Here is a 118,371-nt window from a genome sequence, read left to right as displayed (position 1 = left end):
TCTTTCTTTCTTTCTCTCTCTCTCTCTCTCTCTCTCTCTCTCTCTCTCTCTCTCTCTCTCTCTCTCTCTCTCTCTCTTTCTCTCTCTCTCTCCTTCCTATATGGTTTCTAAACCCATCTACTTTCTGATAAGATTATCTTTCAAAGGAAGGGAGATATGAGAAGAAAGACAGAGACAAAAAGAGACAGGAAATGAAATAGGGACAGAGATAGAGGAACTGGGACAGAGACAAAGACAGAGAAACAAAAGAAGGAAGAAAAGCAAGAGTTTTTTTTCTTCTATGTGAATGGAGGTCATTTTATTAACTATACTATACATTTATTTATTACATATCTAAAATAATGTAATATCTATTTAGAGATAGATATATTCTATGTTGTAAGTTGTTAAAGCTTAAAATTGCAGACACCATATACACACTCACATATGAAGTCATATGAAGTCATATGAAGTCATGTATAATCCAGTAGATATATGATATCAACAATTTGATTGTTCTTTTCTAGGATACAGATCCCAATTCATCAATGTCTGCCCAACTCATGCTATCCTTATCTATGGATTCATCTAACATGTTAAAAGCCTTTTTCACTTTCTCCTGAAATTTAAAGGTACTAGCAGAGAATTCTTATCCTTCTTCACCCTTGACATATGGACTAGCCCATCTTCTTCTTCTAGTACTATATTTCACCTAATTAATATGATTATATATTATATAATTATATAACAGAAATAACAATTTAATTTAAAATACTATTATATGCAATACACAAATATACAGATATATAAACGCATTGATTTCTATAAGATGTCTATGTAGACACATATGGACACAAAGTAATTAATAAATAGAAATAGAAAGATAGACATAGACAGACATATGGATGGAAGAATAGACAGACAGAATAGATAGATAGATAGATAGATAGATAGATAGATAGATAGATAGATAGATAGATAGACAGACAGACAGATAGATAGCTAGTAGATAGCAGATAGATATTTGGAGGGGATAGTTTATAATTCTCCATCATAATTGTCTGGCTGTTGACCGAATGAAGCATTTCTACAGAGGTAGTCCTAAACCCTGGGCATTTGGCCAGTCTTTCCACATAAAAGCACCATTCACATCCCTTTGAGGTTTAGGGTAAAAGAGAAGAAAGAAACTGCTTTTGTAACTGTAGTCTGCGGTAGTAAATTCAAAAGAGCAAAACTCTTACAGGGATAAATAATATTTGATAAAAGGAACATTTACAAAGGGAAGGACAGGCTTGGCTATTTTTGTAGAAATAGAAAGAGATCAGCCAAACACAAAAGAGCTTAGCCTTGCTCCTTCAGAAAGGATTAGTAAAGTGGGGGTGCAAAAAGAAGATGGCAAATCAAGAATGGGATTCTGTGGGGGAATCATCAAGAGAGAAAGTAAGAGAGAACATGTCCATTGTTGCCAGGAAATAATCACCATGAAGCCTAGCAATATTTAGGATGAGAAGTTGCATATTTTGCTTCAAGTTTCTGTATAGAATTTTTTCCTGTTTATTGAGAAAAGAAACTCAGCCTGGGTCCTGTCAGTCTTGGAATCTAATGGCTTTCTGCTTTCTCTCTACTTACTTCAATTTTAAATTAATTATGGATGAAAGAATTTTGATGGAGGCCAGGAACTGAGGCAGGACTGAACACCTTATTTAGGCATTGGTCTTCCTAGAGGCAGCTTACTAGAAATTTGGAGAGGGAGAAATAGATTTACAAACATAGTGTTGTCCAAATCTTTGTTTCTATGGATATGATACATATGCCTAAATATACATACCTAAATATGTCTATACTCATATATGCATTTAAGTAGGTGCCATATAATAATGTTCATATAACACATGGGCTGACGGGGATATTATTGGGGACGTAGACACTAAACGATAATCCTAGTCCAACTATCAATAATATGGAATTAGGTCTTGATCAATGATGCATGTAAAACCCAGTGGAATTTTGTGTCGGCTAAGAGGGACTAGGGGGTTTGGGGGAGAGGGAAAGAACATGAAACATGTAACTATGAGAAAATATTCAAAATAAAATTTAAAAAAATAATGTTCATATAAAAGTTGCTATGTGCCAAGTACTGTTGCTAAGATTTTTACAAATATTATCTTGTTTGATCCTCACAACTTTGGGAAGTAGATGCTATTATTATCTCCATTTTATAGTTGAGGAAACTTAGGTAAACAAGTTAGGTGACTTGTCCAGGGTCACACAGTTCATTGTCTGAGGCTAGATTTTAACCTAGCTCTTTCTGACTCCAGGCTCAATGCTCTACCCACTATCACCTAGTTGCCCAGATATGTGTTTAAGTTCCCTATGTGTGTGAATATGTGGGGGGGGGGTCATAGAGATGGCATGTGTATATATATATATATATATATATGCATATATACCTTTCATACAATTCTCACCTGTAGTTACCCTGGTAACTATCTCAGCAGGTTTTTTTAAACTGATTTTTAAAATCAATAGACTTCTTTAGTAACGTAGGGGGATGTCTACCCCAAGCATGTGAAGACTTCCTCTGGTGGAAGAGATGGAAGAGATGGATAAAACCAATTTGATCCAAGGGCCATGATGGCTGAAGCAGGCACCGTGGAGTGCTTACAGCTTGGTCAGACATGGAAGACACCAAGGCCATCCACCATACCCTGAGCCATCACCAGTCATCCTGATTTTTGTCTGGCCAATGGGCTTTGATGACTGCAAGTGAGAGTGAGGCTGACCACTTTGTACAACTCTGCCTCACTTAGATCCAATTAACTCATCCTATGATGTCACTGGTTCTCTTTGAAAACAAAAGTTGAGCAACAGCAATATATGTATATACATGTGTGTATATATATGTGTATATTAATGCCATATATACACATATATGGCATGGGGATCTGGTCTAAATGTTGTCTCCCTGCCTTCTCAGGAGAAAAAAGCAAAGAGAGAAAGAGAAGGAGAAATAAAGTTGCCCTGCTGCTTTCCTATATTCCATCTAGACATAGCAATTCTTAGGTAGACAGAATTTGGGAGATCATTTAGTCCCTCTCCCTAATTCTAGGTAGAGTAGCTGTATTTCTCTTACACATGAAATCCCCCAAAGCTATCTGAGCACTCTGTGAGTCATCATTTATTCAAAACCATCATCCATGAGTCCTGCTGATCAAGTTCACTTTTATTAAACCAATCAGAATGGATTTGTCAGTTTAAAGCCAAAAAATAAAATTTTAAAAAAAGGACAACCAATAGCCAGGGGAGAAAGTCACAAGAAAGATTCTCCCTTCCCATGGACATAGCAGTATGTTCTCCCTCCTATTTCCTCAGTGGTATATACAGCAGGCAAGGATGTACGCATGTAGGAAGCAATTACAATCAGGGCACAAGCATTAGTAGGGGATACACATGGCCATAACAACTCGGTCCTCTCACAGTGAAATTGCAGGGCCTCTGATGATGTCATGGTGCTATTTTCTACTGCCAAGTATTGCTTTGTCTTTGATTCTCTCTGCCAGGCATCACATTTCTTCTGGGCATTGAGACATCTCTACTGTGCTATGCTCAGTATCACTGTTCTCCACTCCATCTCTGGATGGTCTCCAGCTGCACTTTTCCCTAAGCTGCTCTCTGCTACCATCTGCTGGTTTTCCATTATGCAGCCTCTTCAGGGTAATCTGCTGCTCTCTACTACTAATCTCTGTTGTGGTGCCATACCCGATACTTCTCATGGGAAGGGAAAGATTTTCTTAGTCCACCCAGGCTAAGACCATCATATCTGCGCTTAGCCAGGTAGCCAGGAATAGCAAATAGACTCTCAAACTTAATATTAGGGGTCAGCTGGGTAGCTCAGTAGATTGAGAGCCAGGCCTAGATATGGGAGGTCCTAGGTTCAAATCTGGCCTCAGACACTTCCCAGCTGTGTGACCCTGGGCAAGTCACTTGACCCCCATTGCCTAGCCCTTACTACTCTTCTGCCTTGGAGCCAATACACAGTTTTGACACCAAGATGGAAGGTAAGGGTTTAAAAACTAAAACAAAACAAAACTTAATATTAAAATCTTCTTTAAACTGATCCTTCTATTGTTCTTACTGAAGGTCCCTGCCACTAGCCAATTATTTGAATTGCCTGATGGAAAGTTCCTTTTGAACCTAAAATTCCTAATCATCAGTTGGCATATTTGCTCAAGTAATTTCAAGAATTTCACCCAACACACCTAGGAACTGGTTCCCCTCAGTCACCCTTGATGCTTCTGGCTGGCAAGCAGGAAAACCAGGGAGAAAAAAATATAAGAATGAGATGGAGCCAGCAGGGTTAACAGCCTCTGTCTTAGATCCTTGGTAATATATTCCTGCCTCATATTTACCAGCAACAAAATCATTGATTTTTATATAGCATTCTTGTCACCAGCAAAACTTACTGGCCTTCCATCAACAAAATGGTACATTATTTCTTTAGCTTCTCTCAAGGATTCTCTTCCCACCCTACTTAGTGATTTTTGTAGTTTAGTCATTTTTCAGTTGTGTCCAACTGTTTGTTGATACCATATGGGTTTTTTGTTTGTTTGTTTACAAAGATACTCGAATGGTTTTCCATTTCCTTCTCCAGTTCATTTTACAGATGAGCAACTAAGGCAAACAGAGGTGACTTGCTCAGGATCATATAGCTAGAAAGTATCTGAAGCCAGATTTTAACTTAGTTTTTTCTGAGTCCAGGCTGGGCACTCTATCCACATTAGCCACTCATCATAATTATAGTCAGGTGAATATGTAGGAAAGAAGAATGAGAAAAGAGAAAAAGAACAGAGAATGTAAAAAGAATTGTATTTGGGGAAGTAGAGGATACTACCAATATTCATGATTCCTTTTCATGGACTCTGTTCTCTTGGAACATTGATGATGGAGAATTGAACTCCCTTTTATAGAGGTGGCAAAACCAAGGTACAAGAAGTTAAATGATTTACCTAAAGTCACAAGACAGACTAAAAAAATGGAATCTTAGTCTCTTGAATCCTAGACATATGTTTCAGTAAATTCCACTTTTCCATAAATTCAGTCGAGTGCTTTTTTGCAAAATTTGGGGAAAAGATCCATGGATAATTTTATTCTACAAAAACTTTCTTCTTCCATTAAACTTTGCATGAGCTAACTAAAACAAGACTTTCATAATATTAATATTTCTAGCCTCTGACCTGATTTATTTGATTTATTTCAGAATTCCCTCTCTTTTTTCCATCTCCTTATCTCTAATCCTCTGAAGCCTTTGACTTCTCTAAATTTCTGAGATTCTGGCCTTCTGCCTAATACATTATTTTTTATGGGGTCTACATCCACTTTAGAGTTTCTATATTTTATTTTGGGCAGGTCTGGAATCAGGAAAACCCTCTTCCAGAGTTCAAATCCAGCCTCAGACACTTCCTAACTGTGTGACCCTAGGCAAGTCATTTAACCCTGTTTACCTCAGTTTCCTCATCTGTAAAATGAGCTGGAGAAGAAAATAGCAAACATTCTAGTATCTTTGCCAAAAAACAAAAACCCAAATGGGGTCATGAAGAGTTGGACAATAATGGAAAATAATGAAATAACATTTTGTTTTATAATACTTATACTTCACTTCCTCACCAAAGGCCACCACTTATAACAGAAGACAAAAAAAAATTAAATAAAACTAACCACGTGTAATCTTACATCAATCAAATTCCAAATCCATATCCCCCACCTCTGCAAAGAAGACAGGGAAGTACATTGCCTTCTTTGGTACCAAGCTTGATTATTTTTAATTTTCAATTTTACTTGTGTTGTGGTTATTCTTTCTAATGATATTGTTGTAATCATTACTGTTTTATTGTCTCTACTTCTTTCACTTCTTATCAATCTGTACCATATCTGCCTTTATAGCTACCCGATTCATTAACTACATATATGGAAACAAAATAAAGTTGGGACTATAGTCTCTTTCATACAGTATGGTTCTATTATGTAAGTGTTTCAATTCTATTTTTCGTCATCTTTTCTATCCTTGTTGAAATCAATAGTGTCTCTAATATAAGGGGAGAAGAAAGCAAAAAATACCTGAATATTTCATGCTTTGATATTGTCATCACATTTTGCCTTCTTTATTCTCATTACCTAATTAAAATCTGACATCTCTCAAGTCTGATTCATCTTCAGTAAGAATTACTGCAAACTTTAGTTTTGCTTCTTCATTGTTCAGGATCTAGGAACAGCCCAAAATATGATATCCATGTAATCTATGATGTACATTTTTTACAGCATGGATGATATTCTCAAAACTCTTACTTTAACCCTCCGTGCTTATTTTTAAAAAATAACTGTTTTTGGTATTGGCACTTCTGAGTTTCAAAATTCCCAGTTAATTTTATTTTACAAATATGATGGAAAATTAATTTCATCTTTCTTTTTTCTTTGCTCCTTTGTTTTCTGAGTTTCTTCTTTTCAACTACATTAATTCAACATGTCTAACAACAAATTCATTACCTTCTGTGAGCTATAGCTTAGTTTTCTGATTGCTTGCTAGACATATTGATAATCTAACATATGAAACTCGAAAGTGGAGAGTAAGGTTGTATTCTTATGTGGCTAATTCGAACTTTTGATGACTTCAGAATTCCATTGGTTTGCATAGCTCATAGAAGATTCATTTTTTTTTAATCCTTGCTTTCTGCTTAAAATAAGTACTCCGTATCAGTTTCAAGGTAGAAGAGCGATAAGGGCTAGGAAACTGGTATTAAGTGACTTGCCCAGGGTCCCATTGCTAGGAAGTATCTGAGGTCACATTTGAACCCAGGACCTTCTGTTTCCATGCCTGGCTCTCTATCCATTGAAACACCCACCTAACTGCCCCAGAAGAATCACTATTACAAAGAATTAAAACAGTTAGAGGCCTTAGACAGAATTTGTCCTTTGTCCTTTTTTGTTTCACTAAGATGAGGAGTTCCACATACATCACCCCATAAGGACAAATTCTGTCTATAGTTGGTTCCCCAGTCAGTGGTCAGTAAAGGAGAGAGTTGAATTTCTAATAGCATATAAGAGGAAAGTCTGTCTTTACATAATTATGTAGAATCTATATTCATTTTTAAGAATAAGGACCCTTTAGCCAACTTGATGGCAGTCTTGAGTTCCTAGAAGAAAGTGAGAGGGATTCTTTACTCATCCTCTATTGAAGTGGAGGGAAATTTATCATCAGAGGCTTATAAAGGGGCAACAATTTGGTAGTATCCCCCTGTTGGGAAGGAAGATTTTGGCTAGTATGCTAGAGAAGAATGAATGGATTATATGATTGGGCAAGCATCAGTATCAGCTTAGGATGAATTTGTAGTCAAGATCTTTCTAATATTACTTTTCTTGATCTTTGACTTGTGATAGGGATTTGTAAATATGTGAAAAGTGTGATGTCTCTCTTGTTTCTTCAACTATTCCTATTCATTGTCCCTTCTTGGCTTTGAAATATTTACTGTGAACTTTCCTTAAATCACCCCACTGGATGAAATAAAAATTTAGGAGAGTTTTATAGTGTTTCTTGTTTTTATATTTCTTTTAATGCACCTCCACTGGTGCCAGGATTCTGCTCGAGGTCAGAATTTCTTAATAATTTCTTAGTAGCCTGAAGGCCACCTCAGTAGTGCAAGATTTCCTACAGAATTTTGGAAAAGAATAGAATGTGATAGGAGCAGCATGTGTTTGTCTGGGCCAGGATGTTTCTCCTTTAAAAGAAAAGGACTGAGAAATCTAGGTGGCTCGGTGGATTGAGAGTCAGTCTTAGAGACAGGAGGTTCTAGATTCAAATTTGGCTTTATTTTTTATTAAAATTTTTTATTTTTAAATATTTTTCCATGGTTACATAATTCATTTTCTCTCCCTCCCTCTTCCTTCCACCGTCTTGGATCTGACAAGCAATTCCACTAGGTTATACAAGTATTATTACTTGATACCTATTTGTATATTATTCATTTTTATAGCAGAGTAATCTTTTAAAATCAAAATCCCCAATCATATACCCATATAAACAAATGATAAAGCATGTTTTTCTTCTGTATTTCTACTCCTACAGTTCTTTCTTTCGATTTGGATAGTATTTGTTCTCATAAACCCCTCGGGATTGTCCTGAATCATTACATTGCTATTAGTAGCAAAGTCGATTACATCTGATTGTTCCACAATGTTTCAGTTTCTGTGTACAATGTTCTCTTGGTTCTTCTAATTTCACTCCACATCAGTTCATGGAGATCTTTCTAGTTCATATAGAAATCAAGCAGTATATTATCTCTTAGAGCACAATAGTATTCCATCACCATCATAAACCACAATTTGTTCAGTCATTCTCCAATTGAGAAACACCCACTCATTTTTCAATTTTTTGCCACCACAAGACTGTGGGGCTATGAATATTTTGGTACAACCTTATTTTATTATCTCTTTGGGGTACAACATAGCAGTAGTATTGCTGGATCAAAGGGTATGCATTCTTTTAAAACCCTTTGGACATAATTCCAAAATGCTTTCCAGAATGTTTGGATCAATTCACAAGTCCACCAGTCATGCATTAGTGTCCCAATTTTGCCACATTCCCTCCAACATTCATTATTTTCCTTTGCTGCCATATTGGCTACTCTGCTATGTGTGCAGTGGTACCTCAGAGTTGTTTTGATTTGCATTTCTCTAATAAGGAGGGATTTAGAACACTTTTTCATGTGATAATTGATAGCTTTGATTTCTTCACCTGAAAACTGCCCATACATGTCCTTTGACCATTTGATTCTTGTACATTTGACTTAGTTCCTTATAAATTTGAGAAATTAGACTTTTTCAAATTTGGCTTTAAATATTTCCTAGCTGTGTCACCCTAGGCAAGTCACTTAACGTCATTGCCCATCCCTTATCACTCTTTTACCTTGGATTCTAAGTATTGATTCTAAGATGGAAGATAAGGATTTAAAAAGAAAGAAAAGAAAGAAAAGGATCTTGTCTTTGGCATTTAGGTGGTTTAAAGGAAGAATGAATGAATGAACTATTAGTATAGCTTCCTTATCACCCTAGACATAAAAAGCAGTCTATAGAGACTTCCTGTTTCAGAGGTTAAAAGAAATTCCTATTGTCTTGTGGGATATCTTTCTGACCCAGCAGCTTTACCATAGTAAATGTATAGAAAGAAGGGAGCAGGATCTATATTGATTAAAAATTCAGTTTTAAAAAAAATCTCTCATTGCAAGTAAATTTGTTTTTATTCAGTTTCATTGCATTCTAGGTTGAACTTGAATACTTTTCCTAGTCAAAACTAGTCATGACCCAGAACCACAGTGAAAGCTCACAGTGATCCTATTTAACATTTTTCATTCTTTTCTTCTCCCAGCCTACTAGCATTTGTATGGAAAGATCTACATTATTTGAAGGAAAGGAGAAGAGAATTGAGTAAATGCTCAGCACTTTTGACCCACAAAGTCCCTCATTTGACCTTTGAAATATATTGAAAAGGGTCTTATATATCAATGAGGGGTATCTCCAGAACTTTCCAGGGGAAATTCAGGTTGGCTATAAAGACTTTAGATTTAAGAGAGATTTTCTAATTCTGAGTCAAATAGAGGCTTAAAGAAGAAACAAAGGTCTTGCCAAATGCTAGAAAGAAGTAAATTATAATTATACAAGTTATAATCTTAGCCTGAGGCAGACAAGAACTCCTGAGACTAGGAAACAAGATGTCCTCCAGAGAGTAGTTCAAGAATAAAGCAATGTGGGGACAGTTAGGTGGCTCAGTGGATTGAGAGCCAGGCCCAGAGATGGGAGGTCCTGGGTTCAAATCTGACATCAGACATTTCCTAGCTGTGTGACCCTAAGCAAGTCACTTAACCCCCATGCCTAGTCCTTACCACTCTTTTGCCTTAGAACCAATATACAGTATCGGTCTAAGCCAGAAGGTAACGATTTAAAAAAAAAAAATAAAGCAATGCCCAGAGTGGGACTGGGAAGTAAGAATTAGACAAGGAAATAGAGAAAAAAAGAAAAGAATATTTTTCAGAAGGTTGTCTAACAGAGAGCAATGTAATATCCTCACAAGGGAGAACAAACCCATAGTATAAAATGTGAGTTGCCAGACCACACATGTAATGTACGCCTTTGCTACACATGTTCTCTACCATTTACAAATGTGCCTCGGTTCTGTTACACATGTTCCTTGCTCATATTTGTTCTCTACCCAATCATGGTCTGGGGTCACATGTATTCTCTATACCACAGCACACATATTTGTTGGTTGTGCTTACTCTTCTCATTGATGGTTTATGAACTTGTAGAAAAAAGTGTCCCAGGTTTACAAAGGAAGTGTTCTGCTATTTTTTATGTCATGCTTTTCTATATAGTACCTTTATTTTTAGCTAATTGGGTTATCTGGATGGCTTATAACAGTAAGTATATCATAGCTGTGTGACCCTAGGCAAGTCACTTAACCCTAATTGCCTACCCCTTACTGCTTTGGAATAGATATTCAGTATCAATTCTAAGACATAAGATAAGAGTTTTTTTAAGTATATAATTGGATATTTGTTCACTATAGTTTTGAATACATGTAGACTAATGTAGTACCTTGACTCTAGGACAGCTTAAAAAATTTTTTTTCCTAGAAGGCCCTTGTAAAAGAGGGGGCATTCTGTGTACTACAAAACCATAGAATGTTAGCATTAGAAGTCTCCTGGGAGATTATCAAAGTCCCTCATTTTATAAGTGTGGAAATTTGGCTAAAGAGGTGGTAATATTAATTGAAGAAGAGAATTCAGAGGACATATAGTCTAACAAATTGAAATCATGAACCTCTACAATATTCTCAAAGAACTCTAGTGAATAGGAAACATTCCATTGCCCATTTCCCTTTGTACTAATTGTTAGGGAGTTTTCCTTACATTGAACCAAAGTAAACTTCATTTTTGTATTTTTAAAAATAACATATACACATACTGATAGAATTCAGAGGGGACATGTATACCATATTCTGATATTTAATCTAAGCAGTTGATCCTTTTGTCTTTTGTCGTTCATTTATGTTTACTTTTTTATTTCTCTTCTCTCTTGTGTTTCATCTTTAAATCTCCAGAATTCTGATCTTTTAATTAAGAAAGCTTAGAATTCATCTATTTCATTAAAAAAATCACCCTCCATCCCAAAAGCATTATAATTAATTTTTTTCTGGCTAAGTTATTTTTGGCTATAAGGCAAGCAATATCTTTTGCCTTGTGGAATACTGATCCTTTGTACGGATGGTTGCTAAATAATATGTGATCCTGACTGTGGCCCCTTGGTATATGAATTCTTTCTTTCTTGTTGCAATCAATATTTTTATTTTCACCTGGAAGCTCTGAATTTTCCTAGGAGTTTTCATTTTAGGATTTCTTTCAGGAGGTAACCAATGTATTCCTTCTACTTCCATTTTTCTCTCTGGTTCAAAGGAATGTGGGCAGTTTTCTTTAAGATTTCTTGAAGTATAAAATCTAGGGGCTTTTTTTAGAGGGGGAATTCAAATAGTTCAGTTATTATTAATTTTCTCCTCCTTGATCTGTTTTCCAGGTCACTTGTTTTTCCTACGAGATACCTTATATTTTCTTCTATTTCTTCAAACTTTTGACTTTTTCTTGCTGCCTCATGGAGACACTGGCTTCTATTTGGTCTATTTTATTACTCCAAGAGTTGTTGTTTGTTCAAGATTTTGAACCTTTTTTACCAAACTGTTACTGTTAATTGTTTTTCCAATGCTTTCTTCAATAATTTTAATTTCTTTTCCAATTTTTTTCCCACAGGAGCTCTCATTCCACTTAGAAAAATGTTTTTACCTTTTTATTTTTTAAACTCACTCTCATTTCTTCCAGGAAATCTAGTTGAAATAGTGTTCAAACTGTTTTTCTCTAAGGCATTGCTTATAGATGTTTTGGAGAAAATCTCTCTGTTTTTGTGTTCAGTATCCTTGCCATCATAAAGTTCATTAGAGGGGTATTCATTTTTTTGTTTGTCCATTCTTCCAGCCTACTTTCTGACTTGATGCTAGGAATGGGCTAGCACTTTTGCTGCTTTCTTAGGGAAACGTGTATTATGTTATTCCAGGATCTCAGGGACCTGCAAGCTTATCCTAGGGTCATCTGACCCAGAGCAAAGTCTATTTGCTTCCCCCTGATTTGAGTTTTGCAAGTTCCTGACCCAAGTTTGTATTAGCACAAGAACAGTGTGCTGTTGGACTCTGCCCCTGTTAGCCAACCTCTGTTGGTTTACAGTGGTTGAATTGTAGGCTTCTCTTTGGTCTGGGATCTCTGCCCTAGTTATTTCTTTGCAGGCTGCTGGGAGTGAGACTTTGATATGAATCTGAACTTTCAATCACACTATTGTTGATGCTGCTGGCTTCTGAACTTCTGCCTTTTTTGGTATATAGCCTAATACCTTCCTCTCCAAGAAATCCACAGCCCAATGTAGGTGCTTAATAAAGGTCCCCTTCTTAGTCATTCTTGGGTCTGTCACTTAGGATAGGGTTGTGGGCCCAGAACCTGCCATTTAAAACTGTCCCTATTGCAGTGTCTTAGTATATATCTGATGGTATCCTTCTATGGGTCTGCAATATCTCTTTCCTAGATGCACAGTCTCTTCCTGCACACACACAAATGTTCCACTCAAGCCTGCTTCTGAAATAAACTAGTCCCCAGTGTCCTGAAAATTTCCTGCTTATCTCTTTCTGTTGAGTTGGAGTGAACAAAGGACTTTCTGTTACCCTTTCTGGATTCCCTCATCAGGATGAAGTCTGGTGCATTTTCTAGATCTAATGGGAAAAGTTTGGGTCTTACCACCACATTGGCTCCACCTCTCCCAAACAATCTTTTTATTACTTCTATGTCTGTTCCTAGTTCCATATCTGAGGTCAAGTAGATCAAATCTAATCTCTCTTCTTTGTTATAACCCTTTGATATTCAGATGCAGTGATCCTCTCCCCCTTTAAGTCTTCTCTTCTCCAGGGTAAATACTCCCTGATTAATCAAATGATCTTCATGTCTTGTTTTTTTTATTTCCCTTTCCTTGTTGACCCTTCTCAGGAAACACTCAAACCTGTGACTATCATTTCTAAAATGTAGTACCTAGAAGAGAAGAGATAATAGGCTGGTTCTCTGTCTAGGGAAGAGTAGAACAATCCATCCCTCACTCTGAATTTCATAATAACTAACATTTTTGAATACTTCAAATTGGCAAAGTGCTTTACATACATTATTTCACTGGAGCCTCACAGCAAATCTGTGAGGTGGGTCCTACTGGCATCATTATTCCCATTTTACAGATGAAAAAGTTAAAAAAGGTTAATTATTAGTTCATGGTCACACACTTACTAAGTGTCCCTGGTGAGGTTTGAAACTGGGTCTTCCTGACTTCTTGGAAAACCACTCCAGTGTCTTCGCCAAAAAAATACCCAAAGGGAGTTCCAAAGAGTCAGACATGAGTAAAATAACTGAACAGCAATAGGTGGCTAGGTGCCATAGTGGATAGAGCACCAGGCCTAGAATCAGAAAGACCTGAATTCAAATCTGACCTCAGACACTAGCTGTGTGATCCTAGGCAAGTCACTTCACCCATTTTGATTCAGTTTCCTCATCAGTAAAATGAGCTGAAGTAGGAAATTGCAAATTCTTCCAGTATATTTGACAAGAAAACGCAAACAGGGTCACAAATAGACAGACATGACCAAAATGACTGAACAGCAGCTATTGGTTAATTAAAAAAACATTTATTAATATTTATTTTTTAGAAAAGTTAACATGATTACATAATTCATGCTCTTACTTTCCCCTTCACTACCTGAGCTCCTCCCCTCCCCGCCCCCCATGACTGATGCGTATTTCCACTGGTTTTAACATGTGTCATTGATCAAGACTTATTTCCAAATTGTTGATATTTGCATTGGTGTGGTAGTTTTGAATCTACAGCCCCAATTATGTCTGCCTCAACTCATGTGTTCAAGTAGTTGTTTTTCTTCTGTTTCCACTCCTATAGTTCTTCCTCTGAATGTGGGTAGCATTCTTTTCCATAAGTCCCTCAGAATTGTCCTGTGTCATTGCATTGCTGCTAGTACAGAAGTCCATTACATTCTATTTTACAACAGTGTATTGGTCTCCTTGTGCAATGTTCTTCTTTTATTTTTTTAACATTTATTAATATTAATTTTTAACCTGTTTACATACTTTATGCCCGTACTTTCCCCTTTACCCCCTGCTCTCCCCCTACCCATGGCCAATGCACATTTCCACTGGTTGTAACATGTGTCCTTGTTCAGGGCCTATTTCCATATTATTGTTAGTTGCATTGGTGTGGTAGTTTCGAGTCTACATCCCCAATCATGTCCGCCTCAGCCCATGCATTCAAGCAATTGTTTATCTTCTATGTTTCCTCTCCTGCAGTTCTTCCTCTGAAAGTGGGTAGCGTTCTTTACCATAAATCCCTCAGAGCTGTCCTGTGTCATTGCATTGTTGCTGGTACAGAAGTCCATTACATTCGATTTTACCATAGTATATCAGTCTCTGTGTACAATGTTCTTCTGGCTCTGCTCCTTTCGCTCTGCATCAGTTCCTGGAGGTCTTTCCAGTTCACTTGGAATTCCTCCAGTTTATTATTCCTTTTAGCATAATAGTATTCCATCACCCGCATATACCACAATTTGTTCAGCCATTCCCCAATTGAAGGACATACCCTCCTTTTCCAGTTCTTTGCCACCACAAAAAGCACAGCTATAAATATTTTCGTACAAGTCTGTTTATCTATGATCTCTTTGGGGTACAAACCCAACAATGCTAAGGCTGGATCAAAGGGCAGGCATTCTTTTATAGCCCTTTGAGCATAGTTCCAAATTGCCAGCCAGAATGGTTGGATCAGTTCACAACTCCACCAGCAATGCATTAATGTCCCAATTTTGCACATCCCCTCTAGCATTCATTACTCTCCCCTTCTTTCATTTTAGCCATTCTCTAGGTGTGAGGTGATACCTCAGAGTTGTTTTGATTTGCATTTCTCTAATTGTTAGAGATTTAGAACACTTTTTCATGTGCTTATTGATACTTTTGATTTCTTTACCTGAGAATTGCCTATTCATTTCTCTTGCCCATTTTTAAATTGGGGAATGGCTTGATTTTTTATACAATTGATTTAACTCCTTGTATATTTGAGTAATTAGACCCCTGTCAGAGTTTTTCGTTATAAAGATTTTTTCCCAATTTGTTGTTTCCCTTATGATTTTGACTACATTGTTTTTGTTCATACAAAAGCTTTTTAGCTTAATATAATCAAAACCATTTAATTTGCATTTTGTAATTTTCTCTAACTCTTGCTTGGTTTTAAAATCTTTCCTTTCCCAGAGATCTGACAGGTATACTATTTTGTGTTCACTTAACTTACTTATAGTTTCCCTCTTTATATTCAGGTCATTCACCCATTCTGAATTTATCTTGGTGTAGGGTGTGAGATGTTGATCTAAACCTATTCTCTCTCATATTGTTTTCCAAATTTCCCAGCAGTTTTTGTCAAATAGTGGATTCATGTCCCAAAAGTTGGGCTCTTTGGGTTTATCATACAATGTCTTGCTGATGTCATTTACCCCAAGTCTATTCCATTGATCATCCTCTCTATCTCTTAGCCAGTACCATATTGTTTTGATGACTGCTGCTTTATAGTATAGTTTAATCTGGTACTGCTAGGCACCCTTCCTTCACATTTTTTTTCATTATTTCCCTTGATATTCTTGATCTTTTGTTATTCCAAATGAAATTTGTTATAGTTTTTTCTAATTCAGTAAAGAAGTTTTTTGGTAGCTTGATAGGTATGGCGCTAAATAGGTAAATTAATTTGGGTAGAATTGTCATTTTTATTATGTTAGCTTGTCCTACCCATGAGCAATCAATGGCTTTCCAATTGTTTAAATCCAGTTTTATTTGTTTGGAAAGTGTTTTGTAGTTGTTTTCATATAATTGCTATGTTTGTTTTGGTAGATAGATTCCTAATTATTTTATATTGTCTAGGGTGATTTTAAATGGTGTTTCTCTTTCTACTTCTTGCTGCTCTAGTGTGTTGGAAATGTATAAAAATGCTGATGATTTATGTGCATTTATTTTGTATCCTGCAACTTTGCTAAAGTTGTTGATTATATCTACCAGCTTCTTAGTTGATTCTCTAGGATTTTTTAAGTATACCATCATATCATCTGCAAAGAGTGATAGCTTAGTCTCCTCATTGCCTATTTTGATACCTTCAATTTCTTTTTCTTCTCTAATTGCAACTGCTAGTGTTTCTAGTACTATGTTGAATAATAGAGGTGATAATGGGCATCCTTGTTTCACTCCTGATCATATTGGGAAGGCTTCTAATTTTTCTCCATTGCATATAATGCTCGTTGATGGTTTTAGGTATATACTGTTTATTATTTTTAAGATCCTTCTATTCCTATACTTTTCAATGTTTTCAATAGGAATGGATGCTGTATTTTGTCAAAGGCTTTTTCAGCATCTATTGAGATAATCATGTGATTTTTGTTTGTTAGACTGTTGATATGGTCAATTATGTGGATGGTTTTCCTAATGTTGAACCATCCTTGCATTCCTGGTATAAATCCCACCTGATCATGGTGGATGATCTTCTTAATTACTTGCTGGAGTCTCTTTGCTACTATTCTATTTAAGATTTTTGCATCTATGTCCATCAGGGAGATTGGTCTGTAGTTTCCTTTCTCTGTTTTTGATCTCCCTGGCTTTGGAATCAGTACCATATTTGTGTCATAAAAGGAATTTGGTAGGACTCTTTCTTTGCTTATCATATCAAATAATTTATATAGTATTGGGATTATTTGCTCTTTGAATGTCTGATAGAATTCACTTGTGAATCCATCAGGCCCTGGAGATTTTTTCTTAGGGAGTTCTTTGATGGCTTGTTCAATTTCTTTTTCTGATATAGGATTATTTAGGTATTCTATTTCTTCTGCTGTTAATCTAGGCAGTTTATATTTTTGTAAATATTCATCCATATCTCCTAAATTGTTATATTTATTGCCACATCATTGGGCAAAATAGTTTTTAATGATTGCCTTAATTTCCCCTTCATTAGAGGTGAGGTCTCCCTTTTCATCTTTGATACTGTCAATTTGGTTTTCTTCTTTCCTTTTTTTATTAGATTGACCAGTAATTTGTCTATTTTATCTGTTTTTTCAAAATACCAGCTCTAGTCTTATTTATTAATTCAATGGTTCTTTTACTTTTGATTTTATTAATTTCTCCCTTGATTTTTAGTATTTCTAATTTAGTTTTCATCTAGGGATTTTTAATTTGCTCGCTTTCTAATTTTTTGAGTTGTGTGCCCAATTCATTAATCTCTGCCCTCCTTTATTTGTTAATATATGGAGACAAGGATATAAATTTCCCCCTGAGTACTGATTTGGCTGCATCCCACAGAGTTGGGTAGGATGTCTCATCATTGTCATTTTCTTCAATGAAATTATTGATTGTTTCTATGATTCCTTCTTTGACAAATTGGTTTTGGAGAATCATATTATTTAATTTCTAATTAGTTTTTCATTTTCCTGTCCAGGTGCCCTTACTAATTATTATTTTTATTGCATTATGATCTGAGAAGGTTACATTTATTATTTCTGCTCTTTTGCATTTGTTTGCAATGATTCTATGCCCTATAACTTGGTCAATCTTTGTGAATGTGCCATGTGCAGCTGAGAAGAAGGTGTATTCCTTTTTGTCCCTATTTATTTTTCTCCACATGTCAATTAAATCTAATTTTTCTAGGACTTCATTCACCTCTCTTACCTCTTTCTTATTTTTTTTTGGTTTGATTTATCTAGATCTGAAAGAGGAATATTTAGATCTCCCACGAGTATGGTTTTACTATCTATTTCCTTCTTGAGCTCTGCCAGTTTCTCCTTTATGAATTTGGATGCTATGCCACTTTGTGCATATATATTGAGCAGTGTTATTTCCTCATTGTTTATACTGCCTTTAATCAGGATGTAATGACCTTCCCTGTTCTTTTTAATCATATCTAATTTTACTTTGGCTTTGTCAGAAATCATAATAGCCACTCCTGCCTTCTTTTTCTCATTTGACGCCCAGAAGATTTTGCTGAAGCCCTGAACCTTAAACTTGTGTATGTCCACCTGCCTCATATGTGTTTCTTGTAGACAACATATGGTAGTATTTTGGTTTCTAATCCACTCTGCTATTTGCTTCTGTTTTATGGGCGAGTTCATCCCATTCACATTCAGAGTTATAATCATCAGTTGTGCATTTGCTGACATTTTCAAATCCTCCCCATGTCCTAACCCTCCTTCTTACACTATTTCCTTTTAAACCAGTGGTTTGCTTTAAGCTGGTAACCCTCATCCCCTCCCTTGATTAACTTCCCTTTCTACCCCCTCCCTTATTCCCCCCCTTTTGTTTTTAAAGGCCTTATGAATTCCCTCCCCCTTCTTCTCCCCTCCCTTTTTTTGACCTCCCCATTCCCCTGCTCCCCTTGGTTTATCCCTTCTCACTTTCTCAGAATGGTTAGATAAGAGTTTTATGTCCCAATGGATAGTATAGCTACTCTTCCCTCTCCAGGTTGATTATACTTAGAGTAAGTTTTGATTATTACCTCTTAATGCTCTCTTCCTCTCCTTCTTATAATAGTATTTGTCCACTCTCCTTCCCATGCCCTCTTTGTGTGTAATAGAATATCCTATTTTTCTTATTCACTCAAGTTTCTCTTGGTGTCCCCTACTATTCACCCCCTCTTTCCCATCCCCCATGTCATCTTAGATTATTTATTGTTCTACCCTCACCCTGTGAATTATTCTTCTGATTACTATAATAGTGAATACTATAACAGTGATTAGAGTTTACTACAGAGAATTATACATAACATTTCTCTACATAGGAATACAGATAATTAGATCTTGCTGAGGCCCTTAAAAAGGCAAATTTAAAAATTATAAGTTTTCTTTCTTTCCCCTCTGTTTCTTATTTACCTTTTCATGTTTCTCTCGATTTTCGTGGTTGGATATCAAACTTTCCATTTAGCCCTGGTCTTTTCTGTGCAAATGCTTGGAATTCTTCAATTTTGTTGAATGCCCATACTTTCCCCTGGAAATATATAGTCAATTTCGTTGGGTAGTTGATCCATGGTTGTAGGCCCAGCTCTCTTGCCTTTCTGAACATCATATTCTAAGCCTTGCGGTCTTTTAGCGTGGAGGCTGCCAGATCCTGTGTGATCCTTATTGGTGTTCCTTGATATTTGAATTGTCTCTTTCTGACTTCTTGTAAGATTTTTTCTTTTGCTTGAAAGCTCTTGAATTTGGCAATTATATTCCTGGGCGTTTTCTTATCTGGATCAAATGTCATGGGTTTTCTATGGATCCTTTCAACGTCTATGTTGCCCTCTTGTTGTAGGACTTCAGGACAATTTTGCTGAATAATTTCTTTTAGTATGGAGTCCAGGTTTCTATTAATTTGTGCTTTTTCTGGAAGACCAATTATTCTCAAATTGTCTCTTCTAGACCGGTTTTCTTGGTCTGTCGCTCTCTCATTGAGCTATTTCATGTTTCCTTCTATTTTTTCAGTCTTTTGACTTTGTTTTATTTGTTCTTGTTGTCTTGAGAGATCATTAGCTTCTAATTGCTCAATTCTAGCCTTTAGGGATTGGTTTTCGGCTATAATCTTTCGGTGTTTGGCTATAATCTTTTGGTTTTCGGCTATAATCTTTTGGTTTTCAGCTATGATCTTTTGGTTTTCGGCTTTAATCTTCTGGTTTTCCTTTTTGCTCTGGTCATTTCTGGTGTTCAATTTGCTTATCAGTTCATTTGATTTCTGAGCCTCACTTTCCAATTGCAAGATTCTTCCTTTTAAACTGTTATTTTCTTGCTAGATCTCTTCCATTTTCCTCAAAATCTCAGTTTTGAACTCTTCCATAGCTTGTGACCCGTTTTCCTTATTTGAGGTGGGTCCGGATGCTTGTTTGTTCTCCTCCTCTGTTTGCTCGGTTGTCTGGATTTTCTCTGTGTAAAAGTTGTTAAAGACTTTTTTTTCTTGTTGTTAATCTTTCTCTTCTTAACTTCCTGAGTCTGGGTAGCCATCATTAGCCCAGCAGCTTCTCAGCTTTATCCTCACGCTCAGGGTCTGTCCGCGGTCTTTTGTCTCCTGAGGTCTGGTTTTTTCCAAGGTCAAGCCCCCTGGTGGACCCCCTTGCTTGATCCTCTGCTGGAGGTTCCTTTACAAGTCTCAGGGTGCTGCTTCCACAGTTGTATACCTGTCAGCACTGGTTCCCCACTCAAGGTTTCAGAGCTTTAGCTGGTGGCTGTGTCTGCCTCCACCCACGCCTCCGCCTGTGCCTGTGTTCTGCGCCCGCGTTTTGCGCCCATGCTCTGCACCCACACTCAGAGTTCGTGTGCATTCCCCAGCTTTTTGGGGTCCCAAATCTTGCTGCTCTCAGGAACAGGCCCTGGAGCTGCCAATGACTCGATGGTGTAAAAGTGAAATTTGGGAAATGTATCAAACTACATTTCCTGTGGTCCAACGGGTTTCCGTTTCCGGTTCTTTGGGCGTGGGGAGGCCTACATCGACGAAGGGAAGAGTTTATAATCTCCGGGGTTAGGAGGGAGTGGTCTCTTGGCCAGCAGACTCGGGAGGAGAGAGGTAACAATATGGAGGCGGCAGATTTGAATGCTTACAAGCGCGTGGTCTAATTATCTATCAGCATGGCTTTAATTAAAATACTACTAATTATTATTATATCAGCCTTTATCATTTTTAATATTAACAATTTGGCGAACCACACGGGAGTAATTCAAACTCTCAATTTTCTAGATAGCCTAAGAAGAAGCCATGCGACTCTGGGACCCAGAGTCTCAGAAACAATCTTTTTCCTTGCCCAGTCCTCTCCCAGTTTTCCTCAGCCTAGAGGCTGTTTTACAAGGAAGAGAGACAATGGTTTTAATTGCTGCTGGGCTGCGAATTATTTTGTTCAATGCCCTGGGCCTGGTGGCCCTTGCTGGCACTGATGGACTGCCGGTGCCCAGCCAGTTTCGTCTCTCAGCCAATCTCCTGACTCCTGACTTGATCTCCATTCCTGCCATGCTGAAAGCCTACAAGCCTGCCAGCGTTCCAGTCCCGGTGAACTCTGATCCTGACTGCTAATCCTGCTAGTTCCACTCCAGAACCCCAAGCTCCAACAGAGATGACCCTGGCTGCTGCCTTTTGCCGAGATCTCGACCTCCAGAGACTGCTTCAGCTCTGCTGCAAACAATTTGGGTAGTATTCCCCTTTCTCCCTATTTCTAGCCTTCCACGTGTTTCTCTAAAGACCTAATTTAGCCACCCACACAAGTTCTACATGTGGGATTTTCTACAAAACTTTTTCTCTAGCCCAGAGCCCAACGACCTGACCCCATGTGGACCTAGAGTTTACCCTTAATGGGGCCGAATGGCCTATTCAGACTTGCTTGTGATTAAAAACTGAACTCAGGGGAAGAAATTTCACCCCATACCTGCTCAGAACTTTGAGCAAAGACTGATTATAAAAAAAAAAACCTTTCAGAACTGAATGACTTTTAAAGAGACTGTATCTTACTGTATTTTGCTAATTAGTTTTGTAAATTAATCTTGCTTATTTCATTGATTTTCCTGTTGCACTGAATCATTTTACGCTAATGAAGTTTCTGCTTATGATGTTATTATATTTCCTAATTTACTTAAAGCTTACTCTATCAGAAACAATGCGGTTATATGTACCATCTATGAACATCTTATAGAAGCACATGTCTTTTAACATTTATTCTGTCTTGGTAAAGAACCTTGAAAGTTCCATGCTTTGAATATTACCTTGTAATTTTACAAGAGGTATTTTTTAACTTTTACTTTAAATCCTTAAGAATTGTTGTCTTAAAAGGATAAAGCTTTTATATATTTTATTATAAGAGATATTATTGCCTTAAATGGGTAGAAGCATTCCTATCCAGGATTTTTTAAAACAGGAAGCCAAGGAGCTCCTGTATATTCTTATCTGAGGATAATTTAGACCAGAAGGTTTCTTTTTAAATATCAGATTTTGCTATGGAAGCAATAACGGAATTTGTTGAGAAACTCTCAGCCAAGATTTAAAGTTGTAACAAGTAAATGATTTTAAACATAATTGTTTTAAAATGTGCTATTGGAAATAATGGTACGCTATTTGAATGTGCATTGTGAATCTGCTATTTTGTAAAACCCACTTTCTCTCACAGAAAATCTCATTTTTGGGTAACATAACCCTTCTAGTTCTAAGCTATATATATATTTTTGATTTTTTAAAACTTTTTTTAATGAGAGCAATTGATTTTTTCCCTTTTATCATCTTGTACTAGAAGTACATATATAATCATTATTTATCCTTTTTCTGATTCTACAGCAAATACCTGAGCCTATAGGACTGTGATTAAATGCCTATCTGATTCCAGGAGGGAATATGAAAGCTGTTAATAGTGCTAAAGAAAGCACATGGTCAGAGACTTGACTGACTAAAATCTGCTTGGATTGCAGCAGTTCTATGCCAATACTTTAGGACTTGGAAATTGGGGTTTGAGTCCTGGAGTCCCAGTCTTTTCTAAAACTTTAGAGGATGTGGGTCCCCTCGACTTAGATTCCTAGAAAGCACCTAAGATTGGTTATTTATTTGGCTCACTTCCCTAAAAAGCTGATGATAAGTCAGATCAGAGAGAGACATTTTCCTTAAGTCCTGGCCCTGAATGGGTAATTGCACACTGCTGAATTCACTTTAATTAGGCCTTCATTCAAAGGTCTAAGTTTATTTTCCCCAGATTTTTTGCACATTTTACATTTCATTCACAAGTTAATTTTTTCTTCCTTTTTCTTGAATTTTATTCTTTGTATTTTGCCATCCTTAGCTGACCTAAGGTACCTTTTTTTTTAGAAAAAAGGTGTGTTTAAGATTTACCTCACAGGGATATCTGTTAAGTTTTTTAAAATTCGATAATGTAAAAATATATGTATATTTAACTCTTTTAGGAGTAATTTCACGGGGAATTGTATAAATCTTAGAAGAAAATGTATGTTTTGTAATCTATAATGTAAAGTTTAAATTCTTCTGAGAATAGTTTCAGGATAAGCATCTTGCCATCTCCCCAGAATCCAGATGATGAACCTGTTTTGGTGAAGACACCATGAAGATGTCTGAAAAGCCTTCACTGTACCATGAAGACCAAATTTTGAACTTTGGGGTGCAGTTGATTGAACTATGGGGAGTTGAAATTGAATTGTATATATTGTTTTAATTGTACACTGTTATACCAATAGGGGACTGCCCCCAAATTGGTTTTTTGTCAATGCAGCTAATTTTAACCATTTGTTCATCTATTTCTTTTATCCCCAAATTCCTGAAAATTTTAGAAGTTGTTTATTTTTACAGGTCCAGCGAAGAAAAAGGACTAACCTTTTTTTTTTTGCTGGACCTCACGGGGAATTGTAAAAGTGAAATTTGGGAAATGTATCAAACTACATTTCCCGTGGTCCAACGAGTTTCCGTTTCCGGTTCTTTGGGCGTGGGGAGGCCTACATCGACGAAGGGAAGAGTTTATAATCTCCGGGGTTAGGAGGGAGTGGTCTCTTGGCCAGCAGACTCGGGAAGAGAGAGGTAACAAAATGGAGGCGGCAGTTTTGAATGCTTACAAGCGTGTGGTCTAATTATCTATCAGCATGCCTTTAATTAAAATACTAATAATTATTATTATATCAGCCTTTATCATTTTTAATATTAACAATGGGTGCCCCAAGCTTGCTCTATTTCTTTTTAGCTGGCTTTGGCACTATAGGTGGTGTGTGTTGAGGGGGTAGGGTGGGATGGCTGCTCAGCCTGCGATTTAGTGAGAGCTGTTTCACCCCTTTATAGCATGGAAATGTCCCAATTCCACGTACCTTCCACGCTGCACCCTTTGTGGGGTTCCTCCATTCGTCTGGACTTGTTTTTATGTCCCCTTGAGGAGTCTTGTGTGTTTCAGTCAGGAGAGGTTAAGAGTTGCTTTTTACTCTGCCGCCATCTTAACCCGGCAGTACCATATTGTTTTGATGACTGCTGCTTTATAATATAGTTTAATATCTGGTCCTGCTAGGCCCCCTTCCTTCACATTTTTTTTCATTATTTCCCTTGATATTCTTGATCTTTTGTTATTCCAAATGAACTTTGTTATAGTTTTTCCTAATTCAGTAAAGAAGTTTTTTGGTAATTTGATAGGTATGGCGCTAAATAGGTAAATTAATTTGGGTAGAATGTTCATTTTTATTATGTTAGCTCATCCTACCCATGAACAATTAATGGTTTTCCAATTGTTGAAATCCAGTTTTATTTTTTTGGAAAGTGTTTTGTAGTTGTTTTCATATAATTGCTGTGTTTGTTTTGGTAGATAGATTCCTAAGTATTTTATATTATCCTGGGTGATTTTAAATGGTGTTTCTCTTTCTACCTCTTGCTGCTGTGATGTGTTGGAAATATATAGAAATGCTGATGATTTATGTGCATTTATTTTGTATCCTGCAACTTTGCTAAAGTTGTTGATTATTTCTACAAGCTTCTTAGTTGATTCTCTAGGATTTTTTAAGTATACTATCATATCATCTGCAAAGAGTGATAGCTTAGTCTCCTCATTGCCTATTTTGATACCTTCAATTTCTTTTTCTTCTCTAATTGCTACTGCTAGTGTTTCTAGTACTATGTTGAATAATAGAGGTGATAATGGGCATTCTTGTTTCACTCCTTATCATATTGGGAAGGCTTCTAATTTATCCCCATTGCATATAATGCTTGTTGATGGTTTTAGGTATATACTGTTTATTATTTTTAGGAAGGGTCCTTCTATTCCTATACTTTTCAATGTTTTCAACAGGAATGGATGCTGTATTTTGTCAAAGGCCTTTTCAGCATCTATTGAGATAATCATGTGATTTTTGTTTGTTAAACTGTTGATATGGTCAATTATGTGGATGGTTTTCCTAATGTTGAACCATCCATCCTTGCATTCCTGGTATAAATCCCACCTGATCATGATGGATGATCTTCTTAATTACTTGCTGGAGTCTCTTTGCTAATATTCTATTTAAGATTTTTGCATCTATGTTCATTAGGGAGTTGATCTATAGTTTTCTTTCTCTGTTTTTGGTCTACCTGGTTTTGGGATCAGTACCATATTTGTTTCATAAAAGGAATTTGGTAGGACTCCTTCTTTGCTTATCATATCAAATAGTTTGCATAGTATTGGGAATAGTTGGTCTTTGACTGTCTGATAGAATTCACTTGTGAATCCATCAGGTCCTGGTGAATTTTTCTTAGGGAGTTCTTCGATGGCTTGTTCAATTTCTATTTCTGATATGGGATTATTTAGGTATTCTATTTCTTCTGCTGTTAATCTAGGCAGTTTATATTTTTGTAGATATTCATCCATATCTCCTAAATTGTTATATTTGTTGCCATATAATTGGGTGAAATTGTTCTTAATGATTGCCTTAATTTCCCCTTCATTAGAGGTGAGGTCTCCCTTTTCATCTTTGATACTGTCAATTTGATTTTCTTCTTTCCTTTTTCTTATTAGATTGACCAATACTTTGTCTATTTTATCTGTTTTTTCAAAATACCAACTTCTAGTCTTATTTACTAATTCAATAGTTCTTTTACTTTTGATTTTATTAATTTCTCCCTTAATTTTTAGTATTTCTAATTTAGTTTTCATCTGAGGGTTTTTAATTTGTTCGTTTTCTAATTTTTTGAGTTGCATACCCAATTCATTAATCTCTGCCCTCCTTAATTTGTTAATATATGCACACAAGGATATAAATTTCCCCCTGAGTACTGCCTTGGCCGCATCCCACAGAGTTTGGTAGGATGTCTCATCATTGTCATTCTCTTCCATGAAATTGTTGATTGTTTCTATGATTTCTTCTTTGACTAGCTGGTTTTGGAGAATCATATTTTTAATTTCCAATTAGTTTTTGCTTTGCCTGTCCAGGTGCCCTTACTAATTATTATTTTTATTGCATTATGATCTGAGAAGGTTACATTTATTATTTCTGCTCTTTTGTATTTGTTTGCAATGATTCTATGTCCTATCACATGGTCAATCTTTGTGAATGTACCATGTGCAGCTGAAAAGAGGGTGTATTCCTTTTTGTCCCTATTTATTTTTCTCCACATATCTATTAAATCTAATTTTTCTAGGACTTCATTCACCTCTTTTACCTCTTTCTTATTTATTTTTTGGTTTGATTTATTTAGATCTGAAAGAGGAATATTTAGATCTCCCACTATTATAGTTTTACTGTCTATTTCCTTCTTGAGCTCTGACATTTTCTCCTTTATGAATTTGGATGCTATGCCACTTTGTGGGTACATATTGAGCAGTGTTATTTCCTCATTGTTTATACTGCCTTTAATCAGGATGTAATGACCTTCCCTGTCTTTTTTAATCATATCTATTTTTACTTTGGCTTTGTCAGAGATCATAATAGCCACTTCTGCCTTCTTTTTTTCATTTGATACCCTAAAGATTTTGCTCAAGCCCTTAACCTTAAACTTGTGTGTGTCTACCCACCTCATATGTGTTTCTTGTAGACAACATATGGCAGGATTTTGGTTTCTGATCCACTCTGCTATTAGCTTCCATTTTATGAGCGAGTTCATCCCATTCACATTCAGAGTTACAATTGTTAGTTGTGCATTCACTGACATTTTTGTATCCTCCCCTAGACCCACCCCTCTTCTTACACTATTTTCTTTTAAACCAGTGGTTTGCTTTGAGCTGGTATCCTTTATCCCCTCCCTTGATTGACTTCCCTTTCTGCCCCCTCCCTTGTTATTTCCCTCTTTTTCTTTTTTAAAGGCCTAGTGAATTCCCTCCCCCTTCTTCTCCCCTCCCTTTTTTGACCTCCCCATTCCCCTGCTCCCTTTGGTTTATCCCTTCTCACTTTCTCAGTAGGGTTAGATAGAGTTTTTTATCCGAATGGATAATAAAGCTACTCTTCCCTCTCCAGGTTGATTACACTGAGAGTAAGGTTTGATTATTACCTCTTAATGGTCTCTTCCTCTCCTTCTTATAATAGTATTTATCCCCTCCCCTTCCCATGCCCTCTTTGTGTGTAATAGAATATCCTATTTTTTTATTTATTCGGATTTTTCTTGGTGTCCCCTACTATTCCCCCCCTCTTTCCCACCGTCCCATGTCATCTTAGACCATTTAGTATCCTATCATCTCCCTATGAATTATTCTTCTGGTTGCTATAATAGTGAATATTATAATAGTGAATAGAGTTCCTTACAGAGAATTATACATAACATTTCTCCACATAGGAATACAAATAATAGATCATATTGAAGCCGTTAAAGAGGCAAATTTAAAAAATACGAGTTTTCTTTCTTTCCCCTCTGTTTCTTATTCACCTTTTCATGTTTCTTTTGATTTTTGTGGTTGGATATCAAACTTTCCATTTAGTCCTGGTCTTTTCTTTGCAAATACTTGGAAATCTTCAATTTTGTTAAATGCCCATACTTTCCCCTGGAAGTATATAGTTAGTTTTGATGGGTAGGTGATTCTTGGTTGTAGACCCAATTCTCTTTTCTTTCTGAATATCATATTCCAAGCCTTGTGGTCTTTCAGTGTGGAGGCTGACAGATCCTGTGTGATCCTGATTGTTGCTCTTTGATATCTGAATGGTCTCTTTCTGGCTTCTTGTAAAATTTTTTCTTTTACTTGGAAGCTCTTGAATTTGGCTATTATATTCCCGGTGGTTGTCTTTTCTGGGTCTAGTGTAGAGGGTGATCTATGGATCCTTTCAATGTCTATATTGCCCTCTTATTTTAGAAATTCAGGGCAATTTTGCTGAATAATTTCTTTTAGTATGGAATTCAAATTTCTATTAATTTCTGGTTTTTCAGGAAGACTAATGATTTTCAGATTGTCTCTTCTCGACCTGTTTTCTTGGTCTGTCACTTTCTCATTGAGATATTTCATGTTTCCTTCTATTTTATCAGTCTTTTGACTTTGTTTTATTTGTTCTTGCTGTCTTGAGAGATCATTTGCTTCTAATTGCTCAATTCTAGCCTTTAATGACTGGTTTTAGGCTATCATCTTTTGGTTTTCCTTTTCAATCTGGTCATTTCTGGTCTTTGATTTACTTGCCTCACTTTCCAATAGTGAAATTCTGCCTTTTAAACTGTTATTCTTTTGCCAGATTTTAGTTTCCAATTTGCTTACTACTTCATTTGATTTTTGGGTATCTTTCTCCAATTGGGAGTTTCTGTCTTCTAACCTGTTAATTTCCTTTTTAGCTATTTCCCACTTCTCTTGCCAAATCTCTTCCATCTTTCCCATCCTCTCAGATTTGAACTCTTCAATAGTTTGTGGCCAGTTTTCATTAGTTTGGGAAGGTTTTGATATGATTACTTCTTTGTTCTCCTCTGCTGTTTGCTCTGTTGTCTGGATTTTATCTGTCTAAAAGTTGTTGAGTGTTACAGATTTCTTCCTGATGATCTTTCTCTTTTGGGGTTCTTGACTCTTGCTTGCCATTGTTAGCCTTGCACCCTCTCAGGTTTATCCTCACACTCAGGGTCTGTCTGCACTTTTTAGGCTCCTGAGGTCTCAGGTCTAGTTTTTCTCACTATCAAGCCTCCTGGTGGTCCCTTTGCTTGTTCCTTTGTCCGAGGCTCCTTTAACAGTCTTAGGGTGCTGCTTCCACAGTTGTGCACCCCTCTGCACTGGGTCCCCACTCAAGATCCATGCCTGCACTCAGGATTTGAGTCTTCACCTGTGCTCAGGATCTGTGTCTGCACTTGTGTCTGTGCACACTCATGCCTGTGTTCAGGGTCTGCATTCAAAGTCCACAAACATTCTTTAGCTTCTTGGGGTCTTAAGTCTTGCTGCTCTCAGGAGCAGACCCTGGTGACCCCAGGTAGCTTCCAAGGACTTAATGCATGCCCCAAACTTGCTCTAACTCTTGTGCGCTGGCTTTGACACTGTAGGTGGTATGGAGTGGGGGAGGGGGTTGCTCAGCTCGCATTTTAGTGAGAGCTGTTTCACCCCTTTATAGCATGGAAATGCCCCAATTCCAAGTACCTCTAATGCTGCGCCCTGTTGTGGGGTCCCTTTGTTCCTCTGGGTTCGTTTTTATGACTTCTTGAGGAGTTCTATATGTTTCGGTTAGGAAAGGTTAACCAGCTGCTTTTTACTCTGCTGTCATCTTAACCAGGAAGTCTCAGTACTCTATTGGTTAATTCTTAGATGAGTTCTCTAGCTTGTATACTTCACTTGTAGGTTACATGTAGCATTAGCACCTTAGTTTCTGTGACCACCAGACTATAATGCTGTCACATGTGGACTTACAGTTCCACAAAACTTCAGATTTTATCAGATGAACTGAATTCTATCCTATTCCCATATAGTGATTTTTTAAAATCTAAGTTTAGGACTTTACATTTATTTGCATTAATGTACAATCTTTTCAGACCCCTATTATATTATTACTTCCAATTTTACTTTTTTTTAATACATTTACTATTTCTTAATTACTTCCAAATTTATGCAAGATTGACAAGCATAAAATTTATATTTTCATAGAAGGCCTTGATAAAAATGTTTTGCAGAATAGGGAAAAGGACAGACATTCCCTCTACCACACACACATACCATGATACTTCATTAAAGATATCACAGAGGCTTCTGCTAGGATAGATGGAAACAAACATTTATTAAGTGCCTTCAATGTGCCAGGCACTGTGTTAAAGGCTTTCCAAATATTATTATTGGATCTTCACAAGAACCCTGAGAGAGATATAGTATTATTATCCCCATTTAACAGTTGAAGAAATTGAGACAGACAAAAGTTAAGTTGATTTGTTCAGGGTTATACAGATAATAAAGTTGAGAGGCTAGATTAGAACTCAGGTTACCTGCTTTGTCCCTCCTAGCTACAAAGAGAAAACTAACTGAATGCTATTTATTTTTCAAGCTTCCTATGCCTTGTTCCCTTGAATTCCCTGAAGCTGTTCCATGCCTTGTTCAATCATAATCATTTCTCCCACCTCTGAACTCCTCTAAGTATATCTCATTCATTAGTCATTTACTGCCTGGTTTATCAAATCTGGCCTCATGTACTTCCTTACTGTGTGACTCTGGGCAAGTCAGTTAACCCTGTTTGCCTCAGTTTCCTCATCTGTAATGAACTGGAGGGGGAAATGGCAAGCCACACTAGTACCTTTGCCAAGAACACCCCATATGGGATCACAAAGAGTCAGACACAACTGAAATGATTCAACAACAAAAGTCTGGTTTATCAGTTAACTTTTCTCTGTGTGTGTGTGTATACACACACACACACACACACACACACACACACACACATATATATATATATATATATATATCCATTTCAATTTGACTGAAAGCCACTTTTAGGACAGGGACTTTTTCTTATACTTTATTTTTAGTACTGTTTTGATTATCCTGAGAGACTGATTTTTCCTAATTTTAAAATAATTTATTAATTGAACAATCAAGACAGCCTAATTATGGTCAAATGACTCTCTTGATCATCATAAAACAAGCAAAAATCCCTAACCCTGGTGCATATATACATTTTAGGAAACTCATTATTCAGCTTATCCCTCAAACATCCAAAAGCTATCTTCAATTGGTGATACTATTTGAAAGTAGTCCATCAGACCCTCTGCCTTTCCCCAAACTGAAAGGTGATATTTCACAGTTCCACAGGAAAAGCACCCTTGTCTCCTTCATTTATTAGCCAAATTATATTAAAGAGGAAGACATTCTTTGGGATTTCCAAGGACAAAGAAAATGCAAAAAATAACAGACAAGATGGTACATCTGATCCAGGTCTTAGACACAAGGAATACACAGCCATTTCCCTAATATATAAGAATTAATATAATATATGAATAATAAAATCTCACAATCCAGTAGTTATCTTGATGGTCTACCTGGAAATGAAGTTTGAAATGATTTTGTTGTTTGTTGAGAAATGTCTTTCCTCTACTTACTTTGGTGATGCCTTGGGAAAATCACTGGCTTTGAAGTCAAAAGACCCAGGTTTTAATCCTGATTCTGTCCCTACCTGTGTCACCTTGAACATAACATTTAACATCTCTAATCTTCTGCTTCTTCATCTGTAAATCAAACTACATCCCAGGTGGCTCTACTTCTAAATCAATGACTCTGTGATTCTTCTCTCCGCCTCTTCTTCACACTTTACTCCATAGTTTTCATGCAAAAAATCACAGTTTTTGACTTTGAATTCACTACGAAGTTCAGTTGTCTAAAGAGATGGAGATGGCTGAGCCACTCATCAAAACAGCAGCAAAAGCAACATGGAGCAGGAGAAAGAATGATGTCAGACTAGTTTTTCCTCTTCAGAAACCAAAGGGTTCGATAATAGTAAGCATTTGCTTACGTATTTTCTATTCTATATCTAAATTGAAGGCACATAAGGGTCACCATCCAGTAGTGTGCTGAACAAACACCTGGGAGGGTGTGTGTATATGTTTGACCTTGCCAGGATCTGACACATCACCATCATTATGCAAGGAGTGATTGTGTCTAATTGTGCATTCTCCCTCCCCCTTATCCTTTCTGAAGGTGCTCAATAATATTGATGACGACTATTGCCACTGAGGCGTCAATCCTATAGTGCAAGCAAGTGATATGTACTCACGTAGCAGGCAACAGCTGTTGATTTTGTTCTGGGTATTTGAGCAACAAGACCGTGGCCTGAGTGTTTATAGTGTCATGTTGGAAATTCTCAGGACAATACTTTCTGTGCTTTCTTAATAGACACATTTCTCCTTTTAGGAATATCAGAGGAACAATATCCAAGGACTTGCTTCTTCTAGGGTTGCCTTTAATTCAAGATGCTGGAAGATAAGGTTTTCCATAGAAATCCTTTAACACGAACCTAGCAATAATTGATGAGCTGCTGGAAAACCTCAAGGGATTGTTTGTCCTGCACAAATTCTGAAGATTGAAACAGTGCACTGCAATCCATTCATGTGCATAAATCACTGACGAAAGGGCTAATTAATAATATACTTGTCAAGCTAGAATAGATTAACCTGTTTTTAGGAGACAATATAGTGTGTGGTTGAACCCTGCCATTGGCATCAAGCACTTCTGTGCTAACACTTGAGACAATGACCAAGTCTCTTAGACTCTCTGGTCCTCAGTTTTCCCATTTATAAAACAGGGATAATAACAATTGTAACTACCTACCTCACAGGGATAGTATAAGAAAAGCACTTTAGTGAAATGAAAAACCCTTTAGAACTGTGAGCTTTTTGCTCTTAAGATTATACCTGGTTCCCAGGTCAGGCATCTGATTATAAAGAAAGAGAATTTCCTTCTTTGTAACTAGAGGAGATTTCTATAGATTCTGAAAAATCTTAGACCATTTCCTGGGCAGTCAACACATATTAAGTACTGACCGTATGTAAAACATGCTGAATTAGAGGCTAAAGGTACTTCTGTTATTATAAAAGACAAATTAGAAAGGAGATCTGTTTCATTTCTCTCCACAGAGCTAATGCTTCTTTGGAAAGGGACAGTGGATTGGGCAGTGATGAAATTGTCCAGTAGGTGGCTGGCATTCTCTAGTCTAGAAGTAGCCCACAGTTCCTTTCCAATTGTTCTACAGAGCAGTCTTGCTGGTGAGAGCTGTCACGTGTAGTCTCTCCTGCCTATGGGATCGGAGGCTTTCAAAGAGCAGTTTCTTTCCCTCACTTTAAACCTGCCTTTTTTTTTAAATACAAGAAGAGACGGGGAATGAAAGCAGCAGTCAAAAGTTCTGGCAAATTGTAGTCAAGCAACCTCAGGCTAGTGCCTAGCCTGGAATAGAGTGCAGAGAAGGTAAACTAACCAGACTGAATTCTGAGCATGTTCTTCCTCTTTCTCTCTTTTTTTCCTGTCCTGGGATTTCTTTAGAATTTTTTTTTGGACAAACTTACAGATTGATTTGCTCGGTTAGATGAATCTGAAGAACGGAACTGTTTCAAGATCAAAAGCCTGGCTGGCATATCTCAAATGCCATGATATGTGAGGACTCCTGCCTAGTGATGTTTTTATTAAAGAAGATAAATTGCCCAACATAAAACTTAGCCCCTCTTCCATCCAGCAGCTGTACTACAACACTTTCTTCCTAAGAATATCTAAGGGCACTCTTGGGTGGCACGAGTTTAAATGATGGTACTGAAGGAATGCTTTTCTATGGATTTGGAAGAAGACAACTTTATTAGTTGCAATAGCTCTAATCACAGTGAAAACTTCCCTCTGGGGGATGACTGGTCCTCCCCAGGATACCTGTATATCATCCCAGCTGTGTATGGGTTTGTCATTCTGATAGGACTGATTGGCAATATTACCCTGATCAAGATCTTTTGCACAGTCAAATCCATGAGAAATGTGCCCAATTTGTTCATTTCCAGCCTGGCTTTGGGAGACTTACTTCTGCTCATCACATGTGCCCCTGTGGATGCTAGCAGGTACCTGGCAGACAGGTGGCTTTTTGGCAGGATTGGCTGTAAACTGATCCCCTTCATCCAGCTGACTTCAGTTGGGGTATCAGTCTTCACACTCACAGCCCTCTCTGCAGACAGGTAAGTATCCTTTTGAAAATGGAATTTTGACTTGGGTGCTTTTGCTAACTGCCCTCACCTCTGTAATTTCGACTTTCCTGAGTTCAGACTCAATCTTCCTGGAGTTTGGGCTCATTGGCAATTGGGTTGTCTCTTTAGGGTTTGCTTGTGGAAGTTTCTTGAAAAGAAATTTCCAAAAGAAAAAGTAAGTATTGGAATGAGGGGAGGAATAAGGTAAAAACCCTGTCTTCCCAGGGGACATCTGAGATAGGTCCAAGGGCTGGACATTTAACAGTGGGTTGAACTGTCACATTTTTTCCATCTCATTCCTTTTAATCTCTCTCCTTCTCTAAGTTTCTAAGAGAAAACAAATAAAATCTGACAAAGTTTGCCTTTTAGACAAAATTCCCCAAGGAGTTGGTTTTATGTCCTTTCTTTTCTAATATACACTTTGAGACAGAGCTAAGAGCAGAGATAAACTACATATCTTTGAATTCATTTCTCCCGGACAGCTTGACTTTTTCTCATGGCTGAATTCCAGTGTGAGTTTCAGCAGACTGAACAGTTTGCATAGTGAGATCTGCTACATGGAAAAATATCTCAGTAGTGAAACCTTATACAGGTTGAATTTTTGAAAAAGGAACATTCAAGTTTGAATCCTGTGTCTTGTTTTTGTTGTTCAGTCTTTTAACCATGTCCAATATTATGTGACGCCATGGACAAAGTCAATGGGATTTTCTTGGCAAAGATACTGGAGTGATTTGCCATTTTCTTCTTCTATATGTCCCCATTTTACAGATGAGAAATTGAGGCAAATAGAGATTAAGGGACTTGCTCAGAGTCACCCAGCCAGTAAGTGTCCGAGGCTGGATTTGAACTCAGACCTCCCAATACCAGACCCAGTGCTCTATCCACAGCATTACCTAACTATGTCCTTGTTAGGTATAACTAATTTTATTAGATTTATCAAAGTATTCCTATGTCTATATTGCCTTTGGAATTTGGTTCAGCATGGTGCATCCTTCAGAGGAAAGTTGCATATCTGAACTATTTCTCCCCACTGGAATTCCTTTGGAATTGGTATTCATATTACAAATATTTATTGAGCACCTAATCAATATAGTTGAGAGAGTTGCTTTAAGAAACAGGTTAGAAAATATATCCATAATATTCAGATGTATTCTTATTTAAATGACTTAACAGACTCTGACCAATCTATAGAGAGTGGCAACAAGGCTTCTCATAGTTTCAGTTGTCTGAAATCTTATTTTTTCAAAATATTAGGCCTAGGTCCAAAATATTAGGCCTGGTCCAAGTTAAAAGAAATATTGATATGAGGTTTCTGGGAAATGCCTTCTAATTTTACCTCCAAATCAAATCTCAATGATTCTGCTATTAACAAAGTTTAATACATTGCAGGGGGAAAAAAAGGTAAAAGGAGAGATGACTCATTTCGTGGTTTTCTATTAGAAAAAAATGTGGCACATTACCCTACATGTGGTTCTGGGTTCAAATTTTGCAACCTAATTTGGATCTGAATCTGTGATCTGGCTCTGTGGCATTCTGTATAAATGAGAGAATGTTATGTGTCTGGGGAAAGGTATGGACAATGCTGCCTGAAACAGGCTGCTTAGTATAAAGAACAGTTTTAAAGACTGAACAACGAATAGAGGAAAAGAAACAAGGTTCTGAGATTTTCCCTTTTAGGACAGGGTTTTATTTATTCAGACCATTCCCCTTTGCACATACACTACTGAGCATGGAGAACTTGTACTTTCGAGGCCATAGCAGAAAACTACTTTCAATTCCCCTGCAAAGTCTGTGGTGTGTAAAGCTGAGAGCCTTCAAGGATGAGATAATTAGCCCCATAGAGGGGAAGAAGAGACTTTGCCACCTGTTTGGGCAGGGAAATGGTGCAGCTGTCTTTTTTACTCATTCGTTGTTTGTTGTGTAAAACCCAGGAGAAGGGAGGGAATGAGAATAGAAAACGCAGCTGCACTGAGCTGATCCCCAGGGTTTCAAAGCTTGGCAAACTTTGTCATCAGCAGAAATGAAAGATCTTGGCAAATGAATCTTGGGGTCAAGAAGGGGAAGACGTTCTAGGTTTATAGAGAGTGTGAGGTGTGCCTAAGTGTGCTAGCACACCCAACTCCCCCTCCATGTGTGCCTAAGGAAGAAGCTCAGCTCTGCCAGTATGTAAATGGTTCCCTCAGTCTTAAAAATTTGGGGGAAAACTCAATATAGTTAACTGCTAAGACTATCACTAACATGTCTATTACAATATACCATGAGCCTCTGGGTGTACTCTCAAGTTCAGAAACAGACATAAAGGAATTTATTGTTCAGTGGTTTCTGAATTCATCACCCCATTTGGGGTTTTCTCAGCAAAGATAATTGAGGTGGTTTCTCATTTCCTTCTTCTGGCTTATTTTACAGATGAAGAAATTCAGGCAAACAAGGTTAAGTGACTTGCCCAGGGTCACACAGCTAGGAACTGTTTGAGGTCAGATTTGAACCCAGGAACCCCCATCTCTAAGCTTGACTCTTAATCCACTGGGCCACCTAACTGCCTCCCCCTTGATTAGCACTTCTTAATGGGGCATATCACATCCATCCTTACAAAAGCCTCAGTACCTTCTAAACATATGTCTAGTTAAATAACTTCTTCACCCAGACAGAAAGTGATAGTTTAAAAATTAGGATTTGCGTCTTCAAACTTTTTGGGCCAGTGCTTTTTCTATTAATTTGCATGATATCCATTTCCTAGAATTCTTAGTTTCCTCCAAAGCTCTATTCATATGCCACATCCTACAGGAAGTCTTTAAAATGATCTCATCGGTTGCTACCATCCCCCAACAAATTCTATTGTATTTTTTATATGTATATACATATACGTGTCTGTGTATATATATATATGTCATCTTCCCCTGTTAGAATGTAAGCTCTCTGAGGACAGATAATGTTTCATTTCTGTTATTGTATGTTCATTGATTATTAAACTACCTGACATATCAAGAGGCTTTGTGGGCAATGACTGATTTTTTTTAAAGCCATCATGTGAAGTAGTTGTATTAGATTTTTAAATCTTACCAAAGCTAAGAACTTAAATCTAGAAAAAGAGTTTTAAAGTTGAGTTCCTTGTCTTCCTGGGATTCTCCTAATATTTAAAATCATTTGGGCTGCCTGCAGTATGCATCACATGAATGAGGTCAGCACCATAAATGAGACTCTGAGGATATATTGATGTAACCTTCAAAAATATCAACTTCAGCCAATGTTTAGTTAGTGACTAATATCTGCAAAATACAGTGGTAAGGAGAAGGAAGAAACAAAGATTTTATAGAATAAAATTTTATAAGATATTGAATAAAATAGTTTTTGAACTACAAATGGTCCCTGCCTTCAGGAAACACAATCTAATTAGGTAAATATGATACAAATATTTGCAAAGTATATTACTTAGATAATCTCATTTGGCCCTCAGAACAACTCTGAGATAGATAGCTATTAGTATCCCTACTTTACACTTGAGGAAACTGAGGCTGAGAAAAGTTAATCAACTTAGCTAGGATTATATACCTAAAAAAGTATCTGATTACAATTTGAGTTTAGGTTTTCCTGATTCCAAATCTAGCACTCTGCTAAGGGATTTTGATAAATATGGGAGGTATTAACCAAGTTCTACGTAAGACCAAAAAGGAAAGGTACCGTGGCTAACTGGAAGGATCACGAGGAGGTTTGTTAAAGGATGCACTTAAGCTAGCTTTAAAGGGCAATTCAGATTTTAACAGATGGAAATGGAGTAGAAAATATTCTAAGAATCTGAAAAAGCATAAGCAAAGGTGCTAAGGCTGAAATACATGGGACATATGCAGGGAATAGTTAAATTTTCCTGGAATATAAAATATATCAAGCGAAATAGTAGGTGGCAAAGTGAAACAGATAAAGGGGCTTTAGATTAAGTAAAGCCCAGAATCTCAAACTAATTATCTTGTAGCTATCTTTTATACCTACATATTTGTCTTTTTTAATATAACATAAGCTGCTTAAGTGAAGGGACTGCTTAATTTTTTTCTATTCTTTGTACAGTACCTGGCACATAGTAGGTCCTTAATAAATGCGTGTTGGTTGATTAATAGTGAATTTTGTTTTGTAGGGAATATGAAGCTATTGAAAGATTAGATTAGATTTGTATAATTTGTAGAGGAATAGATTTGTTTATCAGCATGATTATTCTGGCAATACCTTAAAGGCTACTGGAGTGGAAGAACACATGAAACAGGAGGCCTGTTTTGTAAATATATTTTTTCAGTTCAATTTTATTTGTTTTCAGTTCCAAATTCTCTCCTTCACCATTCTCCTTGCTCATTCATTAGGAAGGCAAGAAAATCAAAACCCATTGTATAGTCGTGTAAAACACATTTCTGCATTACTAATATAAAAAAAATAAAGAAAATAAGCTTCAATTTATATTCAGTATATCAGTTCTCTTTCTGGAGGTGGATAGCATTTTTTATCATGAGTTCTTTGGAATTATGGTAGGTCATTATGTTGATCAGAGTTTCTTTTTTTTAAGTTTAATTAATTTAGAATATTTTTCCATGGTTACATGATTCATGTTCTTTCTCTCCCCTCCTCCCACTCCCTCCTATAGCCAACAAGCAATTCCACTGGGTTTTATGTGTCATTGATCAAGACCTATTTGCATATTATTAATATTTGCAATAGAGTGAGCATTAAGAGTCTATGTCCCTAATCATATTCCCATTGAACCATGTGAACACGCAGTTGTTTTTCTTCTGTGTTTCTACTCCCACAGTTCTTTCTCTGGATGTGGATAATGTTCTTTCTCATAAATCCCTCAGAATTGTCCTGGATCTTTGCATTGCTGCTAGTAGAGAAGTCCATTACATTCGATTGTGCCATAACGTATCTGTCTCTTGGTACAATGTTCTCCTGGTTCTGCTCCTTTCACTCTGCATCAATTCCCTGAGGTCATTCCAGTTTATATGGAATTCCTCCAGTTCATTATTCCTTTTTTTCATTTGATCAGAGTTTCTAAGTCTTTGATGGTTGACAATCTTTATAAGATCTCTGTTATCATGTAGATTCTCCAGAGTCTGGTCATTTCATTTTGCATCAGTTCACACAAGTCTTCCAAAGTTTTTCTGAAAGAATTCCTCTGCCATTTCTTACAACAAAATAATATTCCATCACAATCATATGCCATGATTTGTTCATCCATTCCTCAATTCATGAATATCCCCTTAGTTTACAATTCTTTGCCACTACAAAAAGAGCTGCCATAAACTTTTTTGTATTTATGGGTCATTTTCCTTTTTCTTTAATCTTTCTGGGGTATAGTAGCATAATATTTGTTTGTTTGTATGTATATATATATATATATATATATATATATATATAGTATAATAGTATATAGACCATAGAGATTGGGGAAATGGATGACTGAATGACTAGTGTCAGAAATAAAAAAAGAAAAGATGATATTAACTTTGCAAGGGGAAATAATTTAATTTTGGACATGTTAAGTCTAAGTTGCTCCATTTGAAGATGGCAGTTTTAGATACAGGTCTTTGTAGAAAGGTCAGAACTGGATATTTGGGAGTCAACCACATATTGGATTGAATATGGTTGAAGCCATAGGAGTAAATGAGCTTATGAAGGTAGAAAGTTTGTACAGAAGAATGAACCAAGAATAGGGCCTTGGGGGAAAAATATCAACATTACTATGAGAGAGGAAGAATGGAAAAACGAAGCCCAACAGAGTTGGGTCTTAAAAGCCAAGCAGAGAGTATTCAAAACTCCAAGGGGACTGTCAAGAGCATTAAAAGTGGAAAAGGGGTCAAAAATCAATCAACCAGTATTTATTAAAGACATACTTTGTATTGGATACAATATGATATCCTAGAGATAAAGCAAAGAATGAAATAATACTGACTCTCGGAGAGTTTACTTCTAACACGAGGCATGAAAAAAAGACCTTTGGATTCAAAAATAAGATCACTGGTGGCTTTTGAGAGAGCCATTTCTTTCTCCTTTTTAAATTATGCACTTAGACATAAAAATTAAATATTCCTATATACAAAATAAAATATGAAAAAGGATTATATGTGAAAACATGTTTATATTATACTGTTTGCCTTTTTTTTAAGCATGTAATAATTTCAACCTGTTATTTTCAAAACTGTCCTGGTTGTGTTTCCTTCTGAACATTCTTTTGTTCTCTTCTACACATTTTCTTTTAATTGCTTCAATGATCCTCTTTTTTTTCTTTTTTGGGGGACTATTGATATTCCTCTTTTTATCCCTCTAAATGTCCCTCCATTAATAAAAAAAAAGACAGCTTTTGTAACCAAGAAACATTGTCAAGCAAAATAAATTCCATAATAATCACATCCATAAAACAAACATATGCCTTGTCCTGAAACTTGAGTTCATCACTTCTCTATCAGGAGATGGGTGGAAGATTTTTATCATCAGTTCTCTGAAGTCATTGCAATGATCAAAGTCCTTGAGTCTTCAAAAGATATTTTTCTTTAAAATGTGATTACATAAATTGTTTTCCTGCTTCTTCTAACTTAACTCATTACCAGTTCATTCAAGTCCTCCCAGTTTTCTTTGAAGTCATCCCTTTCGCCATTTCTTTGGAGCAATAATAGTTCATTTCATTTATATAACATAATTTGTTCAGCTATTCCCGAGTCAATGGGCACCCACTTCTGCTATAAATATTTTTGAACATCTACATCCTTTTTTTCTTCATTTGATTGCTTTGGTATATAGGCCTAGTACTGGAATTGCTTCATTAAAAGGTTTACCTATATCAGTGACTTTTGAAGCATTTTCCTAAAATTCTTTTCCAGAATGGTCAAATTCTGAACAAATTTACAACTAAGCCAATGGCACACAAATGTACTAGTCTTCCCACAGGCTACCCTCTCCCTATCTACTACCCTCTCATTGACCGCTTTTTTAATGTTTTCCTCATCTAATCTGATGGATGAGATATGGAAAGGGTTTTTAAAATTTCTTTTGTTTTAATTAAATCAATTCAATTAAATTTCTCTAGTTATTAATCATTTGGAGCACATTTTAATATGCATGTTAATAGTTTGTTTATTTTTTTTCCTTTTGAGGATGGTCTATTCATTTTCTTTCATCATTTATCTACTGGAGAATTACAGAGAGACAAGTTTTAATACTGCGATGTAGAGGAAAAGCAGATTTTCAAGGACTGAGGTGTGAGTGGGTGGTGAGATCATATTAAGTACAAAACATTTTGCAAAAATCCTTGCACGCTAAGTATTTCCATCAGTAGTATAAGCACACTTGGACCAACACTGATTACTTGTCGGTACTCCAAGGACAGAGTCTATGAGTATTGCCCTTAAAAGAGTTAACAAGGCTTAAAAACCTTTTATTCTCGCACCCAGACAAAAATACACACACTTGGAGAATCTGGCTCATGATATTTTAAAAACACATAAATAAACTTTATTATTTGTCAGATCCATGGTTTCTTTTCAACTTAACTCTCAGGAGTTTAAGCAGATGCTTTCTCCTAAGCCTTAAATAGAGTCATACAACTACACTTAATATATCACAGAAATTATGGAACATAATGGAAAGAGCACTGGTTCTAGTCAGAAGATCTGTGTTCATATCTTACCTCTGACAGCTTCCTGTGTGACTTTGGGTTATGAACTCGATCTCCCTTGGCCTTAGTTTCCTCATTTATAAAGTGAGGGAGTTGGACCAGATGGCCTTTTAACTCTCTCTAGTCCCATCCAGTACTTCTACAGACACCAAACACTGTGAACTACAAATTTATTTTACATATCTCTTTTCTCTTAAGTATAATTTTTCAACTAATTAAGTGCTAAGTTAGTACTTACCATAGCATAGATAATATGGTAAGTAAGTGAGAACTATGCAAAGTTGTATATTCCTATACTTTATGCAATATCTTAACATATTCATTTTCCAGCCAGATTGCAAGCTTCTTGAATACATGACTCATATTTCTTCTTTATTTTCCATGGTATCCAACACATTTTTCAATATATTACAAACACTTGATATGTATTTTTTGATTCACTCATGACTAAATTAGTTCATGGGAATGTAAATTCTATCCAACTTTCTATCCTCATTCATTCAACATAGAGCTCTGGATGACCCACTGTGCATAGTGGACTATACCAGATTCTGTAGAGAACACAAAATTTAGATAAAACTCCATCTTGACCCTTTTGGAACAAGGTGGCCAATGGTGATGAGTAGCAATAGCATTTTTCAAAATATCAGTAGTTGTTGTTGAGTCATTTCAGTCATGTCCAACTCTTTGTGACCCACTTTTCTTGGCAAAGATACTGGAGTAGTTTCCCATTTCCTTCTCCAGGTCATTTTTCAGATGAAGAAACTGAGACAAACAAGGTTACATGTCCAGAGCCACACAACTGTAAATGTCTAAGACTAGATTTGTTTTCTGAAAGATGAGAATTTCTAATGCCAAGCCCAGCACTCTCTCCATTGCATTATCTACCTGCTCCATTGATGAAGAGATAATGGTAATAATAAGTGTTTCTCACAGTTGCCCAGGTATAAAAGTGATCCATAAAAACTTAAAAATAATATTTTAAAGGTATCACCCTATCAAATAATCTTTGGGCTATGTAAAATGAATAACTTAAGTGTATAGTTCTAACAAAGAAAATCAAAATCATTCAGGACTTTTGAAACATCAAGTAATGATTTAAGTCTCATTTCTATCTGAAGTTCCATCAGAAAAGGAAAAGAATGAGATAATGATTATATAATAATAAGAGAGAGAGCTCATTTATTAAATGCCTAGTGAGTGCTAGGAAAACAAACACAAATAAAGATAAAGATGATTTACTGTGCCTTCAAGGAGCTTACAAGGGGGAAAGACAATACAAGAGAATTAAAATTAGGTGGGAGAAGGTAAGAGTCAAGGTGGAATAATAACAATAATTCACAAGTTGAAACTGTCAATAATTTTAGCAAAGTAACAGTATATAAAATTAACCCACGTAAATCATCAGCATTTTTACATATTATTAGCAAAGTCCTACAAGAGAAGATAGAAAGAAATATTCCATTCAAAATAACTAAAGATAGACTAAAATATTTGGGAATATACTTGCCACAACAAACCCAGGAACTGCACAAATATGATTATAAAACACTTTTTATGCAAATAAAGTCTGAGCTAAATACTTAGAGAAATCCTAGTTGTTCAAAGATATGCAGTCAATATAATTAAAATGACAATCCTAACTAAATTTATCTACCTGTTTAATGCCACCCAAAAAAATTACCAAAAATTATTATTGAGCTAGAAAAAATAATAAAATTGTTTTGGAAGATCAGAAGATCAAGAATATCAAAAGAATTAATAAAAAACATGAAAGAAGGAGTTCTAGCAGTACTGAATTTTAAACTGTATTTTAAAGCAGTAATTATTAAAGGTATCTGGCACTGGCTAAGAATTAGAAAGGTACATCAGTGGAACAGAATAGACACACAATAAACAGCAGGAAAAGATTATAATAATCTTGTACTTGACAAAGTATAAATGTAGGCTATTGGGATAAGAAATCACTATTTGGTAAAAATTACTGTAACATCTGGAAATCAGTTTAGCAGAAACTAGATATAGACCAATACCTTACACCATTCAGTAAGATAAAATCAAAATGGATACATGATTTAGACTTAAAAGGCAATATCACAGGCAAGTTAGAGGAACATGGAACATATTATGTATCAGATTTATGGATAGGAGAGGAAGTTTTGAGTAAACAAGAAATGGAGAACAATTGTATGATGTAAAATGAATAATTTTGAATACATTGAAATTGAAAAGTTTTTGTATGAAGAAAACGTTGCCAAAATCAGAAGGAAATTAGGGGGAATTTTATAGATAGCTTCAGGGACAGATATCTCATATTGAAATATATAAAGAGTTTTGTCAAATTTATAAGGAAAAAACTATCCCCCAAGTGATAAATGGACAAAAGATATGAAAAAAATAGTTTTCAGATGAAGAAATCAAAGCCATATAGGCATAACAAAAAATGCTCTAAACTATTGGTTAGGGAAATGCAAATCAAAACAATACTGAGGTATCATCTCCTGGCCATCAGATTGTTAAAATGACAAAAGGGCAAAATGCCAAACATTGGAGGGGATGTGGAAAAGTGAGGACGCTATTACACTGTTGGTAGAACTGTGAACTGATCAATCATTTTGGAGAGCAATTTAAAACTGTATCTATTCTTATACCATTGCTGGGTCTAATTCCCAAGAAGATTAGAGAAAAAGGAAAGGAACCTATACATCCCAAAATAGTTATAGTAGGTCTGTTTGTGGTGACAAAGAAGTGAAAAGTGAGAGGATATCCATCAATTAGGGAATCGCTAGACAAATTGTAATAGTACTATAAGAAACAATGAGCAGATGGATTTTTTTTAAAAGCTTAGAAAGAACTAGATGAGATAATGAAGAGTGAAATGAATAGAACCAAAAGAACATTGTATACAGCTACAGATTTAATATTTGAAAACTAAGTTGTAAATGTTCTTCTCCAGAGAATGAACTGAAAAATCAAAACACAAAAGACAATCTATATACATGTTTGCTATGATGTGGGGAGAGGGGAGAAGGGCTGAGATGCCTGGAAATAAATTCTATTAATAAATAATAATAATAATAACTTACATTTATATTTTCTTCTCTGAGAACTTTAACTTGAAACTCTCCCTGGTTGACTATGAAGTCTTAAAAATGGTATTTATGTCAAAGGTTCATAATTTTACCTAAGCCCAAGGCCTATACATATTTCTAATGGAGAAAGCAGCACAGTGGACCTCCAGCACCCACTACTAGTAATTATATCCCTCCTCCCTGCCCCAACAACAAACTCCAGAAGCCTTGGGGTATCACTAACAATATCTCCTCCTCCATGTCCAGTTCCTTGGCCTATAGAGACACAGAAGAAATAAAGTAACTAGTGAACTCAACTTTAGAAGATGTAGTAGGGTAAATAGTGTAAAAGGGAAGCTCTAAGGAGGAAGAAACACAGCTGCTGATGTCCAGACAGATGGTCAGTGGTGACTTTTAGCATGACTAGGGTTTGGAGGTTCTTCATAATCTGGCCCCAATTTGCTTTTCCAACCTTATTTCCTGGTATTTATTGACATATATTCTATATATCAGTCAAAAAGATCTACTGAAAGTCTCTCAATTACATTTGGACCTTTTCTTATTCTACTCCATATATAGAATACTCTCTCTTTCTTCCTTAAACATTAAAATTTTACTTAACCTTAAAATTCCAGATCATCTCTCCTTTCCTGAAGATGTCAAGGACTTTCTCTTTTTTTAAATTCAGTGTTTCTTCTTAGTAGCATTCATCGTCATTTGGCCATCAAACGTGTACAACTTTGGAAATAACTTGTATTATTATATTTTATTATATATATTTTAATTTTTCATAAGCTTTTGTACACTGACTCCTCAACAAACTGTGCTGCTTGAAGACAGGGATCATGCGTTGTGCTACAATACCTAGGATGTTTATTCAACACCTACTATGTGTGGGCACTGTGCTAGCACTGAAGGAGAAAATTCACATTTATTTAGTACTTTAAAGTCCAAAAATTGCTTTTCTCATGAACAGTCACATCATTTTCTAAAAATGGAAAATGGAAGGAGGTCATTTTACAGCTATCACTAAAGTAGGAATTCTTAACCAAATAAGTATGGAGATGATCCTAAAAGAAAAAAGTCCAATTGCATAAAGTGAAGAATCAATCAATAAACATTTATTAATCAACTACTATGTGACAAGTACTGTGCTAGGAATAGAAAGAAAGGCAAAAAAAAGTCTCTGCTTCCAAGGAGCTTACAGCCTATTAGGGGAGACAATAAACAAACAAATCTATATGAACAGACTTTGTACAGGATAAAGAGTAATTAATTAAGAGAAGGAAGAAGCTAGAATTAGAAGAGATTGGGGAAAGCTTCCTTTAAAGATAGGATTTTAGCTAAGACTTAAAAGAATCCTGAGAAGACAGTCAGCAAAGAAGAGGAAGAGCATTCAAAGCATGGGGGATAAGAGAAAATGGCCAGATTAAAGAATCTGCCTGCAATAGTAAAGTCAGGAAAGCCTGATTTTCAAGTCCTACCTCTGAAACATATTGACAAGTCACTTAACCTCTAAGCATCTCTCTAAGCTTACTAGTTGCTGATTTGTGTTAGCAAAAGAAATTCCACACATTAATGAAATCACAGGTCCAAAGCACCTCCTTCCTCCTACTCTCAAAAATGGGTAGAGAAGAAGACTGTACCCCAGGGGTCAGCAACCTTTTTGGCTGTGAGAGCCATAAACACCATATTTTTTAAAATGTATTTTCATGAGAACCGTACAGTGCTCACTCCTGTAACAGTGTGCGCTCCTGTAACAGCACCTGAAAAAAAATTGACTTTATGGCTCCTGCAGAAAGAGCCATATCTGGCCCTCAAAAGAGCCGGATATGGCTCGAGAGCCATACGTTGCCGACCCCTGCTGTATCCTGTTCATTATCAATACTTTATTAATCATTGTGAATAAATATAGTCATCGGTATATCTTTTTCCTGTTCTTACTGGGTGTCCTATCTTCTCTTCCCCAAACATTTTATAACTTGCAGGAACCTAATTTATCCATGAGTTTCAATAGAAAAAAAATTAAATATGGTGTTAGGCAATGATTAGGATTCAAATCTTGACTGATATTCTCTAGTGGTGGGATCTTGAGTATATCTCTTAACCTCTTTCTGTTTTCTTATCTGTAAAATGAGATGCTAGTATTTGCTTTGTAAACTTTGAAGTGTGAGGCGTTTTTTGTGTTCCTATGTTGTTGAGAAGCCTCTCAAGAAGAGAAGAGATGGTGCTATTGAATCAATTAATCAACAAGTGTTTATTTCATGCCTACTTGGTGCCAGACACCACGATAGGCACTATTCCATACCATTCTCTGTCATGGGAAAGACCCATTCTAGACTTGGTGGTCTTACTTCTTCCCTTCTAGATTTCTCTTTCCAAAATCTTAGGCATATATTTTATAGAATCTCGTGTGACTAATTAATGATTACTCTTGCCGGTTTATATGATTGTGCAGTGGTAAAACAGGAAAACTTCAGGGAAGTATCTGCATTGCAAAACATTTACTATATCATGTGCCAAAAGAAATCCCTCAAGGGCTTTTCGGAACTACACACTTGCCTTCACATCCATTAAACACAGGCTGGGATTATAAACTCTCTTGATAATATTTATATTAGGAACAATGCTCAAGTTGAGAAAGAGTTTATTCTCTTTCCCTTTTATAACTTATTTTGATCTGTAGTGATTTATGGTATCAACATTTACAACTACCTAGTAGGGTTGTACTGTGGTAACTTATGAAAGTCAAAGGACCAGCCTTTGAATTCCAACTTTGCTAAGGATGGCTCATGTGACCCTGGGCAAGTAACAACTTCTCTAGACCTCAGTTTTCTCACCTAAAGAGATTAGACTAGGCAATTTCTCAGGTCTCTTAAAGCTCAAAATCCTCTGATCCAATTGTATTTATATTTTCTCCTAGGCACTATAACTCTGATTTTATTAGAGATCTCCAAATAAATGTGATGCCTTACTCTTAGATTTTCTTGCCAACAAGGCTAATTATTGATGGAGGGTATATGGCTTTACAAAAGTGGAGAGATCATTAATATTCCATAGGAGAGGTGAGATGAGCTTCTAGGCTTTGAAATATGAGGAAGCTCTGAATGTTTCCACGTGGCACTGGTATTAAAAATCTAGAAAATTGTGTTCAAATCTCACCCTAGTCACTTACAAACTGCATAACACCAAGTATTTTCCTGAGTCCTTCAGTTTCTTCACCTACAAAAAAGAAATAATATTACTTTCACTGCTTCCCTTGTGGAGTTATTGTGAAGAAAACTCTTTGTAAACTTTGAAGGGATGTACAAATGTAAGCAATTGCTATTAGAGTAGGACACATCCAATAGCCTTAGCATAAGTTGAAAATCTTGCATAATAGGGAATTTCATTATTTAATAAGTATTTCTTACACAAACATACCTAGGAACTTCATGATTTTTCTAACACCTGTTAGAGATACCAGCATCACTACTCTTGCTTTTAGGTGTCATTATTAATAAATAAATTGTGTTCATTAAACGAGGAGAACCATTTCTCTGATGAGGACACAAGCAAGAATTCTAGACAAAGACTGATGGGGAGTTAATATTTGGCACAAAACGATGTGATGACTGTCACCAATGCAAATGAGCATGACTAAGCAAATTGCTGTAAGACTTTATACCACTTGGGAAGATTATGAAGATTTATGGTGTAATTAAAATTTTGTATTTTATGTATTTTTCTGCCCTTATTTTTTTCAATTGTCAATCTTGTATTTCAAATTGCCAATCATAAATTCACCTAGAATGAGGTCCTATGGTATTATTCTTATTTCTTTACAAAGATAACTTTATTAAAATAATATTATATATTATCTACTCACAATGAGAGGAAAGACAAATAAAGTGAGATGAGAACCCCTGCTCAGTTTTTGCAATCTGCTAATGGGAATGAAGAGGAAGCTTGCATCCTGGATTCTAAATTCAGCACATTTTAATTCCTCTAAAAGCTGCTCTACAAAAAATAATTACATATGTGTGCATATATGTAAGTTAAAAGTCAAAGATCATAATTAAGGTTCCACAAGAAATTTTCTGTTAGTAATCTTTTCCATACTATTAAATATGAAATTTTGTATTTATTAAATTACTATAAATATATTTTTCACCAGAAACAGGCTCAATTTCCTCTATTTTTCCATAATTTCTCTGATGAGTCATTTTCTTTTGGATTTTCCATACTCTTATGCCATTCAGTCCAGAATTTCAGCTTTATATCTTTTGAGAAATAAAGATCTCAGTCTTTTAATATCTTTGGCCAGCTTGTGAACTGTTAATATGACATACTGTGGTTTATAAAGATTTTTATTCACAATAACATTATGAAGTAGATATGACAAGCATTATTATGTCTACCATATAGATTAGGATGCTTGATGCTCAAGTGAGGTCATATGATGGATTATGAATGCTGGAGCCAGGACTTGAAATTTTATGACTCCAAAGCCAGTGTTCTTTACAATATTGCTAAGTCTCGATGATAGTAAATAATTAATCTGCCAAAGTGATTACATGTTTTTGAATTCATACTATATGAAGTTACAGTTATATAAAATATGATAACTTATTCTAGTCCACTGGAAATATGTCTTTTGAATTCCAATAATACAGCCACTTCAGGGAGATTCATTATTTAAACCAATGAGGACTTAGTTGTATGCCATGCAGACTCTTCATTTGATTCATTGTTGCAAATTAAATTAGTTATAAAGTAGGATAAAAGAGTGAATCCTCTCAAGCTAAAGGGATTTTTATTCCATCTAGAGCAGGTGACCTTGACAAAGAATAATGTCAGTGAAGATGCCTGGTCTGAGGCTTTATTGTTAGTCTCTAAAAATCAAAAGGAACTGATTGGGTAGGAGAACTGAAAAGATGGCAAAAACCCGGCTGCTTCCCTGGCCATAAAATCTTAAGGAATTATGGAACTTTACGCTCTTAAGATGAGTTTGGCTGAGTCTAGTCATTCTAGCCAAGTTAGATCCCCAGACTTAAAGGATCATGCTTCTTCACCTTGCACTCAAGCTTCACAATGGCTAAGACAACTGAAAGTACCCAGTCCTTTATTACTCAAATAAATTGAGAATATCTTGAGAGAATATCTAACCCTCAAGGGATGCCATTCATCAACTGGCCTATGAGCAAGGCAAGAAATAAAACCAGGAACAAGACATAAAAGAAATATAAGCTACAGGTACATGTTGGTACTTTCACTTTAAATTCAATTCATTGAACACTACTTACATGCACTTTGTGGTGATAAAAGCCTCAGACCTTGTTTACAGATTCCAGAAGCATGACATAGTACTGGAAGCTTTGCAGACTTCTCCCATTATAAGAGCCAAATGAGAGTCCTTTTGGTAGCAAAGGCTTATTCATACCAACTTTCACTAACTCCAAGTGCCCCTGTCATATCTGAAGAGTTTCTCCAGCCTGAAGACTTTGCATATAAGACCATAGATTTAGAGCTAGAAGTTAACCTCAGAGGCTATCTAATTTAATCCCATCATTTTACAGAAGAAACTGAAATGCATGGCTATTGAGTGTCTTGTCCATGGTCACACAGAGTCAAAGATAGGATTTGAAATCAGGTTTTCTGATTCCAAAGGCAGTACATTATCCTATTGTACCACATTACTTATAGAATGGGAAGAACTATTTTTCTCTAGATTTTTTTCTCCTCTATGTGGTGATTGTGACTGCATTAAGCCCCTAAATCTTAAATTCAATGAAAAAAAGGGGTAATTAGATACATACTGTGATGGTCTTATTCCATTCACTAGTTTAATCTGGCAAAAATACTGTACCTAACTTTTCCCATTCTCTTTCCATAACTATATTTGTATAGATTAACTAAAGTTTATACTTTTAATGCTTCCATCCCACCCCCAACTCCTTCCTTCCTTCTCCCAAATCCACACCTGTCACTACATGGCTTTGTTTTAAAGATTTTGGGTGATCTCTTTAGAGGGGTCAGATTTTTCCCCTCTTGGAAATTTTAAACACAATTTTAAAATAACAGAACAGTTTGTTTAAGCAAAAATCTCACAGTGGTTGATTTATGACATCATAAAAAGTAAGATAGATTAAAATTTTTTAAATAATGTTTCCTTAACTATAATTAGTAACATGAAGACTGATCATAGAGTTAAAATTTAATGCTTGGTAATGATAAGTAAAGATTCTTTATTTATCAAGATAAGTAAAATTCTAAGTTCAAAATAAAATTTCAGTTTCTGAAGAGACTTTAGGATTGTAATAGGCAAGATATCTTTTGAAAAACTAAAGAGAAAAATATAATTTATTAACTCTTTTGGTTTGCTTATTATTGTTGTTCAGTTGTGTCTGACTCTTCACAACACCATTTAGGGTTTTCTTGGCAAGATACTAGAGTATTCCATTTCCTTCTACAGCTTATTTTATAGATAAGGAACCTGAGGCAAATGGGATTCATGACTTGCCCAGAATCACATAGCTTAGAAGTGTCTGAGAATGGATTTCAATTCCTAAAGATGAATCTTCCTGACTTTCAGCCCAGAGCTCTACCCACTGCTCCACTTAATAGCCCCTTGTTTATTGTTGTTGCTTGGAAATCAGTAGAAAGGTACCTGAGAGCCATGGGGCTAGAATCAAATTTAAAAGTGTGCTGTACTAGGAGAGTCAGTCAGTACGAGGAGAGTCTTGACTTGCTCACAGGCCAGTGAGTGAGTGGTACCCCTTGAGGGCTAGATATCCTCAAGGTGAATTTATTTGAGTAATGAAGAGCTGGTTGCTATTGCTGGATGATAAACTTAAGACATGGAATAGACCTGTAAGATCAAGCTAGTCCACTCCTCATTTTGCAGATGAGAAAACCGAAGCCCCCACATATTAAGTGATTTGTCCAAGTCTATGCCACTAGTAAGAGCAAGAATCAGACCCAGATCCTCTGAGTATAAATACAGTGGTTTTTATTCCCCCATGCCAAACTGCCTCCCAATTTCAGTTTTTCCATTAACTAGCTTCGTGACCAAAGATAGACAAGTCACTTAATCTTTGTGTCTTAGTTTCCTCAACAGTAAAATAAGAGGTTTGAACTATATAGTCTAAATTTTATCTAATTAGCTGACTATTATTTAAAAATTACTGTACAACTATACATATTCCATTTTGCATATTTACCACTTCCCTTTTCTTTAAAATTCATTATTCTTATCCACACCATGAAAGCTTCCTTCATATATGTGTGTGCACATACACATATGTATGTATTATATAAATCATATATATGTGTGTGCATATATATGTATACATATACATATTTTTTTTGCCTATGCCCTTCATATTTATGGTTCATAGCATACTCATCCTTTAAGATTAAGTATACATTTTTTGCTTTCTTCCCTGGTAATTCACATCGAATCTTGCCTTAACCTCCCCAACACAGAACTTATATATGATAATGATTAGGTAAAAACAGGTGGAGGAGGAGAGTGTAATTGCCACTTGGAGGCATAACAGAATGAACTCTAAAGTGAGAGGAAAGTAGGTATAAGCAAAAAGTAAAAAATAAAACAAAACAAGCAAAAAACAAAAAACAGTGTCCCACCAAGATGCCACAATTCTAGGGGAAAGATGAGCAGAAAATCTGGCTGCAGGAGCAGAGATTTAGATTTTAAAGTATTTACTTTATTGGTGAGATAAGATGCAGGAAGCATTATGGCAGCTGACCATTTGGCTTACTCATCATGATTCCTTAGGAATTAAGTCTTTTTGTGGTGACTGATGCTTTTTTCCTACTATAATCTCATTCTGACTTACATGTGTTGTTTTGAGTAGCATTCTTTCAACTTCCTCCAGAATGAGTTTGCAGATTCATAGAATGCTGATCTTTCCCCTTCCAAACACTTACTGAATTGATTCAAATATTGGCTATTATCTTAAGATGTGATCTTTTTGAAAAGGAGAAAAAAGTTTTAAAATGAAAATAACTTTTAAAATATCATATAAAAATAGATCTGCTGTGACATTTTTGCATTTAATGTCTTCATTCAACTAAATATGTTTTATTCATCTTTATTATTGTTGATTTCTTTGCCTTTGTTATTTTTGCCATCATTTACTTACTCTTGTTCTCACAATATGTCATCTTTACTGTCTTTCAAAAATTATTTTAAAAAGCAGCAGTTTTAAAATTCAAGGATGCTAGATTCAGGAAATGTACTTTCTCAGGAAGTTATAAAAACTACCAAAGTGTTCCAACCTTCCACCTGGCTCACAAGGTCTCATATTAAAGTATTTCTTCTTTCTTCTTCTTCCTCTTCTTTTTCTCCTCTTTCACTTAACTTCTTAGTATCAATTCTAAGACATAAGAACAGCAAGGGCTAGGTAATCTGGGTAAAATGACTTGCCCAGGGTCATACAGAGAGTAAGCATCTGAGGCCAGAGTTTAACTCAGGAAAATCACTCTTCTTGACTCTAGACCAGTGATTCCCAAAGTGGGCGCTACCGCCCCCTGGTGGGTTCTGCAGTGATCCAGGGAATTGGAGATGGCCACAGGTGCATTTATCTTTCCTATTAATTGGTATTAAAATTTTTAAAAAATTAATTTCCAGGGGGGTTAAGTAATATTAGTAGGCCAAAAAAGTTTGCAAACCACTGCTCTAGACCCTACACTCTATCTATTGAACCATCTAGTTGCCCAATCTATATCATCTACCTAGTCACTCTTCCCCATTTCACTATGACTTTGGCTCCTGGTTCAAGCCTTTCTCTCTACTCATTCCTCTGCCATCATCTTCAGGGACTTTATTACCCATGTGATAACCATTCTAACAATCTTCCCTTATATGTTGTTGAACTCCTCAACTGTTGAACATGTCAACTATGACATGTCAAGTAAGATCCTCTCTCTGTTTCAATTTCTTTCTCTTAAAATAATAAAGATATATTCAGTGATTTTTATTTTCTCTCATGACTTTGTCCTAAGAAAAATCATGAAGAACAGGAGAGATCTCATAAGATGGGAGTAAGATGAGCAAGTTTCAAAATGATGAGGAAGATAGTTCCTTTTGATTACATGTTGGTGAAATAGATTTTGATTCCTAAGAAAATTCTAGAGTCAATTACAGCTACATCTTGATTAATGTGAATATAGAATCCAATGAAATGGTGGCTTGTATTAGAATTTATTCTCTCTGAAGTTACAATAATGTAAAATCTGGCTATGGGTTCAAATGGAAATATGTAGTATGAATTTGAAATAATGTGACAATTTCATAGAATTATTTATTTGCATTAATGAGGACATTTATACATAGTATTTGGAAAGGGAAACAGTGATCAGTATGAGTTACAAAACTGATATGTCTACAATATATCCCACCTCTTGAAATTTAGATTTTGGTTCTTAGGAACCCAAATTGTCCAGTGCCATTGTGAAATGGCAGCAAGAAAGTGAACTGAATTCACTACTATATTAAGAAAAGTGTAGTATCCAAAATGAGGGAAGATATGACCCCACTAAACTTCCCCTTCATTAGACCACAGCAGGAGTGTTGTTTCCAGTTCTATGTCACATCTTAGAAGGAACTATGACAACATACATGTTATCCAAAGAGAATGACCATTTAATGATATGTTAGAATAAGTTGGGACATTTGTCTTGAAGAAGACTTAGTGACACTTCACTTCAAATATTTAAAGAGTCATGGAAAAATATGCCTTCTAGGTCTGGCCCAAAAGGGCAGGAGTAGGACAAATGGGCAGAAAATATAGGGAGAATGATTTTCATTCACCATCAGAATTTCCTAACAATTTTAGCTGTTCCAAAGTAGAATGGACTACTATGGAATGAAGCAGCTTTCCCTATCACAGAAAGTCTTCAAATAGGGGCTACATGATGATTGCTGAGAATATTGTAGCAGGGATTCATGTTTTAGAAAGGATTTGAAGCAGATGACTTTTTAGTTCCTTTTCCATGAAAATTTTAACTCAACAGACATTCATTAAATATTCTCCAAGTGCAAAGCACTTAGCTAAGTGTGAGGGATTTTTTTTTTGCCTGGACCTGTGATTTCACTGATAAATGAAAAACATCTGGTGAGGAAATTTCCTCTAAAAATGCAGATTGGCACCTGCTCTACAATTTATAATCACAGAGAGTTGCTTAGGGACAAAGAGATAAAAATAATAAAGGTTCAACACTCAAGGAGATGATGATCTACTGAAAAGGATGTGTATACACACACATAAACTATATCCTCAGGTAGGCGGCGATAAAGGTTAAAGAGAGATCCAAACAAAACACAATAGGAAAATTTGAGAAGGGAGAGAAAAATTTTGGCTGATGGTATCAAGGAAGGCTTTACAAAAGAGTTGCTACCTGCACTAAGCCTTGAATGAAAGTAAAGATTCTGAGAGGCAGTAAATAGATAATATTTTCCAAGCATCCAAGAAATGGAGGCAGCTTGTGTTAAATAATTGTTATGTTGAGCTCAGGAATAAATTGTAATCTAGGATGGCTAGAATATAGATTCTCAAAAGGAAATACCGTGAAGTAAGTCTAAAAGTACGTTGGAGTCAATTTCTGGATCTTAAATGTCAAGATGAAGTGTTAGTCTTTTATCTCAAAGGCAATAGGGAATCACTGAAGATTTTAGAGCTGAGGAGATAGATAATGCAGTCAGATTTATGATGTGGGAAGATTGTTTTGGCAGCTCCACTCTGCTTCTGATGCTTGGACTGTTTTCAGCTCTATGGAACAAGATATCCCCTGGTTCCCTCAACCTACATCCACACAATCTTGGCTTTCCTGCCTCCTTTGTTGTCTTCTTCTGTTACTTACAAGTTCCTTGTGGGCAGGGACTGTCTTTTTTATTAATTCTAGCTCTAACTTTTAGCATAGTGCTTCCAGGCACATACTAGGCACTTAAATATTTATTGAATTGGATTAGCATGTGTGTGAACAAGAACTAAGAAGGTGGAATCAAGGAGACAAATCAGAATATTGCAATATTCTAAATAAGCTAGTGTAATACAGTGGTATTAAGGCTTCAAGTAGTGTGGTGCTTATGCAAGTATCAAGAAAGAAATATAGGTGATAGAAGTCAAGTGGAAATAGAACCTACAAAACCTGAAAATGTTTGTGTATGGGAAGTGAAAGAGAGGACCAAGTCAATGATGGCTCCAAGGTTTCAAATCTAAATGACTGGGAAGATGATATGCCCTTGGAAGGAGGGGTTGGTGTTCTGCTCCCATGATTCTAAAAATCTTCATTTCTCTATTTTGGAGTCACTGTTTTAGAAAGATCAAAAAGATATACAAATATTTTATACCAGTTGCTGCCAGCTTTATTTACTCTGATTATTGCAGCACCTCAGGCCAAACTCTCTTCTGTGGCATCCTTATCAAAAGAGGTTTCTATGTTCTCTTTTTTAATCATGTTTTATGGACTTAATATGTTTTATGGATCAGGATCTACTGTGAGTTCAAAAACATCTCTCCTGCATCTTTGAATGTCTTGTCCTCATGACCTTTAGTTGTTTACAATTTACTAAGGGTGCATCCTGGCTAACTCCTATCATCATGTTTTGCCCCCTTTCCTCCCAAACTACAGAATGCTGCCAGAGGAAAATGCAAAATGGTATTGATGAGACCCCCTACAAATCTCTGCTCTTTAGTCATAGTGGGGTCTTCATTCCTGCGAGAAAACCTTTTATTAATGTTATACTGACTGTCACACGTTCTAAATCCTCTCCTTTCTCCTTAAGTCCCCAGCTTCAACTCCTTCCCAACTTATTCTCCATGGACCTTGTAGTTTCCTGAGCATATTGAGGCATCAGACTTGGAGTCAGTTCTTTTCCTTTATCTGAGAGACAGTCTATTGTAGTGGATAAGGCACTATCCTGAGAATCAGGAAACTCTGAGTTCAAATCCCTCATCAAACTATGAGATCCTAGGCAAGTCACTCATCTCCTTTGTGCTTTAGGTTTTCTCATCTGTAAAATGAGCAATTTCAAGTTTTAATGGTTTAAAACTGCACCAACTTTTGGGATATCACTATAATAATGCTGGAAACATTTTTGTTCATGTTCCCAAAATATATTTTGCATATAAGCTTTAAATTATTAACGCCTTCTCACATTAGCTTAAAGTTACTATTAAAGCCTATGAACTGGGAAAACTTCAACTCTATTTCTCTTCTTAGAGATTTTTCAGAAATTCAGAAGTACTAGGCATCATTACTAGTCTTTTAAAAAAAGATTTATTGTCATCTTTTGTTTTTGTACCATAGTCATTTCCCAATATCATTCCCTTCACCATTTTAAACTCTCTTTTATGTCATAAAAAAGCAAAATGAACAATATAGCAAATAAGTTAAAAATGGAGGTATCAATACATTTGTCGTCCCCCACCTCACTACTGAGGAAAGGAATGCATGTTTCATCATATATTCCACAGGCCCAAGATTCATTCATTCATTTATTTATTTGTTTGTTTGTTTGATTATTTATTTATTTGTTTATTTGTTTTTTTTTTTATTTTAAACCCTTAACTTCTGTGTATTGACTTATAGGTGGAAGAGTGGTAAGGGTAGGCAATGGGAGTCAAGTGACTTGCCCAGGGTCACACAGCTGGGAAGTGTCTGAGGCCGGATTTGAACCTAGGACCTCCCATCTCTAGGCCTGGCTCTCAATCCACTGAGCTACCCAGCTGCCCCCCGCACAGGCCCAAGATTAAGCCTTAGAATTAATGAGAAATGGCTGTCTTTTGGTGTTGTTCTCATTACATAATTGGAGTGGTTATATATACATATGTATATGTATATAGGGGCAGCTAGATGGTACAGTAGATAATCAGTCCCAGTGTAGAGAAGACTTTGTTTTCATTTTCTTTTTGCTATCATAAAAGTATCGTTACTAATATTTTTCTGTAGTTGGGGATGAAGTATTAATAAAAATGATATTGTATTCCCATAGATATTAAAGTAGAATTTTAAAACATGAAAAACAAGATTCCATCATTAATTTTATATTTTATTTGGAGACTATGGAAGCATATTAGAATTGAAGCCTTGAGTTCTAGTCAGAGTTTATAACTAAGTTAGTATGTGACTGAAAAAAGAAGCCTTTTTTACTTTTTCCAGTCCTCAGTTTCCTGGTCTGTTTTTAAAAAGGGGAGAGGAATTAGATGACCATGAAAATCTACTCCAGCCCTCAAATTTTGTGGTTCTAAGTGACAATCCATATTTCATGATGGGATCTCCTGAGTTTTAAAATAATTCTATATAATATATTTTTTTAAAAAATTGGAAAATAATTTAAAATTCAATTAAAACCCTCGGACTTTAAAATACATTTTAAAATTCAAGAAAAAATTAGTCTACACTGATTCTCACTTGCCTTCAATATATAATTAGGAAAATATGGCATAATGAGACATTTTAAATCTCACAAATTGAAATTTGCAGTTTTGTTTATTTATCTATATCTAAGGGCATATGTGAATTATTTACTTAGTAAATATTACTTGAAAAAAGTCTTCCTTTGATACTTTATTATGGTGTAGTGTGAGCCTGAATTCTTATCGGGAATTATGCTGGTTATAACATTTTGGCTTCCAGAAGCTTGTTCACCAAATATAGATACTTCATGACTTCCAGAAACTTGTTCACCAAACATAGATATTTCCTGCACTAGGACCTCTACTGAAAGTACAAGTCCTGGCATGTTCTATTTAGCCAAAAAGATTCCTCTTATTTTCCCAAGAATGTCTTCTGTCTGAAGACCAACCAAACCAAGTATGATATGAAATCATCACCATAACATTAGTCATTAGATAGTGAATTCTTCAGCCATTGAGGTTCATGAAACAAAAATAGAAAATGGTCTGTCATTTTGTATGGAATGGTCTGACATTCTTCAACAGTGACACAATAGTTACTTCTTAAGCAATGAGGTGGAAGGCACCATCTCTTCCATGTTGCATCTGCTATTCTTTGTAGTTTTCAACTCCATAATTAAGATGGCTCATCAAGGATGAACTCATCCTTTCTAAATTGACCACCATGCTGTTAATTAAAGGCTTACTTGACACCACCTCCTTTAGCCTCTCTCCCCTCTGATTGGAAGACTAGAGGGCAGAGTACCAAACTCCTCCCAATGTCTTCCTTTATAGAGGACAAAAACTGGACACTCGGCTCACTCCACTTTGCATCTCCTTTTCCTCTTGGTTTCAATTTCAGAGAATAAGATGCTCCTGTACCATGTCCCCTAGGAAACGCCCACCACCACTTTTCTGCTTCTTTTTACACATGGTCTCTACCTTTAGATTTTAAGTCTTTGAGGGAAGGGACTGTCTTTTTATTAATTATGTCCCCAGCACATAGCACAATGCCTGGCACATAATGGGTGCTTAATAAATGTTGATTAGATTGGATTGGATGGAGAGTAATGGCTAACACAGGTCAGTCAGTCAGTTATTAAATGCTTACTATACCCAGGCACTATGATACGTAATGGGGTTATAAAGAAAAGCAAAAACAATTCCTGTGCTCAAGAAACTCTCACTCTAGTGGGAAAGACAATATATAAATAACTAGGTACAGTCATGATGTGTATATAGTATAAGGAAGATAATCTCAAAAGGGAGATGTTGGCATGTAGTATTGAAGGATAGAAGGATAAGCAAGAAAGGCCTCCTGCAGAAGTCCAGAATTTAGGAAAGGTAATGAGGGAAAGCATTCCAGACACAGGTAACAGCCAATGCAATGTCAGAGAGAGAAGAGAGAGTTTCCTCTGCAAAGAATTGAAAATAAGCCAATGTTGCTATGTGAAAAAGTGAGTGGACTAGAAAGGAAGGAATAGTCCAAGTTGTAAAGAGCTTTAAATGCCTCTCTTGAAAAAAGAGTTTACTTTCTATCCTGGAAGTCAAGAGCATGACTGAATCATGAAAGAACAGGACTGATGACTGATGGGTGAGTTATTTTAGAATCAGCAGTATGTGTGGGTCAAATCATTGAAATCAATATTCACATAGAAAAAAAGGATAAAAATTAAAATGTATATTATAAACAATGATAATAGTATCAATTTAGTCTCCTGAAATAAGCTTCATATACCCGAAAGGCAGAAATGGTTCGTTTTGGAACATGGCAAGAACTACATGAAATTATGAAAAGTGTAATGAGCAGAAGAGAAATATCCAGCAACAGAAATATTATTTGAAGAATGAATTATGTGTCTAACACCTGTAGAGAAACAACTGATACATAGAAATGAATAGCATAGTTTATAAATGTATATGTGTGTATAAATATATTTATATACATATATATACATATATATCTTTATATCAAATGATGCTTACTCTAATGGAGGGAGAGGAGAGAGTTAACTAGATATTTAGATGTAATAAACAAATAAAATTAAATTTAAAAAAGGAAATGGGTTAAACTTTTAAAAATTAGATGATTGTATCATTCTAGGGGCAGCTAGGTGGCTCAGCTCAGTAGATAGAGTACCCAGTCTGTGATTAGGAAGACTCAGCTTCAAATTCAGCCTCAGATGCTTGCTAATAGCATGATCCTAGGTAGTCACTTAATTTTATTTGCCTCAGTTTCCTCATCTATAAAATAAGCTGAAGAAGGAAATGGCAAACCACTCCAATATTCTTGCCAAGAAAATACAAAATAGTGTCATGAAGAGTTGAACATGACTGAATAACAACAAATGCTTTTCTGAAAAGTTTTTTTAAATTTATTTTCAAGTATTTTTCTACGGTTACATGATTCATGTTTTTTCCATCCCCCCCTCCTGGAGCCAATAAGCAATTCCACTGGGTTATATTATCACTCAATACCTGTTTCTATATTATTCATTTTTATAATAGAATAAATCTTAAAAAAAAACAAAAGCCCACATCTTATAACCATATAAACATATGTAAACATATGTAACACATATATGTACCCATATACATTATATGTTTTTCTTCTGTGTTTCTACTCTCATAGTTTTTCTCTTGATGTGGATAGCATTCTTTCTCATAAGTCCCTCAGAGTTGTCCTAGTAGCAAAGTCGATTCCACTTAATTGTCCCACAATATTTTATTTTCTGTGTACAATATTCTTCTGGCTCTGCTCATTTCATACCACATCAGTTCATGGAGGTCTTTTCAGTTCATATAGAAATTCATGATTTCTCACAGCACAATAGTATTCCATCACCATCAGATACCATAATTTGTTCAGCCATTCCCCAATCAAGGGATATCCCCATATTTTCCAATTTTTTGCCACCACAAAGAGCATGACTATGAATATTTTTATGCAAACATTTGTTATTATTACCTCTTTAGGGTACAAACCCAGTAGTGGTAATTATTGTTGGATTAAAAGGCATGCATTCTTTTAAAGCCCTTTGAGCATAATTCCAAATTATCTTCCAGAATGGTTGGATCAATTCACAACTCCACCATCAATGCATTAACTTCCCAATTTTGCCACATCCCCTCCAACATTCATGGTTTTCCTTTACTGTCATGTTGGCCAATCTGCTAGTTGTGAGGTAGTACCTCCAAGTTGTTTTGATTTGCATTTCTCTAATCAGGAGGGATTTAGAACACTTTTTCATATGAATTTTGATAGTTTTGATTTCTGCATCTGAAAACTGCCTATTCCTATCCCTTGACTACTTGTCAATTGGGGAATGTCTTGATTTCTTATAAATATGACTCAGTTCCTTATAAATTTGAGAGATTAGATCTTTGCCAGAGATTTTTATTATAATATTTTTCCCAGTTTGTTGCTTCCCTTCTAATTTTGGTTTTGTTTATACAAAATCTTTTTAATTTACTATAATCAAAATTATTCTTTTTTCATCTTGTAATGTTTTCTATCTCTTGCTTGGTCTTAAATTCTTTTCTTACTCATAGATTTGATAGGTATACTATTCTATGTTCACCTAATTTATTTATAATTTCCCTCTTTATATTTGTCATTTACTCATTTTGAATTTATCTTGGTATATAGTGTGAGATGTTGATCTAAATCTAATTTTACAACAAAGAGGCTACGGATCCAAGAGACAGATTCAAGCAGAAAATATTTGATCATTTTGGAAAGTGAAGACACATGAAAGGGAAGACTTAGAATATATGTTCAAATGGAGCATTACAAACATTACAGAACAATGAGAGGCCATGAGGTATATTGCCACCCAAAATAGCAAAAATCAGTGAAGGAATAGACAAGTTTGAAGAATGTTGGGACTGACTTAACTAAGTCAAAGCAGGTAAAGGACAAACGGAAGGATAACAAATGATCATTTGAGTATGGAACCATAACACTGTGTTCTAACATCTCATTACCAGAACTTCTAGATGCAGAAATGAAACTTAGGAGAAAAAAGAGGAAGAATGCCAGCTACTGTTTAAAGATGTACAAAGGAAACTCTTGCAGGAAATCATAAAATTTTAATGTCTCTTAAGGACCCACTTCTAAGATATTTCAAAGTGAGGAAGATTTCAAAACAATAGAAATCATTAGGGGTCATATTTATCACTCACAAAGATTGATAGGTTTGACATTCATAACTATTGATGCAGATTCTTGCTTTCTCATGTCTGTGGCATCTACTTTAAGACTGTTCACTACTACATATATTGAATGTGTCTTTAAGTAAAGAATGAAAAGGGAATTTTCCCAGATGATGTTTACTATAGCAGACCACCCTTTAATAGACAGAGTTGATTAAGAGAATGCAAAATTCTTTTTAATTTATTATTTGTTCATTTCAAAAATATTGTACTTGCAGAAAAAGATAAAAGCTCCCTTTCCATGAAAAGTTTTCTTTGTATATGTTAAAATCGTAGATGATTATATGAGAAAACGTTGTTCAAGGATCACATGATTATTATTATAAAGAGGTAAGTTTTATTTTATTTTTTCATTATTCATTTTTTATTGAATTAATTAATTAAGAATATTTTTCCATGGTTACATGATTCATGTTCTTTTCCTCACCTCCCAGAGCCGATGAGCAATTCCACTGGGTTTTACATGTATCATTGCTCAAAACCTAATTCCATATTATTAATATTTGCAACAGAGTGATCATTTAAAGTCTACATCTCCAATCATATCCCCATCGAACCATGTGATCGATCATATGTTTTTCTTCTGCATTTCTATTCCCACAGTTCTTTCTCTGGATGTGGATAGTATTCTTTTTCATAAGTTCCTCTGGATTGTCCTGGGTCATTTATTGCTGCTAGTAGAGAAGTCCATTACGTTCGATTGTGCCACAGTGTCTCAGTCTCTGTGTACAATGTTCTCCTGGTTCTTCTCCTTTCTCTCTGCATCAATTCCTGGAGGTCTTTCCAGTTCACATGGAATTTCTTCAGTTCATTATTCCTTTGAGCACAATAGTATTCCATCACCATCAGACACCACAGTTTGTTCAGCCATTCCTCACTCAAGGGATATCCCCTCATTTTCCAGTTTTTTGCCAACACAAAGAGCGCGGCTATGAACATTTTTGTACACGTATTTTCCCCTATTATCTCTTTGCAGTACAAACCCAGCAGTGGTATGGCTGGATCAAAGGGCAGGCAGTCTTTTAAAGCCCTTTGGGCATAATTCCAAATTGCCTTCCAGAATGGTTGGATCAATTCCCAACTCCACCAGCAATGCATTAGTGTCCCAGTTTTGACACATCCCTTCTAACACTTATTATTTTCCCTTGCTATCACATTGGCCAATCTGCTAAGATGATATCTCAGAGTTGTTTTGATTTGCATTTCTCTAATTATAAGAGCTTTAGAACAATTTTTCAATAAGGTAGTTTGGATTTCTTTATCTGAAAACTGCCTATTCATATCCCTTGCCTATTTATCAATTGGGGAATGGCTTGATTTTTTTTGTACAATTGACTGATCTTTTAAATTTGAGAAATCAGGCCTTTGTCAGAGGTTTTTATTATAAAGATTTTTTCCCCAATTTGTTGCTTTCCTTCTAATTTTGGTTATGTTGGTTTTGTTTGTACAAAAACTTTTTAATGTAATCAAAATTATTCATTTTACATTTTATAATATTCTCTATCTCTAGCTTGGTCTTAAATTATTTCTTTTCCCACATATCTGAAAGGTATATTATTCTATGTTCACCTACCTAATTTACTTATAATTTCCTTCTTTATATTTAAGTCATTCACCTATTCTGAATTTATCTTGGTATAGGGTGTGAGATTGTCTTCTAAAACTAATCTCTTCCATATTGTTTTCCAATTTTTCCAGCAGTTTCTGTCAAATAGTGGGTTCTGTTGTAGGCAAATATAAGGTAGACATATAAATATGTAGATAGCAGCCCACTACTACCCTCTGTGTTATTATTTACTTATTTCAGTTCTTGTCCCAAAACCTGGGATCTTTGTGTTTATCGTACACTATTTTGTTGAGGTCATTTACCCCCAGTCTATTCCATTGATCCTCCCTTCTGATTCTTAGCCAATACTATATTGTTTTGATGACCACTGCTTTATAGTAGTTTAAGTTCTGGTACTTCTAGGCCCCATTCTTCATATATTTTTCATTATTTACTTTGATATTCTTGATCTTTTGTTCTTCCAAATGAACTTTGTAATAATATTTTCTAATTCAGTAAAAAGGTTTCTTGGTAGTGTGATAGGTATGGCACTGAATAAGTAAAATAATTTGGGAAGGTTTGTCATTTTTATTATATTAATTTGTCCTACCCATGAGCAATTAATATTTTTCCAATTATTTCGATCTAATTTTAATTATGTAGAAAGTGTTTTGTAGTTGTGTTCATATAATTCCTGTGTTTGTCTTGGCAAATAGATTCCTAAATATTTTATAAAGAGGTAAGTCCTAAAGAGAGACCTATGCTTGTTAAAGTTATCTACTAGGATCATATAACAGGGACTGAACTAAAAAGCAGATAGAAGAAGAGTTTCAATGATGACATCAACTTAGAAAACCACATAGCAATAATGATGGTGGTGGTGGTGATGATAATGATAATGATGATGGCTGCTAGTGTTTAAATAATGCTTTCAAATTTGTTATATACTATACATTATCTCACTTGATGCTCCACAACAACCCTGTGAAGTTGATGCTGCAGATATTATTATCCCAATTTTACAAATACCTGGTCCATGGTCACACAACTGATTAAGTATCAACAGAAGGATTTGAATCTACTCCTTTCTCATTCCATAACTATCTCTCTATCTATCATGCCAAGATAGCTCCCAGGAAGAACCAAATGGATAAAGAATATCTATTTCCTGTAGGGTGAGGTAACATTGGATGGACAAATTGCAAAATCAGAACCTTCACCTTAGATAAACACTGGATCTATTAATTATAGAAGTATTAAAATTTGTTGTATTCTCTGCATTCTTGATGCTCCAATTTGAATACTGTTCAGTGTGCTGGAAATTCTGCTACTTGTAAATTTGTTGAAGAAACTTAATGAGACTTTTGCCACTTTTTCCCTTTAGACAACATCTTTTTGAGGCATGGCCAATAATTTACTTATTCTTCAGTGTTTGGACACCTTCTAAGCACTAATTTATTTACAGAATTTACTTTTTCTATTTTAAGCATACTGGGTAGAAGCTATAATATTTCATATTATGTATACTTAGTTTCAAGGGCTCACTTACCCAGTTAGTATTGAGCTCTGGATTTATATCAGCCTACCAAGACAGTGAAATATCTAAGTTCTTTTTTATAGTTGGTCAGTGGTTGCCAAATGACTCAACTTTTTTCAGCATCCAAAGGTAATGGAGTCTCTTCAAATTCATGTTAAAGTTTCCACCTCCTTTCTACTTGGCACATTTGGGAGCCAGGTTGTTACCTTTAATAATATTAATAGCTGTCATAAAAATAAATAGTGTCTTTCCATTTATATCCTTAAGGAGGGCAAATGTTCACTGTACTAGCAAATACCTTGCTTATGCCCTTCTTTGCCTCCTTGGTTAAGAGGAGCTTTCCTGAGAAAGAAAGGAGCTTCAGGAAAGTTTAACTATCCGGGCATTATTTCCCAGGGTCAACATGATTAGAATAAAAGGAGAGAAGTAGGTTTGATCCCAGCTTCAGAAAGAGGCAGTGAAAAGTGAAAACTCTTTAGGAGGTCACATTTCCTGTAACCTGGGAACTCTTAAGTCAGTTGAAAGTGAAATAAGGGAAATCTCAGTTGAGAGCATGGATACAAAAAAAAACAATGTAGAAGAAAAGAAATAGGACAAGTAAAGAAAACAATGAAAGAATATCATGAGGATGATGGAGAAAAGAGAAGAAGCAGTTTTAATTCTGCCTTAGAGGCATCTTTTGACATTGCTTTAGTGAAATGGCAAAATATGGACAAGAACAGATCTTACAGCTATTTTCTCCAACTCTAATTTATGAGACAGTTTGTAAGTAATTATTATGCTCCTTTAATTTATGGGACAGTTTGTAAGTGAATTCTATACTTCCCATTATTATTACCTTATACTAGCTACTTATAAACTTACTTATACCAGTAAGCAGGGTTGGGTAAAGAAGTGGTCCAGGGAATCAGAACAAGATAGAATTCAAGTCTTTTAGAAATTTCACCCTGTGTGAGGGGGAAGAGAACATTAAGAGAGCAAAAGGATAATGTTTGGACAACTCATGAAAAGAGATCAGCTAAGAGAATACCCTGGGAAGAGTAAGAACTTACTAAATATTTCCTAAAATGGAGTGCCATAAGTGAAGTTCATCCAGAGAGAGAAGGAGAAGATGGAAGGAGATCTGAGTAAGGGAAAGGTGTAGAGAGAGAAAGTGAAGGTGAGTGAAGAGGTGAAAGAGAGCAGAAAAGGAGAAGAAATTGAAAGAGGAGAGGAAGAAGAGAGAGGGAGAAAGAGAGGGAGTAAAAGAGAAAACAAAAGCACAGTCAAGGAATCTTGAGTTTGGTATAGAAAGTAGATAGGGGAATGAGTCTATGGAAGAAGACTTGAATCAGAGTATTATAAGCAAGACAAATATATTGGGGCTTTGGGCTACGTTCTTACCTTTTTAAATAATAAAATTTAGTGATGGGAAACAAACACTTAATAATTATAACCTTTAATGTTAATAAACTAAATACGAACATAAAATGGAAGAGAAAGGGAGAATCAATGAGAAATTTAATCTAACAATGAATTATGTCTACATATAAGAAACATACCTGAAACATAAAACACACAAGAGTTAAAATATAGGTCCAAAATAAAATGTGTTATGCTTTAGGCTAGTCCAAAAAAGTAGGAGTTATGATCCTGATTTTAGGAAATATATACCAAAAATATATACCAAAAAAAGAAAGCAGGAAAAAACATTAAATTATAAAATAACTTAGAAAATAAAATGCAATGTTTAAATATATATGTACTGGCTATCGTATCAATTAGGAACTTAAGGGAAAAGAATTTTATAGTATAATACTGCCTGTTAATGAACTTGATAAGTCAAACACAAAGATAAACAAGAAGGAAATAATAGATCTGAAAACAATGGTGGAAAAACTAAGCTTAATAGCACCAAGATAATTAATGAGTAGGAAGATTGAAGAATATATTAATTTTTCTCTGTTACATGGTACTTTTAAAAATTGTTTGTATACTAGGACATAAAGAACTAAAATTTATTGCCAAGACCTAAACAGTGTTCTAGGTCTGAACAAACCAGGTCAGATTACAGCAAGAAGGTTGCCTACCCATTCCTAAACAAGAGGGTGACTACTACTAATTTCTCCATTTTTAATGTAACTAAACATAAAACCAAAGAATGGTAATGAGAATGTGCATTTATATATTTCTTCAGGATTTAGAAGTCCATTGATACATATTAAATTCACTTAATCTTTACAAGCACCCTTTGAATTATGTGCTATTATCATTTCCATTATGTTGTTGATGTTTAGTACTGTCTGATTCTTGATGAGCTCATTTGGGGTTTTCTTCACAAAGAATGCTGAAATGACTGAATAACAACTATATAGTTTGTGTTAGAAAACCTTAATATGGACAATAAATGTTAAGGATTTCAATGAAAGCCTAATGTGGTTAGGGAAGGCTTCAATGAAGAATAGAACTTCAGTTTGTAGGATTCGGTTTAGAAGTGAAGATGAAGATAGCATATAAAGGAGAAAGGTAAGAGAGGAATAAAAGCCCTGCAATAGGAATGTAATTGCTTTTTTGGAAGTGTAATGAGTAAACAATGACTGGTCTACTCATGGAAGGACCACAGATTGTTATGCCCCTTGATCCTTCATAAAGAAGTGGAAGATGATTCATACTTATAATATATAAGAAATATAAAAAATCAAAATGGCTTTTGGACTTTTTTGGGGAAGTCAGTCTATTGATTCCCAATCTTTTCAAATAAAATGGCTTCTTTTTAATGTAAAAAAATTATGCAACACAATAGTACAGTCAGTAACTAGGAATTCTGACTTCTGGGTCAAATAAAAGTTGGAGATGACAATAGATCAAAGGAGAAGTTTAAGGCATGAGCTAAACAGGTGACTTTGACTAAAGACAAATAATGGATGTTGAAGAGTTTGAGAATATGGGAAGCAAAGATATTTAAAGGGAGCAGAAGAAGGCTAATGGGAAGTAATTGACCTAAATGGGAAGAAGGGAGAGTGGCCCACCTGGGTTGGGCCATGTTGGAGTAGCCACAGACGGTTGTTATCAACAATCTTTTCTAGGGAGCAAATAATTTTAATGAAGGGGAGGAAAGCACTGAGTGGTGAAACAGATACGGGGAGAATGTCAACTCCTCCTGGCCCTACAATATATGAGAAGGATTATTATACTTGGAGGAAGTGCCAAAAGATGTTTTCAGGGAAAAAGCTATGTTTCAGTGAGTATTACAACATGTGGAGGGAATGTGAGAAGAAATCTAAGATGAAAGGGATTTTATAACAATAGTTTGGGCACTGCGTAAACAGAGATCAGAAGAGAATAGAAAAATCAGGAACTAGGGCTTAGATTGGACAGAGAAGAAATTATGGGGGGATGGAACAAGGCAATGGGTTTTGCATAGTCAAAAAGTAATTCTAATTAACGGACAAGGCCAGCTGGGAGTAAGAACTGACCAGTTAGTACAAGGAAAGTCGCAAATATAGAGAAATGATTTAGCTTAAATTTAGACTCCAAGATTATCAAGCCAATGTGTCAGCACCTTTGCAGATCCTGATTCTAGATGGGGCCTCATCACTTGATTATAAAAGGTGAAAAGGGTATGGGTGTAGGGAAAATGTAAAGGGGTCGATTATTAATTTTACAGGAAACTGCTGATTCTGTTCTGGGTGCTGTCCTTGGAAACCAGTAACAGACATGTGAAACAGTCCTTGTATTCAAGGTTTTTACTGGACCTGAGGATGTGGGAAAGAAAGGAGGCAGTAGTCCATGTGTTGTCTTTGCCATCAATATCCTTTTATACTTCTGCTCTGATTCTGGCCCTAGGGCAGAAAGTACAAATGGACTTAGACCTGAGAGAAGAGAAATCGCTGTCATCAGATCTTCAGACCCTTGTGGGGAAAGGTACTGGTTGGGCAAATTGATGCTCTGCCAGAGGTAAAAGTCTAGCTATTGGCACACCAAAGTAAAGACTTGATCTATCAGTGCTGGGTCTGACTCTGATGTTAGTAAATGAAGAATATCTATTGGAAGAAAAATTACTACTCTAAATTAAATGATTCATAGTACTTTTCCCATCATAGCCTAAATTATTTTTAGAATTCATTTTAAAATTCATAGTAATTTCTTTCCATCATATATTTCTCATCAGAGGGTGAATAGACACCAGAAAAGTTATTCAAGGGCCCCAGTCAAGCATATCTCCGGCTGCCTGTGTTTGAGTATAAACGTGGTATCTTGCCTATATATTAAACAAGCAAGAAAAAATTTAAGTAAGCAATAAACATAAAAGATAGTATTAAGAGAAAGAACTTACATTGTACTAGTAAAAATTGTTGAGAGAAGGTAGAAGAAAATACAATGGATCTACATTATTATAAGGGGAGGGAGAGAAAGAGAGGGAAATGCTATACTAAAAAATACCATTATAGCTAAGATAGCAGAAAACTTCCTTGTTCCCTTACTATCATTGAAGCCATACCCAACACTAAGAGATCAAGGCTTTGCTCTGGGATGCCAACATCCATTGTGGCATTTTTCTATCTCTGGCACAGCATCAAGCTCCAAGCTGTAATTACAATGTCCCAATTTCCAAAGTGGAACAGGTTGCACTAATGTAAGGCTCAAATATACCTTGGGAAAAGTGACGGATCTGGAGACAAAGGACTTGGGTCCAAATCTACCATTTAATATTTGTGTTACTTTAAGGAACTTAACACCTTTCTAGAGCTCAGTTTCTTACCAGTAAAATAAGGGACTTGGATAGGATGACATCCAAGTTCCTTTCTAGCTTTCAATTTATGAATCTATGGTTGTGTATGACTTATATGCTTCAGTCTTCTCTCTCAAAATGAAAAGGTAGTTTTCAAATACTAAAACAATATTTGAATATGTCAAATTTGCATTAGGTAAAAAAATGACTCTGTCCCCATCTTATTTAGAAAAATCATATCTATTCATGTTTTAGTAATGACTGAACAGAACCAGAATTTTATTTTCTTTTAAAAAATTTTCCACTGAGTGTATGCCCTTCAATTGGGGAATGGTTGAACAAATTGTGGTATCTGATGGTGATGGAATACTATTATGCTGAAAGGAATAATGAATTGGAGGAATTCCATATGGTATTTTGATATTTTGCAATCTATGTTTTTTTCTCCCTCCCACCTCTCTTCACTCTATAGGAAGGCAGATAATATGACATAGTTAATGCATATATTATCTTATAATACATATTTCCCTGTTCATCCTTTTTGGAAGAAGACACATTGATTATACTAGACCAGTGGTTCCCAAACTTTTTTGGCCTACCGCCCCCTTTCCAGAAAAATATTACTTAGTGCCCTGGAAATTAATTTTTTTAAATTTTAATAGCAGTTAATAGGAAAGATAAATGCACCTGTGGCCATCACTGCTCCTCCCCTGGGTCGCTGAAGCACCCACCAGGGGGCAGTGGCACCCACTTTGGGAATCACTGCACTAGACAAACATTCAGGGTAAATAAATAAATAGTATGTTTCAATTGGCATTTGGACTCTTGTCTATTACTTCTATGGCTGTAGATAACCTTTTTTTTTTGTCATGAATCTCTTGGAGTTGTTCAGGATTCTTGCCTCATTGATAATAGTGAAGTCATTCACAGTTGATCATCATACAATATTGTTGTTACCACGTATGTTCTCCTGGTTCTGTTCACTTCACTTTGCATCACTTCATACAGATCTTTTTTTGTGTGTGATCATATTGCTTGTCATTTCTTTTGGCACAATAGCATTCCATTATAAATATATATCACAACTTGTTTAGTCATTCCCTAACTGATGAAAGTCCTGTTAGCTTCCAGTTTTTGGCCACCACAAAAAGAACTGCTATCAATATTTTTGTCAGGTAGGTTCTTTCCTCCTATCTTTAATTTCTTTGGGATACAGATCTAATAATGGTTGCTGGGTCACAGGGTGTGCACAGTTTGATAGCCCTTTGGGCATGGTTCCAGATTGTTTTCCGGCATGATTGTATCAGTTAGAAGCCCCACCAGCAGTGTATTAGTGTCTTAATTTTTCCTCTCCAACAATTATCATTTTCCTTTTTTGTCATTTTAACTAGTATTATGGATGTAACTAACATTTTAAAGTTTTTAAGTTTGACAAAGTATCTTATTGACGTGATCTCATTTGATCATCAAAACAACCTCAATGGATTGAAGGTACAAATATTATCACCCCTATATTACAAATGAGGTAACTGAGGCTCTGAGAAGGTAGAGGTACAGTGGAAAGAGTGCCAGGCCTGGAGTCAGAAAGATCTGAGTTCAAAATCTGCCCTCAGACATTTACTAGCTGTCTGACCTTGGACAAGTCACTTGACTCTGCCTCAATTTCCTTGTCTATAAAATGAGCTAGAGAAGGAAATGGCAAATCACTCCAGGATCTTGGCCCCAAAACCTCCAAATGACACAAGTGAAATGACTGAACAATAATAACTGAGGCTCAAGGAGGATTAGTGACTTAGCTATGGTCACAATCATTCAAAGGATAGTTTTGGAGTCTTTTTGGACTGCAAGTTTAGCACTGTGTCTGTCATAACAGCCTGTAAAGAAATGAAAATGGGTTTGTCTTTGTTTTTCTTAAAATAATTTTCCCTCCCTCAGAGCATGCAAATGGATGTCATTGATGGATACTTTCTGATGAAGGTACCTAGAATAAAAATAAAAATAAGAAGATGACTTTTAAAGTATTAATGGTTTTTTTCTTTCTTGGCCCTAGGTATAAAGCTATTGTTCGACCAATGGATATCCAAGCCTCCCATGCTCTGTTGAAGATTTGCTTAAAAGCTGCTTTTATCTGGATCTTCTCCATGTTGCTTGCTATTCCTGAAGCCGTGTTTTCTGATCTGCACCCTTTTTATGTGAAGAGCACCAACCAAACCTTTGTCAGCTGTGCACCATATCCCCACTCCAATGAGCTACACCCCAAAATTCATTCAATGGCTTCCTTTCTGATTTTCTATATTATACCCTTGTCCATCATTTCTGTTTATTATTATTTCATCGCCAAGAATTTGATCCGGAGTGCTTACAATTTGCCAGTGGAAGGGAACATACACGTCAGGAAGCAGGTAGGTTTGTTATGGTTTTGGTTTTGGTTTTGGAAGAAGCATTGTTTATTTATAAGTCAACTGATACAGATAGGTTTTTAAGATATTTTTATTTCCCACTGTGCATGTATTTGGGCCATGATTTGGATCTATTTAGAACCTAATGAATTACTTAGTAGTGGATACATACTAGCTGGTTCACTGTGATTTTTGGATAAATGATGCATTAGTTAATGGTTAAATTAGATGTTTCAAATAAACCTAAAAGTTCTAGAAAGTCTTGTCTTGTGTATGTCTAGGTACCAACAAGTGCTTAAAATTAGTTTAGCATAGCTTATGGTATAATAAATAAGTAGTGATTATATTCATCCAAGAAGCTAACGAGGCATAGAAGATTTATTTGTGGGACATATCTAGACTCTTTTGGTTCTGTGTTTTTTTTTTAATAGTTAAAAGAGTTGTTTAAATTTCAACATCCTGAAAATGTAGTTAGGCTTATTCTTGTTTATGTGAAATACTGATAGAGACAGATTGCAAAATTATTGTGATACGTACTTATTATTGGAGGGGGAATTTGTAGTAGAGGGAAATAAATAATAGTGACCGATATACATAATAGCACTTTATAGTTATAAAACACTTTACATCATTTCCTTTTATCTTCTCAATGATCCCCACTTTACAGATAAAGAAACTGAGGCTCAGAATGGTTAAATGGATTTCCCAAGGACACATATTTTGTGGTACAGTGGGAAAAGTGATGGATTTGGAGTCAGAGGACCTGAGTTCAAAGCCTGTTAATTTATCTGTAAAATAAGGAGGCTAGACTCTTGGATATCTGTTTCATTCTATTTCTAAGTTGTTGATTCTCTGATATGTATGACTTGAGACTCAAACCCAGTTCCCCTCAAGTTCAAGCTCAAGATTTTTTCAGTTGTTGTTCTTGTTGTTTAGTCATGACTAACATTTTTTTAACCCATACCTTCTGATTTAGAATCAATACTTTTTGACTCCAAGACAGAAGAGCAGTAAAGGCTAAGCAACTAGGGTTAAGTGACCTGCCAAAGGTCACACAGCTAGGATGTGTCTGAAGCTACATTTGAACCCAGAACCTCCCAACTCTAGACCTGGATTTCTTTTTGTATTTCTTTTTTTTCTTTTTCTTTTCTTTTTTTCATTTTCATTTTCCCCCCACTTTTCTTCCCATTTTTCTTCTATCTTTCTTATTTGGATTTTGAACTCCTTTTTTGAGTTTCTCTAGAACTTGTGATCAATTTCCATTTTTTTTGGAAAGTTTGATTGTTTTCTTGTTTTTCACTCTTTGTTGTTGCTTCTTTATTTTGCTCTTTATCTCCATAGGAATTTTCCAGGGTCAAGAGCTTTTTTTGCTGTTGCTTATTCCTTTTGCTGTAAGAAGATTGGGATTCCTACATGCTGGTGGTCATTGCTTTCTTAGTTTCTGTCTCACAGGGTTTTTGTCTTGGTACAATTCCCCTTCCTGTCAGAATCCTGAGTGAGGGGAGGTAGATCTGCGATGTTCTTTGTATCATGTGTGTTTTAAAGCATTTTGCCCTGAGTCTATCTTCCCAGCCCCTGCATTGCTGCCCAAGCTCCATGTTTTTTAGCCTCGAGTCTTGCTGCCAAGGCCTGGTGTAGCCCTTAGGGGTAAGTCTGTGGTGCTTTCAGCCAGCCCCTCAGAATTTGGAGATTGGCCTGGCCTAACTCTAACTGGTGAGGTAAGGTGGTGTGAGGAGGGGTGGTCAGTTTGTGCTTTGATTAGTACAGTTTTGGCCCCTTATAGTATGGGAATCTCCACTCACTGCCTACTTTTCACGCTATATCCAGTAGGAGAGCCCCTTTACTCATCTGGTTTTGATTTCTGTCCTTTTGAGACACTTTGTAATGATCAGTTGTAAGGAGATTCAGAAGGCTCCTGCTATTATGCCACCATCTGGGCTCCACCTCCTAGACCTGGCTCTCAATCCACTGAGCCACCTAGCTGCTCTCTGATGACCCTGTGGATCTAGCACACCAGGTCCTTCTATTCTCTACTATCTCTTAAAGTCCACCTAATACTCATGTTCGTGGTTTCCATGAAAGTATCGATGATGCTATCCCTTTCTTTTTTTTGCCTTCAATCTTTCCCAACATTAGGATTTTTCCCATGAGCCCTGTCCTCTCATTATATGGTCAAAGTATTTAAGCTTAGTCTTTAGTATTTGGTCCTGGTACTTATTTACAAAGAAAGAATTTGCCAAATATACATATCCATTGACATCCATTATCTCATTTAATCTCCTTAGGAAGAATGCTAAATTTGGACTCTTAGATTCAAATCCTGGCTTTGTTATTTACTATTTTATGACTTTGGTCAAGTAGTTTAATCTCTCTGGCTTTAGTTTACTCACTTGTAGATTGAGAGAATTGAACTAGATGACTTCTACAGTCCCCTCTTACTCTAAATCTATGAGCCTATGAAGTAAAGATAACCATGTAAGGTAGGTGATGAGATGAATGAATTGCATCCTAATATTTCCCTTCTCCCCTCTTGGCTTTGCTACATATCAGGAACCAAGAGGCTTACCCCTGACTGGATCCATTGAATCAGCCCAAATACCTGTCTCAGGATGAAATCTAGCTGTTATTCCTTCCAGGTGGAAGAATAATCCATTTTACCATGCATAATTGTTTTCTAGTACATTGAGTCAAGTAAAACATTTAAAGAAATCATTCACACCATCTTTTCACTTTCATTTGTGCCTCCTACTGCCCAGTCCCCATGCCACATATGAAGGCTAGCTAAAGAAAGAGAAGCCCATGATTTCATTCCTCATAAAAAACTGGCAAAAATTGAGGGATCCAACTGATGAATGCTATTCTCCTTACTCGCTTTCTTCACAGCCTAGCTGTGGGTCTGCCAGCCTTTAGGGCAGAAAAGAATACATATACCACTTTAATAAAAAATCAACTCAATTGCAGGCCTCCCCCTACAACATTCAATTTGTTGTCAAGGTTATGGAGGTGGTAGGGTCAGAGGGTAGATTTCAATGAAATTGTCTGTTGAAAGTAGCCCTCAGGGAAGAATATCTATTCTTATTTGGGGAGAAATATCTAATTTTCATTGTTCTACCATTAGAAAAATGGCCTTTCTTCTTACAACAGAAGCAAAACAATCATCTCTTGAAAACTGTTTTCGTTGAAGCCATAAATTGAGGTCATGTGAGACAGAAACTCCTTCAGATTTTTGAGGATAACATATACCAAATAAGAATAGTGTCTTGTATACAGTGTATTTTTGAGGAGTTTTATTTGTTTATTTTTGTTCCAAATCTGTGATTTCATCTGTAAAGGGTAACAGTTCTCAAATTCTTTGGTCTCGGGACTCTTTTGTACTCATTATAATTATTGAGGACCCCAAAGAGCTTTTTGCTTGTGTGGGATTTTTCTCTATCAATATTTACTATAGAAATTAAAACATCTTAATGTTATTATAAAAATTGCTTTGATCTCATAGACTCCCTAAAAGGGAGGGTCCCCAGGAGGCCCCATGCCATACTTTGGTATACAGAATTTCCAGTGAGGAAATTTGTTCTACCAATGCAGACAGCACCTTTACTGCAGCTTACTGGCTGAGAAAATTACTTAGGACACTGAGAGTTTAAATAACTCACCCCTGGTTATACTGCCAGTATATGTCAGAAATAGAACTTGAACTCAGATTATCCTAAATTCCAAGACTGACTATCCATTATCCAATCTACCACTAAAGTATTTTAAGTTAGTATATTTATATTTCTAACTAATGATCAATAACCAAAGGGAAAAAAAAAGAATCAAGATGCCTCCCACATTTCCATTTCCTCCATGCCAATCCAATTCTTCTAGAACATCCCTGAAAAGAAAGGACAAAATCAAAGATACCATGTTTTAGCCCTTCAACATGAAGGGCCCTCTCAGTTAAAATTCAGTATAAGGAAATTATGGAAACTGATCTTGCCAGTTTTGAGAAGGTCGCTTGACTGGGGGATGGAGTATCAAGAGTAAATAAACCTAATGAGTAACATCTCTTTTTAAATGTTACTGTCAAGTTGTATTTTATTCAGTTGATTAGAATACCCCTCTCTGTTAAGGAAAAATTGTTTGAATTTTGTTGCAGAGAAAGGGGAGGAGCTGAAGTGGGGTGAGACTATGATTAAAGTAGCTAAAATATTAGGCTTCCTTTCATCCTCACCACAACCCCAAAAAAGGTTCATTCTAAGGAATTATGATAACATACATACAAGTAACATACAGGTGGCCTGGTTTGGATTGAACCTATGTGGATGGGGTTTGAAGACACCCATAAACCCAAAGAAGGGAACCCAGCAGCCAGCTGTCCTAATTTGGGATACATTTGTTCACATAAGTATTTTGGGATAGCATACTGCCCAAAAGATGAGCCTAAGTCATTTTCTAAAAAAGAAAACTGGCCAAAGGGTCAGGAAAAGCTACTCATGCTCACTGAGAAAGGCATCCTTTATGAAAATTGTTTCAAAATAATTTTCTTATTATAAGCAACCATTTAAAAAGTCAAACAATAGAAAACACTTATACAATAAAAATTCTGAATTATTTACAGTTTGTTAAAGGAAAAATATGCAATTTAGCAAAATGATATTGTTCCTGCTTCTCCTCTTCTTTTTCTTTTATATAACCATATTCTGTTATTGATTCTTTTATAGGCAGAATAGGCTATAATTAATTCTGTAATCTTCATATAAATTTTTCTGTATTTTTCTTTTCTTTTCACTTGTCATTTTTATGGCACAGTAATATTTCACTATATAGACAGAGTGCTATTTATCCAGCTATTTCCCAATTCCTAAATATATCAGGTATTTATAGTCTCTTGCTATTTTATTAATAAAATTGCTATATTTCTAAACATGTATGGGGTTTTTGGTTGCCATTCTTTTTAATAGGATTGTTATAATATGGTCCTGGTAATGGTGAATAGTAATTGGATCAAAGGATATGATCATTAGTGTAACTTATTGACTGCTGACAGATTTCATTTATTCGTAGTTCTATCAACAATTTACGAGTGTGCCTATTTCTTTATAGTCAGGACACTGAATTGTATTTTTTTTTACTGGGTCAATTTGATGCACAATCTTTTATATAAAACTCCACATCTTTGAATCTAACATTATGTTCAAAGGTCTTTACTTTTCTGAAAACTGTTTGTGAAATTTGGGCAGAGTAAATTCTATATAAATTGTATGGGAAATGGCATAACTAGAGGGTACTATGAGCCTCATCCAACACCAAAGAGACAGTTTAGGTGCCTAATAGTCTATTATTCAGAAGACTTATATTAAAAGTAAAACAAGGTATTTCAACAATGGAACTAGATCTGTGAATTCATTGATCTAAGAAACTCTCAAATGAGAAACCTCCTTTTATAAATGCAAGTTGCATTTTCTCTGAAACATTTTCTTAGAGAGTTGCTTCAGAGCACTGAATGGTTATGTCACTTTTCTAGGACCACACAGCCAGGATGTGTCAAAAGTGAGACTTGAAGAGAGTTCTCTTTAGCTCCAGAATAATCTCCATCCACTATGTCACAAACATGGGTCATTTCCCACATGATTTTCATTGAAACTACTGTACCTCTCCTGCCCATGCCACCCCCAAACACACCTTCCCCAAATGGTAGCTCACCAAAACTTGCCCCTCTATATGTGCCATATTCCAAAATTATGTCTCCTTCCTTCTTCTCATCATTCTATGATTTGATCAGAACTGATAGTCAAGGAGGAAATAAACCTGATAAAGTAAATTACACTAAAATGTTAAGGATTAATACAGATTAATGAGGTGGCCCTCTGGTTTAAAGAACAACTGGTTGTCAACAAGGCTTTAATTCAAAGTACTGAATTCCAGGCATCAGTGGCCAGAGTTGGAGAGAGAGTTTGGTGGGAAAGAGGAATCTTCCTGAATTGCCACACATAGGTCATTTTAGTATACAGTACAGGCTTTTTAGTAAGGTCATCCCTGCTCTTGTGATCAAGTCAGTAGGTCAGCAATATTGCATAATCCCATTATTCTGAATATCAGTCATGCCACTTATTCAGGGAATGCTGTCAATAACTAATACCTTTCTAGTCACCCTGTATTTGTTCAGTCATTTTCAGTTGTGTCTGACTCCTCTTGATCCCATTTGGGGTTTTCTTGGCAAAGATACTGGTGTGGTTTACCATTTCCTTCTATTGCTCATTTTACAGATGAGGAAACTGAGGCAAACAGGGTTAAGTGACTTGCCCAGGGTCACACAGCTGGTAAGGATCTGAAGCAAGATTTGAACAGGAAGAGAAGTCTTTCAGACTCTAGGGCCAGCACCTTTTCCTGTACTACTGATGTGATCCTGTGAGGTAGCTGTCTCACTGGAAAGGATGCCAGATTTCGGAGTTAGTTGACCTGGATTCAGAATCCTACTCTATAGCTTAATAGCTGTGTAGAATTGGGCAAAATACTCACCTTCTCCTGGTAACAATTTCCTCATCTGTTTAAAAAAAAAAAGTGAGTAGGAAATTAGATTCTAAATTTTATCTATGAATCTGGGATACTATGATGTAAGACACTGACCAAGCACTGAGATCCTCCCCACTGGAGGTTGCCACTGCCACAGATCCATCAGAGTCCAAGGAACAGGACAGGTGGAAAGGAGCGTTCTCCTTCTGTTGAGACTCCTGCTGTTCCGTCAGAATGCAAAGCCTTTCAGGGAAACAGAATCAGAGACACAAGTGGAACAGTTAATACAGCAATCTGGACAGTCTTACAGGAAATGAGTATTAGGTGTGGAGTGAGGAACCGCAAATTAGCGGAGCCAATAAACCATCAAGCGTCCTTGTTGTAATTGCATGTAATCCATTAAGCCATGTAATCAGCTTTGTTTTAAGCGCTCCTTGTGGCGGATACATTGTCATTCCCCTTTCTGTCTTAGTTAATTGAATTTTAATCCCTGAGTTTCTTCTGCTTGTCTGTCTCTCATTGGGTCTCTCCAGATCGAATCCCGTAAGCGGCTGGCCAAGACCGTGCTGGTATTCGTGGCTCTCTTCGCTGTGTGCTGGCTGCCCAGCCACGTCATCTACCTGTACCGCTCTTACCACTACTCGGAAGTGGACACCTCCACGCTGCACTTCGTCACCACATTCTGCGCTCGGTTCCTGGCCTTCGCCAACTCCAGCGTGAACCCCTTTGCGCTCTACTTGCTGAGCAAGAGTTTCAGGAAACAGTTCAACTCCCAGATCTTCTGCTGCCGGCCCGGACTGCTCCGGAGGTCTCAGAGTACCGGTAGGAGCACCACGTGCATGACGTCACTCAAAAGCACCAACCAGTCCGTGGCCACCTTCAGTCTCATCAATGGCAACCCTGCCTGCCATGAGGGTTATGTGTAGAGCTGTCCCGGGAAATGTAGTTTTGGTTTCATTTTCATTCACCCGCTAATGTTCCAGAAGGGTCTCCTCTCTCCCCTTCCCCTCCTATCCCCATAGGAGCCTCCATATTGCAGAAAACACCTGAAACTCTTGGGGAAAATTGGTTTTAGCAGAAAAGGGCTGGGAATAAGGGTCTGAGCTATGGGTATTTTGAAGAGACTGCGTCATTGAGTTCATGTGTGATTGACAGGTGTGATTGAGCCAGGGAGATGTTTCAGAAATGTGAATGGAGGAAGGACATAAGCCCTAAACAGGCTTAACCTGCCTTTAGCAAGCAAAGTAGATGACTATTCAGATTTTTCGAAGCAAAACAAAAAAAAAAAAAAGACATGATTGTTCATTTTAACTAATGTTTCCTCTTCAGGGTTCTTTTACAGAGAGAGCTGGCTCACTTAAAATGTGATTTGATTTATCGCTTCAGGAAAACATCTATTGTCCCCAGGGAAGAACACCTGTTTGTGAGCCAAACATGGCAAGTATGTGTGACATACATCTGTTTTAGTGTTCAGGCTGAGGGACCTTCCCAAATCAGACAACCCAGACAAATGAGGCAATAAAAATTGCTGAACATTTAAATTTCCAAGGTAGGGGCTGTTTTCATTTTCTTTATCTTAATATGCTCCATGCCTACTTGCTTAGTATGTAATAGGAGCATAATAAATGCTAATTGATTAAGTCCAAGTCCATAGGTAAAGCAGATGATTCAGAATTATCTGTACTTTCTCTTTTACGCACACACATATGAATACATAGCTTCACAAGATTGAATTCGTACTTGATGAATATCTCTCTCATTTGATTGGCACTAAAGATCTATGCTAAGAAATAATCAGTTGCCATTAGGGGAAAAAAAAAGCACTAAAGAGGAAATACTTAAAACTTTTACATATTTTCTTAGAACTAAATATGTGTAAGTGTGCGAGTGAAACTTTAAATGTAAAGAGTGGTATGGGGTGGGGGGGGAATAGGTTTCAAGTCTGCCTGATAAAGGCAGTCATTAATTTAAATGTGAAAACAGTCAGGTAAATTTGATTAAAAATGTGTTTACATTTAAAAGCAATTCTTCTACTTTCCCCCACCAAGGATCATAGAAAACTTCACTTGTTACATTTTCAGAGCATGAATTTCTCTAGAATCTGCATGAAAAAGTTGAAGTATGCTTTTCAAGTCTGTTTAATGTCAAACACCTTCATTTTGCTTTGTCTCTTGAGAACTTTGGCCCATAAGCAGAAAAGGTATATTTGCAAAGTGACAATTTCAAAGAATTTGTTTTAAACCCTGTATTAGAATCCATACTAAGCATTGGTTCCAAAGCAGAAAAGTGGTAAAGGGCAAGACAATTGGGGCTAAGTGACTTGCCCAGATAGCTAGGAACTGAGGTCAGATTTGGACCCAAACCATCACCAGGCCTCACTCTTAATCCACTGAGCTACTTAGCTGCTCCTAGTTCATAGAATTTTTTAAAAATGCATTTGCCCCTTTAAAAAATAAAAAAAATAATAAAAATAATAAAATTAATAAAAGCATAGTTATAAAATTGGCTTGATTGTAAGTCTCAAATCAAGCTTTCCTGTGTTCCTAGGCAAGTTCCTTCTGTTAATTTGTAAATGGACTAATCCATTCTGCACACATATCTGAACATATCATAACATATTTCCTTTGTATTCTGTGGTCATGTCACTCATGATGTTCATTATCTTTGTGAGAAGGAGTGGCCAAAAAATGTGGCTTGACCAACTCTTATTTCTTCAAGGCCCAATCAAGAAGCTCGTTTTTTCTTGATTTGAGACAGGAGCTAATGTTTTCAAAGATTAACAAGTTGTGGGAAAGAGAAGAAATTAATTGATCTGAAGGATATGTGTTCAAGGCAATATTTATGGAATGAAAGAATGAATGAATGCAGAATGAATGAATACATGTGAGCATATTCATTTCTGTTTGATGTATTCTAAGCTCATCTGTTTGCTTCCGCTTCTGGAAGGATCACAGCTGCATTACATAGTCTGAAGCTGTGTGTCATTGTGTTCTGGCAGAATTTCTTTTCTTCTCCTATTTCTTTTTATAACATGCTACCAATTGTTTCAGTTCAGCTCACCAAAAAGCAGCTGTTTTGGAATCTTGTTTTCTAATATAGTTCATAGAGGTCTAGACCAACTGACAAAATCCATTGTGTTCAGGACTTCCTCTGGAACTCTTTTTAAGAATGGGTCACGTAGGCAATCTTTGCTTCAATGGCCATTTGTGACAAAAGTTCACACATATGTAAGTCAAGAACTCCATTTTTTACTTCCTTCAAGACCAAGGGGTTGCTACCATGCATACAGGTGATATTTTTTTATCTGTATTTAGTTTGTTATTGAGTAGATAGATCACAATAAGCTTTTTGCCATTCTGGTTCTTGCACCTCTGATCTCTCAAATACAAAGAACATTTAAGGAGACCTTTTAAGAAAAGGACTAAGACTAAGTACCTGTATTTCATGAAAATGATATTAGGACAATTGCTTCATATTGAATTGCTTTTTTAAATATCAGATATCAGAAATCAGAGCTGCTAGATCAAGCAATAAATTTTAATAGCATGATTTATTCAACAATAAACTAGGTATAGATGAACTAGAACCTTTAGTGACTACCCCAAAATTTTGAGGGAAGTCAAGGATGTAGACTGATTCCATATACATTGGTTTAGGAGTCAGAAGGTCTGAATTCTAGACTCAGTTCAAAGCTCAGCTTTGCTATTAGCTTGCTGTATGATCTTGACAAGCCATTTTACTTTTGCTTCCAGTTTCTTCATCTGAAAAATGAAGAGTTGGAATTTGTGATCTCTAAGGACTTTTACAGCACAAGTATTCTAACAGCTTTTAATAGTTTTACATTTGTTGCATTTTGTTCATCACATGATCCCACAGACACTTTGCTTGGCTTCTGCTCTTTTGTAAATTGAAAGAGACTGTCAAATATTGGATTTGGAGTCCTTATAAGGTATTTGTTGATTATTTTTATAGTAGTATTTTAAGAAAGTTTCAAGCTTATACCTGAAGAACTTATTTTGTGATAAAGAACAAATTTATCCAAATACTATGTTCATGGGCAGATTGAGAAAGTAAACTGATTTGACAGACACTTTGACTACGCTGAACAACCATGGATACTGAGAAACAGGGCTCTCTGAGAATCATAATAATCTGTGTTTATGAAATGTTTTCCTCCCAATAACCTGTGAGGGCAGGTAGTGCATATTGTATTATCCCTATTTTATAGATATGAAAACTGAGGCTCTGAGAAGTGGATAAAATTGCCTACAGTCTCATGGTTTGGAAGAAGCAAGGACAAACACTGAATTGGGGAGTTTGGCCTCCAAATTCAATCCACAAACCCATTTCCATTGGCCCCTCAGAAAGACACAGATGTGGATAAAACCAATTCAACAAACATTTATTATGCAGCTACTCTGCAAAATACTGTGCTGGCACTGAGAATATAAAAACATAGTGTCCTGCCCTCAAGAAGCTTACAATTCTATGGAGGAGATACAACATGAATAATAGTAAGCATAGTACAAGTAGAACTGAAAAAGAAGAAAACACTAAAAGTATGAAATGGAGGAAATTTTTTTTAAAAGGCAGAAACTAATTTGGGACTTAAAGGAAGACAAGGATTCCAAGTAGAGATGATAATGGAATTGATTGCTCACGTGGAGAATAGTGGGTAAGAATGTATGAACTGGAGTAGCAAGTTCAAGGAATGTCTAGTAATCTAGTATGACTGGAAAGTGGATTTTGGGAAGAGGAATAACTTTAATTGTGGAAGAGACAAGACTGCATAGAGCCTTGAATGTCAAATATTTGTGATTTAATTCCCTGAATCAATGAAAATGATCATTTTGACCCAAGAAATAATACTAAGCCTTAGATTCAGGCTGGGCCTTGACCATGGTGACCTTGATTCCAAGGAAGGAGCCTGATAGCCACTCAAAAATCCTAGTAATCTGTCAGTGATGTGACCTCTGAGGCTCTGGGAAGGGTGACCAGATATCTTCTACTAGGAGTGATGATCGTCTCAGGGCTGGAGTACCTGTCCCAAAGTGCTTCATAAATACTTATTGACTGGTTAGGGCCACAAATTAATGGGATAGTCCTGTCTAGGGACATAGACAGTAATGGCACCAGAATCACATGTAGAATGAGATACAGGTATACCTGAACAAACAACTTCTTTAGGAACATAAAATTCTTCTCCCTAAAAGAGGTTGTAGTTTGAGGATAGTTCCAAAAAGGCTATAAAGCCCTTCTTAAAAAGTACCAACCCTCCTAAGATCTCACCCATCTTTCTATACTAGAGGGACACTAAAATTGTTCATGTCTGGCTTCCAAGAGATAATCACATTTAGTGCTCATGTTTTTGACCAAAAAAAAAATCAATTCTTTTTTTCAGTAGGGGGGAAAAAAAACATCTGTGTTTATTCAATTGACAGACACTACCTTTCAATCTATCTTAGATTGAGCCTCCCTGAGGCCGGCAACACAACAGTGATAGATTAAGCAATAAACAAACCCCAGCCTGCTGTGGAAGAAGGAACAGCTTGCTTTTGTAAGTCTTGCACCTCCTAAGGCTCCCAGCACAATCCAGAGAAGGGTACCTACTGAGAAACATATTTAATAACTATGGGATTAAAAAATAATAATAATAAATGTTGTGAGTTTGCCCCTTTCTATGTGTCTCACTCCACTACTCCACTGAATTTGCTCTCCTTCACCAAGAATATGTCCTTGCTTTGGCATCTTTCATTTGCATATAATTTAGCTGCTTTGGGATGAATCTGGAACCTTTTTGGCAGACTTAAACTAGCTACTCAGCTCCTAAAGGAAACTCAGGTTGTTATGGAAATCGGCCTTTGGTGAAAGGAATTAATTTGACAGTAGGTCATGGACTCTACCTTGAATTCCAAAAGCTTTATTTATGCTGAAAGTTTAAGCAGGCTAATTGATCTCTGAGTCATTTTAGGCACAGAATTAGTGCTTCGGGTTTACCTGTAACCTTTGATTACATCCTAAATTGAATGACGTTTTTAGGTCACTAAACTCAATCACCTTTGCTCTGTGCAGAGATTAAAATGATTTTCCTTTTAGACATTTTGAAATAATTTGCATGGGCTTTATTTGTATTCTGGCATGCATGGAAAATGCTAAAATACTATGTTTAGTCTTTTTATGCATCTCTTCCCACCCCAGCAGTATCATAATAGATGCAGAGGTTAGAAAGGATACCTTACAACATCTTTGAATTGCTTGATGAAAAGAACATATTTTCTTTATCTCTCCATTAAAACTGCAACTAGGGCAGGGCAACTGGCAGTCCTCCTAAATTGCTGATATTTGCAGTCTTTTAACTGGGTAGAAACACCAGAGTTTAGTATCCCGTTAGCATAAGTGGTTTAAACTAGGAAGTTATCATGTCGACTGTTAATATAAGTCCTTTCCCTAAACTCCTTCAACTAAGGATATGTTTGATAACATTTGCCATGCGCATGATTTGTGGTCCTTGTCCCAGGTAGAAAATTCCCACTTAAGATTGGAATCTATAAGAAGGACTAATTTAGAATCATGAGCTTTTAGAACTGGAAGGAACCTTAAATTCATCTAGTCTAGACCCTTCATTTTGCCAATGAGAAGGCAGAGATCCAAGAAGTTCCTTCAGAATGGAGTAACAGCCTTCCACAATGGAATACCACTCTATCATGCAACAAGTTTTGTCTATATCCAAAGCTAATCTGTGAACCAGAATGAATTAGGATTTCTACTAGCAGGGATTTAGGTTTCTATTGGAGGGTTATTGCAGGTTGGGGGGGGGTATTGACTTTGTCTCAAAAATGCTCAGATTTATTAGGAAAAGTTTCTTGTGGACCAATTACAATATGAAACATTTTGTTAGAAATGGATTCAGCTACAGTTTAAGGGAGTATATATTTCATCCTGTTGATGCTTGGGAGGGAAAAGCTCAGGGTTAGGATGTCAGACAAAATTGTTAGCTCCTTATCATGGATGGAGACTCTTCCCATTGTCAATCTCTTTACTTCCCAATTAATAAAGGCTCTAAACAGAAATATTGTTGTTTCTGTTTAGAAACCTAGAATAGAAATAAATAATACTTTCTCTACTTCTCTGGGCTTCCAGTTGACCTGTAAGGCTGTTGTATATTCTTGCAGGCTACAATTGCCAATGTAGGTCCATACTTTGATAATCTAAACCCACAAAGAACTTCGGAGGTCATCAGGAAGTCAAGGACAGATAAAGGCTAGGACCAGATAGGCTCTATCCTACCTTCCTATTGCCTCAACTTTAAATCTGAGATTTATGAATAAATCCTATTTTCTGATCCCAATCGACAGGCAGAGACAGAGTCCATTGGTAAGTGTTTATGGAGGCTTAACATGGACCCTGGTCCATAAATTTTAATGAGGGGCTTTTACATGGTTTGTTTTGGCTGAATCCACTTACTCTATAGGGGAAGTCAATTCTCAGTACTCATCTAGGAATTTAAATTTCACTTTTCCACTTCAGTGGGGACCTCCTTGGCTAAGATATTAATAAATAAGGTTCAGCTTTCAGTTTAAAGATCTTTTAAAAAGCAATCAGCCTGATCCACAAAGCTTGGCAGAGAAATCCAACCTGTTCAAAATCATAGTGGTGTGAGGGTCAGGGAATTGTAGAGAAAGAATTCTTGTCAAGGCAGCAGATGCAGATAATGGTTCCTAAGTGGTTAATATTCAAGCTGCACGAAAATTATTAAATTTGGACTGCTTCTCAATCCATGAAGCCTTTTTGCTGTATGGAATCATTGATCCTGGGTTCAAACTATGACTTTTTTTTTCCATTTACTAACTGTGTGACTTAAAGGGGTTTACCCTTCCTTGAACCTCTGCCCTTATCTATAAAATAAAGAAGTTGGGCTAGACTTGCAGGCTTACAGTCAGAATCAGAGTAAAATGTAGTTAAATGCTTAACAAAATATATGAAAATAAAGACATTGTTAATGTGGTTTTCTAAGTCATTATGCAGTTGTAGGGATCCTTACATGCCCCATTTTTATTTGAGTTTGATACCACCAGATTAGACAAGCTGTAAAGTCCTTTATAGCTCTAACATTGCATGATATAATGGCTATGGTATTGTACTTGGAGTTAGAAGGACCTGGATTAGAATCTAGTCTCAAACACATTACTACCTATGTGTCTCTGGGCAAGTCATTTCATGTCTCTATAATGAGAATAATAATTTTACCTACCTCACAGAGTTATTGTGAGACTCCAGTGAAATCTTAGAATGAAAGGGCTTTGGCAACTTTAGAGCAGACCATTGTTTTGAGGATAAATTCTACAGAAGAGATGCTAGTTATGCATTCAGCATTTTAGGTAAACTGGAAAGGGGAGATAGGAGAGGAGTGGGTTGAGGAAAGAGTTGAGGGAAGAAAGGGGCACTATCACTCAGGGGCACTGGATCCCAGATCTAGAGCTAGAAAGAACCTTAGTCCAACCTTCTCCTTTACTGAGGCCCCTGTAAGGACACAAGATTTGTAAGAGGGCAATCTTGCCAATTATGCCAAATATAAAGGGGGCAGATCTGTTCTGCTCTGATTATGCCAGTTAGAGGGTGGCATACTTTCTAGAGAATACTGAGATACCAAAGAAAGAGGAACCCATATCAGTTTGGTTATTAATAGGTTTTATTAGGATTAATTAGGTAAATTGGGGGAAATCACTCACAAGAGACTGATATTGAATGGCAGCAAGACAAAGCAACATGGTGGATCCCTACCACCAACTCACAGTCCACTGAGCCATCTAGTTGCCCTTTAAACACGATCTTAGGCAAGCTTTCAAATCAGGTCCCTGGTCTTTCCTTCTCATTTTTTACAGAAGAGAAAACAGAGGCCCCAAAAAGGTTAATTGACTTGCTCAGGGTCACACAAATTGTAAGTGGCAGAGACAAGACTCATGATTCCAAGGTTAGTGTAGGTTCCACTGTGCCATGATGAGCAATTTACTTTGGAAACATCCAAAGCCCTCCCAGATCAGAGAAGAGCTGCTTTTGAGCTTTGCTTGTTGTAGTTAAGCTTCAAGGCATGAAATGTCTGCTATTAATGAGCTATTTGTTTGAAAAGCCTATAGAATTATAATTCCATTTTGTTGCAAAATGCATCTAATCATGCTTAATTCTTTTGACATGTTATACGCACTGAAGAGTGGTGTTGATCAGCATTCCCTTTGTTTCTGAGCCATATCATTCCCTTAGGAGTGTGTCTGTTTTACTCTCATATAAAAAGAACCAATGAATGCTGTGCTTGTTTGGAGACACTATTGGCAAGTACCACACTCAAAGTCACAATGAAATGGGAGATTAAGGTGAAGAGTTGAAAGCCTTTTGACAACAACGAACACAAACAATTCCATTTTGTGGGATATTTCACCAGCTAAAAGCACATGGGTTTTCCCCCTCCCCCAGAGTATGTTTTTCTCAAAGTTGCATGTAATAATAGTCAGTCTCAGTTGGGAAGGAGAATTAGGATCCCTGTGAAGCCCCTGGAAGTCTCATGTCTCATGTAAAGAATTCAGGTATTGACTTATAACAGCAAACCTGATTCCTTACTAAAAATACTATTGCCAGGAAAAATTCTTAAGTCAATAAAGACAGTTCAGGAAGGACAAGTTAGTTCTTCAGTATGCAGGCAGAGGTTGAACACAGAACGAACAGAACAAGAAGGGTCTGTGAGGAAAGAGGGGTAATGAACATGAATTTGCTGTCCAAGATCACTATAGAAACAACAGCATCTCCTCAGGCAAGACTAATTAGTTAAATAAAGTAGGAAGCTACCAGGTGGCTTGCTAGTTCAAGCTCCTCCCTTGTCCCCCATCATCAGAAGAAGCATTTTCTGACACTTTCATCCCACTAACTAGCATCCAAAAGTCTTAGGAGGTAGTTCCTAGGATGCATTCCATGACAGCTCAGTAGTCTTTAGAAGTCCTAGGAGGGAATTTTGCTACCTGATCCTACTGCCAGCTAAGAAGACAAGAGAAACTTGCAAGTGTACAGCAGCAGACAGATAGATATAAAGGGGAAAAGGAAGAGACTGATTAGAGTTTTAGCTGCAATTCATGGGAGGCTGTCCCTAAAACAAGGATTATCAGTCAGTCCTAGATTTAAAAAGGGGCCTTAGTGCACGTTAAGTTCTACCTCTTCACTTTAAGGATGAAGGAACCAAAGCCTAGAGCAGTTAAAGGATTTATCCAAGTCCACTCATGCAGTAGTTATCAGAGGCAGGATTTTGGACAGGTCTCCACTTTCTCTTGTACCACATTATTGGCAGGGGAAGAGAAAACATGAAACATCAAGGAAAATTATACATACTTCCAAATAAGTGTGGGATGGAGCTAAGCCCTATAGACTACTTGTGGTAGTGTAAAAATCCTCCTTTGTCCAACAAGACAGCCTGGTCCATGGTCCCTTATTGACTTTACTAAGTGACTGAGCTAGATGATGGATCATATGCCCAAGGAATGGCCATCTTCAGGTTCTCAGAAGACTGATGCCTCTAAGGAATCAAGGTGGACACATCCTTCTTATTCTTCTGGAGTGAGAGTCCATCTTCTGAAATAAAGAAATAGGCTAGAATGTATATTTTAGTCAAAGTCAACTTCACCTATCCATTAAGACATTTTGGAAAAGATAATGTGATAATACTGTAAAAACTCATTCAGTCAGACCTCATTAATCCATGATGTGTGATCATTTTGAAAAAACATTGTAACTCAGGACTTTCGTGTTTAAAGTATACTGTGCAATTATTGTGAAACTTGGTATATTTTTTCATTAACTTGCCTCATTTCATTAGTATGCACAAATTATCACTGGTACCACAAAGTAATACAATTATAAGCATAAAATATAGTCATGAAAATTCTGTGATTTAATATTCCTTTTAAATTATTCTCCAACTGGACTTCACTAATTTTGATCAGAACTTTCTTCCATATTTTTCAAATTCATGAGGTTTTATGTGCATAAAATCTAATGGAAAAGTCAATTCAGCTACTTTAAAAATATGTATCATTTAAGAACCTAAATAAGTCAAAACTTCTATCTGTGTGTCTTAATAGTTGCCTAATAAATATTTATTAAATTAAGTGTAACTTTGTGCTCTGGTCTAAATGTTGAACTCTTCTATTTTTGTAGATTGTAACTGTGATGAATAAAATATATTGTAAATATTTATTGTTGTGAAAATATATCTTATATGCTAACTTACTATGTGAGAGTACTTTATGAGATTGTTAGAAGTACATAAATGAAGGATTATTGTTTGGTTTAATTTCAATTGGAAAAAGTATTTTTCAAATGAGAAATTCACATTTAAGGAAAAGGTGTATTTTCTGTGTATGATTCAACTCCATTGCAATTCGAAACAACGAAAGCTCAGCTTATGTGAATATGAAAAAGAAGTGTTGCTGTGTATTTCCAACAGGAATTATTCTTTTTTCAAACAATGCTTTGAAATGCTTATGTTTTAATATTTCATCATGCTGCTGACACAAAATCAAATCCAATGATACTGGCTGAATATTCAAGCTATAGATGTGAAATGGGCTGTATATCTCAATGTAATAAAGCATGATTGATGAAATAAAAAGATAATAGAGTCTTTTGCCTGTGTGAAAAAGAAGTCAATAACTATTCTATTTCATATCAGTTTCTGGGTGTCTGCCTAAAAACATCAACAATCCAAGAAAACTTTTTCATTCATCCTCATTTTAACTAAGATGAGGATAACAAGTTGGGAATCTAGACTGTTTACAAGTATGATCACCCTGAAGTTAGCTTATTGTCCCACTCTAATCAGTATCTTGTTTCTTGTGAAGGATGGAGAATACAGAGTGTGAAATCATTCTTGGAGAAAGGCAATGAGGACACTGGTAGTTTTAGACAGGAGAAACTAGGGAACTGCTGTTCCTACACAGCCAAATGACAAGAAGCAAATTCTCTCCATTTCCAAACAAAGCACAACAGGTCCTTAGGAGTGCTCACACCATCCAAAATAAACACCTTGAATCATGAGCTCTCCTTCAAGTCCAAATGTTATAGCTAAATTAGGCAATTTACAATAATGTAGACAGGGAGAATTTTTTTAAAGAAGGAGGGGGGAATTTTGAGCTTGATAAACTATCCTGTTCTCTTTACAGTAACTATATCCAACAGACTTGCACTGTGCTGGACTCTGGATTTACTATGAAGAGTCTGTGTTTGAATCCTACCTGGGTTATCAATTAATACTTATTGAGTGTTAACTATGTGCCTGGTACCTCCTGAAGCACTAGAGATGAATAAAGGAAAAAACAATCCTGCTTTCCAGAAGATTATATTCTAACGGAGAGAGACAATATCTCTATACTTGAGAATATACCGAACAGATAAATGGCAGCTAAATTGTGTAGTGGATAGGATGCTGGGCTTGGAGTGAGGAAGACTCCTCTTTCTGAGTTCAAATCTGGTCTCAGATACTAGCTATGTGACCCTGGGCAAGTCATTTAATCCTGATCACCTCAGTTTCCTCATCTATAAAATAAACTGGAAGAGGATCTTTGCTAAGAATATTTCAAAAGGAGTCAGGAAGAGTCAGACATGACTTTAAAAAATGAGTAAACAATAACAACAAAAGAGAAGACAAAAGGGAACATTAAAGGGAAAAGTGATAATCATTGGGAGAACTGGGAGAGATTTCTTGCACAAGGTAGCTTTGGAGCTGAATCTTGAAGGAAGCTGGGAATTCTAAGAGGTAGAAGTAAGGAGGATATGTTGAGCAGCCACTACCAAGCACTGAGTTGAAAGATGGAACATGGTGTACAATTCATCCAGTATGGTTTGATGGTGTGGTATGTGAAGAGGCATCAAGCATGAGAAGACTGGAAAGGTGGGAAAGGGGTCAAGTACTGAAGAGTTTTGAAAGCCATCTTTGACCTAGAAGGAATAATAAGCCATTAGACTTTATTGATAAGTTGAGGTAGTAAGGTATCATACCACATTTGTGGACAATCTTTGGTAGCTGAGTGGGAGATAGTTTAGAGTGAGGAGAGACTTGAAGCAGGAAGAACAAAGCTCTTACAAAAATCCAAAGGTCTAAAGGAGGTGGTAGCATATGTAGAAACATAAATGTCAGGAACATTCATCTCTTCCTGAGTTCAAATCTGGCCTCAGACACTTAGTAGCTGTGTGACCCTGGACAAATCACTTAACCCTGTTTGCCTCCATTTCCTCATCTATAAAATGAGATAAAGGAGAAAAAGGCAAACCACTCCTTGATTTTTGCCAAGAAAACCCCAAATGGGGTCACAAAGAATCAAACACAGCTGAAACTACTGAATGATAAATATCTACACACACACATACATATATATATGTAGGTACATATATATATATATGTAGGTACATATGTATATATATATATATAATTTGTTATGAGAAATGTCTCCTTTCTGAGTTCATGTGGTATATAACTGAGGCTGAAATTGATCATTAGAAATTTTAGAGGTAAGAAAAACCTAGGATTTATTATTATGCTTAAGTATTGGTTCAGATCTCAGACAAAAAGAGGAATCTGAACAATTATTAAGATCCTAACAAGGTCTTTTATGAGCAAAATTGTGTCAGAGTGACAAAAAAATAATTCTTTTACATAATACAATCTTGTATATTCTTCTTAGGCTGTAAAAACTAAAGAAAAACAGATTTAAAATCCCATACTTCCTCTAATGTTATAAAAATTGAACAAGCTTAGTCAATCTCATAACTTACAAATATAGGTAAATAAACTCTGAAAGTAAACAAGTCAGGTTACAGATTAAACTACATTTATTGGGTTCACAAATAGGTTGATTAAGGGAGGAGAAATTACGTGTCATTAAAGAGTCAGGAACAGTTGAGATTGTTCCCCTGGTTTCATATCTAAGAAATTTTAAAGATATAATATAAATGTTTATATCCCATGGATAGGTTATGGTGAGTTTAATATTAAAAGAAGACAGATTTTCAGTTAACCAAAAGTTGCAAAAGAAATCGTCCCAAGACCCAAATAGTAAAAATAAGTAAAAAGAAATAATCAAAAATAAAAATTCCTATATAAATATTCATATTATACATATGTAGTAAGATATATATCTATATAAACATAGGCATACAGTCTATATACATATAAACAACCATTCCTCAACATTCACAGGTTTAACTTTCTTGACTTGAAGCATTTAGTGACTTTATTAGTAATTTCACCTTTTACTTTCATGATGGCAACTTAACACATTTGAAGCAATGCACAGTAGGGAAAAAAATGAGAGACAAGATGAAAGCAAGTTTGTAGAGTACCTGGTATCCTATGTGGTGCTTCATTAGCCTAGTCTACCATTGTATAGTAAAGAGTTCCTCAGGCATTTGTGGCATATTTTCATTGTTTGACTTTAAAACTGAAGTTTTGTGTTGCAATTAGTCCCCCAAAGCAGAATGCCAGTCCTTTGGGCTCTAAGATGATGTCAAGACCTTATACAGTCAATCCCCAATTTTCTTGGGGATAATGGAGAGAAAATTTAAAAAACACAGATACACTGAACCTGTTGGAAATAAGGGGTTAGATTCATAGTCACTAAAAATTGTAATCTTTGCTAAAGATTGCTAAAAATATACTTTTTGGCATATAGTTCCTTATAGCAAAACAGTAATTCTTATATTTACTTTCCTAACACAATAACCTTGAAATATCTTATGTAATGTTGTATGCGAAATAAAATTAGTAACATTCAAAACATTTTAATCATCAGTAGTTCCCTAGAATTCTGCGACCCTTTGTGCTAATATCTCAATTTAAAAAAACAAAACATTGATTGCAGACAAAATTCACTTTTCATAACACATGAAAGCTATAGTACCATAAGTATTGAACAGCAAATAAATCCTTAAAACTAAAACTTTTAAAATTTGAAACTTACTTTCCACTGTGTCAGATGGTGGTATGAGGGCATAGAAATGTAAATTATCCTGCTATAAACCTCTCTACCTTGGCCTCCCTCTGAAAATCAAGGGAGAGGTTACTGGGACTTTAATTGTTCCTATGGGAAGATGCCGAGACTGGTGAGGTCTTAACATCACCTTAGAGCACATAGGACTTTCCTTGCATAATTCTAAATTGTTTTCCAGAACAATTCATAAGATCTTAGATTTTAAATGGAAGCAGGAACAATCTGGCAAATGTTTAACTCCAAATAGATTTCTGGCCCTAGAGTTAGGAAGAACTGAGTTCAAGGTCCATCTCAGACTAATGCTAGTTGTTTGACCTTGGGCAAATCACATAACCTCTGTTTGCCTCAGTTTCCTCAATTATAAAATGGAGATAATAATAGTTTATAATCCCCCAAAGTTGTAATGTGGATCAAATGAGATAATTTGTGCTCTAAAAATTCACAATATAATATGTAATATTAACATTTTATCCATCACTTTCTTAAATTTAGACAATAGAAAAAATGACAACTCAAGCCCAATTTTGTGGCACTTGCTGATTTCTGGGAGTTGAATGCTGACACTGAAAGTTAAATAATCAGATAAACTGACTCTAGCACACATCTTTATTTTATAGATAAGGAACTGAGATCCAGAGAACTTAATTAACAGGCTAATAAAAGAGTTAGGATTCAACCAAGATCCTCAGATTCCAAATCCACCATTCATTCCATTTTCCTGAGCCAAGTCACAGTTCTACCAGTAGGAAGTTAGATTCTCTATTTCTCCATTACTCATTATTTTTGCAATTTAGGTTTTTTCATGGGTTTTCTCATCTTCTACTACATTTTCTAACTTGATTGGTATATGGTGATACCCCAGTATTTTTTAATTCTGTACCTCTGTATCTTGTTTAGACATAAATCTTTCCTTTTCCAAAGATTTGACAGGTCTATTTTTCCATGCTCCCTTATTGATAATGATGATGATAAGCTGTAGTATTTTTACAGTACTGCTATGTTCCAGAAATTGTGCAAAACACTTTACAAATATTATCTCATTCGATCCACATTACAACCTTTGGGGGTTATAAACTATTATTATTTCCATTTTACAATTGAGGAAACTGAGGCAAACAGAGGTTATATGACTTGCCCAAGGTCAAACAACTATATTAGTCTGATATGGACCTTGAACTCAATTCTTGCAAACTCTAGGGCCAGAATTCTATCCACTGTGCCACTTAATTGCCTCTTTTTAAAAAAAGATTAGTTTTAATGAAAGAGAATATTTCAATAGGGGAAGATGTGGAAAAGTTCCATTCTAGATTTGTCTGCAGTCTGCTCAGAGACATAGGATCCAGAGAGGACACAGTGAAATATAGAATGGTGAATAGTTTTAATTGATTTTACATAAAGTAGAGAGTAGCAAAAAAAAAAAAAGACTGAAAAGGCAGGTTAGAGCCAGATTGTGGAGAACTAGATGAAAGACTTTGTATTTTATTTTGTAGGCAAGAAAAGCCATTATGGTTTTTGTTGTTGTTGAATTGTTGAAAGCCTTCCTTTATTACTTCCTCTCTCAACCTAGCCCTCAAAAATTGCAGGTTGAGTGTGACTAGTATCTTGGGTTCAATGGATGCTGGTGGGACTCCAATCTTAAAACTATGATTCATGAACCTCTCAACAGTGAGCTTTCATTTAATAGGCAGCAAGTAGACAACTAGGTCAAAACAAAGACATTTACTTAGATGACATAGCTTAACTACATAGCTACAAAACATTCCTCCCATAAAACTGGAACACCCTCTCCCAGGAAAACATACATTTGTAAGAAAAATAGGCATAATCTATTTAGAAAGGAAGTCTCCAGTTACCTAGTACTACCTTTTTCTCAGTTATTCCTGTGTTTTTCTTGTGTTTTCTCATCACATTTTTCTGTGCCCAAGACACTGAAAAACACTTCTTCCTGCTCAGTTCTAGCCACTAACAATTATTTAGATCTCCTATTGCAACCAAAATCAAACTAGCTTAGGTAATATCAGCCAATCTTGATCAACTTCTCACAAGATAAACATTCTCTTTGTGCTCAACTTTCTCATATCTCCCAGACTACAGGAGGAGAAAGGAGGGGGTTCATTTGCTTAGTAAAAACCACTAATCTCCCCACTGCAAGAACATGGTAGGAGTGATAATCATAGTCATCAACAGGACTTGCTAGGGAAGCTGACAGCCTGGCACCACCATTGTTAAGGATAAGCCCAGACATTTGGGCACTGGATTAGGAACAGGCTGAGTGTTTGGCTTCTCAGCAAAGCTCAGAAAACCATGGGAATGTCAGTTGACATATTACGAATTTCCATGCTATGCTGATTTTGATTATTCAAACAAAATAGAATCATATGATGATAGATCTGGAATTTAAAAGGACCTTGGACTCCATTGTGTCCAACTCTCTCATTTTATGAAGGATGGAACTGAGGTACAGAGATTTTAAGTGACTTGCCCAGGATCACACAACTAGTGACTAAAGTGAGATTTGAATTCAGGTCTTACTGACAACAAGATGAAGAGAAATTATTACTTGCCAGAGATTGCATCTGCCACCTCAGAGGTAAGGGAGTTATCTAGTGTCAATCCTTCTCTGGGATGAAGAAAGGACACAATAATATTAATCCATCTCTCATCTCCATGTCCCAGTCATCCTATCTCCTTTTCTGTCATATATTTTTACCTATCTAGGTTCTAGAAATGTCCCATTTGGAGTCATTAAGACCAAGCTACTGACTCACTACTATTTGAGTTTTAATTGTATACCTGATGGCATACACACAAACTAACCTTTAGAAGTCATGATAAAATATCATAGCCTGGCTCCATTTGAGGCCAGGCCATCCAAGAACAAAGATGTATATGTTTTATAACTCTATCACTCATCACATTGATGAGTATTATCAGTGAATCAGAATCATTGACCTTATCTTCAAAAAGCTCAGCATCCTTGATTGATTATGGTCTCTGGGCAAAGTGGTACAAATGTTGTACTTGCAGCAAAAAAATTAGTTTTGAATCTTACCTCAGGAATTTAAATGTGACCTTCACCATCCTTTGACTTCATTGTCAGCCTCAAATTTCTAGGTTTTATTGTTACCAAAATTGTTTTAGAGGACTATGTCACTCTTATGAACTTATCTTTTTACCTAACCTTCTTTCTTCATCCGCATATTATTTTTATTTAAATTGTCCTTGAGTTCCCTTTGAAGTGGAAAGATCCTATTTCATCTTATGACCTAATGAGTAGACTTTACAATGGAGCAGATTTGGGCTCAATGTAAAAGAATTTACAAATAAGAGTTATAAACCCCCAGATGAAAATTAAGTTAGAAATACTAAAAATCAAGGGAGAAATTAATAAAATCGAAAGTAAAAGAACTATTGAATTAATAAATAAGACTAGAAGCTGGTATTTTGAAAAAAAACAGATAAAATAGACAAAGTACTGGTCAATCTAATAAAAAAAAGGAAAGAAGAAAACGAAATTGACAGTATTAAAGATGAAAAGGGAGACCTCACCTCTAATGAAGGGGAAATTAAGGCAATCATTAAGAACTATTTCGCCCAATTATATGGCAACAAATATAACAATTTAGGAGATATGGATGAATATTTACAAAAATATAAATTGCCTAGATTAACAGCAGAAGAAATAGAATACCTAAATAATCCCATATCAGAAATAGAAATTGAACAAGCCATCAAAGAACTCCCTAAGAAAAAATCGCCAGGGCCTGATGGATTCACAAGTGAATTCTATCAGACATTCAAAGAGCAACTAATCCCAATACTATACAAATTATTTGATATGATAAGCAAAGAAGGAGTCCTACCAAATTCCTTTTATGAAACAAATATGGTACTGATCCCAAAGCCAGGTAGACTAAAAACAGAGAAAGAAAACTATAGACCAATCTCCCTAATGAACATAGATACCAAAATCTTAAATAGAATATTAGCAAAGAGACTCCAGCAAGTAATTAAGAAGATCATCCACCATGATCAGGTGGGATTTATACCAGGAATGCAAGGATGGTTCAACATTAGGAAAACCATCCACATAATTGACCATATCAACAGTCTAACAAACAAAAATCACATGATTATCTCAATAGATGCTGAAAAAAACTTTGACAAAATACAGCATCCATTGCTATTAAAAACATTGAAAAGTATAGGAATAGAAGGACCCTTCCTAAAAATAATAAACAGTATATACCTAAAACCATCAACAAACATCATATGCAATAGGGATAAATTAGAAGCCTTCCCAATAAGATCAGGAATAAAACAAGGATGCCCATTATCACCTCTATTATTCAACATAGTACTAGAAACACTAGCAGTTGCAATTAGAGAAGAAAAAGAAATTGAAGGTATCAAAATAGGCAATGAGGAGACTAAGCTATCACTCTTTGCAGATGGTATACTTAAAAAATCCTAGAGAATCAACTAAGAAGCTTGTAGAAATAATCAACAACTTTAGCAAAGTTGCAGGATACAAAATAAATGCACATAAATCATCAGCATTTCTATATATTTCCAACACATCACAGCAGCAAGAGGTAGAAAGAGAAACACCATTTAAAATCACCCTAGACAATATAAAATACTTGGGAATCTATCTACCAAAACAATCACAGCAATTATACGAAAACAACTACAAAACACTTTCCAAACAAATAAAACTGGATCTCAACAATTGGAAAACCATTAATTGCTCATGGGTAGGACGAGCTAACATAATAAAAAAGAACATTCTACCCAAATTAATTTACCTATTTAGCACCATACCTATCAAATTACCAAAAAACTTCTTTACTAAATTAGGAAATACTATAACAAAGTTCATTTGGAATAACAAAAGATCAAGAATATCAAGGGAAATAATGAAAAATAATGTGAAGGAAGGGGACCTAGCAGTACCAGATATTAAACTATACTATAAAGCAGCAGTCATCAAAACAATATGGTACTGGCTAAGAGATAGAAGGGAGGATCAGTGGAATAGATTTGGGGTTAATGATGTCAGCAAGACAGTGTATGATAAACCCAAAGAGCCCAACTTTTGGGACATGAATCCACTATTTGACAAAAACTGCTTGGAAATTTGGAAAACAATTTGGGAGAGATTGGGTTTAGATCAACACCTCATACCCTACACCAAAATAAATTCAGAATGGGTGAATGACCTGAATATAAAGAGGGAAACTATAAATAAGTTAAGTGAACACAAAATAGTATACCTGTCAGATCTCTGGGAAAGGAAAGATTTTAAAACCAAGCAAGAGTTAGAGAAAATTACAAAATGCAAATTAAATGGTTTTGATTATATTAAGCTAAAAAGCTTTTGTACAAATAAAAACAATGTAGTCAAAATCAGAAGGGAAACAACAAATTGGGAAAAATCTTTATCACAAAAAACTCTGACAGGGGTCTAATTACTCAAATATACAAGGAGTTAAATCAATTGTATAAAAAATCAAGCCATTCCCCAATTGATAAATGGGCAAGAGACATGAATAGGCAATTTTCAGGTAAAGAAATCAAAAGTATCAATAAGCACATGAGAAAGTGTTCTAAATCTCTTATAATTAGAGAAATGCAAATCAAAACAACTCTGAGGTATCACCTCACACCTAGCAGATTGGCTAAAATGAAAGAAGGGGAGAGTAATGAATGCTGGAGGGGATGTGGCAAAATTGGGACATTAATGCATTGCTGGTGGAGTTGTGAACTGATCCAACCATTCTGGCTGGCAATTTGGAACTATGCTGAAAGGGTTATAAAAGAATGCCTGCCCCTTGATCCAGCCATACCATTGCTGGGTTTGTACCCCAAAGAGATCATAGATAAACAGACTTGTACGAAAATATTTATAGCTGCGCTTTTTGTGGTGACAAAAAACTGGAAAAGGAGGGTATGTCCTTCAATTGGGGAATGGCTGAACAAATTGTGGCATATGCTGGTAATGGAATACTTTTATGCTCAAAGGAATAATAAACTAGAGGAATTCCATGTGAACTGGAAAGACCTCCAGGAATTGATGCAGAGCCAAAGGAGTAGAGCCAGAAGAACACTGTACACAGAGACTTTTTTTTTTACCATATTAATGGTAAATTTACCATATTAATGGTAAAATCAAATGTAATGGACTTCTGTACCAGCAACAGTGCAATGACCCAAGACAATTCTGAGGGATTTATGGTAAGGAACGCTACCCACATTCAGAGGAAGGACTGCAGGAGAGGAAACATAGAAGATAAACAACTTCTTGAACGCATGGGCTGAGGAGGACATGATTGGGGATGTGGACTCGAAAATACCACACCAATGCAAGTAACAACAATATGGAAATAGGCCCTGAACAAGGACACATGTTACAACCAGTGGAAATGTGCGTCAGCCATGGGTGGGGGGAGAGCAGGGGGTGAAGGGGAAAGTAGAGGTATGAAGCATGTAAACAGGTTAAAAATGAATATTAATAAATGTTTAATTTTAAAAAAAGAAAAAGAAGAAAAAGAAAATGGAATTAGCTGCCTTGTGAGCAACTAACTTTACTTTAATAAGAGATATTCAACTAGAGGCATCAAAGGGATGACAACGTATTAATAGTATTATCAGTAGGATTTCTACTTCAAGAAGATTTTAGACTAGTTTACCTCAAAGGTCACAGAATCAAATATTTCTGGAGTCATAGAATTTGAGAGTTGGATAAACCTCTGTAAGCCATCCATCCTAACCCATATAAGAAAGAATCCCTCATTATGATATATTTTACAAGTGATTACCTATCCTCTTCTTTTTAAGTTTTTAAAATGTTAAAATAAAATAAAATATTATTTTTTCATTAAATATTTACCAGTTACATGTTAAAAAATTAGCAATCAATTTTTTCAAAGTTTTAAGTTCTAAATTCTCTCCCTCTTCTTACCTTCTTGAAAAGGCAAATGATTTGGTCTTGATTATACACTTGAAGTTATACAAAACATATTTATGTATTAGATGTATTGCAAAAGAAAACAAAAACAGTATAAAATGATAAAAGTAATGTTTGAAAAGTATGATTAAGTCTGCATAGCATTTTTCATTATGGGTCCTTTGACATTATCTTGGGTCATTGTCTTGATCAGAGTGGCTAAGTATTTCATGCTTGATCATCCTTATATGTTACTTTATACAATTTTTTTCTGTTTTGCTTATTTCACTTTGCATAAGTTTACAGAAATCTTTCCAGGATTTTTTCTAAAAGCACTGGACTTTTCATTTCTTATAACAAAGTAGTATTCCATCACAATCATAAACTACAACTTGCTCAATTTCCACCACAAAAAGATCTACTATAATTATTTTTTGTATCAACAGGTCCTTTTCCTTTTTTTCTTTTGATCTCTTTGAAATACAGAAGTCATCATGGTATTGCTGGATCAAAGTGTATGCACAGTTTGATAGCCTTCTTTGGGCATAGTTCAAAATTGTCCTGCAAAATGGTTGGACTAGTTCCCAGCTCCACCAGCAGTAGATTACTATCCCAATTTTTTTTTCTATATCCCCTCCACATTTGTTATCTTACTTTTTTGTCACATTAACCAATCTGATAGGTGTGGGAGAGTACAATCAGAGTTGTTTTAATTTTCATTTCTCTAATCAATAATGATTTAGAGCATTTTTATGTGATTTGATAGCTTTGATTTCTTCTGGAAAATGCTTGTTTATTTTTATACATTTGGCTCAGTTCTGTATATTCTTGAAAAATGAGACTTTTATTGCAATAATCCTCCAAAGTTTCCTGTTTTCCTTCTAATTTTGGCTGCATTGTTTTTGTTAGTGCAAAAGTTTTCTAATTTCATGTAATCAAAATTATCTATTTTACTTCCCATAATCCCCTCTAAATTTTTTTAGACATATATCTTTCCTTTTCCAAAGATTTGACAGGTCTATTTTTCCATGCTCCCTTAATTTGCATATGATATCAACTGTTATGTCTAAATAACTTATCCATTTTGACCTTATTTTGCTATGTATTAGGAGATGTTGGTCTATGCCTAATTTCTGCAAAACTACTTTCCAATCTTGCCAACAATTTTTGTTCTTACCCCCAAATCTTGGATCTTTTGAGTTTACCAAACACTGGATTATTATATCATTTAATAATATGTATTATGTACCCAATCTATTACATAGATCCACCACTCTATTTGTTAGCCATTAGTAGATTATTTTGATGATTATCACTTTGTAATATAGATTCAAGTCTACAACCAACAGACAACTTTCCTTTACATTTTTTTCATAAATTCTCCTGATATTCTTGTCCTTTTGTTCTTCCAGATGAATTTCTTACTATTTTGCTTATCTGCATAAAAATTTCTTTGTTAGTTTGATTGGCATGGCACTGAAAAAGTATATTAACTTAGAATTATCATTTTTATTATATTGGCTTAACTTATCTGTGAGCAATTCACATTTCTCCAATTGTTTAGTAATATTTCTCTAATTGTTTAGATCTGTCTTTATTTTTATGAAAAGTATTTTGTAATTGTGTTCATATAATCTAATTTCTGGGTAAGAAGCAGCTATGGTTCAGTTGTTGAAAGCACTGGGCCTGGAGTCAGGAAGACTTGAATTCAAATCCCGTCTCCAACTCTTCCTAGCTGTGTGACCCTGGGCATGTCACTTAATCTCCGATTACCTGACAAAAGGAACCCTGGAGAAGGAAATGGTAAATCACTTCAGTATCATTTGCAAGAAAACCCCAAAGATAAATATGGTCTACAGGGTCACAAAGAGTCAGACACAACTACACAACAACAAAATCTCTAGATATGTCCCACATGTTGTTGGCAGTTATTTTAAATGAAATTTCACTTTTATTCTCTTCCTTCTGGGCTTTGTTGGTAGTATATAGAAATGCTTATGATTCACATGAATGTATTTTATATCTTGCAATTTGTTGAACTTATTGTTTCAACTAGTTTTTTAATTTATTCTCTAGGGTTTTCTTTTTTTAATTTTTAATAACAAATTTCCACATAAGTTTTCCAAAGTTATATGATCCAAATTGTCTCCCTCTCTTTCTCTCAGAACTGACAAACAATTCAATTTGGATTATATGCATGTTATCCCACAAAACATATTTCCATATAATTAATTTTTGTAAGTGAATAATCATAAAAAACAAAAACCCAAAATACAGTCCCAAATGAACAAGTGATCAAGCATATGTTTTCATTTGCATTTCTATTCCAACAGTTCTTTCTCTGGAAATGGATAGCATTCTTTGTCAAAAGTCCCTGAGAATTGTCTTGTATAATTGTATTGCTGTTAGTAGCAAAGTCTATCACATTTAATCATTCCACAATATTTCAGTTACTGTGTACAGTGATCTCCTGGTTCTGTTTATTTCACTCCTTATCAGTTCATGTAGGTCTTTCCAGCTCTTTCTGAAATCATCCTGTTCACCATTCCTTATAGTACAATAGTATTCCATCACCATCATATACCACAATTTGTTCAGCCATTCCCCAATTGAGAGACAATTGTACAAACAAGTCCTTTCACATTTTTTTAAACCCCTACCTTCTATCTTGGAGTCAATACTGTGTATTGGATCCAAGGCAGAAGAGTGGTAAGGATAGGCAATGGAGGTCAAGTGACTTGCCCAGGGTCACACAGTTGGGAAGTGTCTAAGGCCAGATTAGGAACCTAGGAACCTAGGACCTCCCATCTCTAGGCCTAGCTCTCCATCCACTGAGCTACCCAGCTGCTACCCTTTCACATTTTTTTTATCTCTTTGGGATACAAATCTAGTAGTGGCATTACTGAACCAAAGTACCCATTCTTTTATAGCCCTTTGAGCAAAATTCCAAATTGCCTTCCAAAATAGTTGGATAAGTTTATAACTCCACCAGCAAAGCATTGGTGTCCTAATTTTACCACATTCCCTCCAATATTTATTGTTTTCCTTTACTGTCATATTGGCCAATTTGATAGGTATGAGGTGGTACCTCGGAGTTGTTTTAATTTGCGTTTCTCTAATCAAGAGGGATTTAAAATATTGATAGTTTTGATTTCTTCATCTGAAAACTGCCTATTCATAACCTTTGACTATTTATCAGTTGGAGAATGACTTGGATTCTAATTAATTTGACTTAGTTCTTTATATATTTGAGAAATTAGTCCTTTATCAGAGAAATTTGTTATAAAAATTTTCCCCAATTTGTTGTTCCCTTCTAATATTGCTTGCATTGGTTTTATTTATGTAAAATATTTTTAATTTAATATGATTAAAAGTATTCATTTTGTATCCTGTGATATTTTCTATCTCTTATTTGGTCATAAATTTTTCCCTAATATCACTGTTTAAATCATATACCCATTTTGACCTTATCTTAGTATAGGGTATAAGGTGTCAATCAAATTATTTGCAGGTCGAGGATTGGGATAAGAGAAATGGGGTTGGGATCAGGAGGATCAAAAGACAGACTTACAAACAGACACAAGGTCTCATGTTGATCAGTGACAAAGTTTAATGATTTGGGGTACATTCTTATAGAGAAGATGACATAGGTTAAGAGATTAGGTAAGCCTTTTGTAGGGACAATGGTTAGTGATGATTTACAAGATAGAGACAATGGATTTAGATTACCTCAGTGGCTCTAAACAGTTTTCTATAGGATAATAAACCACAGGCAAATATGCAACCATCTAGTCCAGATTCTCAGGGTAATATTTGCTTCATGGGTTTGTCTAGAACAGTCAGTTATTTACTAAGTACAGCAGAGGTGGAGTTGAATTTTCACGTGAGGAAGCAGGCTACATGTCTGGCTATTTTTAAGCTATGACTGTGATTTTACTCAGGCCTAGTCTCACTACTGGGAGCCACAATAGGTAAACCTAGTTTTTCCCATATTGTTTTCCAATTTTCCCATCAGTTTTTGTCAAATAGTGAGTACTTATCCCCAAAGCTAGGATCTTTGGGTTTATCAAACATGAGATTACTGAGGTCATTTATGCCATATCTATTCCATTGATCCACCCTTCTATTTCTTAGTCAGTACCAGATTGTTTTGATTAATGCTTTATAGTACATTTTAATATCTGGTACTGCTAGGTCACTATCCTTCACATTTATTTGATTGGTTCCCTTGATATTCTTAACCTTTTGTTCTTCCAGATAAATTTTATTATTTTTTCTAGTTCTATAAAATAGTTTTTGGTAGTTTGATTAGTATGGCACTGAATAAGTAAATTAATTTAGGTATGATTGTTATCTTTATTATGTTAGCTCAGCCTACCCATGAGCAATTAATGTTTTTCCAATTGTTTAGACCTGACTTTGTGTAAAAAGTGTTTTGTAATTGTGTTCATATAATTCCTCTGTTTGTCTTGGCAGATAGACTCCCAAATATTTTATATTATCTAGAGTGATTTTAAATAAAGTTTCTCTTTCTAACTCTTGCTGCTGAGTTTTGTTGGAAATACATAGAAATACTAATGGTTTATGGATTTATGTGGGTTTATTCTGTATCCCACAACTTTGCTGAAGTCATCAATTATCTCAACTAGCTTTTTATTTCATTTTTAGGATTGTCTAAGTATACCATCATAACATCTGCAAAGAGCTAGAGTTTAGTTTCCTTATTGCCTACTTTAATTCCTTCAACTTCTTTTTCTTCTCTACTTGCTAAAGCTAGTATAATATTAAATAATATTGATGATAATGGGCATTCTTGCTTCACTGCTGATCTTACTGGGAAAGCTTTTAACTTATCTCCATTGCAGATGATACTTGCTAATGATTTTAAATAAATACAACTTGTTATTTTAAGGAAAGGCCCTTTTATTCCTGTACTTTCTAATGTTTTCAGTGGGAATGGATGTTGGATTTTGTCAAAGGCTTTTTCTGCATCTATTGAAACAATCATGTGATTTATTAGTTTAATTACTGATATGGTCAATTATGCTAATAATTATCCTAATATTAAACTAGCCTTGCATTCTTGGTATAAATCCTTCTTGGTCATAGTGATATATTGCTGTAATCTCTTTGCTATAATTTAAAGTTTTTGCATCAATTTTCATTAAGGAAATTGATCTGTAATTTCTTTCTTTGTTTTTGGCCTTCCTGGCGTAAGTATCAACAGCATATTTGTAGTATAAGAGGAATTTGGTAGGACTCTTTCTTTGCTTATTTTGCCAAATAGTTTGTATAGTATTTGGATTAATTGTTCTTTAAATGTTTGATTTGTGAATCCATCTGGTCCTGGGGGTATTTTTTAGAGAGTTCATTGATGGCTTGTTCAGTTTCTTTTTCTGAGAAGAGATTATTTAAGTATCCTATTTCCTCTTTTGTTAATCTAGGCAATTTATATATTTGGAAATATTCATCCATTTCACATAGATTATCAGATGTATTGTCATATAACTAGGAAAAATAACTCCTAATGATTGCTTTAATTTCTTCATCATTGTAGGTGAAATAACCCATTTCATTTTTGAGACTATTAATTTGATTCTCTTCTTTCCTTTTTTAAATCAAATTAGCTAATTCTGTCTATTTGTTTTTTAATAGAACCAACTCATCATCTTATTTATTAGTTCAATACTTCTCTTATTTTCAATTTTATTAATTTCTCCTTTGATTTTTAGGATCTCCAATTTAGTTTTTAATTGGGAATTTTTAACTTGTTCCTTTTCTAGTTTTTTTAGTTGCATGCTCAATTTATTGATCTGCTTTTTCTCTATTTTATAGAGAAAGCATTCAGGGATATAAATTTTCCCTTGAGTACTGCTTTGGGTATATCCTATAAATTTCAATATGTTATCTCCTCATTATCATTATCTTCAATGAAATCAGTGATTGTATGATTTGTTCTCTGACCTACACTTTTTGAAAAATAGGATTATTTCATTTCCAATTAATTTTTAATTTGCCTTTCCATAAACTCTTATCAATTATAATTTATTGTGCTATGATGTGGAAAAGTTGCATTCATTATTTCTGCTTTTCTGCATCTGGTTGTGAAGTTTTTATGGCCTAGTAAATGGTCAATTTTTGAATATGTACTATGTGCTGCTGAAAAGGAGACATGACTTTCAGGTAGTCCAATGATTCTTAAGTTGTCTCTCCTGGATCTGTTTTCTGTTGTTTTTTTTTAATGAGATATTTGATGTTTTCTTCTATTTTTCATTCTTTTGATTTTGTTTTATTGTTTCTTGATGTCCTGTGAAGTCATTAGCTTCTATTTGCCACTTCTAATTTTTAAAGAATGAATTTCTTCCAAGACCTTTTGATCTTCCTTCTCCATTTGGTCCATTCTTCTTTTCATGGAACTCTTTCCTTCACTGAATTTTTGTGCCTCTTTTTTTAGTGGACCACTTTTGCTTTTTCAGCTATTTCTTTTTGCATGACTTTCATTTCTTTTTCACATTTTTCTTCAATCTGTCTTATTTGATTTTTGAATGCCTTTTTGAGTTCTTCTAGCACCTGAGACCAATTCCCATTTTTCTCTGAAGTTTTGCATGTAGTTGCTTGGATCTTACTGTCCTCTATTGATTCTGTGTCTTGCACTTTGTCTCCATAGAAATTTCTATAGTTGGGTGTTTCTTTTGCTGTTTGCTCATTTTCCCACCTTTTTTTTGCCTATGGACTAGGCATTCTGAGAACTTCTGATTCTGTGTCCTCTGTTAATGGCTTGCAGCACTCAGCACTGTCAGCTATTTTGCCCTGGGACTAAGAGCTTTAGGACAGCACAGGTTTGAAAGGGCCAAGCATTGAGGACTTCTGGGCCTCACTATGGGCTGGTACCAGGGACTGGAACTTCTAGGGGTGAAAATGGAGTGCTCTGTTGTTGATGGTATAGGCAGGGTCCTCAAATCCAAAAGTTGGCCTATGTCCAGGCTTGAAACCTGGCACGGTAGATAGGATGGGGTGAGGGGGAAGGGAGGGATCAGCCAGCATTCTGCTATATGCATTTTTACTCCTGGTTCCCCCTTATCCCATGAAAATCAACTCTCTCTCTGCCTACCTTCCACATTGTTTTACACAGAAGAATCCAATTTGCTGTTGGTTTTTAACTCTTTTCATTTTGAGGCACTTTTTAAAGATTGATTTGGAAGAATTCTCAGAACAGTTTTAGTTTTTGCTGCTACTAAGCTGCCATCTTGGCTCCATCCCCACCAGGTTTTCTAAGCAAACCATCATATCATCTACAAAGAGTGACAGTTTCATTTCCTTATTGCCTATTTTTATTCATTCAATTTCTTTTTCTTCTCTTATCACTATAGCTAGCATTTATAGAACAATATCAAAAAATAGGGGCAATAATGGGCATCCTAACTATTCCTAATAGGAAGATTTCAAGTTTATCCCCTTTACAAGTAATACTTGTTCTTGCGTTTAGACCAATATTACTTATCATTTTAAGAAAGGCTCCACTGATTCCTGGGCTTTCTAGTGTTTTTAAAAGGAATAGGTATTGTATTTTGGCAAGGATTCTTCAACATTTATTGATATAATCATATGATTTTGGTTGATTTTGTCATTGATATGATCAATTATGTTAGTTTTCATTATATTGAATTTGCATTCCTAATATAAATTCCCCTTGTTCATAGTATATGACTTTTGTAATATATTGCAGATGTCTTCTTTTTACTTAAAATTTTTGCATCCATACTCATTAAGGAAATTGGTCTATAATTCTTTTTCTGTTTTTGCTCTCCTTGGTTTAGATTCACAACCCACCTAGCCTCTTCTTAAAGATCTCTAAGGAGAGAGAATCCACCTCCTCTAGAGGTAAGCCGCTCTATTTTTGGACAGGTCTGATGGCCAAGTTTGTCCTGACAGCAAGCCTAAACTTGTCTTATTGCAACTTCTATCTTTGGCTCCTGATTCTGCCCTTTCAAACCAAAAAGACCAGGTCTAAGTCCTCTTTCAAATACCAGCCTTTATTAATTGTTTCAACTAGTTTTTTAATTGATTCACTGTGTTGGCAAACCTATGGCATGAGTGTCAAAGGGGGCTACTCCCTTCCCCTTCTCCATGCACAGCAGAGGACATTTCCTCACATGACCTGCCCCTCTGCCCAGCAGTCCAATGGGAGCTCTTTCTCCCTTCCCTGTCTGGGGTAAGGCAGTGGGGCGTGGGGAGTGGCTCACATGCAGCAGTTTGGGCACTTGGTCTCTAAAAGGTTCACCACCATTGCTCTAGAATTTTCTAAGTAGAGTATCATATCATCTGCAAAACATGATAGTTTTATTTCCTTATTGCCTATTTTTATTCATTCAATTTCTTCTTCTCTTATTACTATAGTTAGTAGTTCTAGTCCAATACATAAATGTCCCCATTGAATCTTCTTTTGTCCAAGCAAATCATTTCTTTTTTCTTCAACTGATCCTTATATGTTATAGACTCAAGACCCTTCACTACCCTGGTTGCCCTCTTCTAGACACTCTACAATTATTAAACTCCTTCTGAAAGTGTGATACTCAGAATTGAGCATAATATATGCAGATGAGAAAAACAATAATAAAATACAATGAGATTATCACTTCCATGTTTTTGGAAGCTATGTCTTTCCCAATACAGCCCAAAATTTCATTAGCATTTTTTAGCAATCACACACATCACAGGGGACTTTAGAAATCAGATGGTTTTAATTCATCCTTCTTATAACTGTTATGTAAATCCCCTGATGGTAAAGGATCTGGAACAGGGTAAGGTGGAGTGACTCCTAATGAGACACATAAGTTATAACTAGTGAATCTCAAAAGGATCACACACTGCAGTAGATGTTGTTTAAATGATGAATCTGCTGAAACCAAACTCCAGGTATAACAGTATTCAGAGTTATCAGCCAGGCAATAAATCTGCAGTTAGAATTATATAGATATCTTATCTAACTGACACTCTGTATTAATGGATAACCCTTAGGTTGACTGCGAATTAAACTCTGCTTTAAAGGGATAATACTTCTCTTCCCTTCGAATATCCTAAGGATGTGATCTACTAAAGCTCTAAGTCTTGATGATGCCAAGTACGAAGTAAGTTTAAAGATTTATTATTAACAGGCTTAGGGAAGGGAAAGCAGGATATGACTGGAAAGAAGGGAACAGGAAGTCCTTAATTAATTAAGTCAAATGATGAAAATGATGATCTTGAAGTGATGTTAATCAGATTTGACAGATGTCTGCCTGCTTGGGCCAAACTGGCCCAACCTAAATCAAGTTACTCTGCTGATAAGGTGTTGATGTTTCTTTTGATGATTAGTTCAGAATCAGGGACTGATGAAGTAATTTGAAATAGGTTGCTGGTTGATTGGCTGAATAATCTCACCTAAGGCCTACCCCAAAACCACCCTTTCCAACCCAATCTCAAATCTTAGATCCCTCTCAGTTCAAAATCCTGGCTTTAATACCCAAGCCTCAACTGTCCTTTGCATCTGCCAGCTCCTGCCAGGCTTGGTTCATTCTACATTCCAAGCAAGTAACTGTCCATCATCTTGATTTCCATATGGCTGTACAATTTATCATTACATAACTGAGGAAACTGTGGTACAATGAAGTTAAGTGACCTGTGACCTTCCCAAGAGCAAATGAGAAGTGGTGGTCAGCTAAGTTTTGAATTAAGATTCTCTGATTTCAGATTCACTATTAATTTTATTGCACTCTACTTTGTCCCTTCTAGCTCTGAGATTCTGTAATTCTGTCAAACAACACTCCCTAAGAGACTAACACAAACAATTGGTACTAATCTGAATATTCTTCCTTCCCAGGCTAACTAGAATTCATTCTCACTTTAGCAGTAAAGACATCCAAATGAACAACAAACTAATGGTACATTAACATATGCACATTTTAAAATTATTTTATAGAACATAGAATTATAGAACACAGCTATAACCTGAATACTATACCACAACTACCCTGTCTTTACATGAACTCTTTCCCCTGACAGATTCTCTCTCATTAAGGCACAAAATATCCTCAGCCAAAAACAAAAGGCATTGATTACTGTTAGTCCACTGAGGTGAAATTGAAACAGTGAAATGTGTTTTAGGTCAATTAATGAGCCAAACTATAGGAGACACAAAGACTAAGCTCCAGGTTGCCTGACCTCTGGTTTGATTTTTTTCTTTAGTAAGCCATGGTCTCAGTTAATGAGCTCTTTCATTTTGACACACTGGTCACTTAAAAAATGTGTCACATTTTTAACATATCTTCCAAGTATAAAATGATTAAAAATAACTTTAAACCTTAAATTAAGAGGAATAAATTTGTATTCATATTTATGGGGATTAGACTAGATAATCTCTAAAGTCCCTTCTAGCTCTAGCATTCTATGAGTCTATGAATATTTGACTTTATGACCTTTCCTCTAGGCATGCTAAAATAAGGAGTTACAAAGCAAAAATCTAGCTCTTGCTATGTACTTCTTAAATAGTTAATAAACATTTATTAAGCCTATCAGACATTATGCCAAGCACTAGGGATACAAATAAGAAAAAGATTAGTTGCCCTCAAGGATCTTATAATCTATTATGGGACTATGACATTTAAAAGGAAGCTAAAAAGAGAGGCAGCACCAGAATATATACTCTGCTCTTCACAGAGTCAAATCAGGCAAAGTATCCAGTTGGAAATAAAGAGATAGCTGGAAATTCTGAACCCACTATAAAGGGTTGTCTTGGAAGAACCTTTTGTTCCACCCTCCAGCCCTCTAAGCAGATGGAAGAGGGGATTGAAGGTACTGAGTGGGTAGCCTTTAAAAATCACCTAGTCTAGGACACTTCCTAGCTGAGTGACCCTGGGCAAGTCACTTAACCCCCATTGCCTAACCTTTACTGCTTTTCTTCCCTGGAACTAATACACAGAATTGATTCTAAGATGGAAGGTAAGGGCTTAAAAAAATGATATCACCGAGTCCAATCTCTTCATTTACCAGATGAGAAAACTAAGACCCAGAGAAATGAAATGATTTGTCCAAGGTCATAAATCCAGATAGAACTGGAAGAAGAGTTATAAGTGGAATTCCAACTGATTACAAGTATGGTCAGCCTGAAGTCAGCTTATTGTCCCATTCTAATCAGTATCTTGTTTCTTGTGAAGGATGGGGAGGGAATACAGAGTGTGAAATCAGTTCTTGGAGAAAGGCAGTGAGGACAGTGGTAGTTTTAGACAGGAAAAGAACAGAAACTAGGGAACTGCTGCTCCTACACAGCCAAATGACAAGGAGCAAATTCTTCTCTCTCCCATTTCCAAATGATGCATAGCTAATCAGCCCCAGCATGTCCTTAGGAGTATTTACACCATAAAAATTACATCCAGATAAATACCTTGAATCATGAGCTCTCCTTCAAGTCCAAATGTTGTAGCTAGATTAGGCAATTTACAATAATACAGACAGTATAGTACAAAGGACTAGGAGTCAGTGGGTAATGTTCTAAAATATTATAATGATGATCAATTGTGAAAGACTTAACTACTCTCATCAATACAATGATCCAAGATAATTCCAAAGGATTAATGATGAAAAATGCTATCTACAAGGGCATCTAGATAGCATAGTGGAGAGAGCACCAAGCCTGGAATCAAGAAGACCTGGGTTCAAATGCGACCTCAGACATTTTCTAGCTGTGTGACCCTGGGAACAAATTTCTTAACCAATTGCCTAATCCTTGTCACTCTTCTATCTTTGAATTGATACTAAGAAAGAAGGTAAGGGTGAAAGAAAAGAGAAGAAAAGAGAAGAGGAGAGAAAAAGACAAAACAAGAAAGAAAAGAAAAATACTATCCACCCCCAGAGAAAGAATTGATGACTTCTGAGTATAGATTGAAGCATATTGTTTTTCCCTTTCTTCTTTTTTTTTTGCAACATGACTAATATCAAAATAGGTTTCACATAAAATTTTTTTTAAAGAAATGTATTTTCTAGTAGTGATTCTGCTACTAACTTCCTTTGTGACCATAACCATTCACCTCTGCATAATAAAGGCAGAGCTCTTTCCCAAATGACCATGCCTATTTTCAGATAAAGAAATCAAAACTATTAATAAGCACATGAAAAGTGTTCTAAATCTCTTATGATTAGAAAAATGCAAACCAAAACAACTCTGAGGTACCACCTCACACCTAGCAGACTAGCTAATATGACAGCAAAGGAAAATAATAAATGTTGGAGGGGATGTGGCAAAATTGGAATACTAATGCATTGCTGGTGGGGTTGTAAATTGATCCAACCATTCTGGAAGACAGTTTGGAATTACGGCCAATTTGCTTTAAAAGACTGTCTACCCTTTGATCCAGCCATACCACTGCTGGGTTTATATCCCAAAGAGATAATATGGAAAAATATGTGTAAAAAATATTTATAGCTACGCTCTTTGTGGTGGCAAAAATTGGAAAATGAGGGGATGTCCTTTGATTGGGGAATGGCAGAACAAACTATGATATCTATTGGCAATGGAATACTATTGTGCTAAAAAGAATAATGAACCAGAGGAATTCCATGTGACCTGGAACAACCTCCAGGAATTGATGCAGAGTGAAAGGAGCAGATCCAGAAGAACACTGTACACAGAGCACTGATACACTGTGGCACAATCAAATGTAATGGGTTTCTCTACTAGCAGCAAAGCAATGATACAAGACAATTCTGAGAGTCTTATGAGAAAGAATGCTATCCACATCCAGAGAAAGAACTGTGGGAGTAGAAACACAGAAGGAAAACATTTGCTTCATCACATGTTTCAATGGGGATATCATTAGGAATGTAGACTCTAAATGATCACCCCAGTGCAAATATTAATAATATGGAAATAGGTCTTGATCAATGATACATGTAAAATCCAGTGGAATTGCTATGGGAGGGGGAGGGAAGAGGGGAGGGAAAGAATATGAATCATGTAACCATGGAAAAATACCATTAAATAAACAAACAAACAAACAAACAAATAAATAAATAAATGCAAATGACCATGCCTAATGATCCCTAAGCACGTTCACTCCCCCCATAATGGTATGCATATATTCAGAAGAGTATGTCCTCCACTTATGGGAGAAATATTTATTTGAAATCTTATTGTGCTATCTCATTAAATACTCTTGCCTGGAACTAATACATCCTCTGACTGGAGGTAAAGCAAATATATCAGTGGGCTTAATGAACTATCATACTCAGGACCTAGAGACCTTGAACCTGGGGAACCATGTGTTTGAGATGAGGATGCAACCAATTCTAGAAACACAACACCAAGAAACAAACTTGAGAAATACTTAATGAAGATAACAATATTTTGAGAGTAAGGATGGGGACACTTTTTTAATACCCAAATTATCATAACCAAACAATAAGAAACTCTGAAAATACATCACCATTTCCCATTTGTTGGTCTCTACTTTCTCAACCAACTGCAAGCCTTGGGTTTCTTCTCCTTCATATGATTGGTATGTACTAGTGGAATTGTTTAGTAAAAATCAATTAATAGATTTTTTCTCTTACTTTAGAGTAAGTCACATGATAAGCCTTTTAATGAATTAACATTTTTCACAAAAAAATGAAGGCTCAACAATCAATCCAGTTGGTAGATTCTGTTATCCTGAAACAAAATATGATACAAATGGATCTATACCCTTTTGCGTACTTTCAGAGCTAGAATTAAGAGCTAAAATTGCTCTTAAGCACCTTTCCATTTGTTTTTTTTTTATTTTTATTTTATTTTATTTTTTTTTTAAACCCTTGTACTTCGGTGTATTGTCTCATAGGTGGAAGATTGGTAAGGGTGGGCAATGGGGGTCAAGTGACTTGCCCAGGGTCACACAGCTGGGAAGTGGCTGAGGCCGGGTTTGAACCTAGGACCTCCCGTCTCCAGGCCTGGCTCTCAATCCACTGAGCTACCCAGATGCCCCTCCATTTGTTTTTAAAAATAAATTCTTCCAAGGAAACTGAATTTTTTTTCTTAGTGAAATAAAATTGGGGCATGTTTTGGTTAATGTGTCCCTTCAATATGGTGAAATGTATTTATTTCTATTCTTATAATAGCTTCAATTGAACTGGGATTTCATATAATTCTCTTAGAATTACAGAATTAGAAGGTACCTTATTAATCTTCTATTCTAATCCCTTCATTCTACATTGATAAAACTTAGGTGGAGAGGCATTGTGAACCATTGGGAAAAGTACTGGAAGGCCTGAGTACTTAGTACCATATGGAAAAGTCAGTGGTCTTGGGTTTAAATTCTGATCATAACTCTCAATCTCTAGGCAGCCTTGGCAAATCATTTACCCTTTCTCAGTCAGTAAGATGATAGGGTTAATATTAGTTTTCTTGACTCTGTAATCTTAACACTTTTTAAAGTATCCGATGCACAACCAACTATGACCTTTTCTTTTGCTGATATATAAAAAAATAGACTAATAATAAGGAATTAGATTTATAGAAAATAACATAATTAAATTTTGAAAGTTAATTCAAAATTAATATAGATAATTGTGGTGTTTCCTATTTGAAATTGCATTTTACACATATTGAATTGATTAAATAACATTTTAGATTATTCAATCAACTCTTATTGCCAGAAGGCATATGCTACAAGTTATATATGGTCAGTTTTTCATCTGCATGGAAACTATGATGGAATATGCACCATATGAAGGGCTTTATTGCTTTGAATTCTAGGTTTAAAATGGCCTAGCACAGGAAGTGTAAACTAATATTAATACTAATCTGCATATGAAAACTGATAAAATTAAATAAATATTTATATTTATAAAATAAAATAAAAATGTTATTTTAATAATAATTAAAAATAATTAAGAAAAATAAAAGAAAAATAAAAAGATCTAATAATTCAAGAATTTCTGAGGTTACCTCACACTAATCATATCGGCAAAGATGGCAAAAAATTGAGATGACAAATGTTGGAGGGGTTGTTGAAAAACAGGCCCATTAATCCCCAGATGGTGTGCTACAGATTGCAATAGCAATTCTTAAAATGAACATGGAGTTCTGTCTGCCAAAACCTCTAAATTGGTACTCAACAATACCATTACTAGGCCAATACACCAAAGAGAGCAAAGATAGAGGAAAAAGAACCATGAGTTCAAAAATATTTAAAGCAGCTCCTTTTGCAATGGCAAAGAACTGAAAAAAAGGGGGTACTGATCAGGTAGAGAGGGAATGAATAATTTATGGTACATGAATGCCATGAAATGCTATAATGCCACAAGAAATAGTGAAAGGGACAGCTTCAGAGGAACCTGGGAAGATTTCTATGAACTGATACAGAGAGAAGAGAACAAAGCCATCAGACCAATGCATACAATAATATTTTTAAATTATAATACTTTTTTTCTAGATTACATGTTAATATAATTTTTTAATATTTGTTTTCAGGTCCATGTTCTTTCTCTCTTTGTCCTACACCTCACTCTTCCCTGAGAAGGCAGTTAATATGATTTAGGCTGGACTTATATTGCCATATAATAAATACTTCCATATTTATTAGGTGAAAAAAGACATATATTGCTTGCACTAGAGAAAATTGATGGAAGAAATAAAGTAAAGAATGGTATGTTTCAATTTTCATTTAGACTGTACTGTTCCTTCTATGGATATAATCTTTTTTTTGTCTCGATTCTTGGAGTTGTTCTGGATCCCTGCCTTGTTGATAACAGGAAAAGTTGTTCACAGCTGATCATTGTACATTATTGTTGTTACTGTGTACAACTTTGTCCTGATTGTTCATTCACTTTGCATCATTTCATGTAAATTTTTCCAGGTTGTTTTTATTATTATATTTTATTTTTTGTGAGTAGTTGTTGGCCATTTTTCATGCACAATACTATTCCATTACAAATATATACCACAATTTGTTGAGTCATTCCCCAATTGATTGACATTCCTTAGCTTCCAGCTTTTTGACACCACAAAAAAAGCTGATATAAATATTTTTATACCGGTTGGTCCATTTCCTCTATCTTAAATCTCCATGGGATTGAGACCTAGTAGTGGTATTGCTGGGTCACAGGGTATGCACAGTTTGATGATTCCAGATTGCTCTCCAGAATGGTTTTATCAGTTTGTGGCTCTGCCAACAGTGTATTAGTGTCCCAATTACATAATATTTTAAAGACAAGAAACTTTGAAAGACTTAAGATCTTTAATAAGCATGTTGACCAACCATGATTCCAGAAAGCTGATGATGATCTGTGGTTTCACTTCCTTATAGAGAGGGATGAAAGGTATAAGATGCAAAAGGAGACATGCATTTTTGAATGTGGCTAATGTGGGAAGTTGTTTGGCATGCCTATACATAACTGTTCCAAGGATTTTGATTTTCTTTTTTTCCAGTGGAAGGTAGGAGAAAAAGGGAGAGAAAAGAAATGCTTATTACTTAAAAATTTAATTTAATTTAAAAAAGAAAACAAAGGATGAATTTCTAAAATGGAAAAATAAGTTTCTTTTTAAATATTTTAGTAATAACTTGACTATCAAAAATTTCAACATATAAAATACAAAAAGAAAATTATATATTAAACTCTCCCCAAAATAAAATAAAAATAAAATAAAAGTTTGAAAGACATCATCCTGAATCAAAACTACTTAATACTACATATAGCATTCAAAATAACATCAAATATTAAATATTTTGGAATTAAATATACTCCCATATTAACATGGAAGACTGAGGGACAACTGTGGTAGATTTGGTGCCTCTATAGATTACAATCCTCATCTGCTATCTACAAGTCAGTATACTCCACAGTTTGTTCCCCACCCTCCTTCGGTATAATGGCTTATTTTAAATGATGAGGCACCTAAGTGGTACAGTGGATAGAGTACTAATCTGGGATCAGAAAGACATGAGTTCAAATTTAGCCAAGACACATGCTAGCTGTGTCACCGAGGCAAATCACTTAACCTATTTGCCTCAGTCTTCTTCTATAAAATGAAGATAATAATAGCATCCAACTCACTGGTTTGTTGTGAGGATCAAATGAAATATTTGTAAAGCACTTAGCATAGAGCCTGGCATAATCTTAGGTGCTATCTCCTCCCCATGACTATTATCCTCATTAGGTACTCATACAACTATAGAAGTGTTTACTGACTTTTTAAAAAACTCTTACCTTCTACCTTCCTTTTAATACTGTGTTTTGGTTCCAAGGCAGAAGAGTGGTAAGGGCTAGGCAAAGGGGGTTAAGTGACTTGTCCTGACTCATACAGCTAAGAAGTATTTGAATCTAGATTTGAACCCAGGACCTCCCATCTCTACATCTGTCAATCCATTGAACCACTTAGCTGTGTCTCACTCTTCAAAGGCCAAACTCTGGACAGATCTACTCTTTGTTCTGTCACCACTCTGGAGCAAGCCCTTTCACCTGGAACCAAAATTATTAGTCCATCTTCCATTCAACTTAACAAAGAGATCTTCCTAAATCCCATCTGGCCACTCAAACTCCAATTGTTCCCTATGGTCTCCAGAATTAAACACAAGTTCCTCAAAAGCGCTCTCTCTCTCTCTCTCTCTCTCTCTCTCTCTCTCTCTCTCTCTCTCTCTCCCCACACACATA

General features: G+C 35.7%; 1 protein-coding gene across 1 annotated transcript; it reads left to right on the top strand.

Moving 5' to 3' along the window:
* The first annotated feature begins 33,291 nt into the window (after positions 1–33,291).
* On the top strand, positions 33,292–79,667 carry GRPR (gastrin releasing peptide receptor). The gene is made up of 3 exons (XM_044666954.1): positions 33,292–33,707; positions 71,898–72,249; positions 79,275–79,667. The coding sequence occupies exons 1-3, from the start codon at positions 33,292–33,294 to the stop codon at positions 79,665–79,667; spliced, it is 1,161 nt and encodes a 386-aa protein (XP_044522889.1).
* Positions 79,668–118,371: the final 38,704 nt, after the last annotated feature.

Source organism: Gracilinanus agilis, chromosome 3, assembly GCF_016433145.1.
Source record: "Gracilinanus agilis isolate LMUSP501 chromosome 3, AgileGrace, whole genome shotgun sequence".
NCBI lineage: Eukaryota > Metazoa > Chordata > Mammalia > Didelphimorphia > Didelphidae > Gracilinanus > Gracilinanus agilis.
This window is presented reverse-complemented; position numbering and strand designations above follow the sequence as displayed.

Excerpts from the sequence above, each read along its gene's own strand:
- GRPR (XM_044666954.1), top strand. The coding sequence starts at position 33,292 with ATGATGGTACTGAAGGAATGCTTTTCTATGGATTTGGAAGAAGACAAC. Across the intron at positions 33,708-71,897 it reads ACAGCCCTCTCTGCAGACAG|GTATAAAGCTATTGTTCGAC; the intron begins GTAAGTATCCTT and ends TCTTGGCCCTAG. Across the intron at positions 72,250-79,274 it reads ACATACACGTCAGGAAGCAG|ATCGAATCCCGTAAGCGGCT; the intron begins GTAGGTTTGTTA and ends GGGTCTCTCCAG.